General features: G+C 47.8%; 1 protein-coding gene and 1 long non-coding RNA gene across 7 annotated transcripts; one reads left to right on the top strand and one right to left on the bottom strand.

The window, feature by feature from the left end:
• Positions 1 to 25,426: 25,426 nt before the first annotated feature.
• EVA1C (eva-1 homolog C) lies at positions 25,427 to 94,992 on the bottom strand. Of its 5 annotated transcripts, none has more exons than XM_046002275.1 (8): positions 94,511 to 94,986; positions 61,940 to 62,136; positions 59,069 to 59,192; positions 51,260 to 51,412; positions 39,908 to 40,051; positions 32,093 to 32,164; positions 30,620 to 30,709; positions 25,427 to 25,995 (listed from the first exon to the last, which is right to left on the bottom strand). In XM_046002275.1, exons 1-8 carry the CDS (start codon positions 94,668 to 94,670, stop codon positions 25,622 to 25,624), a joined length of 1,314 nt encoding a protein of 437 aa, XP_045858231.1. In that variant the 5' UTR covers positions 94,671 to 94,986; the 3' UTR covers positions 25,427 to 25,621. The 5 variants fall into 5 exon arrangements, with proteins under 5 accessions (XP_045858231.1, XP_045858230.1, XP_045858233.1 ...); XM_046002274.1 differs by having other exon boundaries at positions 32,084 to 32,164; positions 94,511 to 94,984; XM_046002277.1 differs by lacking the exon at positions 39,908 to 40,051 and having other exon boundaries at positions 94,511 to 94,992.
• Positions 94,993 to 96,019: 1,027 nt separating this feature from the next.
• LOC123940020 lies at positions 96,020 to 112,871 on the top strand. 2 transcript variants are annotated; one of them, XR_006818022.1, is made up of 3 exons: positions 96,020 to 96,158; positions 111,084 to 111,164; positions 112,573 to 112,871. It is a non-coding gene; the product is annotated as an uncharacterized LOC123940020 (long non-coding RNA). The 2 variants fall into 2 exon arrangements; XR_006818021.1 differs by having other exon boundaries at positions 111,084 to 112,252.
• Positions 112,872 to 113,959: the final 1,088 nt, after the last annotated feature.

Genomic DNA, 113,959 nt, shown 5'->3' with positions numbered 1-113,959 from the left:
CCTCCAAATAGTGATTCTTTCCTTTCCCTGAGTGAAAGAGCACTAATTACGTTGAAACGCTGAACACAAGGCTACTAACTAAAACACCACATTCCTAGCATTTATTGCAGCTAGAGGGAGCCACAGGATCAAACCCTAGACAAGGACGTTAAAGTGAAAGGAGGAGAGTAACACCGGGACATCTCTGTTATCTGTCTGTCTGTCTGTCTATCTATCTATCCATTGGGGGTGAGGGAGTGGAGGAGCAGAGCCCAGCGAGGAGCTTGACACAGGGCTCAATCTTACAACCCTGAGATTATGACCTGTGCTGAAATCAAGAGTCAGACGCTTAACTAACGGCATCACCCAGGCGCCCCTGGGACATCTCTTTTAAAGTGACTTCTTCCTCTTCTCTTTTCTCCTTTTTGACACCTGGAAGGCATACGTAATGGCTGGACTCCAGCAGTCATGTTGGACTATGAGATGACCTTGTAAAGGAAAGCTACATGTGGCAGAGCAACAAGATAGAAGGAGCCTGGGTCAGGGCACCCGGATGGTGCAGTCAGTTAAGCATCCGACTCTTGGTTTTGGTTCAGGTCATGATCTCAGGGTCGTGAGATTGGAGCCCTGCCGTGGGCTTCATGCTCAATGCAGAGTCTGCTTGAGACTCTTTCTCCCTCTACCTCTGCCTCTCCCTGCTAAAATAAATAAATAAATCTAAAAAAAAAAAAAAGAAAAGAAAAGAAAAAGAAGGAGTCTGGGTTTGTGAGATCATGGGTCCCCATACAACTCAGGACTGCCTGTGTATGTTATTCTACTGGTTAAGACACTATTTCAGGCCTGGGTTACTTAGAGATGAACCCAGTGTAATTGGTGTGGTGATATTCACGTTCTCTCCTGGCAATTACACCCCATTTCTGCAATGCCTAACAGCGTAAAGAAGAAAAAGCAAAATCAGAGTTGATAAAGTTGCCTCGGGCTGTGGACAATCCGGAGTGACTGAGCCCATGCCTTGAGCTGGGATGTCAACAGCCTGAAGAGCCCCCACCTGCCAGAGAAAAACCAGAGAACACTTCCGAGCGCCTTCCTGAGTTCCACTCTTTAAAGGAGAAATGAGCCAGAGGCTGTGGTACCAGACTGTCAGATTGACAAATGTGGGAATCACTTATTGTTCCCGAATCAACATTCTCATCTGGCAACCTCCTCTTTTTCCTCTACTGAGTATTTTCTGCTGGCGGTCTCGAAATGACCCCTTGTCACTGCGAGCATCTGCCAACCCTTTAGCTCCGAGAGAGGAGCAAACAATGAGGGGCTGATGGCTGAACGCTTACTCTGTGGGGAGGCTAGGAAGGAATTCCTGAATCAAAGAAAAAGTCTTTTAAGCTCTGGAGTTGGGGCCTTGAACAGCACCCCTTATGCACCAAACCTGAGTCAGTTTAGGCATTTTTGGTGCTTTGGGTGAAGACTATGGACTATAGACTCGTGTTCAAATCCTGATGCAACCACCTGACAGCTGTGAGATCTGAGCCAGTGAATTTAACTTTGTCGGCCTGAGTTTCCTCATCTGTAAAATGGGAATGATGATAGTACTTACCTTCATGAGGTTGTTATGTAGACGAAACGAAATACTCCTTATAAAAGCATTTAGTAGGGGACGCCTGGGTGGCTCAGTGGGTTAAAGCCTCTGCCTTTGGCTCTGGTCATGATCTCAGGGTCCTGGGATCGAACCCCATATTGGGTTCTCTGCTCAGCCTCCCCCTCTGCCTGCCTCTCTGCCTACTTGTGATCTCTGTCTGTCAAATAAATAAATAAATAAATAAACTTAAAAAAACACTTAGCGCGGCGCAGAGAAAGCATTCCAAACATCCCTGTTACTATTCACAGCTTACGGAGACCTCATTTGAAGGTAGTCAAACCCTTCAGAAGCCAAGTGACAGCTGAGTTTTCCTGAACGTGGGGAAATGACGGACTAGGCATATCATGGCCTCGATCTTGAAACCTGGGTCTGGCTGGGGTCTCAGCATTCCTGCCACAGGTTAAATTTCAGTAGAAAGTTGTCGAATGAGGAACTTCACAAGAAGTGAAGTTTTTTGCAGTCCCCCTTATCTGCATCCCACCTTATTGACCTCAGAGTGCCTCTAAACAACCCACGGGCCCAGTCAGCTCCCACACTGCACTGTCCCCCTCTGGCAGATATGTTTGGTGAAACCCCAACCATCGTTAGAACAACATTCCAGCTTAGCATGGTGGACAGAAGCCCATAATCAAGGTCATGGAGAGAGGGCCAGACACCCTTGGTCCTGGAGATTTTCTCTTCAACACCAGCATCAAGCCAACTGTCACCAGATCTCCAGTCCTCCCCCCATGCTCCCCTTCTTCCTGACTCACCGAGCAAACAGGAGACCAGCCAGTCTCAGAGACGCTGCACGTGGTCCCCCCACCACTGGGCATCTGTCCCCTATTTCAAGGACAAGCCGCCCAGGCTCCAGCGAAGGCCACCTCGGGCCTTGTTCACGTAGTTCTGTCCCCTGCAAGGACACACTGCTTCCAGCTTCCTCTCCCACAGCATCGTCCCATTTATAAATAAACATGGGGTAATCGTCCTCCTCTTCAAACAAATCCTCTTGCTTCACGTAACAAAATTGACTATCAGAAGGTTTCTTCTATTTTTTTTGCTCCCTCAACTGAAATTTAAAATTTACAAATTATGTTTAAAGAATTCGCCAATCTATTGTTTTGTTCTGATGATTCTCTTGCATTCAGCAGCCTGTAAAAACCACCATATCCATGGTATTTCCGTGGCCATATCCATGGCTTTTAGGAACGTGTGGCTATTTCAACCTTAGGAAATAGTAATGGGATATAGTGTCTGAATAGGTCAAAGGGGAAAAAGCTTATTAATTCCACAAATACTACAAGGGAATTTGATAAATCGATACCCATTCTTGATAAAAGAAACAAAAACAGCTCTTGGTAACCCATGAAATGAAGGATACTTTCTCAGCATGATAAGGAATAAAGAGCAGCTAATACCGTACTCAAGTCTGAGGTCTGTGAGCAACACTTGCCAAGTGTGTCCTCAGGAAAAACAGATCTGGTGTTCTATGTAAAAAATGGTATCGTGGTGTATGAGTTAGGGTAATGTAACAAACACCAACATTTCAGAGGTTTATTACAGTAGGAAGATATTTCTGCCTTGTGTAACAGTCCTGTATGAATGTTTCTGGTTGGTGGACAGTATTGCTCTCTTTGGTGATTCAGGGGCTCAGCTTCCTTCCCTCCTGTGGGCTCTGGAGTTCCCTGGGACCTTGGAACTGGCTTCCAGCTGGCAAAAAAAAAGGGGGGGTACACACCCTTTACTTAATTATTCTGAATGTGACACACCTCACTTCTGTTCACATTCTGTAGGCCTGAGCTAGACTTAGGACTTCACTTGTCTGCAGGATGCATGTGAGCCCAGGAGGGGAACAGGCAGCATCCTCACAGAGGAGGAAACAGGGGTTGGCAATGTTGTTTGTAGCAGCGGGACCGAGAAGTAGGACAACGGGATCGAGGACATCCTACTAACAATCTATCCCATTTAACAAGATTGCGTGCCCTTTGACCTCATAACCTCACTTCTAGCAATTTTTACTGTGGTTATATTCACAAATATATGTAGATTTACATTTTGAGGACTTATCTCATGTATTAACTTCCCCTGGTTGTGGATTCAAATGACCACAAACCTGTTGACTTAGACAACAGAAATTTATTCTCTCAGTTCTGGAGGCCAGAAGTCCAAAATTAGCATCGGTGGGCCTGCTGCAAGGGGTCGGCAGGGCCACGTGAAGGCTCTGGAGGGAATCTTTCTGTGCTTCTTGTAGCCTCTGGGGGCTGCTGGCATTCCGGCCCTTGCCTCCATCTCCATATCCCCTTCTCCACATGTGTGCTTTCTCTTCTGTATGTGTCCTTCCAAGTACATTTGTGATCACACCCAGAGAAACCAGCACCCTCTCCCAGTCTCAAGAAGCCTAATCTAATCACACCCACAAGAACTTTTCCCCGTATCAAGTAACATTCTCGGGTTCCAGGAAGCAGGATCTCTTTGACGTCTGGGTGGCCACCACTCAGTCTGCCATGCCAGGCAACTCTATGATGATAAGACTCTGGTGACATCTTGAATGTCCATCAAAAAAGACTGGGTAAATAAACTACTGTCCATCCATACAGTGGGATTCCCTGCAACCGTTAAGAAGAGAAAAGCCATAATCTAGGTAACGACTCAGAGAAAAACTCAGGTATAAAACAGTGTGTCTGTACTCTTCTGCTTATTTCAAAAGAAAGAAATACACATATGCTTATATACTAAAAGAGCGTTTGTGGAAAGTTCGCTAGACACTGCTAAGAGTGGCACAGGTCAAACTATCACTTTTTGCAGATGATATGATACTATATGTGGAAAACCCAAAAGGCTCCCCTCCAAAACTACTAGAACGTGTACAGGAATTTAGTGAAGTGTCAGGATATAAAATCAATGCACAGAAATCAGTTGCATTTTTCTACACCAACAACAAGACAGAAGAAAGAGAAATTAAGGAGTCAATCCTATTTACAACTGTACCCAAAACCATAAGATACCTAGGAATAAACCTAACCAAAGAGGCAAAGAATCTATACTCAGAAAACTATAAAGTACTCATGAAAGAAATTGAGGAAGACACAAGGAAATGGAAAAATGTTCCATGCTCCTGGATTGGAAGAATAAATATTGTGAAAATGTCTATGCTACCTAAAGCAATATACACGTTTAATGCAATCCCTATCAAAATCCCATCCTTTTTTTTCTCAAAGAAATGGAACAAATAATCCTAAAATTTATATGGAACCAGAAAAGACCTCGAATAGCCAAAGGAATATTGAAAAAGAAAGCCAAAGTTGGTAGCTTTACAATTCCAGACTTCAAGCTCTATTACAAATCTGTCATCATCAAGACAGTATGGTACTGGCATAAAAACAGACACATAGATCAATGGAACAGAATAGAGAACCCAGAAATAGAACCTCAACTCTATGGTCAACTAATCTTCGACAAAGCAGGAAAGAATGTCCAGTGGAAAAAAGACAGTCTGTTCAACAAATGGTGCTGGGAAAATTGGACAGCCACATGCAGAAAAATGAAATTGGACCACTTCCTTACACCACACACGAAAAAAGACTCAAAATGAATGAAGGACCTCAATGTGAAAAAGGAATCCATCAAAATCCTTGAGGGGAACACAGGCAGCAACCTCTTTGACCTCAGCCGCAGCAACTTCTTCCTGGGAACATTGCCAAAGGCAAGGGAAGCAAGAGCAAAAATGAACTATTGGGATTTCATTGAAATCAAACACTTTTGCACAGCAAAGGAAAGAGTTAATGAAACCAAAAGACAACTGACAGAATGGGAGAAGATATTTGTAAACGACATATCAGATAAAGGGCTAGTATCCAAAATCTATAAAGAGCTTAGCAAACTCAACACCCAAAGAACAAATAATCCAATCAAGAAATGGGCAGAGGACATGAACAGACATTTCTGCAAAGAAGACATCCGGATAGCCAACAGACACATGAAAAAGTACTCCACATCACTTGGAATCAGAGAAATACAAATCAAAACCACAATGAGATACCACCTCACACCAGTCAGAATGGCTAAAATTAACAAGTCAGGAAATGACAGATGCTGGCGAGGATGCGGAGAAAGGGGAACTCTCCTACACTGTTGGTGGGAATGCAAGCTGGTACAACCACTCTGGAAAACAGCATGGAGGTTCCTCAAAAAGTTGAGAATAGAACTACCCTGCGACCCAGCAATTGCACTACTGGGTATTTATCCTTAAGATACAAACGTAGTGATCTGAAGGGGCACGTGCACCTGAATGTTTATAGCAGCAATGTCCACAATAGCCAAACTATGGCAAGAACCTAGATGTCCATCAACAGATGAATGTATAAAGAAGATGTGGTTTATATACACAATGGAATACTATGCAGCCATCAAAAGAAATGGAATCTTGCCATTTGTGATGATGTGGATGGAACTAGAGGGTATTAAGCTTAGCGAAATAAGTCAATCGAAGAAAGACAACTATCGTATGATCTCACTGATATGAGGAAGTGGAGATGCAACATGGGGGGTTGGGGGGTAGGAAAAGAATAAATGAAACAAGATGGGATCGGGAGGGAGACAAACCATAAGTGACTCTTAATCTCACAAAACAAACAGGGTTGCTGGCGGGAGGGGGTTTGGGAGAGGGGGGTTGGGTTATGGACATTGGGGAGCGTATGTGCTATGGTGAGTGCTGTGAAGTGTGTAAACCTGGCGATTCACAGACCTGTACCCCTGGGGCTAAAAATACATTATATGTTTATAAAAAAAAATAAAAAATTTAATAAAAAAATAAAGTGGCCACAGGTGGTTCAAACTAGAGGGAGGCAGGGATGGGATGGAGTCCTGCTTTCCCTGCAGGCTCTCTTGTACCTTTTGAAGTCCCCTCTTCCTATAAATACAGAACCAGCTGATACACAGTGATACACATACACCCATGATTCATAATGTAGCCAAAAGGTGGCAAGCAACAGAAATGCCCTCTGACAGATGACTGGGTAAACAAAATGTGGTCTACGCAGACAATGGAATGTTGCTCAGCCTTGGAAGGGGGGAAACTTGGACACTTGGTACTTACAGAGATGGACCCTAACCACATCATGCTCAGTGAAATAAGCCCACAGAAGGACAAACATTGTACAATTCCACTCATATGAGGTATTTATAGTAGTTGAAATCAGAGACAGAAAGCAGGATGGTCGTTGTCAGGGACTGAGGAAGGGAGACTATTTAATGTGGACGGAGTTTCAGTTTTGCAAGATGAAAAGAGTCCTGGAGATGGATGGTGGTGATGTCTGCACAACAATGGGAATATACTTTATGCCACCGAACTGTACACTGGAAATGGTTAAAATGGCCAATTTCCTGTCATGTGTGTTTTACCATGATAAAAGAAGGAAAAAAGTTTAAAACTCAGTTGTAGTAGTATGGTGAATAACATGGGAAGACAGTTGCAGCATTTGGTTGCCCAAAAAAGTAGCTTGCCAAAATTATGTAAATATGACCTCATTTACATTATAAATAAATGTCACATTACGAAATCCTTTCTTGACTTGCCATCCTTCTCTAACTATTGCCTCCCTTCTGTGCCATCCTTTACAGCAAAACCTCCTGAAAGAGTTGTCCACATCTGCCGTCCTTCCCGTTTTCGTTTGAACCTGCTCTGGGGAGGCTCTTGTCCACGGTGTAGGAGGGGAGCCTGATGTTGGGGTCAGTCACCTGCACAAGCTCTCCTGCCTTGCTGGGCTTGGCCATTCCACCTGGAAATGTCGGGAAGCTCAGGGCTGGTTCCCCAGCTCTCCTATTCCCCTCTCTCACTCCCTAGCACGGTTTCTGCAGCTCTGGGCAGGATAATGTCTCTGGGAGGGAGGACATGGTGCTCTGGTTTAGCACTGACAGGGCTGGAATTTGAAGGTGTTGATAGACCCTCCCTATCTCCACCCCCACCCCATGGAAGCATCTTGTGAGGTCCACCTGTTAGGATCAGGGCAGGCTCAAAGGGTAACCTTGCCTGAGCAGGAGAGTTTCAGCAGACCCCCATGAGCGGGAAAAGCCCCATGGAATAATATGGGAACCTCACCAGGGTGAGGCCAATGGACTGAACCCTCTTGGAACCCCCGTTTGGCTGACCAGACTCCGAGGAGCCTGATGGCTCTATAACCACCATGCTCCCCCATCCCCCAGAGTCACATTCCTGGGAGCACTGAATATGTCAACCTGACATTTGGCAGTTCAGCCATCCAAGAGCAGAAAAGGCCATTATTTGAGACTCAAAAGGTGTATTTTATATTCACACACTTGACTTTCAAGACTCTGAATGAATTTTGCTGAAATAACTATTCACCTTTGGGTTTCATCCAAGTATGTGAAGTTTTAGTCCCCTAAAGACTTTTCTCTTTCTTTTCTTTTCTTTCTTTTTTTTAAAGAGAATATTAAAAGTGACTGAAAAGAGGGATTTGGAAATGAATGGCTATTTTTCAACATCTCTTATAAAATGCTATAATATTTCTCGGGGACACGGATTTAGGGAAAGCGAGATTTAGAACCTAGTGGCTGTTTATTGTGATCTGAGATTTCTATCCTTTCTGGCCTCAGGACTCAACCCCACACGGTCAGAAGGGGGGCAAATGCAGGTGACCACTCATCCCAGTTGCCAGCCTGCACCCTGATTTTAGCACTGAGAGTCCTGTATTGCAGAAAACCCCTCCGTTCCCAGCAAGGAATGGGGGTGGTTGGTCCCCCGAGTTGAGATTACTACGAACAAGGGAAGTGCTCATTCAGCCCCACTCAACCCAGCCCAGATGACCCAGTGTCCCTGTCAATTCAATGTCATCGGGCCCCTGTATCAAGAGACAACACTGACATCAAGAACTGTATGCAATGCCAAGTGCAGGGATTTTAGAAGCCTCAACAGATAAGGCCTTATGTCCCAGCCCGGTTCTAGTTAACTGAGAATCACCTACTGCCTTCAGGACAGATAGAGCAGTGAGTGGGGACCAGGGCAGATCTATGTGACAGCAAAGGCTTCAGTGAGTCCCAGAATGAGACAGAGGACGCAGGCCTCGTGCTAGACAAGGATAGGCAGCTGGACGGCAGGGACTCTGCCTTCATCATGTTAATATTCCTAGTGATGACCTCCTTCCTGACCCAATGACCCAAGGAATCAGTGGCTCTTGCAGTGGACAGAGCTGTCATGGCAAGGGCATGAAGAGGCGCATGTGTGTGCCCGCGTGGGGGAGAATGAGAGAGAGATGTCAGGAGGCAAGGCTGGGGCCCAGAGTAACCAGCCTGCACAGTCCCCCCAATCTTCCCCAGTGCTAAGCTTGGGGCAGGTAAATGCTGACTGCCTAGAGTGTGTCCTCATTCCCCTCCCCACCCCCTGTCCTTTACCCATGTGGAAGTCCTGGTTGGTGTCTCCTGGACGATTGTTTTGGAGACTGTCCTACCCTCACCTTCTCCTGCCACCTGTGCCAGTCCCCGGCACCTGAGGATCGGCAGGCATCCCGAGAGATCCCAGACACAAGCTGGTGTGGCTGGGCGTCACTGACATACCGTCCTTCACTGACCCTGCTGCCCTGGTCTAGTTCGGAACTGAATCCCAAGAGTGCTCTGTGATCTCTCTTCCTTCAGGCCACTCTGCGGCCACCAGAGCTGGAGATGTTCCAAGAGGATCTTCCCGAGTCCAGTGGGGTCAGATTGCCTCATAGCAAGCCTCACGATGGGGTGGTTATGTTCACTGAGTGTCTCTCCCACAGCTGGACTCCCTCCAGCCAGCTGCGTGCAGACACCTGCTTGTGAGAGCTAACCGTTCAACATTTCAGCAATGTCACAAACTGGTTGTTAAACACAGCCACTATGAAAGATTAAATCACGTCAGCTAACTGTTAAATAGATTAGGTTAGATGCAAAGGTGGTAACTTCTCAAAACGTATCACTTCCTAAGCATTTCACCTTACTTTATAATTATCCACACTTTTGACATTATTTACCCCCGCCATGTCTGGGAGGGGAAAGTAGGATGGTGGGATGCTGTGGGGCCTCTCTTCCCCACTCTGCCAGCGATCCCACGCTGGCAGCTTGCGTTGGCCATAGAGGGAGTATTTATACCATGGAAATCTACAAACGCTATAAATCAGGACTTTTTCTACCTAATTACTGGTTGTGCACCCCAGCCCAGCATGGGGCCTGGCACAGAACAGGGCTCAGCTGCTCACCCTTTGCAAGTAAACTTCCTGGAGTTATTCCAGCTTGAGTGTCCCATCTGCTTCCTGCCAGTGACTAGTCATGCTTGGTCTACGTTAGTTCCCCTTGAGCTCCTGTGGAATCAATCCGTATTAGCCTCCAGCGGCCACTGTAACAAATTAACACAAACTGGAAGGCTTAAAACAACAAATCCATTCTCTCACTGTTCTAGGAGCCAGAAGTCTTCAATTGAGGTGCTGGCAGGCCAAATCCCTCCAAAGGTTGACGGGGAGAACCCTTCCTTGCTTCTTGGCTCCTGACAATCCTTGGCATTTCTTGGTTTATAAGTACAGCACTCCAGTGCCTGTCTCTGATTCACATGGCCTTCCTCCCCCTGCGTACTTCTCTACATCTTCTTCTCTTCTCAGAAAGACCCCAGTCACTGGTGTCCCAACCCTAGAACCCACCCTAATCCAGTATGACCTCATCTTAACTAATTGTATCCACAAAGACCCTGTTTCCAAATAAGGTCACCTTCTGAGGTTCCGGGTGGTCAGGAGTGGAAGAAAGGGACACTGTTTATTTTTATTTTTCAAAGACTTTATTTTTATTTATTTGACAGAGACAGAGCGAGCAAGAGAGCACAAGGAGGAAGGGGAATGGTAGAAGAAGATGGAGAGGGAGAAGCAGGCTGCCTGCCTAGCAGGGACCCTGACATGGGGCTCAATCCCAGGACCCTGGGATGATGACCTGAGCCAAAAGCAGACGCTTAACTGACTGAGCCACCCAGGCACCCTGAAGGGACAGTTTAACTCACCACCAAATCCCTACAGCAGGAACCACAGGCAATGCTGTCCCTCTCATGTGGAGAAGAAAAGTCTCAAAGACACCATGACGCCAATCATGACCAATGAACAAAAAGACCCCTCACTGCAAATGTTTCTATTTTGTTTTTATGGTTACTTTCTGGATAAGAGCAAATACTGTCTTGTATTCACATCATCAACCTTGGGGGTCTCTCCTTTTTTTCCCCCGGCTGCTCCCATATACACTCTCTCTTCCAGAAACTACACCATTCTCTAACCAGACTCACGCCTCTAAGGATGGCCTGTTCCCTGTGACCTCCCAGAAGCTAGAGTCCCCCCTTATTCTAACGACTACAGCCTGGCTCAGTGCCCACACACGTGCCTGACCCACCTCGTGGCCCACCCCAAGAAGAGTTTCCCAAACACTGTTCACACAGAGAGACACACTGTAACTTCTCCCAGCCTGCTGGGATGATGGTATCTCGTCTTTGTGGAGCACTTAGCCGGCGGCACGGCCATTGTCAACGGTCAAAGATGCCATTTCTATGATCTCCTTTGATGCCTATTTCAGTCCTGGAGAAAGCCAGAAAGAGACACACTCTCATATCCACAAACCTTTGTTCGGACTTTCAGGGGGTGTGTGGACCTCTGGAAGAGCATCATGATTTTCCTAAGAGTTCACAAGCCCCAGGATAAGAAGTCCAGGAAAAGAGCTCATTTCATTAGGCTGACTACATCATTCTCTAACCAGGTACTGGGATAGTGGGGCCCCGACAGGAAGCAGAAGGCACATTCAGAAAAACCCTTCAGGAGGGCTTCTTTACAGAGGAGTGAGCAGGAGGGAGGGGACCCCAGGGAACAGGGCGTTGCTTGGGCTTTACCAATGAGAGTGGGTACCAGGCCTGACAGATGAACATGACTGATGGGCCCAGAAGGACGTGAGGCTTGGAGGCAGGCTGCCTTGAGAGGGGCAGGGACTTGTGGTTGAGGGCCAGGGCCAGTCAAGGTGAACTGGTGGGGAAGATGTGGGGAGAATTAGCACCTGGCCCCTCTCCTTTCTCTTCCCCGTGTCCTGTGATCCCAAAGGGAAGTCTAAGGGCAGGAAAGGTGACTGATGATGACCTGGGCATACGGCAAGGTGGAGAAGCCTGAAGGAGAACAGCGAGCAGGGGGTTGGGGCAAAGGGAAGGAATTCTGTACAGGGCAAACACAAACCAGATGCAGGAGTTGGGTTCTGAGAGATGAGCACCTGAATGAAGGGGCCCCAGAAGCCCATGTCCTCAGCCACCTACCCATGGGAACCCCCAGGGGAGATTATGTTAAGAATGCAGATTCCTGGTCCCTGGGCTCCGATTTGGGCTCAATGCCTCTTGGATGGGTGTTGGAATCTATGCTTCTAGACCTCTTGAACCCATTTTGTGAAGTCTTGGGCAAGGGCTGCAGATGGCCTCAGCCAAGGGCAGGCCAGGTGCCTCGGGGCTAGGGGTCCTTGACCTGGGAAAGGCAGGGGGGCTGGAAGCCAAGCAGATAAAGAGGACTCAGTCTCACATGCCCAGAAACCCCAGACCCTCTCACAAGCCTGTCCTAAAGTTCCTACTCTGTCTCCTTTCCATTCCTCTTTGTCACCCTCTTGGGGTGGTGTGTGTGAGTTATCCCAGAGAGGGTGCACTTAGGGCCGGTGCACAGGACTGGTGAGAGGCTGGGGTGAGCTATGGATGGGGAGGACCAAAACAAGGAGTCACTTCAAAGCAGCTGGGAACAGGAGTGTTTGGGGGCCATGAGGACCCTGCCTGTCTCTGCCCCCAGGCCGGCCTCTGCCCCGCTGCCCACTGCTGACCAGCCTGGCCCACAACAGCCTTCCACAACCCAGTCCCCTGGTTCTGCTGTGGCCTTCCCAGCCTGTGAGGTACCAGAGGCCACTCCCTTGCTTCTGAATGTGTCTCTGCAGGGCAGCTCCCTGGACCCTGGGCCAGCTCTCCTCTGGAAGGAGGGCACGGGTTTGAGTTCTCCATCATTCCTGGCTCGAACCTGCACTAGAGTCCAACTCAGGGCTGGACACCAAGGTGCCAGGCTGCCCTTGAGCTCTCGGGAGCTGAGCATGCCCCAGGAGCAGAAGACAGACTCCCAACTCTTCCTAAGTCAACCTGATGTGAAAGAGAAGAGCCACGTCTGCAGGCTAGGGAAACAACTCTGGTCCCTCCCCCCCGCCCCCACTCCCACGACGACGTCCTGAGGCCCCAGATTGAAAGGAGCCCAGGCTGAGTAGACCAGGTCTAAACCTCACTCCCCAGGCCACCTTCCCTGGTTGCAGGTGAAGCTCCAGCCCCGATGCCACTACGGGCCCCCTCCCCAGCCTGCGCGTGTGTGGTCTCCCCGTGAGGATCTGGAGCGATTCATCGGTTAATCGGTGCTGTCGTGCTGGGCTGGTAGATCGCTGGGCATCCCCAGGGGCGTCTGAGGTGGGGCTGTAGCCTCTGCAACTCTTCAGGAGGAATCCGCTTCCAAGACCAGGACTCCAGGATCAGACGCTGACCTCCACCTGAGCTGTGCCTTCCCTCCTATGGGAGAGCTGAGGTTCAGAGCGGAAGATGACTTTGCTCCCTGAGCTGGTGGTGGGCCAGGCTCCCTTCACCGAGGCATGTGGATGGGCAGGGGTTGGAATTGAGCCCGGTTCAAATGCTCTATCTTCAGGATGCTTTCCCCAGGGGGAGCCATCTCCCTACTACCCTCTCCTAGTGTGTGTCTTCTCTTCACAGTTGGGAGTTGTATTTTTTTATGGCATCTGTTTGTGTAATGTCTGTCTCCCTGACCAGAACGTAGACTCCCTGAAGGCAGGCACCACACTTTGTTCACCACTTTGTTTCCAGGGCTTTCCACGGCGCCCTGCACAAAATACAGGACATTTGTAGAATGAATGAACCATGATGGAACTGACAGAAGGAAGGGTGGACACAGCCTCAGGCAAAGGAAGAAGGAATGAGAAAGAGGCCACCCTGTCCTGGGTCTGGGAGTGCAGGGGGCCTGTACATTTTGCAGAGCTGGGAGGCTTTCATACAATCTGGGAATGGCAGGTGCTTCCTGATCCAAAATTGGTCATGACAAAATCTTTTGTCAGTTTAAATTGACATGGAGGTAAGCTTTGATCCCAGAGCCTAGAGGTGAAAGGTAGTCATGGAGGGATAGAGAAGTGGGGTGCAGGGGTAGGATTCACCCAACCAGTCAGGGCTGCCCAACTGCTTCATCACCAAGACCCTTCTTATTAATTTCCCCTCTTGTCCCCCACTTTGAAAGTGTTAGTTCGGCAAACAATGTTAGGAGTAATCTACCTATTTGCATATTTTTTATTAACTAAAGCCATCTGTAACTCTTTGATGCCTTTCTTATCAGTATGAGATCATTAGGTTGAGATAATTCTAGCCCGAAGCAAAGTAATTTGATATTTTCATCAACCATTATAGCCAGATGATGGGTCCCTGTATGATTTCCATTTAACTGTCTGGAAATAACTCCAGGTCATTCATGGACAACAACTCTCTTACAATAAAGCAGCAACATTCTTTTATTTTTTTATTTTTTATTTTTTTAAAGGTTTTGTTTATTTATTTGACAGACAGAGATCACAAGTAGGCAGAGAGGCAGGCAGAGAGAGAGGAAGGGAAGCAGGCTCCCTGCCAAGCAGAGAGCCCGATGTGGGGCTCAATCCCAGGACTCTGGGATCATGACCTGAGCCGCAGGCAGAGGCTTTAACCCATTGAGCCATCCAGATGCCCCAAGCAGCAACATTCTTTTCGGTCTCTCTCCTTGCTAGGCTCCTCAGGACTCACGGTGTTAGAAACATAGAATGTAAATACAGACACATGTTTCTGGAATTAAGTGCTACGGGGTGAGCAGGGAGGAGAGAGAGCGAAGAGGAAGTTCATACTTATAAATGTTGCATATGATGGGCTGAAAAATATTCAGTGGGCTGGTGATTTCTAAATCTCTTTGCAAGAGAGTAGAGACATTTCATTTTCTTTCCTCTTTCCCTCTAGTGCCAACCGTTAAGCTGACTGGACATGGTGAGTCGCTGAGTTCCTCTTGAGTCTTGACTTTGACCGGTAGAAATCTGGGGGAGAGCTACTAAGTCTTTGAGCTCATCATGGTGGGGTTAGGGCCCTTCAAGTTTTCAGCCCCTTGATGGCCAAATGTTGGGCAAAGAAGTAAATAGAAACATAAAAGAGGGAGGTGGGAGTGAAGCTATATTTGGAATGAGGAAGCAACATCAGATTGTAACTTGAATCTACAGGAAGAAATAAAGACAATTAAAAATGGTAATTAAGAAGGTCAACACTTAAGAAAACTTGGTGAATGCATTTGTATTCTTTATTCCGTTAGTCTTTTTTTTTTTAAGATTTCATTTATTTATTTGACAGAGAGATCACAAGTAGGCAGAGAGGCAGGCGAGAGAGAGAGAGAGAGAGAAAGAGAGAGAGAGAGAGAAGGAAGCAGGTTCCCTGCTGAGCAGAGAGCCCGATGCAGGACTCGACCCCAGGACCCTGAGATCACAACCCGAGCCGAAGGCAGAAGCCCAACCCACTGAGCCACCCAGGCGCCCCTATTCTGTTAGTCTTTTAAAAGACTTAATAGTATATGAAGCAATGACCATAATACTGTATAGTTGGGTTTATAACATTACACTTAACAATATATAGTTGGGTGTAAATAGACATGATATGGTAACAATGATAGCACAGAAAGAGAGTAGGGGATGGAATTTATTTTCTGTAACTTTGTGGAATGAAGTCAGTGTAAATATGAGGTGGATTGTGGTAAGTTAAGATGTGTGTTGTGAGAGCTAGGGAAAGCACGGGGCAGCTGGATGGCTCAGTCAGTTAATCCTCTGACACTTGATCTCAGCTCAAGTCTTGATCTCAGGTCATGAGTTCAAGGCCCACGTTGGGCTCCATCCTGGGCATGGAATGGACTTTGAAAACAAAAAAGTTAAATTCATTAAGGAAATGAAAGTTGTACTGTAGAAAATATCTACTTAAGACAAGAGGTATGAAGGAGGAATAGAGTGATAAAGTAGTTAAAAGCTACAGAGAAAATGTAAAGGAAAGCAGAATGGCAGACATCCAACCATATTAATAACATTAAACGGGAACAGATTAAACAATTTAACCAAAAGGCAGAGATTGACAGACTGGAAAAAAAAATCTATGATCTAGGGGCGCCTGGGTGGCTCAGTGGGTTAAAGCCTCTGCCTTCGGCTCAGGTCATGATCCCAGGGTCCTGGGATTGAGCCCTGCATCGGGCTCTCTGCTTGGCAGGGAGCCTGCTTCCTCCATTCTCTCTCTCTCTCTGCCTGCCTCTCTCCCCACTTGTGATCTCTATCTGTCAAATAAATAAAAATTTAAAAAAAAATCTATGATCTAATTATATACCATCTCCAGGAGGCACTTTTTATTCAATGATACAAAGATTAAAAGTAAGAGATGAAAAAAGATACACCATGCAAACCAAAACTGTAACAAATTAGGTAACTTAGGTGAAATGAACAGACACAAACTACTATAACTGACTCAAAAAGAAATAGAAAATCTGAATAGATTTTGGGTAAAGACATTGAGTTAGTAATTTAAGAATTCCACAAAAAGCCCAGGCCCAGATGGGTTCAATGGTGAACAATACTGTATAATGCTGAGCTCAGTGCCTGGTGCAGAGTAAGTACCCAAGAAAGGTCATCCTATATCGTTATTATTTTTCCACCACATGTTTTTCAAATGTTATGTTGCACTTGCCTACCATCTCTTGCTGGATTGTGAGCTTCCCAAGGGAAGGAATCTGTCTTATTCTTTATATTCCAAGTGCCCGGCTTGGTGCCTGGCTAACGCTCCAAGAGAGGTAGAGAGAAAATAATGTTTATTTGAAAGAAAGAGAGAGAGACTATGAGCAGGGCAGAAGGGCAGAGGGAGAGGGAGAAGCAGACTCCCTGCCAAGCAGGGAGCCTGACACAGGGCTTGATCCCAGGACCCCAAGATCACGACCTGAGCTGATGGCAGATGCTTAACTGACTAAGCCACCTCGGCATCCCAACAATTTAAGAATATTAAAAATTGCATTTTTAAAAAAAGATTTTATTTTTTTATTTGTCAGAGAGAGGGAGAGAGCACAGGCAAGGAAGCAGCAGGCAGAGGGAGAAGCAGACTCCACACTGAGCAAGGAGCCTGATGTGGGACGCGATCCGAGGACCCTGGGATCATGACCTGAACCAAAGGCAGATGCTTTTACTGAGCCACCCAGGTGCTCCAACAATTTAAGATGATTAAAAATTGCTTTGATGCTGTACAGGAAAGGCAATTATCCACCTGTCCAAGATAAAACATTGCTTCCAGGGCCCACAAAGCTATCTCTCAGAGTCTGTCCTTGATGCTGGTGTGCATGTCACTGGTCCCATGCCATGTTAAGGGGTGGTGGCTATTTGGGGGGATGGGTGGATGCACATGTAAGTGTGTGAGGCCCTTCACAGAGAGGAACGGGGGTGGGGTGTGAAGAGAAAGCTGGGCCAGGAGCCAAAAAGCTTTAACCCCCCCCCACCCGATGCTGTGTGGCCCACCTGTCTACACCAAACATTGAAAAGTTTGAGTACTTTAAGTTTGAATCTGGTCTTCAAGGTTCTTATAAAGGTATATTTGTCAAAGTAGAAAAAGTTGCATGTTTTTTTAAAAGATTTTATTTATTTATTTGACAGAGAGAGATCACAAGTAGGCAGAGAGGCAGGCAGAGAGAGAGAGAGAGAGGAAGCAGGCTCCCTGCCGAGCAGAGAGCCTGATGTGGGGCTCGATCCCAGGACCCTGAGATCATGACCTGAGCTGAAGACAGAGGCTTAACCCACTGAGCCACCCAGGCGCCCCAAGAAGTTACATATTTTATGTAACTTTTCTTCTTTGTCTTGATTTTAATATTTGGCTTTATGGTATGTGATTTCTTCTCTCAGACCCTGAAATGTTAGGGACAGACCTACTGATTTCTACACATACAGAGAAAAACCCAGTCTTATTTTGAGTCTTTTATGTAAATGGAATCATGATGTATGGTTTGTTTGTTTTTTTTTGCTTACAATTTGCCCTTTTCACTTAATAATATGACTTCAAGTACTTTTTGTGTCACTACATAGAGATCTATCCACTTCGTTTGAACACACAATACAATGTGTCTTTATTATTTTTTTCCTCAGAACAGCTGGAATTCTTCCCAAGACATCTTCAATAAGAAAAGAAGCTTTGCTCATGTGAGCTGAGTGATGTAGGCAAGCCGGATGTAACAGGAACCTCCGCGGAGACAAGCCTGGCTTGTTCCCGTGACTCTCCCTCCGCTGACCGGCACACACCTCACTCTCCCAGGGTCCGGAGGGTTTCCAGTCAGAGGTCAAGTTCTAAGGAAGGAAGTTTGGGAGCTCAGACCTGGGAGGCAACTCATTGGGTCTGCACATTCCTCATAGATTAGTAACACATTCTCTTGCTAGTTCATTGTGAGCCAGTCGGGAGCGCTTTCCTTTTTCTCTTTTAGTGAAGTAACGTCACAATTTTACACATGCCTCTGATTGCAGCTCCCTCCCTTCCTCAGAAACTAATCGAGCATTTTCCAGGTCAGATTGGTGTTTAGTCATCTGGACATGAGTCCCCCTTCCTCTTGCCTTAATCTTTCCCAGGCTGGATTCTGTCTTTGAAACAATAGGAAATGACAAGGTCTATTTTTCTTTTCTTGAAAGGACTCGATCCGTGGAGTCATGAGTTGGAACAGAGAAAGTACGGGGAATGAATATGTACCCCCAATAGGAAGTGACCAGCTTTCCTCTCTTTGTTCTGTCGAGTCCTGTAGGCTGAGCTCACGATATCCCAGAGAGTTTGCTTAAAGGCAGGAAGGCGGCCTGTTCACCTCAAGATAAATTCCCAGTTGATTTTCTGTTGGACCACGCTGAAATGCAATTAGGCTCTGAGCAGGCTTCAAGCAAGGATTGGGAACCTTTCGAAAAGGGGTTCCTCTAGAATAATTTGTCAGGCCCTTGATACTAATTACATCTTAAAGCACCCACGTGAGTCAGTCACTAGCCTGGCTTTCTAAGTGTGTTGATTTTCATTTCTCCAAGAGAATTAAGCTGCCGTTTGGTATTTTCCAAGATATTACAAGTAACTGAATAGCGATCAGTAAAATCAGGAGCAATTACACTTCCAAGGCTCAGAAGGCCAAGGCTTGAGGCCAGGCCCTGCTGGCTGAGGGTGGGCTGAAGAGACAAGTCCCTTCTCTGCACTGGGAGGTGAAAGGGTGTTGCCCAAAGACGGTGATGCCATCCTTACTGCCAGGTGTCAAACAAGTCCCATGGTCTGGAGCACAGACCCAGCCCCTGGTGTCCTGCACCTTTTGCCTGTTTTCCCACGGCACCTCCCTGCTCTGGCTATTGTCCATGTCCAAACATGCCCTTCTGGCTCCCACCTCCTGGCCCAGTCACTGCTGCTCATCTCTGCATCCCCCCACCTTGACTCACCTTTCAAAATTCTGCTCTTTCCTCAAGGACCAGGCTGAGCACCTCGGCCATCCTCTCTTTGCTCCCACACCTCATGTTTGATCACTTACTGTCATTCTTCCTCTCTGTCTTCAGAAGCCAGGACGTCCAAAGGATAAAGGAAAGAGCCGGTTCTGTTCCTGGGTTCAGTGGAGGTGTGAGATACTGAAGCAAGAGGAAGAGGAGGGAAGGAAGGTGGCACAGTCATGGTGACCCAGCAGGGATGTCTGGGGAGTGGGGACAGGGTTCAAAAGGCCTGGCCTGACATTTCTCTGGACTGTTCCTAGGCGGTGCTGATAGGTTGCTGGATGGGGGGGTGGTGGCCACTCTGCTAAGTAAGCCCCATTCTTTCCAAGGGACAAAGGAAGGGGAATTAGTAGCAGCCATGGTCCCCAAAGGAAGTGCTGGTGGCGGCAGCCGTCACAGAATAAGTGGCCAGGGCAGGGGAGGTGGCCAGGGTGCGGGAGGCTCTGACTCTGCAGTAGTGGGAGCTCACAAAGGTTGGGCTGAAGCTCCAGCTGTGGGCTTGTGCATCAAGGCACACCAGGGCAACAGAGGCTTCAGGCCTGGAGACCAGGGACGTGTAGGGTCATCTCCAGAAGGTGAGCGGGGGTGGGGTAGGTGGTCCCCAGACCCCTACATGTCTGTGCTTGGGATTTTGATCTGATGACACCCGTGATCACTGAGGCTCAGGGAAACACATGTTCCATTCATTGCAGCGAGTTGGGCTCGTGTCTGTGTCTGAATGACCTACTAGTTCAGCATCGCCCGACAGAACTGTCCACACTGTCCAAGACAGTAGTCACGGGCCACGTGGCTCCTGAGCACTTGACAATGTGACTGGTGTAACTGAAAAGCTGACTTTTATACTTCATCAACTGGTTCAAATTCTTATGTGACCACGTGTGGCCAGTGGCTCCATACTGGCCAGCATGGCCTTGGATGGTCCATACCTGCCATGCGATGCGATTCGACACCAGCTCGTTCACTCCCCAGGGAGCAAGCACACGTCCCCCAGCCTCCCCGGGAGGTGCCTGCTGATTTGAAATTCCTAAAAAGGATGTGGTGACCTTGGGTTATTAGCGGGCTTCCTGAATTCTCCCTTGTGTGGTTGATGTTATCATGGCTCTTTCTTGCCTTATTTCCAACTATAGACCAGTATGGCTTCCAGGCGGCAAGGCATTTAGTTGGAATATTTATTTAGGATTTTATCTCCTGGGCTACCGTCCAGTCTTGGGATGGAGTTTGGCCAACTCTGCACTGGTGGTCAGGCTTACAATGGGCTTCTTAAAACTCAATGACCATAGTTCCGGGTTCATAACCACCCTGCCAGAACCAGGCATGGCCTTTTAAGTCCATGCGTGGGAGCCTTCACCATGGGCTTGGGAAAAGAACCCAAGGAAGGTCTGGCCTAGACACTTTCCTCCGAGTCCTGCAGAAAGTTGTTCCTCCTCTAGAAAGTCTTCTCGGTAGCAGGGTTGAAGGGGGCTGCCTGGTCCTCTCCCTCAGCAGCTTGGTCTTACTTTGCCCTTGAATTCTCTCAGATCCCCTAAGTGCTAAGTGACACGGCCTTGGCTGGACTGGATGCTGCCACTCAGGAGGAAGAGTAATTGATGATTAAAAACTTACCTTCACTGGTCTTCTTACTGTATGTGAAGCACGATCGCCCTCAACACCACTAGGAAGGAGGTGTTGTTATTGTGGCCATTTTATGGATGAAGAAACTGAGGCACCCCGAGATCAAACTAGGACCAAATCAAAGTAGAAGCTGGGAGGCAAGAAGGCAGGAGGGGACCCCTGAATCTGGGACAGAGTCATGCGCACTATGGTTGGCCTCTGTGTTTCGGTGTCCAGGTGAGGGCAGGGAGTAGGGTGAAAGCTTCAGGGCAGCTGAGCTTTCCAGAAGGTCCCCACTGGGCAAGAGCACTCACTCCACTCCCCTGCCCGCCAGGGAGGACTCAGCCTCAGGCCTTGGTTCCCTAGGTAACCTGGAGCCAAAGCTGGTCTCTGGGGCCCACAGAGAAGGCCGGGGCAGAGTGGGAAGGAGCTCCCATGGGCATCCCCTTCCAAGACTTACCAGACATGATGCTGGCTCTTTTCCTGACACCACCTGATTGTGGGAAGGTTTCCTGATGGTCCTTTGGGCCAGGGTCCCGCTAACCCTGCAGGTGTCGCTGTGCCCGTGGTGTGGGCCGACAGGAGCCCCACGTACCCCACACACCCCTGGGCGGTGGGGTCAGTTTCCCGAGATGGAGATTCTTGCATGAGTGATTTGTTAAAGGCGTGCCCTTGGGAGAAATTCCGTCCAGAATGAAAGTGTCTCCCCCCACAACCACGATTCATATGCAGAAATCCTAACCCCCGGTTATGGTGGAATTAGGAGGGGAGGCCTTTGGGTGGTGATTAGGACATGAGGATAGAGCTCTCGAAAATGGGATTTGTGCCCTTATGAAAGGGGCTCCAGAGAGTTCCCCTGGACCTTCCCCTGTGTGAGAAGGTGCTGGCCCTGAGCCAGGAAGGGGGCCCCACCCTACCATGCTGGCTCCCAGAGCCTGGAGCTCCAGCCTCCAGCACTGTGAGAAAGAAATTTCTGTTGTTTCTATGCTGCCCACCTCTGGCATTCTGTTATAGCAGCCTGAGTGGACTAAGACAAAAATGATGAGGGCCAGTTCTCTGCAGAAAAGGGCGACTGTGGGCTGCCTGGTGCAGGGATCTGGGCAGGCACAGCGTTGTGCCCTGCACATTTGTGGGCTCAGCGGTGGGACAGATTTCTGGGCTTCCCTGTGCGTGCTTGGGGCCAGGGTGTGTGCTGCTTCTCCCTGAATTGGCCCCGAATGATTGGCACCTACAAAGTACCAGCGGTCCTGCTAACAAGTTCCCTGAACCCAGAAGGACTGAATTTTCCAGCAGGCAGCTCACGTCTGGAGAGTCGGTGTTTGCAGCAAGTAGCCGAGGTAGTGACATGGCAAACCTCCCACAGAGGGCTGGCTTCTTGTCATGGGACTTCCGGGGCCCCACAGCTTGGAAACAGAGGGATGTCTGTTGCCCAGAGATGCACAAAGCCAAGGAGGGGCAGCCGTGTGCGCCTCACACTCCATGGGTGGACTTCCAATCTGGAGCTTTCTCCAGCCACCACGCTCCATCAGCAATCCTTCATCCAAATCTGGTCTGGTCCTCTTCCTCCTGGGCTCGGTGCCCATCCAAACACTTTCTCAGCAGGATCCTTCAGGCCCTGTCCACGAGAAGAACATGGCATTCTTCTGTGAGGCTCCGAAAATTCAAATAAATAGCTCACCACATTTGCACAGGCCAAAGATTGGCCCTCGCCTTTGTGGGCCTGCCCTCCAGTACCTCCTCAGGGGTCCTGGGAGGAGTGTGCACACGTGTGGGGGCTGGGAGTTGGGGAAGACTCAGATAATGGAAAACCCATTGTGACATTCAACACAAGCTTTACGACTGAGGTCCGTGTGGGCAAAACTCTTTCGCCAACTGCAAAGTGAAAACCATCAGTGGTCATCTCTCCACAGTCCCAAGAAGACTGTCATCAGAGGGACAGTATTTACGTTCAGGGAGCCAGAGAAGATGTGCTGCTAGAAAGCTGGATACAGAGACAATGGGGACAGGCTGCTCCAAGAGCTGGGACAACACCAAAGTGCTCCTTGCTGGGCTCAGCGAAATGAAAGGACAAGGGTTCTCTCTGATCAGAACAAAATCCTCGTGAAAAAGGTAGACAATGAGGCCGTTGTTCATTTTATTCTCCACCATGACCTAGAAGAGATTTCTCTCTAATGACAGATTTAAGACATGTCATTCCCAGCCCCGTCAACCTCTCCTAGGACCCTACATTACAGAGGACTCAGTTACCTGGAAATCCTGAGGATTTTTAGCCTCTGCCCAAACCATCCCAGCCTGTGCGTAGGATACCGCTCTTGACCAAAATCCCTACTCTCCCACCTTCTTGGGAGTCAGTGTAAGGGAGGTTCTTTTTTGTTTTTGTTTTTAAGATTTTATTTATTTATTTGACAGAGATCACAAGTCGGCAGAGAGGCAGGCAGAGAGAGTGGAGAAAGCAGGCTCCCTGCTGAGCAGAGAGCCCCATAGGCCACTCCATCCCAGGACCCTGAGATCATGACCTGAGCCAAAGGCAGAAGCTTTAACCCACTGAGCCACCCAGGTGCCCCAGGGAGGTTCGTTTTGAAATTAGCAGAAGTAGAGGGTAAGAGAGGGGATGTCACTCTGACCCACCTCCCCCTCCCTTCCCTCTGTTGGGTGGAAACTATGGGATTTCTTGACAAGTCTGCGGTGCTCAATTTGTGACTCACTGCTGTTAAAATAGGGCACACGGGGGCGCCTGGGTGGCTCAGCGGGTTAAGCCTCTGCCTTCGGCTCAGGTCAGGATCCCAGGGTCCTGGGATGGAGCCCCGCATCGGGCTCTCGGCTCAGCGGTGAGCCTGCTTCCCTTCTCTCTCTGCCTGCCTCTCTGCCTACTTGTGATCTCTGTCTGTCAAATAAACAAATAAAATCTTTAAATACAATAAAATACGGTGCACGGATGTTTATAGCCGCATAGCCACAGCAGCCAAGAGTGGACACAACCCGGATGCATGAATGAGCAGAACGTGGTCTCTTCATACAATGGAGTATTACTCCGCGGTGAGAAGGCATGGAGTCCTGATACACGCTACAACATGCACAAATCTTGAAGACATGATGCTGAGTGAAAGAAACCAGCCACAAAAGGCTACATAGTATGTGATTCCATTTATATGAACTTTCCAGAATAGGTAAATCCAGACAAAAGGCAGATTGGTATTTGCTGGGGGGCTGGAGGGAGGGAAGGATGAGGAGTGATACCTTAGGGTAGGGGCTTTTATTTTCAGGAGCTGAAACTGTTTTGGAACTAGAATTTGTGATTGCACAGCATGGTGACTATGCCGTATGTCATTGGATGGTACACTTTTTTTTTCCATTTTATTTATTTTTTCAGCGTAACAATATTCATTCTTTTTGCACAACACCCAGTGCTCCATGCAAAACGTGCCCTCCCCATTACCCACCACCTGTTCCCCCAACCTCCCACCCTTGACCCTTCAAAACCCTCAGGTTGCCCCAACCTCCCACCCCTGACCCTTCAAAACCCTCAGGTTGTTTTTCAGAGCCCATAGTCTCTTATGATTCGCCTGGATGGTACACTTTGAGATGGTTAGTTTTACTTTATGGGAATTTCGACTCTGCTGTATGCTTAAAGTTTGTATTCTCCCAATCCGGTATGTCAAACCCTAATGCCTAATGGGATGGTGTTTAGAGGTGGGGCCTTCGGAAGAAATAAGAGAAGGCAACGAGCTCGTTCACAGCGGACATATGAGATGGATATAACACCATCATTTTTATGCTCTGAGTCTGACTGGGACAAAAAAAGAAAAAAATCTTATTCCACTCCACAGCTATAAGCCTCCTGTCCACCAGGGGGAGCTGTCCAAAGGACCCGCCTCCCCAGTCTTCCCATTAGGACTGTTTCCCTACCTTTTTTTTTTTCCCCCTTCTCCCCTGCAGTGGTGTGAAAGGAAAGTAAAACTCCATTGGAACAAAGGATTGCTGGGTGATTTGGTTGATCACTTTTACCACTAGAAGCTCTGCAGCTTTAAATTCTAAATCAGGAGTTGGCAAACTTTTTCTCTAAAAGGCAAGAGAGTATTTTAGGTCTTGTGGACCATACATTATTTACAAAATCAGGCAAATGCCTGCTCCCCGTTTTTGTGAGCCAAAAAGGTTTTTATATTTGAAAGTGATGAATAAAAAACAAAGAATAATATGCAACACATGGAAATGAAATTCAAATTCAAAATTCCGGTGTCTATCAATAAAGTTTTATTGAAACACAGCTCCGTTCATTCGTGATGGATTAGCTATGGATGGCGGCCTGTGAGCTGCAGTGGCAGAGTCGAGCCATCACGGCATGAACCACAATGCCTAAAACATTATCTTGCCCCTAGAGAAAAACTTTGCTGACCCCTGTTCTAAACAAATAATGTGAGTGGTTAAAATCCAACACCAGACTCAGTCTTGCTGTCCTGTATGTCAGTACACTTTTTTATGGGTGTAGGGGACCTCCTGTTTACTCATCTGTAAAATGGGGATGACAGCGCTATCTCATGAAGCTGTTGTGGGGATTAAATGACTTGATACACGAAAAGCAGCTAGAGCAGCCTGTGGCATTTTAACCACTCAGTAGATGTGCACTGTATGTTAATGTATAAAGATGAATTTAAATAAATACAGAAAACAGAGACTTCCCTCCTATTTTATTTTGAAATGTGCTGTAAACTGTTTGAAATGTCCCTTTAATGGCTTCTGGCTTCACCAGTATTGGATGAATGACAAATACTCCTTCATAGAAGGTACAAGTGAAACAGAACTGGAGGGGCATTTTGGATCCTTCCTTCTTCAGAAGGTGTGGTCGCATGAAGACACGTCTCTTTCTCAGTAGAACTGGCCCATATTTCTTGGGAGTGAAGTGTCCAAACCACTGTTCATCCATATTTCCTGGATGATTTGCTCCCTGCGCTCAATCCTTTCTGCCAGCTCTGCAGCCTCTATGGAACTGTAGACAGGATATGAAGTCCTACAGAACCCAGACCGTTCTCCTGGAAAATCGGAGTCAGAGGAATCCTCCTCGTCCTCATCCTCGCTGTCTTCCTCAGCCTTGTCACTTTCTGGCACCAGATGCTCCCTCGCCAGCTGCAGCTCCCTGAAGTCCTTGGTGCAGGACACTTTGATGACCAAGGCGCACAACGTGAGTGCCAGACCGATGCAGATACTGGACACGAACAGCAGCGCGGCTCTCTCTGGGTGGGCTGTGGGGGAAAGGACAAGTCAGGACCCAGGAAGAGCTGTTAGTCTTCACCAATCCAAAGTCCCACAGAAGCAGATGTCTGCCCAAACTGGCAGCTAATGCAGAATGCCAGTCCCAGACGGGATCTTGGAGACCATCCTCGCCTAACTGATCCTGTGCTCTCCTTGGTTAAGGGAGGAAAAAAAAAAAAGATTTTGAGCATATATAGTCAATATAGGTATGCACATGACCTCACATAGCAGGGGGACTCAGAAGCTGGACCCCTGAGTGCAAACTCTGATCTGCTACTCATTAAATGTGTGATTTTTGGCAAGTTACATAACCCCTCTGTGCTCCAGTTTCCCCACCTGTAAAATGGCGCTGATATCACCTTCCTGCTATACAGTTAAGTCCAGTAACACTCTTAGAACTTTCGCTGACACATAGTAAATGCTCAATAAAGCTGTTTACTATTGGGAATAAATTGTGAAAAATTAAAATATTTTAATTAAATATTAAAATATATGTACACATATGAATGTAAGTACTAATAACAATAGATATTAACAAAACTTAATTTCTTTATATTAAAAACTAAATATGAATAAAAGTTCTGGTAGATTTTCCAACATCCAAATGATTGTAGGATAATCATAATATAAATACAAACGATGCTAATTTGTACTACATATTCTTGTCTAAATCTTTAATTGGTTTAATCCTTACATTAACCCTACATAGAAAGGACTATCACTCTCTCCATTTTTTAGTTATGTACCCTTGAGGGGTTAGCATTCCCTCTTTGGGAAATAATAATCCAGCAAACTCCCTCAAAATATAAAGCAGGAGCAGGCAGACTTTCTCTGGAAAGGGCCAGGTACAGAGTACCTTAGGCTCTGTGGGCCATACAGTGTGTGTGGCAACTATTCTACTCTTCCTTTTAGCACAAAAGCCCACAAGAGTCTCTCCGTGGTGGCCCAAGACCTTTAAGGCCCCCTGACCCTCAGATCTCTGGTCTAGAGCCAGCACAAGCTCCAGCTCCAGCTTACCGGGTCCAAATAAGAACTGAGAGGCCATAGCCAGGGTTCCACGACCTGGGGCCCTGCTGCTGTTGGGTGAAAGCACAAAGGAGATTGGGTCCTGGTCCAACAGCACTTACAGATGCAATAATAACTTTCTGTCACAGAACCAAGATTAGAGACCGTGGGAACACAGCAGAATCCACACCTATGTGACAAGGCGGTGCTGATTTCCAGTCGTGCTCCCTGACAGGGGATCGTGTAACTCTGACTTTGGAATGTGTTAGTATCCTTCTATTTCCATGTGGGTTCATCTGGTCGCCCAGGATTCCTTTTGTAGAGAACAATGATGCCTCCGCATCTCAGGAGAAGCTCTGTTTCCTGGCGCATGACCCCAGCTACTCCAGTTACCCCAGATACCCTGTGCCCCAGACAGACCAGAGCAAGCTCTGCCAGAGGGCAGAAGGCAGAAGTAGAGGCAAGCGATGTAAATATTAGGGCACCAAAGGCATGCCTGCCAGCCGATGCGGGGTTCCCACGAGCAGATGTCGGTGAAACACTAGTTAGGTGAAGTGAGAGTCAGCTTCTGAGCAAGGTTGTCTAGATGAGGCTCCTTGGGCACAGTCTGCTGGGGTCCAATGGCTAAGCCAGCTAATAAACTGCTTTCTTAAAACCTCCAACAGATACACACACACACACACAACTTCCTGTTTCTCTAATTTCAGACTTTATCTATGGGCGTCTTCAAACCCATGATCTAGATCCTAGAATGATCAAGGTCTACATGATTGGGATAAGAATAAAGTCCACACATGCCTAAAACGATGTCCCAACCTCACTGTTGGGGATGGGTTCATAGATCGGTTAAATGGCCAAAAAAGAAACCATTCATCAGGGACCCCTGGACATTCTCACGTCCATTCTGCCAATCCCTGTGTTCCAACATCCCAGGACAAGACCCTTGGTTTTGGTTTCCAGCTGACTTGTCCCCTGTGTGTATGGGAGTGTCAAGGTGTCAAAGCCACTTGCAGCTTGATCTCGGGGAATGTCCTTTTGGAGTCACCCAATCTACTGAGTATAGAGCAGAATTTTCTAGAAGCTGCCCACTCACTCTCAGCTCCAGCTGCTCCTGCTGCTGGCTGGCTTCTCCTTCAAACAGGCCTCCTCCCTGTGCCTTCTGGGGATGGATGTGCCTAAGCAACCCTCAATAAAACCAAATAAAGGCCACAACATCCTTACATTTCTTTAAAATTGGGGACCTAGAAATAGCAAATATGAGGTGGTAATAAGGAGCCGGACAGCTCATGACACCCCATGAAGATTCCTCATCTGCTCATTCGTCAATTACTAACTGAGCATGTGTCCTGCGCCAGCCTCTCCTGGGCCCTGGGGCATGACAAGAGAACAAACACCTGCTCCTATGATGCTTAAGGTCCAGCGGAGAGACGGGTGTTAGGGAATAAATCCCTCATATGATTTCCGGGAGTAATGAGTGTGCAAAATGGTAGACAAGGATGGAGGGGAGTAATTCAGGTAACATCCATCTTTCACCGTCCTGAAGGGCAATCCTCCTGCTCGGAGAAACCAGAGCAAAGGTCTCGTATCTGTTGAATTCAATCATGACGCAGCTGATATCCATGCTGTGGCCTCAGGCAAATAGCTCAGCTCCTCTGATCCTTCGCTTCCCTGTGTGCAGGATGGGGGATCAGAGTCCTCTCATTCAGGGTCTTTGCTATGGACTAAATTGTGTTCCCCCTCCCCCCCGCCAGACTCATGTGTTGGAGGCTTATCCCAAAATATTTGGTGATAGGACTTATAAGGAAGTAATTAAGGTTGAATGAGGTCATAAAGGGTGGGGACTTAATCCAACAGGATCCGTGTCTTTATAAGAAGGGATGCCAGAGAACATTCTCTTTTTCTCTCTCCCTCTTACTCTCCTTTCCTCCCTCCCCTCCTTCCTCCTTCTCTCTTCCTCTCTCTCTCCCTTCCTCCCTCAATCTCTCTCTCTCTCTCTCTTTCTCCCTCTCATTTGAGAAGGCAGCTGTCTCTAAGCCAAGAAGAGAACTCTCACCAGAAATGGACTCTGCTAGTACCTTGACCTTCACTACCAGCCTCCAGAACTGTGAGAAAATGAATTTCGGCTGTTGAAGCTACCAGATACCAGCCTACAGTGTCTTGTCATGACGGCCGGAGCTGACCAACCCAGCTGTCGAGAGGAAGTGATGAGGCCCATCATGGCCACGGACCAGCGAGCAAAGTCATCATTGCCTCCAGTTAATCGTTATTTCCCTGAAGGATTTTCATGATGCTTTTCCTCCAGGGAGCCCTCCAGGGACTTTGAAAATATGGGGATATTTTCGACAATAAAAATGCTTACATCTCTTAACTCTGACAACTGTGGCACCAAAGCTCTTGGGCCTCCATGGCTGGGGGACCAGGGTATTCATGGGGGTTGGGAGGAGCCCTGTTAGAAAGAGCAGTGGGATTGGGAGATGCAGAGTCTGGCAGAAAGAGAGCAGGTATGGGGGAACCAGAAGAACAGAACATTAACAATAGTTATGTTTAAGCTTTGAGACTAGGTGTGAGTCCTATTTTTTGGTTCTTTCCTGTGTTTTCCACTTCACGCACATTCTACTTTTATAGGTAAGGGAGGGAAAGACCTCATCCACGTTATTAGGAAAAGCAAGATGTGGAAGTGGGAAGGTGGTTTGGAGAGAGAAGATTCTAAGAGGAAACTAACAAGGACACAATGAACATTCGGGAGGACGATGGATGCAGGAAGACGATGGAACACGAGGGACCCATACAGAATCCCAAGACTGTCCTCTGTTTCTCCTGTGTTGGGTTGTTTCCTTCCGGCTTTATTTTTGTCTGAGGAAGGCTTACTTGAAAGAACCCCAGCCCCGGCAGGTCTTGAAGAGTAACGCCGTCATGCCGTATATTAATACGAATTTTACCAAAGGCCTCAGAGATCTGGGCCTTCCTGAACAGTCAGGGGGGCACTGCTGATACTTGCAGAGTCGATATTTCAAAATACGGTCTACATAAGGTGAGCAGACAGGGGTGATGAAAGACGACAGGCACCATCCCCTCCCTGATGAGAGTTTCGGCTCTGCCAGGTAGGGAGGGCTGAGTCTGACTGATCCTCGAGGGGAAGATTATCAGGGAGAACTTGGCAACTGTGAGAAGGAACAAGGGATGACTCAGGAAGGGACTCTGTCTTCACAGGGCTTGACCTGTTTTCTTTACTAGGTGATCCTTTAACTCCATTTTCTTCCAGCCAGGGGTGGGATTCACTAATCCTCTGCCCTTCCCATATTTTAGAGCTGGGGAATGCGTATTCCTCGGGTTCCTACTTTTCAAAACGGAAAATACTCATGGAGCCCAACTCCTGAACGGTGTGACTTTATCTGTTCACGTCCTCCCCACATGGTTCTCTTGTGGGTAGCCTGGATGGAGCTGCACCTGAAGCCAAGCCTCTGTGTGTCCAAATCATAGCAAGACAGGTGCTGAGCCAGACTTAAAGTCATTTTTCTTCAGCTGAGTGTTGTAATAAAACATCGCATCTGTTAGTTGGACTTCAGTAAAGCCGTTAGCATTCTAGGAAGCTTCGATTCATTGACCTACCTCTGATGTAAGCAAATGCTGCCAGAGAGTTGCTAACAATAATGCCGTCTTTCCTCAGAACGCTCGGTTTGCTTGGGTCAAAGTTTATACCTGTTTCATAAAAAATTCAAAACCGATTAATCATAGCTGTTCACAGTATGCCTTCTGCTCCCAACCCAGGACTGCCATAATAAATAAAAAGTCATAGAAATCAAATAAATGGGCCTCTGACTGAATTATAGAAGAGCAAGCCAGGAGGAGCATTTACCAACTAGTCTCTGAAAATATTAAGTGATAAGAGGGATTTAGAAATTCTAAAATGTGCTGGTTCCAACTTCAGGTGCCACTCATCCGCCCCCGTCCAGAAGGGGACAAATGGATTTTCCCATTCATCATGCCTCTGGGAGGCTTAATAATGGCTTATCTAATCACAGAGCTGCTGTCTGGGCTGTTGACCATAGATAAGAAGGGAGGGAGGTTATGGAGGGAGATTGTGTGGGGCTACTTTTTTGGAAATGATAGCAAAATGCAGGGCAGGTCTGGTTTCAGATGCCTGGTTACACTGTTGTGATAGAGCTTAGGGAGCTCGTGATGCATAGCCTCAGAGCCAGGACCCTACGGGATGTCAGACTGGTCGGAGGAAGGGTGGCACAGAGTTCTCAGGTCTCCACTGCGGGGGGACCAGGATACAATGGGGTCCAGGGGAGCCCTGTTAGAGCAGTAGGGTTGGGAGATGCAGAGCCTGGCAGAGAGAGAGCAGGTATGGGGAAACCAGAAGAGCAGAACATTAACAATTCTTATGTTTAAGTTTTGAGCCTACGGGCAAGTTCTTTTTCTTGCTACCTTCCTGTTTTCCACGTCAGGCATACTTGACTTTTATACTTAGGAGCGAAAGACCTCATAAATATAATAATAAAAGTAATGCAAAACAAACTCTTTTTGTTTGTTTTGTGTGATATAACACACAAAGTATAATATCTTAGATGTTCTACAGAAACTTTGCAGTTTCCATCAGAAGTCCCAAGAATCTGATTCCATTTTAGATTTGATAAGAAAATGAAAATGTTCATCCCCCTCCTACTCACAACAGCCCAGTGAGAACCCAAGGGAAGAGGGGGCATGTGTTGGAAACCCTCGGGTCCAGCTTGGTTCCTGGTTGGGGTCATCTTTCCAGCAAGCTCATCATAGGATCCAGGAACCCCAAATTTGTTTCTGAGCTGATCTCTTTTTTCAAGTGATATTTCACTTGAGAAATAAGAGGGGAATGGAAGGAAGATTTATTCCACTTATAATTTGTAAAACAAAACACGATGTTGGCCATCATTTGCAATCCACTGCGACAACGTTGCCATTGTCAGAGCTGGTACCTCCAGCTCGCCTCCTGACATACCCTTTCATTCCAACCAGTGTGCAACCGACTATGGTCACGTGGGGCTGTTTACCTTTACTTAAAGAGAAATGCTGGTAGTAAGCCATAAAAATTACCATATTCACCATCTTTCTGCTTCGAAGAAGGTTTTACGTTAGCGACGGCTGGATCAATCGCTGAGAGTATGTTCTTGGGAACTAAAAACCAGAAAAGAAATATTTTTAAAACTTTGTACATTTCCTATAATTTTTTAGCTGCCATGTGGATAATTTACCCAAAAAATCTATTTTCAAATCAGCACATAAATTACTCACTCTGCTTGTCAGAGACACTCACACACCTATACCAATGGTACCGATGTGACCATCAAATGTCCTATAAAGGTAACATGTTGGGGAACAAGTAAACAAACTATGGTATATCTACCCAACAGAATAATTAGTCATAACAAAAAACAAAGTCCTAAGACCTGCTACAACCTGGGTGGGCCTCAAAAACCTGATGACCAGCGAAAGGAGCCAGACACAAACGACGACACAGGGTATGATCCCGTTAATAGGAAATATCCAGAACAGGTGAATGCACAAAGACAGAAAGTAAGTTCTATTACCTTACCTTACCCAGGATTGGGGGGGAGATGGGGGCTGACTACATACGGGTGTCAGGGAACTTTGGGGATCATGGACGTGTTTTAAAATTGGAGCATGGTGATCGTCGTGTGGCTAGCTCTGTAAATTTTCTAGAACTCCTTGAACTGTTTTTGCTTAAGATGGGTGAATCTTAGAGCATGGAAATCACACCTCAATAACACTGCTAACTTTGGGGACACCCAGGTGGCACAGCTGATGGGGTGCCTGACTCTTGGTTTGGGCTCAGGTTATGATCTCAGGGTCATGAGATCGAGCCCCCATTGGGGTCGGAGCTTGGGATTCATTCCCCCTCTGGTCTTCCCACCTCACTCATGCTCTCTTTCTCTCTCTCTCTCTAAAAAAAAAAAAATTAAAAACAACAACACTGTAACTCTGAACATGAGCTTCCCTTTGATGTAGTGAAACAAAACGTCTGTAATTGACTCAGAATCCACCACAGAACTCCTCTCCCGGTTCCAACCCTGCTTTTCACCTACGGCTCTGAGTCCTTGCCTCCTTAATGAGCCTCAAGGGAATTCTAAGACTGCATGCAAGAACGAAAGAATCATGCTCTAAGTATTTTAAGGGCAACAGGAAAATGAGAGGAGAGCAGTGTAACAGATTGTGTTGGAAGATAGAGATTCTGCAGAACTGACCCTCAGAATAAACCATCCCATCTCAAGATGCCCCAGGGAAAGCGGACAGGATGGTAGCACGCAGAGGGCCAAGCAAGAATTCTGAAGGCCAAGAGCACCGCAGCCGGCCAGGAGAAGGGAGAGGAAACCAAATATTTTCGCTGCAGAATATTGCTTGTTTTTGTTTGTTCTTGGGCTCAGCTGGTATCTGGGAGAAGTGGCAACAGGAAGCAGAAGTGAGCCAACATAAACTGTGCAAGGCCAACTGCACTGATTTTTTTTTTTTTTTTAAGAGCTGGTAAGACATCTTCTGCAGCAAGAAAACCTCATTCTCTTTCTCAAAGTGTTTAACTAAATTCTTTTAGGGATGTCCCAGGACCGACAACCAGAGAGCATTCCTCAATTGTGCTTTTTCCGTGCGCAGGACACCCTGGCGCCTTCGTGCCCATTGGCAGTGAGAGTCACATCCAGGGCTGTAAGGTGACAATGACAGGAGGCAGCGGAAGCTGTCCAAGGACCCTGAGGAGGGCCCCTCGGCTGATGGCGGGCACACCGCTGATTCTGGGAGCAGAGGAGCGCCCCAGAGAGCTGAACCGTGTTGCGACAAAATGCTTTCTGATGAAACGGCCTCTTGGTCATGCTGCACCCTGAGAAGTTTGCCCCTGATTCCTTGGCAGGAGTAAGTCCTCCCTACCAGGAGTGGCATGTCTTGGACATCTGTGTCTTGGCTTGTTGTCAAGACACAGCCTGAGCCAGGGGGCTCACTGCAAATGCTAGAGGTTTTACGGTTTGGGAAGGAGGAAGAACTCAGACAGGAAGGGCAGTCTAGACAAGCTTTGCAGAATAACCAGGCTCTTATACGACATTAAACTGCCGTGTGTGACACAGGCTCACATCAGGAAACTTGCCCTTTTCCTACATGAAAATGGCCCTGCTAGTGGGAGACTCTTTAGCAGCTTGAAAATAACAGGTGTCAGTGCACCTGTCGGATTCTTGCATGTCCTTGTTTCAAGAATGAAGATGGCGCTAGGGTGTGACTTACATACGGCTGCCCTTTAGATGCATCTGTAAAAACACCAGCACACCATTCTTCACGGAGCTCTTAACACATCAGACCCTGGGCTCATGGTTAAACAGGGCGTCTTGTGCAGGGTCCCCGGTGCCCGGGAAGATGTGTATCATTCCCATTCCTGCAGATGGGACAGCTGAGGCTCCGAGATGACCGTCCCCTCGGAAGGGGCAGTGTCCCAATGCCTGGTCTTGTGCACAGGTGCCCTTGATCTTTCCCTGATGCTGCGCTGTCCAGGGGACCCTCAGCCTCTGGAAGCTGGATAAAGGATTATAAAGATGGCAAAGTGATTTCCGCTTGGACAATCCCTGTGAGTGTGTTTAGGGAAAACCACAAAACACAATTTGCTAATTTTGGGCAGGGCACCCACTTCTGACTTCTTTTTTTTTTTTTTTTCCTCCTGAATAAATCTTCTGGGTCAAGCTTGGGTCAGTGCAGACTTTAAGAAAGAAGTCTCCAGAAGTCGAACTTAGGGCTCAAAAAGATTCTGCGTGTCAGAGACAAACACGATATCGCTACTTAACTTGCCCTCCTTCTCAGTAGGAGCCCAGACTACACGAGCGCCTGTAAATCCAGGCACACCCCTATCTTGCTGTCCCCAAACCCTGCATCACCTACTCCTCCAGTCCCTAATTCTAGCATCTTCTGTCCCTCCTGTCCCCCAATCTTGGTACCTCCCTTTCCTCCTGCCCCCAATCCTAGTACCCCCCCCCTTCCCCACTGCCCCCAAATCCTGGCACTTACTCCCCTTGCCCCTAATCTTGGTGCCACCATCCCACCTGTCCCCAAATCCTGGCACCTGCCTGCCTGCCCCAGCTTCTGGGAGGAGCTGTGCGGGCCCTAGGCGGAGGTCCACACGTCTCTCTTGCGCCTCTCAGGCATTATCGGCGTGGGATTGCTGGCTGCGCCTCTGTCCCGGTGACCCTTGAGTGCTAGTGGCTCTGGACACGGAGTCCTCCCTGCACATGAGAGGGAGAGGGTGGGCTGAGTTTTCCAGGTCTGGCTTATCCTATGAGGAGGAAAATCTGAAATCCAGCATGATCAAGACGTGAGGCTAATGGTTAAACTTGGAAGGAACACAGAGGGGAGGACCTCATTTAGCAACGCACTAACGAATACTGGAGGAAGGCATCCCAGCCCCATCCAAGTGCTCTGTGCTGAGTGGTCGGACATTAGCCAGATGTGCTGAGAGCAGAAGGCTTGCAGCCTGAAACATACCCCAGGGCTCCACAGAGAGGTGAAATTCTTTGCCCAGCCTCAGCCCCGCAGGGAAAGAGAGCCCCGACTAAAGGAAGCTCTATAAAATAGGGAGGAGTGTTCTTTTTAAAATGCAAATTGATTATGTCCCCTGAGACAACTTGCCAGGGGCTCCCCGCCCTCGGTAAAAGCCTCGCCTAATCTCTTCATCCCCCAGGTCTCTCCAGTCCTTACTGCGGTGCTCACCTCCCCCCTTTGCCTGTGCTGTTCCTGCTGCCTGCCCTTCCCTCCTCCCACCTCCAGTTTGCTGCCTCCTACACAACTGGTCTCACTTGCCTCTCATGCCACCTCCCCCAGGAAGCCCTCCTGGTCCCTCAAGTCTCCAAGCAGAGATCATACTGCTCACTGTCGTTTCCCTACCCCCTGGCAAGGGGTGCAGTCAGGGTTCCTAAGGGTGAGGCATCTCTGGCCCACTGCCTGGGTCACGTTGGAGAGAAATGAGGGCCCAGGGCTAGATGTTCAGTACTTGTCCCTAATGCCCCTCTTCCCTCCCCTTCGTGGAGTGGGGTGTCCTGTCCCCTGCGTGGGCCCAGCAAGACCGCTGGGTAGAAGAGCAAATCTGGGTGAGACGCCGCAGTAGGAAGCAGGGCATTAGAACAGACGTCTCTGGGGTGATCTTTCCTGAGCCTCTTATGTAAGGGCATCTTGACTTGGGGGTTTGGCCGGCCCCCTCCCTAGGAAGCCATGTCTATAATCACATCACGTGGTCTCTGCCCAGGGCTGATCAAGGGAGGAGGGCTCCCTGACCCCAGCGGGGCCAATTAAATATCTTTTTGTTAGAAATTTGGAATTAAGATTTCAGGCTGCAGGTTTCCATAATCGTTGGAAACAGGACATAAAAATCTCTGAGGCTGTGGGGGTGGCCATGTGCCATCCAGCAGGCTCACAGGGAGGCTGGGTGCGGGAGGAGAGAGATCGAGAGTAAGAGAGAGAAGAAGGAAGCCGAAGTGCCAGGAGAAGCAGAGAAGATGGATGCCAGAGGTTTACCATGACCTTGGAGCTTCAGGCTGAAGCCTTGCTTCCATGCTCTGGCTCCCATGGCCCGACACCTACACTCCTGCACCTCCTTTTGGCTTAAACCAGCTCACCCTGGCTCCTCCACTCACATCCAGAGAGTGCTAAGACTGATTCGCTTAGAAATGAATTATTGACATCCTCGGACTTCGCATCAACTTCCACATCGGTTGGGAGACATTTTTTAAAAATGCAAAACCCTGCATTCCCATTTGGCGACCTATAAAATATTCAGACATTACAAATCATTTTTTAATGATTCAGGTTGCAGAGTAGAGAGCCATCTGGCGGGGGTGGAGGAGAGTATTTTTTTTTTTAAAGATTTTATTTATTTGACAGACAGAGATTATAAGTAGGCAAGAGAGGCAGGCAGAGAGAGAGAGAGGAGGAAGCAGGCTCCTTGCTGAGCAGAGAGCCCGATGCAGGGCTCAATCCCAGGACCCTGGGATCATGACCTGATCCGAAAGCAGAGGCTTTAACCCACTGAGCCACCCAGGCGCCCCTAAGGGGGAGAGTATATTTTTTAAATGCCAACCACTTAGAAGGTGATCAGAAAGCATCTACGGCCGGGGGGGGGGGGTGTGGATAGGCACAAACTTGCCTCACAGTCCCAGGCACCCCCTCCTTTGGAATAAGTCCTGGGGGCCACCCTGCTGGACAAAGGGGCATTGTCCTAGGGAGATGGGAGGACACTGTCAACGCCCCATTTCCTCCACAGCCCCACATCCAAAACTAAGTTGCAAGCCTTCTTCCTGACCTCAGCCTTCAGTCCTCTACTGACTCTTTCAAGTTCTTCCCTCTGCCATTCTCGACCTCACCCAGAAACCCTCCACTGACCCTCCCACTCTCCTAAAGCCCATCCTATCTGCAGCTCGGAGTCCTCTTTCCACCACTGTAATCACTCAGTTGGGAGCACCCCGACTCTCTCCCTTCTTTGTCATTGACCAGTGAGCCTAGAGGACCCCTCAAGCCACTGGCTGCACTGGAAAGAACCACAGCAGCAGGCAGACCCGTGTCCCCTAGAACTCTGGCAGTAGCCTCTGCCCCCCCCCCCACCCCCGCAGCCCTTCCTTTATACCTTCTCTTGTCTTCTCAAACCCCCTTCCCTTCCGGGTCCTCACGGCTGATGACCTCATCTCATGCCAGAGAAGACAGGCCCCGAGACTGAACAGCAAACCCCCCACCCACTCCCAGAGCCTCCCGTCACAAGGGAAACATCCCTCATCCCCGTCCCTCTGCCTCCTCTGGGCGCCCCCAGTCTTTCCCCCAGGCAGGTGTTCTCAGCGTCTCTTGCATTGTCCCGCCTTCTAAACCCTTCTCAAATGCATCTGGATTTTACTCGCTCTTGTTCCAGCTGGTGCCCACTCCCCAACCCACGCCCCACAGACTGGTCTCTTAAAAGTCCAGTCATCACGGCAGTCTGAGTCCCCCACTGCGAGCCCTCCATTCGGCACCTTCCCCCAGGACCCCACAGGACCGGGGTCCTGGCCGCCCTTGGGCGATTTCACGCCACCTTGACGTCACCAGCTCCGCCCCTCCCCCTACTCAGGACTTAGCACAGGCTGCCTGGATTCCCCTGGCGGATTTACCTGCTCGTTTGCTTAGTGGCCCTCTCTCGCCCTCAACGGATAATGCCAAGGACAAGAACCATGCCCCCCTCCCTTTTTTAAACTACCCCGTTCTTGGCACCGGGCACCACGGACTCAGCGTCCTCAGTGCGCTGAATGAATGGGCGGGGGAGAAGCAGCTTGAACCGGAGCAGGACCTCGAGGCCCCAAGAGCCCACCTTCTCTCCACTAAGAAGAGCCTCCACTCTGGGAGCTGTTTGCTCCTTCTTGAAGGCACAGCAGGAAATTCACTTCGTTTGCAGGCTATCCTCCTTCAACACTTCGCTGGAGAGGCAGGACGCTCCTAGAACTTCAGGGTGCTCTGTGAGGCTTCTTGGGGGAACCCCAGAGCTGCTCCGGCATGGGAGCAGAATAAAGGCTGAGAGGGGAAGTCACATCACGCTTCCTGCCGTGATCGTGTGGCTGCCGTTAGCTTGGAAATGCATTCATGCCGCCACCTTATTGTACCAGTTATGGCCTTGACACCACAGAGGACATGTTTAGCTCAGGGTATAAAAGATTGGGGAATGCACTGGAATATTATTAGATCACAAAAAGGATTATTAGATCACCAGCATGGATGAGCCTTGCAAACACGCTAGGTAAAGAGGCATCAATCACGAAAAACAAAACAAAACAATAAAGAAAACCCTTACATCCTGCACGATGCCATTTATATGAGAGGTACAAGAGGCAAATCCATCGAGACAGAAAGTAGATCGGTGGTGGCCTGGGGTGGGGCGGTGGGGGTGCGTTGGGGGGTGACAGTTAAGGGGGCAGAGTTTCTTGGGGGGATGATGAGAATGTTCATAAGTTAATTGTGGCGATAGTTGCATGATTCTGTGAACAAAATTAAATCCCGCAAATAAACTAAAATTCTAAAACCACTGATTTGTGTGCCTTAGGAGGTGAACCGGATGACCTGTGAGTTATATCTCATCCAAGCTGTTACACAAAGAACAAGGTGGGGATATCTGGAGGGAGAAGGGCTTTCCAGGAGCACACACATCGGGTGTTTCAGATACGGCTCTCTTTGCACTCCCTTGGCTCCCACGATCATTGCAAAACGAACGGTCCCCATGTCAGGATGACAAACCAGAAATCCACCATACCCTCCGAGAATCATTACTGCCCTTTCACTTTCAGGCAGCTCTGTAAAATTGGACTCTAACGGACCAGGCGCTGCATTTTCTCGTTTGAAGATGCTGGGAAAACCAAGGCTGCTGTCCTGTAACACTTTTAATTGTTTTCGGGCGAGCATTTGATCTGTTGACTCACCGCCGTGGGTATGCAGATGATATGGCTGTTGGCGGCATAGGGAGTTAGTCATTTAGAGCCTAAAACCAAGACTGCAAGGTTAAGCGGGAGCCAAACAATACTTCTGCGAGCTTGCGTCACAGACCCATAAATTTCAGAGCCTCCGAAGCGCCCAGATCAAAATCACTCTTCTCCCAGGGGCTTGTACTTTCCGTCCCCTTCCCATTTGTTGCCGATCTGACCGCTAAAAGTGCTTTCAGAACGAACTGTGACCAAAGAACTTGTACTGCTTATTTAATGTGAACATCCGAGACAGGAACAAAGGATGAAAAAAATCACTCTGGAATATCTGGGGTGACAACAGGAGTAACGTCGTTTGGTTTGTTGCACGAAAATGCCTTTTCCCACGATCACCACCTCCTGAAGAGGCGGGTCTTGGAGCGGGTTGTGGGGGAGGCGTGTATATTCTTACCACAGGCATAGCTGACAGTGAGGTATTTTTTCACTCCTGGTGGACACGGGCTCCCGAAATGGTGATCGTTGACCATGATTTTGCATCTCTGCTTCCCGTAGCACCTCCCGGATAATGCTTGCAAAGCCCAGTAAGACAGGCAGTCTGAAAGGCAGGGAACGCCAACGAGAATTTCAGGTCACATCCGTATCTGGCTAACTACGGGGCTTTTGCTCTTTTCTGTTAAGGAAATACACTGAGCTGGATTTCAAGTTCATGGAGATAGTTTCTCAGAAAATTTTCTGTCTCATTAATGTCCCCAGGAGGCTTTACCATATGAGTCATATGGGCTAAGTCCTATATAGGCAGAGCGGGCTTCTGGACACGTGCTAGCAGGGCCGTGAGCTTGCTGTGACGCTCTGGTCTTACCGTCTTGAAATTCTTACATATTTTTGAGCAAGGGGTCCCACATTTTCATTTTGCACCAATCCCGCAAATAATGTAACTGGCCTTGTACACGGAACATGCAAAATATGTAAAACGCTGAATGAAGACTATTTCTTGGGGCGCCTGGGTGGCTCAGTGGGTTAAGCCGCTGCCTTCGGCTCAGCTCACGATTTCAGGGTCCTGGGATAGGGTCCTGCATTGGGCTCTCTGCTCAGCGGGAAGCCTGCTTCCCTCCTCTCTCTCTGCCTGCCTCTCTGTCTACTTGTGATCTCTCTCTTTGTCAAATAAATAAATAAAATCTTAAAAAAAAAAGACTATTTCTTTTATGCCCCTTACCATGCCTTGAGATACTTCGTTTGCCTTTTTTTTTTTTTTTTTTTTGAGAGAGTGGGCAGGGAGGTGGTACAGAGGGAGAGGAAGAAAGAGAGTCTCTTTTTTTTAAAGATTTTTTTTTAAATTTATTAGAGACAAAGCATGTGCAAGGGGAGGAGCCAAGGGAGAGGGAGAAACAGGTTTCCCGCTGAGCCAAGAGCCTGATGCCTGGCTCGATCCCAGGGCCCGGGGATCATGACCTGAGTTCAGAAGCAGATGCTAAACTGACTGAGCCACCCAGGTGCCCTGAGGAAGAGAGAGAATCTTAAGCAGGATCCACACTCAGAGCGGAGCTGGATGTGGGGCTTGATTTCAAGACCCTGAGATCTAGACCTGAAATCAAGAGTCAGACCCTTAACCGACAGAGCCCCCCAGGTGCCCCTATTTCTCTACTTTGAGAATGCATCTCCCCTGGGTGAACACAAGCTCCTGGAGGGCAGTGACTCTTTCTGTCTTGTTTGTCATCAATGCCCATATCCTGGCCCAGTATAGAAACCCAGTAAATGACTAATGAATGGATGAATGAAATGGACTAAATAAACTTGTGGATAGGTTTTTCAGCACCTGGCACAACGCCAACACAATTAGTAAATATGAATTTCACACGTACAGAGGTGCGGTGCAGAGGCGCTAAGTGCTGTAAGGAAAAACAAGTCAGAGGAAGTCTACCTTGCTTTCACAGAGCGTGCTGGAGCTGGAGACAAAACCCACACGTACGACCTGATGTCCAGCCACATGAAACAGGGCGTGAGTCTCGGCAGTGCATGGCCAGGACGAGGGGTGCTAGGGTCAGAGTTGGGAGAGATGAGTGTGGACCTTCACGGTCAGGACGGGCTTGCTGGGGTTCGAGAGACTTGGAGAAGTTGCATAATTGGGTAGAAGCGAGCAAGACAGAAAGGCATAAACACCCAAGTAGCGTCACTTAAGGGGAGTCCAGGGGGCTGACCGTGAGCTGGAATAGTGGGGTGTGGACCGGGAAGCCACAGAGAACGAGCAGGGAAAAGGAACCTGGAGAGAGACTGAGTTTGCCTGTGAATGCTTAGCCAAAGACAGACTTTATTCTGCTAGCAACGTGCAGCCTAGAGAAATGGCCTCATGCTATTGTCCTTTAGGGACAGTGTACGGGAGGCCCTGGGAGAGAAAGGGAACCAAACTCAGCTTGGAAGCAATTCCAATAATACATACAGGGTGGGGTGCCCGGGCGCTCAGTTGGTTGAGTATCGGACTCTTGGTTTTTGGCTCTGGTCGTGATCTCTGAGTCATAAGATTGAGCCCCGGTGTGGGGCTCCTTGCTCAGCGGGGAGTCTGCCGGAGAGTCTCTCTGTCCTTCTCCCTCTGCCCCTACCCCACCAAGTAAATAAATAGATAAATAAAATCTTTAAAAAATAATACACACTGAGAGGAATTAAGAACTTGGAGAGCAGAGAACAGAAGAGAGAATTTTAGAGACCTTACAAAGTTCGGTTCACTTACAACAACAGCTAACAAGAAAGGCTGTTCTCAACACTTGTCTGTCAACTGATGGGGTGTCCCCAACGCTTTGCTGGGATACAGGTTGTTCATCATATATGTAATATGTTACAATAAGTTATATATAATAGTTTGCTTATATAATATATAAATCAGGGAAATACAGATTAATACCATGATGAAAATAATATTTTGCACTTTCTAGATCAGCAAAACTTAAGACTGACTATCCCAAGTGCTGAAGAAACTACAGATCAATGGAACTCTTGAGCACAGCTGGGAGAGAGTAAACTGAGGAGCAGACACCGGCATCTTTTAAGTTGACACATTTCACATCCTTGGACTCAGCACTTTCATTTCCAAAAGTCTATAGGCTCACCTAGCCTTTCCCTAAACCCTTCAGAATGCACGGTCAAGAGATCTGAGAATGGGATGTACAATTTCTGCATTGGGAAGAGGTAATCGTCTGAATTATGAAATTTTTCTTAGAAGTCTGATGTAACTATTACTTAATCTGTTACAAAGGAAATATGTGTTTGTAGATGAAAACTCAAAAAGCACAGATAAGCCAAAACTAGAAAAATAAAAATGCCTAGTAAATCCGGGAAAAACAAAACAAAACTATTAATCTTTAAGGAACCTCCTTCCACCACTTTTCTGTGTGGGAAGGTCCTTCCCCCTCAGTGGTTCATCTATTTATCACTCTGTAGTCTATTTTTTCCCATTTAATATATCTGCACAAATTTCAACGTGAACATAATTTTTAAAAATTGCAGTTTTTCATTGTATCAATGTGCCAGCTCTATTTAAAACACCCAATGCAATCATCGTTCAGATGATTTCCATTTTTTGAACATTAGAAGCAGTTCGATGTGGGGGCACCTGGGTGGCTCAGTCAGTTAGGCATCTGACTCTTGATTTGGGCTCATATCCTGATCTCAGGGTCCTGAAGTGGAGCTCACGCTCAGTGGGGAGTCCATTGGAGGGTCTCTATCCCCCTCCCTCTCCCTCTGCCTCTCCCCGACCCAAGCTCACTCTCTCTTTCTCTCAAATAAATAAATAGAAACAGTTCTTTGTGGAACATCCTTAGAGCTAAATATTTGCACATGAGCACGATAGTTTCCACAGGAATTCCTGGAAGTATTTTGCTTTGTCAAAGACTACTTAAAATATTAAGGCTTTTGATACACACCGCCCAAATGTTACCCAGAAAAGTTCTGATTCACACTGCTGGCAGAATTGTATGAGTGCCCTAGAAACCTTATATTTTCTTAGGATGTGTGCCTGGACCATATTCTTTCAGGCTAACAGAGGAAGGAAAAAGAAACCCTTTTCATTTATAAGACCACAACCCTCTTTGACCCAGGAGGTCTTGCGGCGAGCGTGATTTAGAGAGGCGTGCTTCTGCACTCTTAAAGTTCCCTGGGAGCAAAAGAGTTTATCTTGGTCAGAGTGAAACCCACAGTGTGATTTCAGGAAAAGGCCCAAGGTAATTCAGGTCTGACTCAGGTCTGACCATATCCTTGTTGACACTGAGCTCTGGGCTGCTTCCAGGACTTTTTTCTCAAGTGATTATCTCCCTCTCAGGCTGATTTTATTTGCACCCTCTCTTCCTGGCAAATCATCCTCTGCCCCCAACCCATCTGATAACATGATATTCAACCATTTAACTTTTATTTTTTTTTAGCTATTGTTCAACACTGAAACTGAAGTTAATTAATCTTCACGTCTGTTTATTTTGATAATTAGGCTGCTCTTGGCAGCAGGGGGCCCCTGGCACCTTAATCTTTGGCTGGGAAGTCGAGGTCCACCCACACTTGGCCTTGGGATGGCCTTCGCCCAGACCTTGAGGCCCACTGGGTGGTTTCTAAGGAAACAGCAGGATCCCTGGAACCCACCCAGAAAACGTAACTGCAGCAGGAAATGACACGTCACCATGGACGCCCAGCCAGGAGACCTTCCCGAAGTTCATGCCCAGGTCTGTGGGAAGGCTCCCCCCGTCCTGTGCTAAGATGCAGTTTCACTGGTGTTCATGTGGGGCCAACAGCGATCAGTCACTTCCACACTTTCTTTTCCCTTCCACTTGACAAGACATAGGTTCTGATGGCACCAACCTGCTGGAAGCTCTTTTAGGCATGTCTTTCAAGGGTCAGCACCCTTAAGACAAGACAGCAGATATAGCTTTGTTTGAACTCATGTGGCCAAAAGATACCACTTTTTGAAGATGGCCTCACAGCTAGCGTAGTCATTGGTCTTGCATGTCTTCCCCTTTATTTCATAGTTCAGGGTTATTGCAAAGTATGTTTGCTACAGCTGCTGTAACAAGTACTACCCCTTGGGAGTTTAAACAGCAGAAGTGTATTTCCACTCTGTCCCAGAAGCTAGAAGCCTGAGATGACAGTAGGGTTGTACCTTCTGAGGCCTCTCTCCTTGGCTTGCAGATGGCAAGACCATGTGTCCTCACATGGTCTTCCTCTGTGTATGTCTGTGTCCTAACCTCCTCTTCTTATAAGGACACAAGTTATACTGTATTAGCACCCATAGGGCCTTAATCTAACTTAAAAACCTCTTTAAAGACCCTCTCTTCAAATACAGTTGCATTTTGGGGTGCTGGGGTTTAGGACTTTAGCCTATAAAATTTAGGGACACAGAACTCAGCCCCTAAGAGCCTTCAAGATGATCCCTAGTCATCCTCAGCTTCTCGAACTCATACCCCTTGTATACCCTCCTCCCACAGTGAATCAGAGCCAGTCCGCGTGACCCCTATCTCCGCCAACAATACAGACTCAACCTGCCATACAAGAGACCCACCTTGGAAGCTCAGCCATCAGGTGACTGTTGCCCCTGACAGTGTCCCATCTGAGACCTCACCAGAACACGTGTGACCCTGAGCCATAAACACCAGCCAAACTACCCTAGAATTCCTGTATCACAGAAACTGCGAGGGAATAAATATTTGTTTATGTTTTAAGCTATTAAATTTCGGGGTATGTTGCCACAGCAACAGAAAACAAGTGCATATTTTCACACTTAAAAGTGGGTTTCTGGGATACAAAGAGTTCCTCAAAATGTGGGTGGGCTTCGAGCATCAGGAAGGTGTTAGTGAGAGTCTAAGACCTTGAGGAGAAGCCTAGCATCGGTTAGCTTTGCACCTGGAGGCCAAGTGCATCTCAGAGTAGAACTTCCCAACTTCAAAAGTGAATGAGCGCAGGGGCGCCTGGGTGGCTCAGTGGGTTAAAGCCTCTGCCTTCAGCTCAGGTCATGATCCCAGGGTCCTGGGATCAAGCCCCACATCGGGCTCTCTGCTCAGCAGGGAGTCTGCTTCCTCCTCTCTCTCCCTGCCTGCCTCTCTGACTAGTTGTGATCTCTGTCTATCAAATAAATAAATAAAATCTTAAAAAAAAAAGTGCATGGGCGCAAGTATGCTGGATATTTCCCTCAGGCCCCCCAATGCCCCTCAGCTATTGGTTTTGGAGCTGGGCAGTGCCGCCCTTCACCCCACTGTGCCTTGCAAGTAGAATTTTCTGGAGGAAAAGGCTGGGAAGCACAGTCCAAGGTCATCGTGTAGCATGTAGCCAATGCTTCACCATGGCCTTGCCTGCCTGGTGCATTCCAGATGGGACCAGCTTAGGGCACTGCACACACAGACTGGAGGCTCTGCTCGCCCTCCTTTAGGTGGGGTCTCAGAGCCTTTGCTGCAGATAGGAATGAGCACCCTTATGTCTTTTGGGATGTCTGGCATGAGCTCGGGTCTCACTAGGGTAGGTACTGTCAGTCAGGCCATGGGCAGTCCTGAAGATGCTCATGGGATCGTGATGACGTCACACATGACAGTCGGGTATGAGGTTACATGCAGATGCCCTGACCTCCACCAGGGATGTCCTCCTCCCCACCGCCATGAAGCTCCTTCCTCTTGATCCCATCCAACGTACAAAGTACACAGAATCAAAAAAGCAACAAGCCAGCCTATAACAAACCCAAACTATAAGTCCATAAAAAAATATACTGTGGGGTGGGAGACTGGCAGCAGGAAAAAGCATGTCAAGGATTGACATCTTTCCTCTGTCATGTTAAAATTTATGAAAAAAAAAAATAATAAGGGTCCCACCAGGAGGAAAAAAAAAAAGGACAAAGGCTAGAGAGATAGTGGGAGCGAGTGTAAATACAAGAGCCACAAAAACATGGGACATGTTCAAAGCCATTAATATTCAAAGAAAGGCAAATAAGAAGACTGTTTTACATCTATTAAATTGGAACCACAAAGAAAAATGATACATGCCTCTACCAGAGTGGCAAGGAAACCCAGGAGCGTACGTCGCTGTTTACACACATAAATTGGAACAAGAAGTTTTTGGAAAGAAGTCTGGGGATACATTTAAAGAATTGTAAACATGCCCACACCCTCTTTCAGTATAAAACTTCTGGGAATTTATCCCAAAGAAACAACCCGGAGGAAAGAAAATGCTACAAGCACAAGTTCATCATACATCACTTAGAATATATGAAGATCAGAAGCAGTAAAATACGCCAGCCGCTGGGGCATGGTTAATTACGTGATATGCTACATCCCTTCAACAAGATATGAACAAATGACTAGCATAGTTGGCATTTGGTTGGACACGTGGGAGAACACCCAGGGTATAAAGTTGCATTTCAAATGTATGAATCAAATGTATGAATCAAATGTATCAAGTGAATCAAATGTATCTGTTTTAGAATTGCCACTATGTAAAAACGGTCCTACGCTCAGACATCAGGACTTGGAAGAGACCCTAAGAAGGAAAAAGCTTCTCATTTGATGGGTAACTTTTATGGCTGCACTGTTTCCTTCTTCCCTTAAATGTCCTTAGGGCTCTGGTGCAGGACACTAACAGGGATCCCACTAGTCACCTTTAGGAAAGAACTGGAAATGCCCTCTCCGTATTTGGGAACAAAAGCCCCGCTCAGCAGTGCTTCCTGACCTCGCTGCGGCCCAGCCGGCTTTCACCATGCGTGTTCCCCTGGAGGCACGGAGGCTGGAGAATTCTCAGTTCCACCAGACGGCAGCTTATCCCCGAGAGGAAAGGTACACCCATCACCGTCCAGAGGCCGCGGTGAGGCCTGACCACCCGGCCCTAGACAGTCATCCCACCAAGCTCATGTCGGGTCCCAGAGTTGAGAATAAATAGTCTTTTTCTCTTCTTCAAAGAGAATGTGGCCGAGCCATAGTGACTTAGAGCAGAGATCGCACTGGCAGCCCGAGGACCGGATGTGGCCCGGAGGCATGTTTTGTTTGGCTCACACACTGTTTTAAAAGTTGGAACATTTCACATTAAAAAAAAAGAGAGAAAGAAAAAAGAGTCCGGATTTCCAGCATCTCATGAAGGGTTGGACGCCGTGACGACACCAGACCCGCACCTGTGGGAGCCCTGTGTGGACACCTCCCTTGGGGGGGCTCTGATTCATGCACACACGTCAGGATTCACGTGGACACCCACTCTGAGCCAGGCACCGCTCAGGATGCTGGGAATTCTGCGGGGAGGAGACAGACACCGTCTCTACTGAGCGCTTACCCTCCCCTGGGGAAGGAGACCCAAGGCAGGTAAGTGATGGTTTCTGTGATATGAAGATACTCCAATACGGGTGCCGCTTGGCACTGCAGAGACAAGGTCCCACACTGGCAGGGAGCCCCAGGAACCCTGTCTGAGAAGGACACCTGACTTGATTCCTGGATGGTGGGGTGAGAACATTCCAGGCCAAGGGAAGAGCTTGTGCAAAGACCCCAGGCTATGAGCGAATATGCAGTGCCCCATGGTTTATAAGGGAAGGGAGGACACACCCACAGGTGGGAGAACGGATGGATTCTAATTACGGTGGGCAGGTATTGTGATCTGATTTATTCCAATAATCTCTCTCCGACTGCTAAGTGAGGAAGGGACTGAGGGAGGGAATCGGGGAGAAGGGAGGCTGAGAGGCCAGTCTGGAGTTGGTCTGGGTGGTCCAGGTTAGAGATGCCCAGAAGCGGGGAGCAGAGCTGCCGGTGAGAGGTACTCAGTGCGGGCGAGTCAGCAGGAGGCAGGTGGGCAAAAGGTGGGCAATGGTAAAGTGTGTTTACGTTTACACAAGAGGGATGGAAGGACGGCTCGGTGGGAAGAACATGCTCAGCACAGTTTAAAACCTTACATATAGTCTCCCTGGGGCCAAGGAGGGAATGAGTTTTCAGCACTCAGCGAGATGGGAAGATACGTCAGCATGGGCAGCCAATGGTCTGTACGCACACGCGCAAGGGTCTGGCCTTGATGCTGACCTGGAAGGCGGGCACAGTCCAGGCCTCCGCGTGAGGCTGGGGGTGAACTGAGGATGAGGAACCCCCCCCCCCCAAAGGGTCTCTCCTTGTCCCTGCAAGCCTTTCCCCTGCAGAGCACAGGGAGAGGACGCTCTCCGGCATTTGGCAGCGGTTCCTGAATGCAGAGAACAGCCTACCCCTCAGCCTCACGTGTAGTCCACGGGCGAGGGAGGGGAGCCCTTGACCGTGAGGGATGCGAGGGAATGGGGGCGGGATGAGCAGGTTGTTTCTGCCTGGAGGCTTTGCCGGGGCTCAGACTTTTCAAACTGAACCCCTGAGCAAGGGGCATGGTCTTCCATTCAGAGACCTTTCCCGCGTCCACAAGGGTTATTCGTGGCATGAGCACAGCTGGCTGACCCAAGGATTCCTCGAAGTCTCTATGGAAACCTGTCCTTTAGCCATGATGTCTGCTAACATTTTCTTTGGCTGGTTACGTTTCCCTTTCAGTCCCACTCCCAGCTTCCCAGGAACCTAAGGCAGCGCGATCCACAGTACATAAATCAGCCTGCGTACCTGTCCGTCTGCTTGGAGGACCGACTTCTGCTCAAAACAATGGCTGAAACAGATGGGGCTCAGTGCCGCCTCCCCAAACACAGGTGGCTCCATTAGATTTCACAAGCCTGAGAAATAGGGTGCTCCACCCCAGTATCAAGAAGGAGAGTCCTTTTTTTGCAGAAATAGGTCAGATCATCAAGGGCCCCTTACCCAGCCGAGGAGACCAGATCATAAGAAGTGTCCTTGCAAGAGGTTTGGAAGAACAGGGATCACACTGGCCTTTTAGAAGGATGCCTCTGGCCACTCCGGGGGTAGGGGGGAAGGCCAGCTGGGGAACAGGGACTGCAATGACCAGGCGGTGGTCCCTGAGCTGATGCAGTAGTGGGACCAAGGCAGGTGTGGGTGAAGATGTTCCGAAAACACGCAAGGGTTACATGCGAGGGAGACTGGAGTGTCAGGAACTCCCAGGTCACTCACCAGGGTGTGGGGCATGGGATGGTGCCAGGACATACAATGGGAAGCCACGCCCACAAGGACCTCACTGCACCATTTGGCAGCCAAGCCAGTTAAACAGGAGTCCTCTGCCCAGAGCTAATCAAGTGCAGCTAGATGCCCACTTCAGCCTGTCTTTGCCCTTGGAGGACGCTCTGTCATCAGCCACCGAGGGGCCTTTCTTCCAGAACACTGGGCTGGGGGCCTTGGCGGGGGGGCACATGTTCCCCTTGAACTGGTTTTTGTTCTCTCTCTAGTCTCGCCTGAGAGTTTGCCTGGACAGTCAGTCACTTTATGTTCTTCTCTTTCTCCTTCTCCTTCTCCTTCTCCTTCTCCTTCTCCTTCTTCTTCTTCTTCTTCTTTTTTTTTTTCCAGATCTGAGATATTGGTTTTATACGAATTTCTTTTTAAAATTAATGTTTAATTTCAGTGAGGGAGTGTAGCAGTTTAATACATTTTGGAGCTCATTTTAATTTTGTATTATTATTGTTTTTTTAATTTAAATTCAATTGGCCAACGTATAGAACATCATTAGTTTTGGGGGTAGTGTTTAATGATTTATTAGTTGCATTTAACACCCAGTGCTCATCATGTCATGTGCCCTCCTTGGAACTCATTTTAGATTTTGATGACTCAAGTGCAGCTCTTTGTGCTATGTCCCCTTGGGGCCTGTTCTCTTGGGTAATATGGAGGGTAGACAACTGGCTGCTTCTCCACTGGAGACTGGGGTATATGATGGTTAATTTTATGCCTCAACTCAGTGAAGCTGTGATGCCCCATTATTTGGTCAAACACCAGTCTAGATGTGGTTGTGAAGATATTTTAAAGATAGGCTAACATTTCACATGCAAAGTAGACGCTGAGTAAAGCAGATTACTCTTCCTGATGGGGGTGGGCCTCAACCAATCAGTTGAAGGTCTGAAGGGCAAAGACAGGTTTTCTGAAAATGGATTTTCCACCAAGCTGCAGCACAGAAAATCTGCCTGCTTCCAGCCTGCCATCCCGCAGAATTCAGACTCAAGACTGAACACTAAGTCTTACCTGGGTTCCCAGACTGCCAGCCCACTGTACAGGTTTCGGATCTGCCAGGCACCACCATGTAAGCCAACTCCTTAGCATCAATCTCTCCAAATATATGTATGTCCATCCTGTTGGTTCTGTTTCTCTGGGAAGCCCTGACTAATCATAACATCAGGTGACTTCGATGGGGGCAGCTTCCAGCCCCACATCCTGGCCATCACCTCTCGGCTCTAGACTGCACACCCCTAGGAAGAATGACTCCTTGAGCTTGCCTCAACCCTACATGACCAGTTACAGTCCAGGCTCTTCTCTCTACCCAAACGCCTTTAAGTCTCTGCTCAGCATGCCAGTGACCCTGCAATGCGGGCCTCTCTGAAGCACACCCCAGCCTCCCCTATTCCCCTTCCACAGTGTGCTTTACCCCTTAGCACTTGTGTGCACCTGAAATACGATGAGTGAACTCCTTTCATTTGTTCGTTCTCTCGCGACCACTTTGTGCACAGCTGGAAATTCCATGACGTTCCATGAAGACCCTGTGTTGGTCACTGACAACTCCTCCACCCATAGAACAGCATCCTGCATACAGTCGGTGCTCAATAACTACTTGATGTGAAACGACTAAACAATGGACAGAAGGAGGTGGCACCCTGGGGGTGGTTCCTCCCTACCCTTGACTTTCCTTCTAATCCAGGTACTGGCCAGAGTCCCAATCCCCTTGGCACCGAATGAGATAGCCCCGTGAAGCCACGTACCAAAGGGGGGGAGCCGCTCTGCTTCTGAGGAGCAGGTGTCCCTCTCCTGGGTCCTCCTGCCGTAGCTCGCCGAGTAGATGTTGAGAAACTTGGAAGGGTGACAGTGCAGTTTCAGCTCTTGGTCTTCACATACGGTTTTGTTTTTTAATTCATCTGAAGCAGAAACAAAAATCAGCGGCACCGTCAGCTTCCCTCAGGAGGAATCGGGGAGCTCTGCCCAAGCCCTGGCCGCTCATCCACCCCCTGGAGCAGCTCCCGGGGAAGGACAGTGGGAACAGCCCCACTCCTGGTGGGGTCTGACCCTGGAATAAGAGCCCTCTGCAGGAAGAGGTGGGAATGACAGGAAGAGGCAGGCAGAGGAGACAGGGGCCAAGTATAGGGGAAGACTGGCCTCTTTGGGCTCGGTTTGGGGATGGGCCTGATCATAAAGGATGTCTCTCTCTCTCTCTCCGCTTGAGGTCACACATTCCTTAATTGAAGGGAGCCTTTCCTCAAATGTTGACTTGGACCCACATGGGTAAAGATCAGGAATTACCTGATTGCAGATTACACTTCTGGAGAGAGCCCAATTAAACCTCACCACCAGATTTCCTAACATCCTGGCACCCCCCATTTCCATATATAAAAAGAGAGAGGATGTAAAAGCAAATGATTTCCTTGGTTAGGAAAGGGAAAGAACAGGGCATGTGTCTTGTGAAGTGTCCCTCTTTCCTGCCCCCAGTCTTGTGTTCAGGAGCAAACGACGCTCGGTTGCTGTGGTCTGTGCTACCTTATAACAACCCACACCAGGTTTGTTCCCAAAGAATTTAGGGAAATGTCTGTGTGTCTGTGTGATTCACCGACCACAGTAACATTTCCCTTTGCAATGTCACACAGCATTCACATCGTACATGCACTGCTGATGAAAATACAGTTGGTTTTTTTTTTTTAAAGAACATATTGGCAAAGCATTCCATTGATAACCTTGTTTCATAATGATTTGATTCTTGAAAGCAATCATCATTAACACTCCAGACACAAAGGATCAAGTATTGTATGATTCTATTTTGTTGAGATCTCCAGGAAAGGCAAACCCATAGAGACAGAATGTAGGTGAGCGGTTCTATTGGGGCTGAGGTTTGGGATCAAAGGGAAAGGACGACAATGAACACAGGACATTTTTGAGATGGTGGAAATGTTCTATAGCTGGACAGTGGTGATGGTGGCACGACTCAGCCCATTTGCTGAAAATCACTGAATGGCATACTTACAATCGGTGAAATTTATGCTATGTAAATCGTACTTCAATAAAGATATTTCAAAAATTACCAAAGCTACTATTTACTGAGCACATCCTCCGGATTAAGTCCTGTTCTAAGAGCTTTAAATGTATCGATTTAAATGAATCTAATCTTCAGAACAACTCTCATGGGAACCCCCTCTTCATATCCTTGGTGTGTTGTGTTTTGGATTTTTAGACACTGTAGCAGTAATTCATATGTTCTGGATGCGAACTTTCCTCTGTTAGGTGTTACAAGTATCTTTTCCTAGTCTGCCACTTACCTTAAACTTTGCAAAACCAAAACAAAGCAAAACACAAAGGAGACTATGGTCATTTGTTTGCATGTGTGGTTCTCCTCTCCCCACCTCCCCAACATTTTGCAAGGAAAAAAAAAAAATCACTGTATTACTCCTAGATTTTTCTACTTTGAAATGGCAACTGCAGAGCAAATGAGAACATTTTTCAGCCAAACAAGCCAACAGGAGCTAAATTGTAGGAGCTACTCGGGCTACCGTGGACTGTCTGGGATTGGGAGGAAGAAAGTGTCAAGGAGAAAGAAAAATAGCACCCCTCATATCTACTCTCCCACGACTATTCCTCCCATTACTACCCCTCCTATGGCCATCCCCCATGACCATCTCCAAGACCATACCCCATGACCACACCCATGACCACGACCACTGTGACCACCCCCCAAAGACCATACCCCATGACCACCCCAATGATCTTCCTCCATGACCACACCCATGACCATTCCCCATGACCATGACCACCATGGCCACCCCCAAAGACTATCCCACATGACCACCCCCCAAGACAACTCCCCAACCCCCACTTTCACTTCTCTGATTCACTCATGTTTTTGGAGGAAGGTGCAGGCCATTCCCACCCAGATCCCTCATATACCTCAAGCAAAAGTTTTTCAAACTGTGATTTAAGGCCTATTCTATTCTATTCTACTCAGGAAATCAGTTTAGTCATTTGTAACCTGCAATTAAAAAAAAAACAAAAGAGAATTTAGAAAGCATCAAAGTACATCACGCAAACAAGGAATAACATTATTTTATAATTAAAAAAAATCTTTTGAGTTGTGTGTGTGTTGTGCTGGGCCAAATGTAAAATTTTTCCTTACTATGCCGTGTAATCAAACCAATTTGAAAGCAACCCTCCCCCCCCAGAAGCCTTCCAGGAAGTCAAGAAGGGTAAACACTAGGGTCACGGTGGCCTGGCCATGGGACTTCCATATCCTGGCATCGCTGATGCTCAAGCCCCAAACTTAAAACACCAAAGAAAATAGTCCCAAAATATAAAGTCTATCTTTTTCTGTAACATGTGAATTCCCGTGCCTTCCTACACCAAGAGGAGAAGAACAGTGAGGAAATCTCATTTCAGATTGAGATTGGAAATTCAGGATCTCAGTATACCGTCAGCTGATAAATTTTGGCACTGTCCTTTAATTTGTGATGATGGAACACTCAAGATTAATGAAAGGCGTGAAACACAAACCGGGTTGCAGATGCTCCCGGAGTCCCCATCCCGCCTGGTGGTTGAACACACGAGGAACTAACAGAGGAGGGGAAATCTAAGTGGTAACAAAGCAATGTCTAGAATGCCCTTCACCCAGTCGCTGGAATCTTCACACAACCGCTTAAACCTAAAGCCAAGAAAAGCTTTGTTTTCTTTTGCTAAACAGAAAGGACACTGAGTCTGACCCTGACATCAGGGGGTTTGATTCTGGTGAGTCACATCCGCACTGGGGTGAAGTTTTCAGTGTTTTTTGTGAGTAAATGCTAAATCCCACCACACCAAAATACTGCCTTACTTCAAAGGCCCAGAATGAACAACGACCTTTGATGCAGAACAGAGGGCACGGGTGACACACCAAGAGAGCCCAAGCCCCCACCGGACTGGGAGAATACTGAAGAATGTTAAGAAAGCCTTCCAGTGGCAGAGCTCACCAAAAAGGACGAAAACCAAGCCGAACCTAGCAAATTGGAAACTTTCCTTTTCAACAGGATTGTCTTTTTTCCTTTTCCTTTTCTTTTCTTTTCCTTTCCCCCTCCTTTCCTTCCCCTCCTTCCCTCCCTCCCTTCCTTCCTTCCTTTCTCAGAATTTTTAAAAATTAGAAGAGACTTTTCAAGGCTTGTCATGATGTGTACTTCTCAGTCACCACCTCTCGGAGGTATTAAGGCCCCTTCATTAAAGGAGGTCTCTGTGCGGGCCAAACTCACCCAGAGTAACACAACACCCGTACTCTAAGGCCTCCGGTGATGCTGTCCCCAGATTACGGGCCAATCGCCTCCTGGAATGGAGGGGCCTGTGAGTGTCACATTACATGCTTGGGGTTAGCCTGTGTGATGTTGAGTCACTTGGTTCCTCGGGAATGTGCTGATTCACTGTCACCTAAGAGTGACACGTCTGGGTCCTAAAAACAATGGGACCGCTACAAATTGCTACTTCGGGTAGAGAAAGAGAATTTGTTTGAGAGCTGGGTGAGAGTGCTCGATGGCCTCAAATTAGACAAGGTGGGGCAGGGCAGGGGTGGGGGAGTGGGGAGCCTTCCAGAAGCTTCCTCATGGGTATGGATGGGGAGAGTGATAGGAGCCGGGGCAGAAGGACCGCCAGGACTCTTCCTCAAGGACAACAGTAACAAGACCCCCGCCCCCCCCCAATTCTGCCAAGCAGGGGCTAGGCGGGTCCTCCTTAATAACACAGATATGCACCTGCATATCCACGGGGCCCTTCAAAGCGGGGTGGGCAGCGTCACCTGCCGCGATGAGAACGTGCGATCACTGATGTTCCTTAGGACGGTCACGCGTGGTGATGTTCTCAACATGCAGAGATTTAGTCACTTTTAATGTGTGTGTGTGTGTGTGTGTGTGTGTGTGTGTGTTTAATTCTTTACAGGCAGCATGTCCTGCTCTTGCCTGCACTCGGGGCAGACCCCAGCCGAGCCCCCCAACACCTGGTGTCTCACTGCCTTCCACTCACTCCCATCCTCAGCAAGGATGACTTTAATCTGCCCCCTGGAATGACGGCCGCTGGTCCCTGAGAGCACCCGCATGACAAGCCCGGGCTAAGCCTCTTACGAACAGCACTGTAGTTTTCGTCTACACAGCACTGTACTCACACGCTCCTCACCCCCGTGCGGGAAGTGCATGATCCTCACTTGACATTTGATTCACGGAGCCAGCGTCCCTGTAAGACAGCTCCCAGACCAGCCAACGGGCCAGCCCTGGTAGGCGGTGTTGGCCCAGCTCCCCGGGGTAAAGGCTCCCACGGTGGCAGGTTTCACTGCCCACAGACAGATGCACACAGTTGGCACTTGGGATGGGGGTGTGTTCCCCGCAGTCCCGGGTGCAGCCGGGTACCCCTTCGAACAATCAGTGTCACGCTCGGGCTGGCACCAGAAACAAAGGGCGTCCGGGCTAGGAGGGGGGCAGAAAAAGAGTCTGGAGCTGTGGGAGCCCCTCCCTTCCTCCTTCCCGACCTCACAGCAGCAGCAGGGGCATCTCCTAACCTGCAGGGCTGCGGGTCACCAACGTCTCCGTTACCCAAAGTCCTCTGGTCCGAACAGCCGCGTCCCCTTTCAACTCCAGTTGAAATCCTAATGCCCAACCTGATGGTATTAGGGGGTGGGACCTTTAGGAGGGGCTTAGGTCACGAGGGGATTAGTGCCCTCCATGAGAGAGACCCCAGAGAGATTTCTCATCCCTTCTGCCAAGGTAGTTAGAGCAAAAAGACAGCCATTGGTGGAGGAAAGGGGCCCTTGGCAGATACCAAATCAGCCAGCACCTTGATCTTGGTCTCCACAGCCTCCAGAACAATAAGAAATGAACTTCTGTTGATTATAAGCCTCCCAGTTCGCAGCATTTTGTTACACTAGCTCGAACAGACTAAGACCCAAGGGCTCTGCCCCTAATCTATTACCACACAGGGCAGTCAGAGGGCATTTCAAAACCCCAGCCACACACCTTCCCTGTTTAAAGAAACAATCCACCTCCTTCCTTGGCCATCAGGGCCCCAGGGATCCTTCAATGGCCCCCTGGCCGTGCTCCTGCTTGCTCCCCAAAGCCCCCGGCTCCTTCTGGTCACAGGCTTCCGCATGGAGCGCTCCTTCTACGCTCACACCTCAACCTGCAGTCCTCGGCCCCACCATCACCTGCCAGGAATGCCTTCTCTGCACCCCTGCTGGGGTCAACTCCCCCGGATGGACCTGCCCAGTACCCAGACAGCAGGGCTCCTGCTGAGATGTTTTTTGGACAGGTCTGGTCTTTCCTGAGAAAGGTGACGCTTGCTAGAATCTAAAGGACAACAAGGAAGCAGCTGGGTGGAGATGTAGTAAATGATGCTACATGAAGGAAGGTTGGGAGCTGTCCCACACGGAACCACCATCCAAGAAACTTCTGCAAAACCCGAGAGCGGTCTTCACGCCCAGCTGCTGGCCTGACACCTGTGCACGGCAGAGGCTCCGTAAGTGTTTTACTGAAACGAAATCAGCCATCAGACCTACTTGCTCGGTGCGGGAATAAGGCTGTGGTCCGGCACTGACGCAGGGTCAAAGTTCTGCCAATCTCACAAGGGCCTTTTTACTTCTTTTAGAGGCTGGTCCTCTAAAAGGACGTTTTGATTACGAAAAACTTCCAACGTATAGAAAATGTGAGAGAATATCATAACAGACGGGCATATTCCCACCACCCGGATTCTCCAATCCTTGACATTTAGAACAAGGGCCACTTCATTTTTTTTTATTTTTTTAATTTTTTTAAAGGTTTTATTTATTTATTTGACAGAGAGAGATCACAAGTAGACAGAGAGGCAGACAGAGAGAGAGAGAGGAGGAAGCAGGCTCCCCGCCGAGCAGAGAGCCCGATGCGGGACTCGATCCCAGGACCCTGAGATCATGACCTGAGCTGAAGGCAGCAGCTTAAACCACTGAGCCACCCAGGTGCCCCTATTTATTTTTTTTAAAGATTCTGTTTATTTATTTGACACAGAGAGAGAGAGAGATCACAAGTAGGCAGAGAGGCAGGGGGAAGCAGGCTCCCTGCTGAGCAGAGAATCTGATGCGGGGCTCGATCCCAGGAATCTGAGATCATGACCTGAGCCAAAGGCAGAGGCTTTAACTCCCTGAGCCACCCAGGCGCCCCAACAAGGGCCACTTTAAAAGAGGGTTGTCTTCCCCACCACAGAAGGTGGACGAGGACGGCTGCCTTGGAGACTCAGCCATGGGAAGGTCATGACTGAGAACACAGAGATCTAGAAGGGATGTGTCCGAGTGAGGCAGGAGTCGCCATGACTTCCTGACTTCCTGGGGAGACCCCGGTCGGGGTGCAAAGTTGGGGTCTGCTTTGGGTGTTCGTGATCACGAGTCCGTGTGCGACAGTGTCTATGCATGTAGCAGCACACACCGGCGTGCTATTGTGTATGTACGAGTGACCGTGCGTACCTCGTAATGGTGTGGTGGTGTGTACGTGCGTGTGAGCGTGAACGTGCGTTTGAACACCCAGTCCCAGGGGAAGAGCCAGAGGGGCCGTTCAGGGGTATCCAGGCCCCAGCAAGGAAAGGGTTAAAGTCGCAAAGCTGGATATTTGCTGAGAGGATCTCGTGCTTTCTCTGCAGGTGCGCGCTGGAGACCACACGCGACACGCGTGTGACCCGAAGCCTCACCCACCCCCGGCACCCCGGCTGCCAGAGTCTTGGGAGGATGCTGGGCTCCAGAGGCAGAAACCCACAGAGAACAAAATGCAAAAAAAAACACCAAAAACGATGTGTTGGGATGGCCATGCATGCAATTCTTCGGTTACATGCTGTTGCTATAACACTGCTTTCTTTTCAACCAGTTTTTTCAAGGATTCCTAGGAGCCTCTAATGTTGCCGTTGTCTGTGGCCTCTCTTGGGCTGACCCACCACGCCCCTAAGTGTGACCTGCTCCCCAGAAAGCAGCTCCTTTTGGCTGGCAATGGGTGGATCACAAAACTAATGTGCGTTACAGGTGATACAAGTCAACGGAGAGAGAAAGGCGAGAATCAGAGTGGGAGAGGCTGCTCCAGCCGGAGACCTTTCCACTTTCTTTCTCCTCGAGGAAGAGACACTGGGTAGGGAGCCCATGCTTTAGTGGAAGCAAAGTTGCAAGTTCATAGAGACCTGGAACCAGGGGCTCTGGGGGCCCTGTGCCCTCTCATGAGAGCAAGGAGCCCCACAGCTGCCGGTGGGCTTCCTCTGAAAAGGAGAAGTGGCTCTTTTTTGGGGGGAAAGCAATTACAGCCTCTTGCCACCCCTGATAGCTTTAGCATGGGTTTACATCCAGGAAGGATTTTTTAAACTCAGGGGTTTGTAAGAACGCACGTGGATATATGGGTGTACACACACACACACACACACAGAGAGAGAGAGAGAGAGAAACTATTACAAAAACAGGTAGGACATCTCTATTAACAAGTTTCTAAGCGGGACTAACACCCCCTGGCAGAGATCCCCCGTGAGGGCTATGAATGAAACAGGGAAGCCACACCCGAAACACACTGTGCCCCTCCAACGTTACTTACTAGGTTGGCATTTAAAGGAGACCAGGAGGTATTTACTGCTTCCTGGACAAAGGTCGGGTCCGAAAACACGGCTATTGACCAGGAGGTGGCAGGCCCGCCGGTTCTGGCATTCGTCCAGCACCTTCTAAAATGAGGAGGTAGAAAAGGGATAGGCTTGAAAACCACACGCAGTGTCTGGGAGATCCCACACCGGGGCGGCTCTGGGCTCCGTCTGTCTGGCCAGGGTGTCCACCCAAAGAACCTTCGAGCTGCGCTGAGCTGGGTCTAAGCCGAGAGCTCGTGTACGGGCATGATCAGGTCTGCTCCCTGTCTCCCCGTCTTTCCCAGAACAAGACACCTGACCCACCCGGGGCAGACCCCATCGGAAGACCAGCCCCCCCATCTGTCTCAGCTGGAAATGCTGTGCACGGTTTCGGCAAAAGTTCCGCATCACGGAGACCCCAGGAAACGGGGGCAGGATCTGGGAAGCTCAGAGGGCGGGTGAGATGGGTCTCGGAGGTCCCTCCTGGGAGGGCTGTGAGAGCGCTTTGGGGGATCAGGAATCACAGCCAGAGCTCTCCAGCCGCAGAAAATGGCCGAGTACAGACCACAGAGAACTACTCAGTGTTTGGGGGACGCCTTGGAGACCCAACCCAAACACGGGCCAACTGATAAAAACTGAAAAGCTGATTGCCACCCTTGCCCACCTCAAGGGCACCGGACCCATGTTTTCCCTTAGGAGCGATTTTCTCTGTGAAATGCTCAGGCTTTGCTGGTGAGCATTGGGCTTAGACGTTTTCCCTCAAAGGTCTCCTGCTCTCAATTTTTTTCCGGGCAGCTCACTCCTTTGTGAATGAACCTGGTCCAAAGAAGCCCTCGGAGCACCCCACATGGGGTCCCAGAGGAGCCTAGCGCCTTGCTGCCCCTCTTCCATTTCCCAAATGGAGCCCATGACAGTCACAGAAGCCTTACACTCGGGGTCTGTTAAAAGGACTCCAAGCCCAGTGAACATTTCCCAAGAATTTACTTATTCCCGTTGGACCGAATTCGGCGCAGTCACGAGTCACCGTGCTCTCCTAGTAGCTCATGGTGCAGCTCCGTGGGGAAGGCTGACCCTACCAGGTAGCTCCTCAAGGGACCCAGCGGACGTGTATGAAATCAGGAAACACGTCCAGGGGAAACCCTGGGAACCCTCAGACGACGGGACATGTTCTCGTGGCCGAGGGTCATCATGAAATGACTTAGCCCTTGGAGGGCTCCAATGTACGTGTCACAACCGCAGTGTGGGACTCAAGGCAGGGCTGATCCCGAACTGTGTCACAGCTGAAAATCGCATAGGGGGACCTTCCTGGTGACCCTCAGCCATGGGCCAGATCTGCCGAGGGTCTCCTGGGTGACTTTGACACCTGTTATCTCCCACATCGGGCACCTTCCCTCCAAGGGAGCGGAAGCCCCTTGCCACAGCTCCCAGGCTCCAGTCAAAAGACATGACACAGAGGCTCTCTTGATCTCTGATGAAAGAGCAGCGCACAGGGACGCCTCTGGCAAGCAAACCTGCACGACATCAGAGCCGGGTTCACAAATGCTAACTTGTCTGCTTGGCTATGGAAACATCCTCTTCCCTTGGGCCTGCCTGGCAGAGCCAGGCACCCAGGCTGGGCAGGGAGGGTGGTGCCTGTCCGTGGGAGCTCAGGGTGCCAGGAGGTCGCTCCATCACAGAACAGGCACTCCCGTCCTATCGGCACCGGCCAGTGCTCGTCTTATGCACCCGGGAGAGCAGCAGATGGCCTGGGCGCCAGGGCGGGGTGGGCAGAGAAGTTGGGGTAAGGACTGGGCGCAGGCCACTAGGGTTACAGAATGGGGTGGGGGATACAAGGAAACTTCATCTCCGGAAACAACATGTGGCCTCTGGGAAGTCACTCAGACCCAGTCTTTTGGTGGGTACCTTTACCAACCACATGACTCCCCAGATACTAAGACGCTTGGAATGGAAGCAACAAGTGGTGGGAGAAATCGAAAAATCCTTACGTTACCATACTGTTTGGGCTTCTCCTCTTTGGGCCTTAGGGAGAGCTACACAGTCTTATGCTAATTGTATTATGCCTTAGTCTTCTTCAACAATTAATCTTCACCCACGTCTCCTGTGGCTGGAAAAAAAGAGCCAGGAGGAGTCTAAAATCCCCATTGAAATATTGGCTCTGCTCTCCTCCTATACCGGATCTTTCCCTTAATGCCAACAAGAAAGAAAGAAAGAAAGAAATAGATAGATAGATTAGGTGCTCTCTGCAATTCCTGGTATTCTCCAACAGAAGAACAAATCAGCAGAGGCTGCCTAAAGTAGCTTAAAACCAGAATAACGTTCTCATCTACAACTGGAGAAGACCATTTTGTGAAGAACGACCGCGACTGAGGTTTCCCTTCCTCCAATGCTTCTCTGAGAAGTTGATCATGACCTTGGCCGTCGGCCTCACGGGACCTGTGGTTCCCACTAAAGCATCCCCGCCCTTCCCTCTCTGCTGGGGGATCGATGGGAGGGGTGATCCCAGAGGTCAAAGCCCAACTCGACTGTACTTGGCTTTACCACAGTGGGGACTGCACCTCTGGATAAATTCATACTGTACATGTGTTAAGGGAGCTCTCCGGGAAGGAGGAATTCCATTTAGACTTGTTTGGTGACGAATTCTTTGGAGAAGCAAATAGCTCACCCGTGACATTGGTGATTCGTATGAACTGAGGTTTTCGTGGATCAGGTTTGCTGGGAGTGAACTAGGTAATCACAAGCGTATATACAGAGAGAGAGAGAGAGATGGGGAGAGGGAGGGAGGGAGGGAGGGAGAGAGGGAGGGAGAGAGAACTGTTTCATCATCTTAAAGCATCTACAAAGGGCAGTACCTGCAATGTGGTGGGAGCCACACAGGCCGCGTGGTCTTCCCTCTGGGAGCCAGGCTGCTGGGCACTACACATTTGATAATCTTGCCCATAAAATGCCGATTGGACACTTATCGTAGAATGCCGAGGGCACTGTAGATTCAAATGGTCCCCATCACAGGCATAGGCGGTGTGGTTTTGCAGGAGTTTGGTTAGATAACCTGGAAAATATTCAGCTGGGTTACTAGAGGCCCAGAACTCACCCCTTCTTCCCAGCTTTCTGAAAAGGAGGACCTCAGCTCCCCCCAGTGAAGGCCTTGGTCAGTCAGGAAGATGGGGGACGGAGCTTCCTTAGCACCTCCCATGGAGAAGACCCCAAAACGGGCTTGAGGTGAAGCTAAAGGAGAAGGTGCCAATGTTCCCATCTGGGTTGTAAACCTTGGGTCTAGAATGGCCCATTGGAAGGCTCAGAAGTCTTGTTCCCTTTGGAATTGGCCAGGAGCCAAGAAATCCTGAGCCATTTCTATGCAGCTGGAAAAAATCCCAAGTGGGTATCCCTCGGACATGGAGATGCCTGTCCCTGAAGAGATTTGGGTTCTCTGATCCCCCTCTAGCTTGGCTGTGCCTTCCTGGAAGGACAGGATGCCATTTTATTTTGGGGTGACCACTCCTAGGCCCTGGAGAGAAAAGCAAGGCAGGGCACCCTGCACAGGCTAAGGGTCTACTCTGAAGGGAGGGAAAGGGGTGCATGGTGGGGCTCTGTCACCGGTTGAACGATGTCCCACCACAAGTTCATGTCCGCTGGGAACCCCAGATGCCCCTTATTTGGAAATAGTGTCCTTGCAGTTGTGAATAGTTAAGATGAGGTCATAACAGAGTAGGCTGGTCCTTGACAGGTGTGACGATGTCCTTATAAGAAGAGAAGAGACAGAGGGAAGACAGCCGTGTAAAGACTGGAGTGATCTAAAAGCCAAGGAACCCCAGGATTGCTATCAGCCACCATGAGCTGGAAAAGGCAAGGAAATGTTCTGCAGAACCTTCCAGAGGCAGCCTGGCCCTGGCTCATCTTGATCTCAGGCTCCTGGCCTCCAGAGCCCTCAGGGAGCAAATTTCTGCTGTTCTCAGCCCATCCCAGCCTGCAGTCCTTTGTTACAGCAGCCCTGAAAAAACTAACACAAGCTCCTCATCCCAGGGTCCCGGGTTACTTCTCATGCAGGCTGGACAAGCCACAGAGCCTTGGGCTCTGAGAAGCTGTGTGCATGGCCTGGCAGGTGTGGGCGGCCTGGACCCCTTCTCAGAAAGGAGGAAGGAAGGTACATCTGAAATGTAGATTCCTTTCCTCCTTCTCACACCTCATGAGGTCAGTTGCAAGGCAGCTGGGAAGGGAGCCAGGGACTTTCTGGTGAGGTGTGTGGGAGCTGGGTTTGGCAGCCCGTGGCCTCTGAGTGGGTGGAGGGGTTGCAGAGGAAGGCAGTTTCAGAACTCCCCCTATTCCCACACAGACGGCCTGGGCTGGAGTCCTCCCTGATGATCTTTCAAAATCCTCTCTGACCATGGTTTTCTGCAAAGGGCACCCAAGCAGCTCCCTGGCCTTCCCCAGAAGTCACAGTGAAAGGGACTGTGACATCTGCCATAGGATGGTCACACTTGCCAACCTGAAGACGAAGGGTGGGAGTGCCCGTGGGAGTGCCCACTTTACATGTAACCCAGACCCGAGGTCTCTCGCCGCAACTCCCTTATCCCTTCCCACCCTTGAAAGAAGACGGCCAAGAAGTCAGCTACCCTGAGTTGGTTTCCCTTGGAAAAGCGGACCCTAGCTCAAGCAGCAAAACTGACATCAGGCCCTGGCGCTGTAAGTCAGGCTCCTGCTTGTTGGAACGATGTCCTCACTCCCACCATGCTCCCCGCCAGCCACTGAGAGAGGCTGGACAGAGACCCCTCGGTGTTCCCATGGCGGGTCAGCAACTCCCTGCAGGGCTCATGGACGGACCTTGATAAAGCCATGAGTTGTGAAAGTTCCAGCCTCCTTTATGAGCCACACCAGGAACTCAGAGTCGCCCTGATGCTGCCCCAGGCCAGCACCCACCCCAAAACTCCCCAGGCTGGTACCCCCACCCCTGGACCTCTTCAAACTCATCAAAAAAACTTTCTCGTCCATCCATCACCACATCTTTCACCAGGACCACGCTGGATGATCTGCCGACGAAGATGTTAAATTAATCCTGGGAGCCCGACTTCGGCTTCATGGCTTGTCCAACAGACCAGGGGCTACTCTAACTAGATGAAGGAAATGAGACGGCTGTGGGGGTGTCAGAGGCATAAGACCGAAGGGGCCTGGGTCCCAGATTCAGGGACAAGATTCTCTGAGCCTTCTCCACAATCTGTTACGTGGGTGGAAAAGAAACCTGCATTGTTCGTGCCATTGTTTTTCTTCTATTCGTCATGTAGTCCGTCCCCTGTGAACAGAACTTGATCTCTCCGGGGTCATTTACATCAAAACATGACTGAGTGCATTGCAGTGACCTGAGCCCCACTGCGTGCCATACTGGTATTCTGAGAGCAATGTTCTGGAAGCAGAAGCTCACTGCAGAGGATGGCCTCTGGAGGCCTTCCGGGCCCTTTTGCCAGTGTGTCAGTTCTAACACCAAGAGGTACAAAGAAGATACCCTGCTGGTAAAATCTGCTCTAGAGTCAGTCCAGTTCCTATGTGTTTGTCCAGACAATGGAATATTATTCAGCACTGAAACGAAAGTAGCTATGAAGCTGTAAAAAGACACAGAGGAAATGTCCATGCATATTATTAAGCGAAAGAAGCCAATCTGAAAAGGCCAAAGACTGTACGAGTCCAACGACATGACATCGCGGAAAAGGCAAAACTATGACGATGGTGAAAAAAAGGACAGGGGTTGTCAGGGGATTGGGGGAAGGGAGGGATGAGCAGGGGGAGCATGGAGGATTTCAAGGCAAGGGAACTACTCTGCACAATACTCTGGGGATGGACACAAGTCATGACGCATTGTCAAAACCTACAGAACACACAACACCAAGAGGGAACCCACGGTAAACTACGGACTTCGGTCCATGTTATGATGTGTCAATGCAGGTTCATCAATTGTAGTACATCTACCACTCTGATGGGGAATGTTGATAGCAGGGGTGGGGCAGGGGGGCAGGGGGGCAGGGGGGAGGCTGTGCCTGCATAGGGACTACGGATATTTGGGAATTCTCTGTATCTTCCATTCAATTTTGTCATGCACCTAAAACTATTCAACAAATGAAAGTCTATCTAAAAGAAAAAAATTAAAACCACCAGGCTTTCCCAGAAGAGTGTTACCTTTGGGAGGACAGGGGTTCGTGACAGGGAGGGGGACAGGAGGATGAGCTGGCAAACCTTTTTTTTCGATCTGAAGGGTGGATACATGTTTTACTTTGTGAAAGTTCGTCTAGCTACACGTTTGTGAGAGGTGCACTTTTTGGTGGGTAAATAAAACTGTTTAGAAAAAAACCCTTTACCTACAGTTATCTGACCAAAGCTTTTTAACCAGTGAAGAAAGTCTAGACACTGTGCAGCCTATGGAGGACTGATAGGTCAAGGGCAGTGGCGGGAGCATGTTCTACAGCTGATCACATCCACGCCAGATGTACTCTAGAGTGACGGCAGAAGATGCCTCATGAAGACGGGCCACGTGCCCTCACACCTCAGGGTGCTTCCCACACCTCATTCTGATTGGCCCACAATGTCAGAAGCTGCTAAGAGGTCAGGAAGAAGGACAAATTAGAACTAGCCCTGGTTTTCAGCAACACAGAGGACATCAAGGACCTTTTGAGAGACATTGGGGATGGGGAGTAGGGACACTAGCCAGGTTGGAAAAGGTTGAAAAGGAAGTGGAAATTGAGGAAATTCCAGATGGCTCTTGGGGTAGACAGAATAGTGCCCTCCCCCTGATGTCCCCAGATCCCCAGATGTCCCCAGAGCCTAGAAACAGGTTTCTTTTCATTGTAAAAGGGACTCTGAGGTTGTGATGAAGTTAGAAATCTGGAAATGGGAAGGGGATTCTGGAGGATCTGAACGGCTCCATAGAATCACCACGGTCTTCCTAAAAAGGTCAAAGTTGATAAAAAGATGTGGTAGTGGAAACAGAGGTGGGAGTGACGCAGCCACGAGCCCAAGAATGTAGGTGGTTTCCAGAAAATGAAAAAGGCAAGGGAACCTTGATGTTAGACCTCTGATTTCCAGAGCTGTAAGAAAATAAATCTCTGCTGTTCTAAGCCACCAAGTGTGTGGTGATCTGTTACAGCAGCCCTAGGAAACAGCACAGTTTACCCAGACGACTCTTGCGACATCTTGGTGAAGATGAGGAGAGACACAGGGCTAAAGTTATAAGAACTGATGGGTCAGATTTTTCAGTAACTATGATCGAGGTAAAGCTAGGAGAGACCTAGGTATGCATCTGAGTGTGTAAATACATATGTAGATGAGCCCTATGTTGTATGTAAATTCTATTTTTTACTGTAGGCTGATGTTGAACACATTCAAAAGTGCTCTTAGCAAGAGGGTGTTTGCAATATTGGAGAGTGGGCTGCAAGCTAGGAAATGAGCACTGGGGAGGCCCAAGGGAATAGAGGTGTGCTGAGACCCAACAAGGTGAGATTGGGTGCAACCACCCCAGCAGGCTGGAGAGGTAAGATCTTGTGCCCCAAGTGATTTCAAGGTGGAGCAGTTGCAGATAATGGAAATGTCCAAGAGACGGCCACGGAAGAGAGTGTGAGAAGTGGGAGGAAGGGAAGGTTGCTGGAAATGAGGGCGACTTCTGGAACAGACATTTCCCTGGATAAAGGCAGGAGCTGGGATGGAGCAGGAGCCTGCTGCCAAGGTTGACCTCTAACAAGAGGCATATGATAGATGACCCTCTCCCAATCTTTCCAGTGTGCTGTCCCAGTGAGCACACACTCTTTCCATTGCATCGGGCAGAGTCAATACATTACTTAGTGCTTTAGTCCATTCAAGCTGCTGTAACAAACCACCACAGATCAGGTGGCTTATAAACAATGGAGATTCATTTCTCATAGTTTTAGAAGCAGAAAGCCCAAGATCAAGGTACCAGCATGATTGCATTTTAGTTAGGCCCCTCTTCTTGGTTCAAAGCTAGGGCCATCTTGCCATGTCCTCACATGGTACAGGGGCTAGGGAACTCTGTGCCATGTCTTTTATAAGACATTAATGGGATTAGGGAATCTCATTCATAAAGACTCCCCAATGACCTAATCACCTAATAGAGTCATCTTTGGGGGTTAGGATTTCAACCTATGAATTTTGGAGGGACTCCAAAATTCAGACTAACATTCAGACTCCAGCGCTTAGCACACCTTGGTTTCTTGGCTGGTTCAAATGAGATCCCTTTTAAAGAATGACTACTAGTGTAGCTTCCTGTTCATGGTTCTATCTTAATCAAATGCTGCATCATGCTGGATCAGTCAAAAATGCTTTATTTCTTAACAGGCTCAGCCAGAGCTCTGGGTCAAGTTTTATGTGTGTGGGCCAGTATTTACTGCCCTGAAGGAAAGCAGAAGAGCAAACTGTTAAGAAATCAGTTCTTAAAGCCTGGCTTGGTCTGGAAATGCTCTGTGGATCCCTTTAAAAAATATATTTCCTTCCTTCCTTCCTTCCTTCCTTCCTCCCTTCCTTCCTTCCTTCTGTGGATCCTTGTTAGCTTCACATGGTTGAGGGGCCAAGGTGAAACTTATGTTTAATTCCAAGATCCTCTTCTGATGAATCCCCACTCTGTGTACCAGCAGAGGTTCCCACAGCAATGGCCATGGCTAGAACTTTCCTCAAAGATCATCTTGAAAGGCCTGGTTGGATTGGGCAGATCTTAGAATAGTTTAGATAAAGGCTTTTATGTTTTCCTTTTTTAAAATGTAGATGGATATTTCATGTGGAAGGAGTCCCTAAGAGTGAAAGGAGCTCTCCTCTGTCTTCAGAAAGACGACGGGAAGTCGCTCTTAAGATTCTCATCCCCATCACCTTTACAAGGAAAACCCATTTACCCAGAAATATTCTAGTGGCTTGAGAATGACCAGAATGTAAATGACTGATTTTCAAGGAATCATGGATGTGTCCAAAGTGTTCTATGAGAGGAAGAAACATTATGCAGGGGAGAAAGGAGGTGTTATAGCAAAATGAGCTTGGGGTGTATGGGTTAAAACAAGGCAAATGCAGTTCTTTCCCTGTAGGACTTCAGATACACCAATGCGTACAGCAGCTGTCTAACATCAAAAACGGGAGGTAGATTCCCTCACTCATAATTGACCAGCCCTCCCTTCTTATTCTTTTGCATGAATCATCTGAGTGTTATTGTTAAACACATCATTCTTTCTTTAAGATTTATTTATTTGAAAGAGAGCACAGTGGGAGGGGAAGAGGGAGAGGGAGGGAGAGAATCCCAAGCAGACTCCACACTGAGCATGGATCCTGATGTGGAGCTCTATCTTATGACCCTGAGTTCATGACCCTGAGATCACAACCTGAGCCAAAAACCACCTGTGAGGTGCTTAACGGACTGCACCACCGAGGCGTCCCCAAGCACATCACTCTTAAGGAAACAGAGTTTCATATTACCACAGTCAGTGCTGACAGCTGCGTTTAAGTTGCATGATTTCAGACGGCACTTCAGAATCCCATATAGTTTCAGAATCATCCTGCAGTGTTGGGGGACAGGGAGAAGGAGCAGGGAGCAGAGGATGAGATGCCCAAGCACAGGGCTCATAGTGGGATTAAGGTGTGTGACTGTGCCATCCCCTCTCAGCATCGGTGTCTGTGTTTTATGGTGAGGATCAGATGATATAACGGCCCAGCATTTTCATCAGCCATAACCCACAGCACCAGCTGAGATTATTGTACTATCAACCCTGAAGAACACAAATTTACACAGAACTCTTTGGTGGCTTGCAAATCACACTGCATTCCCCACCAGCCTTGTCTGCTCTGAACAGTGATGGAAAGACGATCAATTCAGAGACAAGTACATAGCCCAGTAGCTACCCTCATGGTCCAGAAATGTCACTGCTCTGCTTGAGGGGAAAGGAAAAATTTCCTTATTTCCTTCCTTCCTTCCTTCCTTCCTTCCTTCCTCCTTTCCTCCTTTTCTCCCTCCCTTCTTCCTTCCCTTCCTTCTTCCCTCCTTCCCTTCCTTTCTTCCTCTTCCTCTCTTCTTCTTCTTCTCTCTCTCTCATTTTTCAAAATAATTAAGGTTTATGGGACACCTGGCTGGCTCGGTCAGTGGAACATGAGATTCTTGATCTCAGGGCTCAAAGCCCAAGCCCCACATTAGGTGTAAAGATTACTTAAAAACAAAACCTTTAAAAAATAATTAAGGTTTACAATATTACTAAGATTTAGAACAGGCCAAAGAAGCTGCAAATTCTTCCTCCTTTCCTTTCTGAAGTCAGAGCCCCTCCTCAAGAGTCCAGGTTTCCCAGGGGCTGATGTTGAGTCACTCTAAGCACAGGATACAAGAACATCAGTTGCTAAAGTCCCCTAATCACAAAAGGCCAATTTCCCCATCTTCCTTCTGGGAAGAGGGTAGAATTCAATTCTGCTGGCCCTGCTACCCTCCTCCACTTACTTAATAGAGCAGAACCCTCCAATCCATTAAGGCTTTAGATAAGAGACTACACCCTTTTATTCACAAGTATTCAAAGGTGTTTCTACATGTTTGAAGTTCTTTTCCGGAAAAGTTTTTTTTTTCTTTTGTGTTTGTGAGTGTGTTTAGAGAATTGGCAAAAGCAGGAGCAAGGGGGCAGTCCACAAGGCTCTAGGGCAATGAGTCAGTCTCTAAGAGTGCAGGAAAGGCCCCACAATGGATGAAGGGCTCATGACTGGGCACCACACACCCAAGAGCGTTAAGATCAAAAAGGGAAGTCACTTTAAGTCACTTCTCCAGGCCCAAGTTTAGCACAGGAAAGTTGAACCTGGAGGTTAATTATGAAGACAACAAGAGCCATCAGCGTGTGTCTTAGGTATTTGAGGGGGAATCACAAATGCTAGGGACCTCCAAAGGTAGCTCTCTGAACTTAAGTGATGAGCTTAGATCCTGGTCCCAAAACAGAAAAGAGGAGGACAGAAGGTGAACTGAGGGTCTAGATGGGGTAGGGACCAGATACTTTCCCCTGAGCACGGGGGAGGGGCATATTTCCCACTCCCGCTTACCATCGTGTGGGCCAGTGGAAAGTTCTGGCCAATGGAAAGGCGGCGGAAGTGATGTGTGTCACTTTCAGATCTGGCCCTTGAGATCGTGTGACCTCTACTCCCTCTCTCCCCATCTGCTGTCACATATGGAAGAGAGAAGGGACAAGGACAGCCCTGAGAACCCAGAAAAGATGGGGGAGGCACAAGATGGAAGGCATCGGGCCCCTGAATGACTGCATGGAGCATAGCCTTCCCCTTTGTCCAATTACACTGGATCACAGCATGAGTAAGAACTAATCCTTATTTTGTTAGTCCCCTAAGATTTGGGAGTTGTTTATTTCAGCAGCTAGTCTACCTGGTCTAATACTCCAGCATTTTCCCAATCAGTATTGCGTTAAGTAGAAAGCTGGCAGGACTTTGAGAAGTACCAAAAACTTTCACCAAACACACCTCATTGGCTTGTGATGTGTATTGTTGACACCCTTCCACGTGGCCTCCAGTTCTCTTCCGGGAAGTCATCTGAGTTAAGACCTTGCTACAATTAAAGTGAGTTAAATTACTAACAAGTTAAAAGGGACTAGAGGTCTCATTAATTAGTCATCACGTTCCACAATGCCACTGACTTTTAAAAACTGCATTAGCAAAAGTGGAAAGAAGAGACTAGTGGGCTTGGATGGAATGCTCCCAGACAGGCAATATACCTGTTTCTATATATTGATGGGTGTGGGAAAGGCTGTGGGACCGTGCACACACGGGGTGGTGTGTGTTCTCCACTCCAGAGAGTGCTGGACCTGGATCAGAAGCTCCAAAGCACAGAGGTGGTGGCCACAGGCTACGACAAGGGAAATTCAGGCTCTGAACCTGCTCACATCAGATGCTTCCTTGAGGATGTTGAGTCGAACCTCTTTAGACCTCAGCTCTAAAACCAGAGACTTATGCATACTTTAGAGGGTTGATGCCCAAGTGATGAGAGACAGCATAAGTCGGGCACTTTATATGGTGGTCAACATGTCATTTCTCTTCCCAGAGGAGAGTGTGCGTGTACCAGAAGAAAAAGAGACAGACAGTCCAGTCTCTGGAAGAGAGAGCCCCAAAGAAGCCAAGGACAGGGAGTACTCCAAATCCACCTTTGTTTGGTCTTGGTTTGGTCTTGGGACAAAGACATCTGGTAAAAGAGTAGAAAGTGTTTGCTTTCATATTCTATAAAATTGCCCCCAAGGAGGAACTCAACTCCGTGATGGGGGGGTGCTCATGCCATCAATTACTGGTCCTCAGGTTTCAGGGTGCTGTGGAAGCATTTTTGGCAGAAATGAGTGCAACGATCCCTGAAAAGGACCAGCTAAGTGCCAATTTGGGTAAATTTGCTGGCTTCTGATAAGCCATTTCTCAGCCTACAAATTCTTGAAATCCAGTCTCTGACCATTTTTTTCTCAACAAAGTGAGTGATTCTCTTTGAGAACAAAACTGCTCGGTTTTCTTAAAGCCAACAAAAGTACTATTTTCAAAAACATCGAACCTACAAACTTCCCATGTTTGCTATTGTTCCAAGAGCATTTAGAGGAATCTCAAATTGTATTGATTAAAATGTTCTCAAATTTCTAATCAGATATGGGAAAAAATTAAACCTGGAAGCTGACTGCACACTTTTGTTGAGGAAATTGACAATGTTCCCTGTCTCTCATCCTGTGTCTTACAGGAGAGCCACATGGCACCAGGTCACCAGCTTCCACGTACACGGAGACTTTCCCATTGCCCTGGGACTTGGAGTTCTTGTTTCCAATGCTAGTTTCTAGGAGTCACTTACCCAAGTATCTTCCATCTTGTTATTTTCTCTCCTAATACCTCCTTGTTTTCTCTTTCTACATATATACACATATTTTTAAGTGGATTTTTCTGTGTTGATGCTCATGTATAAATTCATGTGTATGGATTTCAGATCCCTGTTACTGGGTGGTTTAGCATCTGTCTACACATGTCCATTCACTGTATGACTTTCCAACTCACTCAAACAAAAACTTCAAGTCCTTTTATGATTTGGGTCCCTTCTCCCTACACGACCTCATCTCCTACCATTCTCCCCTTGGCTATGGCCGCTGTGGTCCCCTTGTTTCTGAACGATGCCACCCACACTCCCACCTCAGGATTTTGTTTTGGCTGCTCTATTCGCCTGAAACCATCTTCTTCCAAATATCTGCTTTTGCCCTCCCTCCTTACATCCTGTCCTTTGTTCAAATGTAACCTTATGAGACAGGCCTTCCCCAGCTGCTCTGAAAGACAGCCCACCTTCTCCCCCATCACCCCAGCTTCTGCTGTATTTCACCACATAGAGACCTGTTGTCGGCTCCCCCCGCCAACTTTTTGAATGTAAGAGGGATTTTGTTTTATTTATTCTCTGTGCCTAGCACCTGGAAAGAATCGGACACAGAGTAGGAGGGCAGGGAATAGCTGTTTTCAATGTGGGAGAGAGTGAGGAAGACCAGCAGAGCAAGAGAAGGACACAGAAGGGAATGAGTGAGTAGCAGGTTCTGACGAATGCTGACAGCAACCGGCTTCACCCGGTACTTACACATCTTAAGGTTTCTATTTTCCTGATGCCTCAACATCCCACAAACAGACCATGAGCAGTGATCAGGGACATAAGGCTGGCCCCTATTACTAGTTCCACTTCTTGGGCTCTCCGACCATGACCTAGTCACATTCAAACACACCAATAAAAGCCTCATGGCTTTGCTTGTGTACTCCAACTCACTCCCAATAAAGGCACTTGCCTACACGTCCTCTCTCTCTCGGCTCCCCACCTGCTTGGTTGAGCTGCTCCCTGGGCACTGCTCCCATATGGCTCCCTGTGGGGCCGCCATGCCCCTCTCCTGGAAGACCCGTGAGTATAATAAACCCTTTAATTTCATATGCCTTCCCAAATGTAATTTCCATGGCCATGATGGAGTGATCCCTGGAGAACTTACTCTTGAGTTTACAACACAGTAATATATTATATTATATATACATGTATGCACACATATCACATATATAGACAATAATACACATACATATTTATATACATATATACAGTGAAGGGTATGAATCAACTGATTAAAAATGACTCCAAGCATGCTGTGTGGGACTTGAATTACAATCTTATGATTACATTCACTATTTTATTTTGAACAGGTCTGGTAGGAGCTCCTTCCTGCTCTTCACTAAAGGTTTCACATCCCACAAAAAGGAACACCTTGTTTAGTAACCAGGAACAAAACCCAGAGAGTTATCCAGTGAGCGACCATCTGGATTAGATTAGTGTGAAGGTAACGGGATCAACCCCCATTGGCCTCAAGCACCTAACCGGAATAGTTTTCCTTTTCTTTGGGGTGCAGAGGAACCCCCAAACGACAGAGCCCCTTGCTGATTAAGGCTGGGGACCGCAGTGCATTTGATAACTTAATGCAACTCTTTAACCAGCACTTGAAACTCAGATAAGAAATCTACACTTGATCTTTCCTGCTCTGAATTGGCCAAATTAGAGGCTCTATCCCCAGGGGCAACAAAAGGCTCTCAGAAATACTCAGGGAAGCTGACCAACCAGAACGCCCCGCACAACCCAGCCCATGGCCGCCGTGGGGGCGGACAGGTGCTGCCTCCCTGCCGCCGGGGTAAAGAGCCTTTCAACTTCAGATTGTCTACCCCCGTCCACCCACTGCCGAAATGTGTAGGATGATCAAGGGATATGGGATCCGTTCAAGGGCGAAAAGAAGACTCGAGGGCATGCATTTTGGGCTTCATTCAGTTAATTGGAAAATTATAGAGTGATTTCACTGCTCGTAATCATGAAACTTTTTCCCCCCTTACACCTTAGAAGTGATGGTGTTTGGTGAGTAGCACGTCAACCTCAGAAAGCTATTTGGAAGGTTGTAACGATTAGATGTAGGGGCAAAACAGGTTTGCTGTACTTGTGGCGGAATGCGTTTGGTTCCCTGGAACAAAACCAGAGCAGGCAAGTTTCTAAAAGTTGAAACAAACGTAAACAGCATATCTCAGACGCTGCGTTTGGGAACAGGCTGGGTGACCCCTCTGTCCCTTACAGCCTCCTGGATGGACCAGTGGAGGATCTCAGATGGGTCGTTTGGCTTCCCCCTCCTTTCACCTTAGAATTAGGGGAGGTAACAATATTTCTCCCTTTGTGTTTCACAGACGCAGGGGAGGCTGGACAACTGTAAACAAATACAGGCGCCCACACAGTAATTGGGCTCGCCTGGCCTTACTCTTGGTATTTATCCTTAATTGAGTCCCTGGCACGCTCCCCCTCCCACGCCCCCGCCCCAGGGCGGGTTTAAAACTTCCCCAGCAGGCTCAGGCGTCACCACACGCTTCCTTAATTCTGCCAGGAGCTGTTTATTCACTCTCTGTCTCCCTCCTTTGCATACATTTTTTTTTTCTGACTGTCCTCTTCTTGGTATGCTCTTCTCAATCTGTTACCTAATTTTGTATACAATCATTTAGGCACCTGCTGAATGATGACGCCTCTCACTTTTGAGCCCCTTTTTTCTCTACCCACCCCCAGAGTCCTTCCCTAGTTGTTGGCTCCTAGCCCACTTCTGGATGGTTAGGTTGAAGAGAAATCTGACTCTGGTCTGTGGTATAGGCAGCCGATCCTCATTATTCACAGATTCCATATTTGCAAATTCTCCTGCACACTAACATTTACTTGTAACTCCCAGAATAACAGTTGCAGGGCTTCCCCAGCTTAAAATATTTTTGTCAGCAACAGGCACCATCCCAGCTGAGGAGGCACGAGTGACACTTTGCCTTCTGGGTTTCGTTCTCTTATCAAACACAAGTGTCCTGGGGCGCCTGGGTGGCTCAGTGGGTTAGAGCCTCTGCCTTTGGCTCAGGTCATGCTCTTAGGGTCCTGGGATCAAGCCCCGCATCGGGCTCTCTGTTCAGCAGGGAGCCTGATTCCTCCTCTCTCTCTCTGCCTGCCTCTCTGCCTGCTTGTGATCTCTGTCTGTCAAATAACTGAACAAAATCTTTTAAAAAACACACACACACACAAGTGTCCTGGGGCACCTGGGTGGCTCAGTCCATTAAACATCTGCCTTCAGCTCAGGTCATGATCCCAGGGTCCTGGGATCGAGTCCCGCTTCGGGTTCCTTGTTCAGTGGGGAGTCTCCTTCTCCCTCTTCCTGCCCCTCCTCCTGCTTTTGCACGCTCTCTCTCTCTCTCACACACACAAATAAATGAATCAATCTTATACACGAGACAGAGTAGAATTTGTCTATCCATGTGATTGCTAGCCTCCCCAGTGGTTACTGTTCATGTATAATTCAAACTTGCAGAATCACTCTCTGGGATTGCCTTCAGAGTATATCTCAATGTGGCAGGACTTTGTCTTTGATTGCTAAAAGAATATAATTATATTCATTCCTGCTGTTTTTATAAAAACCTTTAATAAAAAAATCCTTGTCATCTCCTGGCTCTTAGGACCCCGATACCGACTCTCAGAGATGCCGGGGAAGTGTTTCTCTTCTGGCTGGGCAAAGAGGTGGCACAGCCAGCTGGTGATGGGGCCAGAACAAGGCTCCACTCCAACTCCTGGTCCGGAATCTCTGCTCCGGGTTCAAGGGACTCCCCACTAACCCTGAATCCGGGACTCTGAAGGGAGGAAGAACCGCGCACCTCTTCTCCCTCTACGCTTTGTTGTAATATTATGCTTAATGCTGGGGTAGAGGAAGCACGGGGAGTGTTTTAACACCGGGGGCAGAAAGGGGGGCAATGAAACCAGCAGGTGACCGAAGGCTTCCAAGTGGGAGGCGACACATACGGAGAGAGCAGGAACCAACCACGTGAACATAAGCCTCGCGCACCAGGGGCAGATGTGCGAAGGCTCAGAGGGCTTGTGGAGACGCTCTGCACAGCCGACCAGCGTGCAGGGTATGAGGTCAAGGGCAAAGGCTGGAGAAGGAAGCGGTGCCTTGCTAATGAGTCTGAACTTCCACCTAAAGGCAGACGGGAGCTACTGCGGACTCGGATGCAGAGGAGTGGTGCTGGTCAGATCCACAGTTCAGAGAAATCCTTCTCCAAGTCTGAGCTAGAAGGACTGGAGAGACCCATGATGAAATGAGGGTGGTCGCAATCCTGCCGGGGAGCATTAATGCAAGTCTTGGGGATGGGGTGAGAACAGCTGAGACCAGAGTCAACATCACGGCTGCACGACCCGAGCCTTGCATACAGCCCCACGCTCAGAAGGGCCCCGCACTTGGTTTAACACTCCACTATCATCAGCTTGAAATTCTTCATAATTTAACCTTGGACTTGTGTTTTGTAAGTGAAGCATCGTAGGGCAATGGGGCACGTGTGTGGGCAGAGGAGGCACCCACACTATGAGCTGCCACCGTGCCTTTGTGCCTCGTTCTCGTGGTGACTGAAATAAATGCCCTGAGCATAGAATTCTGGTGGACCCACAATGGCGATGCACCCAGGAAGACCCAAGGGGAGCATCAGAAAGGCATGCTCCACCTAGGACGGTAAACAGAGATACGGACGGCAAGCAGGGAGCCACCACAGCATCGGCGAGAATCAGAATTGGCTTTGAACCATGAACGAGGCAACAGCGCTGGGAGAATGAGGAAGGGCCAGGGAGCTCCTTCACATCCGTCCTTCCTTGTGTTACTCCCTGTGTGAGCCCACCGCCTGTGCTGGAAACGAGGACAGGGAAGGGACGGGAAAGCGGGGGGATCTTTCAGTCCTTCCTCCTGCATCCATAAGACAAAGGTAGAGGGTGGTCACGAGTGTACAGTGCATGAGCAGGGTAGGAGTTGGGTCATTTCTGTAATCCCATAGACACGCTCAATGCTCCTATATTTGCAATTAAAACTGGCATCACCTGGGGCACCTGGGGGGCTCAGATGGTTGAGTGTCTGACTCTTGATTTCAGCTCAGATCTTGATCTCAGGGTTGTAAGATCGAGCCCCATATCGGGCTGCACGCTCAGTGCAGAGTCGGCTGGAGATGACCTCTCTCCCTCTACCCCTCTCTACCCAGCTGTCTCTCTAAAAAGAAACAAATAAACCTTTTAAAAAAATTGGCATCACCCCACATGAAGACAAACAGTGAAATCCACGCTAATAACTTCAAATGCTCATTTTCTCTACTCAGGACGGCATGGAGAGCAAATACAAACACCATGACAAGTTAGGAGAGAGACGGCAGAAGGAAGGAGAAGACTTCCTGTCTCAGTGCCTGTAACACATTCCCCCTGATTTCTGAGCAAGAGGCCCCCACGATCATTTCGCACCAGGCCCTGCCAATTATGCAGCTTATCCAGACTGAAATGACAGTGATTTTGGTCTTAGATTGAGTGGGGGCAGGTGACAAGGGGCGCAGAGCCCGGCGGAGGGGGAGGGCAGATGTGGCATGAGGGACAGGGAAGACGCGGCGATGACTCCAGGTTTGGAACTGGTGGTACGTCCATCAGGGAAATTCAGCTCTGGAACGCAGGCTCTGCGGGTCTCTTCCGCAGCACCTGTGGGCATCCGGCGGAGGGCTCCGGAGCAGACACTCCTGGAGGGTCCCTGGAGGTGGTGGCTGACGCCACGGGTAATGGCTGGTTGAAGAACCGTGGGCAGGGGCCGGTGGTGGAGGGGTGGGCGGGGGGCATGCAGACATTCAAGAATTCGAGAGGTGGGGCAACAAAGAAGGCTCCAGAAAGGAGTCTGACAGAAAGGGCCACAGAAGGAAGGGAAAGGCGCAAGGGGGCTGTGGGGAAGGGGCAGATATTAGAGAGTTGACCCAAGTGGGGTTCTGTTAGCTCGAGTGGCCGTGAGCAAAGTGCCCAGTCTCTCCTGGCATCAGGAGGGCACGTATACAACAAGGAGGGTCATGAGCAGTGACCCCAGAAGTGATCGCTTATGAGACGTGCTCAGGAGGTGCTCCCAGCTTCCGGTCCTTCCTCCACCGGTGGGGGCATCACTGTAACCTTCACATGGGATTCCCCTTACCCGTGTCTCTGCCTCCGGATTTCCTCTTTCCAAGGACACCGATCATATTAGTTTGCTGCCCCCCCCCACCCCAATAACCTTGTCTTAACTCCATTACTTCCACAAAGACTCTCTACCAGGGAGGTCCCGTTCTGAGGTAGCAGGGTTAGGACTTGGACACATCTTCCCAGTGGCAGGGGCGAGAGGGCATGATTCAACCCCTAAGTGCTCTCCCCAGAGTCAACTCTACACAAACATTCTCCTTTACTATAATTACTTCCATTCATTCTTGTTCCGTTCAAAGTTACAAGGAGGAAACCAATGAAGGACAGCTTGAGTTTGGGGAACCCACACGTGTTGTGGCCACGATCTCCATGACAACATGACGTCTCTCGAGCAGCACCCAGCTGCCCAGGGGAAGGTAAATATGTGAAGCAAGGAGGGGGAACAAAGAAAAAGGAACGACACATTCTGGTAATGAGCCAAAGACAACCCTGGGCAGAAACGCTCACAACAAAGCAGAGAGGGAAGGTCATTCACTGTCCTGGCTCTCCCAGAGCTGCCCAGGAGCCCACAGGAGGACAGGGACATAGGTGGACAGAAATAAACACCAGCCCCTCTTGACTTCAGGCGATACACTGTTCCCTACACGTGCATAGAAGGAAAACCAGATTTTGATAATTTATTTAAATAAGTAATAGGTGTAATCTGGGTGGTAAAAAGGTCTTGTGAGCCAGCAGCCAAATGAAGCATGTCTACTAACGGACTCAAGCAGCAGCGCTGATGTTCTTTGAAGCGGTGAGAGTCCTTGCATCTGATCTCGAGATAAGCCACAGGTAGTAAACAGAGTGAGTCATTGGAAGTGTCAAGCTGGGTTTCACCTTCCCAGAAGGTATTTCTGGGGTGAATCTCGAAGTCATCAACCCCAAAGGATGGAGCCGGGAGGTGAGTCAAAGCTTAGAAAGCGAGTGAGCGGGGGAAGGGAATCGTGGAAGTCATCGGTGGGGCAGCAGGGCGGCTCTCGGCAAAGCCAGGGGCAAGCAGTCTCTCCTCTGTGCCTCCCTCCCTAATCCAACCCCCCCAACCCCATGCTGTCCTGTCTCCTCATCCCAAGGCCAGGAGTCACACCGCCTTCTCTAGAGCCCTTCCCCTTGGCAAAGCTCCAGGTTCCAAAACCTTTCCATCTTCCCCTTCTCCTGCTCTAAGACCTGCTTATCCTGCATTGAAGACCCCCACAGCTTTGCTAGACACACTGCCCACGAAAAGGATCCAGGAACCCGAGTGCGTATGGCTGACACCGGCATGTGTAATCTACAAGAGGGCCACGCCCGCCTCCACCGGACATCAAAGCTCACTCCAGAGTCATGAGTGACGGGACACCACATTCCTCCCTGTGTGATGCCCTGAGAGCACAAGGTCACAGCAGTGATGGTCCTGCACAAATGCGTGAGAATAAAACCAAGAAGAAACATCAGACGGATCCAAACTCAGGACATCCTATAACGGAACTGTCTTGGAATCTTCACAAATGTTAGCATCAGGATAGATTAAGACTGAAGGACTGTTCCCAGGTCACAAGGACACTAAAGAGATGTAACAGCTGAAAAGAGCAGTGAGCTGGGATTTTCTTTTGCTCTAAAGTACATTAATGGGGACAGCCAGTGAAACCCGAATGAGTCTGTAGATTAGAAAACAGTATTTCGTTGGGTTAATCTCCTGATTTTGATCTCTGTTCTCGGTTAGGTAAGTCCCTGCTCCTGTGGGACACACAGAAGGGTTTAGGAGTAAAGGACATCTTGCTTGTGACATAGAAAGGAAAAAAGCAACTGTGATGAAATGGCAACATCTGGGGGATCTGAGTGAAGAGTGTAAAGGAAGGCTCTGTCCCATTCTTGCAAATGTTCTGTGTCTGGAAAAATAATAATAAGGAATTGACATTTAATAAACACACGGATTAAAAAGTGTGCAGTGCTTCCCCACTGGTCTCAGCCTTGGCTATACATCAGAGACATCTCAGGAGATTTAAAAATATTGATGAAAAATATAAAAAATATTGATTCCAGCCCAGAGATGCGCATTCGCTCAACCTGGGGCAAAGCTCCAGACATCAGTACACCCGAAAAGCTCCCCCAAGGTGACACTAGCAGCCCAGAGGAATGACAAAGAGCCTGCGGTATTGTCAAAGGGTGTGTGTGTGCTCTGAGCTGGGGTTCTTCTGAACCCCCTCAGCTCTGCGTGCCGTGAGAGCTGATCCTGGGAGCAACACGGTGACTCAAAATCAGAGCAGGGTGGTCCTGGGTCCAGTCTTGGTCCTGCCCCTAATAAGCTGGGAAGCATCCTGGCCAGTCCCTTACTGGTGCCCGACCTGCGTTCTCTCTCTTCTGGATGAGACCGACCAACCGCTGCCTCGAGGCAAAATGATTCAAGGACACTCGCCTCCCTGGGCCCCAGTGCCCTGAGGTGGGTTTACCCAGGTTGACAGGCCCAAATCCTTGTGACATCCAGGTGGCAGAAAAAGAAATGGGTAAGGAGGGTTGACCGACTTCTGGTATTGCTGGCAGGTTCGATCACAGTTTTTGTGACTCCCTGCCAGCTCCCCACCCCCTTCACGAGGACTGGAGTCTGAGAGGTTCTCAGGAAAGGTGCTGGAGGAGACAAGAGGACATTAGTCCTCCACTAAGTGACAGGGAGCAAGCGGGAGAGGCCGGGCTCCCAAAGGGCAACTGGCACCTGACACCGGCCCTTTCATGAGGCAGGCCTGACTGAGGCTCTGTGGGAAGAAGGTGCTAAGAAAGGCCTGAGGTTCTGTCCTGGTCCCAGATCTCAACCTCTGCCCTGCTCTCCACCCATTCCCTTCTGATACTGCAATGCTCAGGATGGCACCCCCCGCCACACACGGCTCCCGAGCACTTGAGACATCGTGGGTCAGAACTGAGATGTACTATGTCATAGGCACACTAGATTTCCAAGTGGTTGGGAGCCAAAAAGAACTGTGAACGTCTCATTAATAATTTTGAACGTATTGGGGCGCCTGGGTGGCTCCGTCGGTTAAGCATCTGCCTTCAGCTCAGGCCATGATCTCAGGGTCCTGGGACAGAGCCTCAAGGTCAGCGGCTAGGTCGGTTCAGCAGGGAGTCTGCTTCTCCCTCTCTCTCTGCCCCTCCCCCTGCTTGGGCCCGCTCTTGCGTGCTCTCACTCTCTCTCTCAAATAAATACATGAAAATCTGTAGGAAAAAAATTTTTTAACACATTTACTAATGTTGAATGATGATGCTATGGATACTTTGGGTTAAAAATAATTTACTATGGAAATTCATTTCACCTCTTTCTCTCACTATTTCCAATGCAGCTACTAGAATATTTAGTATTACACGTGGGTATCGCACCATACTTGTCTTGTACAGCTCTGTTCTGACGTCTCTGTGTTGTCCTTTGCAATGGGTCGCCCTGGTAGAATTATACGATGGTCTAACGGAGGAAGGGTTTGGTACGTGATAGCGTCAGCCCTGGACCCCAAAAGCCGTGTGAGAACTGCTAAAATTTTCCCTGTGGTTCTCAGGCTTCAGTGATTGCAGCCGATTTGCCCCACAGCCCACCGAAGTGCAGATATTGTCAGGTAATGCCCATTCCTTGCAGAGGTTTGAGCAACACATTGATAATTATATCAATTTACGTCCTAACACTCAACACTGTGATTTTAACCCAATCTATGAGACTGAACCACAAACATCTGGCATTCTTTTTTTAATTTGACATCCTTAAAGTAAAGCTTTCTATTAATATATTGGATCTTGTGTTTGCCCGCTCATGCTTCAGCTTCCTACAGAAAGAGAAGATGTAGGTGCTAAAGATAAATAGTACAGAGAAGACTCAAGTCTGCATTCCAGAAGGTTCCACAAGATTCCAGGGAACCCTTCCATTTGGGTTTGGTTTGCATGTCACTGACTGAATGCCTTCTAAGGATAAGAGTCCCTTCGCTTCTGTGTGCGTGTGTTTTAGCTACATGGACAGCAGTAATTAATTAAGACATTCCCTCTGCTCAAGACTTCGTCACACTAACAGGCCTGGGGCCATGGAGTGCTGAGGGGGTGCATCTGTCCTCTGTTTCTAGAGATGGATCTTCTTCTCCATGGTCGGATTTGATCCTGGACTCAGTCTGGTACAAGCCATGTTGTGTATAAAGTCTCCATGTTTAAAAATGAAAACAAACAAACAAGAAAAACCCCTAAATTTAGTGATTCTTTGGGTCCCTAAGTCCCTAAGGGACTTTTCTGGAAACCAGCAAGAAAAAAAACAGAGACTTTTTGCTGAGGTCTGGCGGTTGTGGGTATAGGACCCAAGTGACTGATATGGACATAAAGTCATTCCCATAACATGGATGGGAACGCTTGACAACATTGGGGAAAACTTTTCCAGCTCAGAAAATGACAACCTATTCATTGTTCAGGTGCATCTAGAGACCGAATACGATGCTTTGGTTCTGTCTTTTCTTTCTTTCTTTTTTTTTTTTTTTTACGTATAGTATATGATCCCTATGGCCAAGAGAAGGCAGAGACAGAGAGAATGAAACATGTACTCTATATTAAAATACATGTGTATTTTTTATAAAAATCACTGTTCATTGTTTAGTGTCCTGGGAAGGAAACAACTAGGAAAGAGCTTTTTCCTAATAACGTCTTCCTGCTTATTTTTGTAACATCAATACCCAGAAGTAAATATCAAATGCATGAGGCACTTGGGAAAATCAATAATGACTCTAGACCTACATTTCAAAAATTATATTGAAAAAAAGAAAAGTAAGATCCTGTAAGAGGATACTCTGAAAAAAATATACATATACCCATAAAGAGTTAGGTGGATAGTCAAAATCCGTCACATATATAAGCATGTACAGGTGTGTCTATGTATATATAAACACAAACATGCTTTTACTTTCATTGCAAGAAGCCATATTCATTTAAAAAAACATACCAGTCTTTGCTTCAGAACATGATGCCTTTTATAAAAAGGGTGTCGAGGGGAGGTGCTTTGATTTTCGTAGGTGAGCTGATTCTCAAAAACGCTAGTTCTATCACAGCACACGGGCAAGAAGGGGGCAATGAGCAAAGCCGTCCCGTTGGACGGCATTCTTACATCACCCACTTTAAAATTAAATCCGAAACAGAGTTCTGACAGGCCTGCTATTTTCTTCAGTGCCAACAGCTACACAATAGACCTTTTTTTTTTTTTTTTTTTTTTTTTTTTGGACAAAACTCTTCAAATGCCTGGAGATTCAGAGGTACTGAGTCACCAAACTGTACAAATACAGCACACCCCTTCCTCCTGGTGTCCCGTTCACCCCTTCGGAAACTCTACCACGTCTTCCTTGTTTGGCAGAAGGAAAGAATTTTCATTAGAGTTCCAACCTGTCTGAAAGAGGAGTGACTGGGAGGGTCAGGTCTGAAAGTGGGTGACCTTTGATCTGGTGGCCTCTGAGCTGCAGTGACAGTTGTCATTTCAGAGGGATCTGCTGGTTTTCCTCCTACCCGCCGTGGGCGCTACCGTGGCGCTCAGCCCCATGTCCACATGGCTTCACGTGCTCCCCGGTAAGGGTATGACATTCAGCACTGCACTGAGCAGTGTTGTTCTGGAATAACACTGCTCACCCAATTAGAGCTCTTAGAAACATCTTGGAACGCCGTAACACATTGCAACAGGCAGCACAGAGACGTGGACACAATGTTTCACAGACACATCCTTTGGGTATGACTGTGCCAGGAGCCTTCTGAACCCGGTGGGCAGTGGAGGGTGGGATGAGGGTAGCGCTGGTGGAGAGAGGGTGCAGCAGGGAGGAGGAGGAAAGGACGATGAGGCAGTGGGAGGTGACAAGGAAAAGCAGTTTTCACGACTTTCACTCTCTCTTTTAAAAATTCAAATCAGACTGTGCCCCCCGCCCCCCATGATTGCTTCACTGAGTTGTGAAATAATTGAGAGGCGTTGCAAATGCATCCTCGTGCTGCTAGTGAGCAACCGACTTCAAGTCTGAACACCTCCCCCGAGTGATATTTAATTTGACAGTAACGATAGCCAATGTGTGAGCTGGAAATCAGGAGGGCAGAAGGGCCAGGGGCACAGGCAAGTTCCCTAGAGGAAAGCGGTAGGGTGGGGAGCCACGGGCCTCGGGAAGGACCCCCACAGCGGCTGGATGTCCATTTCTTTGGCTTTCAAGAACTGGACACTTCTTGGTGGCTACAGGAGGCAAGCTGGCCTTGAAAAAGAGTGCCAAGAAGCCGTCTCTAGGATTTCCAGACTCATCTTCAGTGACTACGAATTTTCCCCACATTTATCAGATTCTGAACATGTAGAAAATAAAACGGGGACATGCCAGCTGGTGTAGCCCCGTGTTCCTCAAGTCCCGCGTGAGGACGGGATCATTCCTCATAGTGGAAGCTGTCTGAGCATCCTAGGAAGTTAAGTCATATCCCTGGCTCCCGTCACTAGACACAGGTAGCACCACACTAGTTGTGCGAATAAAATTTCCTCCAGACTTTGCCAAGTATCCCTGGGAGGGAGGGGATGAAATCTCCCTGGACTGAGAGCTGCTGGTTTAGACGAAACATTAGGGCAAGCTGAGTTTTCACCAGGTAAAAACAGTCAACTACTAGAAGGACCAGATGGCATTGGGGGTCAAGGTTGACAACCCCAAATAACATGCTTGGCTTGGACCAACCAGAGACAAACACAGAAGTCTGAGACCGGCAGGCTTATCACCTCAAAGCACCGACTTATGGCTATAGGCTAAATATGACTATTTAAAAAGAATTCTGGAGAGGGGGCACCTGGGGTGGCTCAGTCTGCTAAGCATCTGACTTGATTTCGGCTGAGGTCATGATCCCAGGGTCCTGAGATTGAGTCCAGCACTTAAGATTCTCTTTCTCCCTCTTAAGATTCTTAAGATTCTCTTTCTTCCTCTCCCTCCATCCCCTTCCCCCTCCACCACCACCACTTTCTAGATAGATAGACAGATAGATGCATAGATGGATAGATAGACAGACAGACAAATAGACAGACAGAATTATGGAGAAATAAAATCCTGGGCATCTAGCTTTAAAAAAAAAAAAAAAAGTAAATCAGAGAGAGGCATCCGCACTTGAACTTCAGGAGTTAAAGATGCCGAACAATCACTCAAGACCTGCCCAGTGGAATTCTCCACAGCGTGCCATGACCAGTTCCACACAGTGGGTCCTATAGCTCTGGGCCATCGAGACCACTTTTCATCCTGAGGCTGCAGACGGGGCGGTCTTTGCATTCTGTCTCACCTGTCCAAAAAGCATTTGGCGTTGCTACCTGTGGAAGGTGTGTTGTGTGGTTCAGGCCTTGGAGAATGGAGGAAGGAGTTTTTAAAAACACATACCCCTTAATGTCACTATCAAATTGGCAAAAAGAAGTGTGTAAGTCAGATCTGGGGTTGAGGTACATTTTTTTTTTCCCAGTAGAAAAGGGGCTATAAAATGGTATGTATTCCCTAAAGCGTTTCTCTCAAAAGCTGTACAAGCTGGTCTTCTCGATGAGATGGTGTCTTCTCATTTTCACCTGCTTCCCAACAAACAGACAGAGGGGACAGGGCTGGGGACCCAGATCTCTCCTGTCCCAGAGGACACTATGATGACTTATGATTTCTATACCTGAGAACTTCAGATGCTGGTGCACATAAAAAGAGAGAAAAATCTTCTGAGTCCAAAGAAGGAAAGGAAGAACTTGGTGGCACAGCGCTCTTCCCAGACTCTGAAACGCTGCTCTGTAGGCTGTCACGAGTATGCATCACACTGGCTCTGGCAGACAAAAAGGGTTATTTTATCCAGATTATTCCCCCACGTTGCAGGGGAAAAGGGACTCATTTGTAATCATCAAAGGAATGCTGACAGACTTGAAACGGGATTACATTCTATTATACTCATCCGAATTAAAGATTTGTTTTGGAGATCATTCTTAGGTTTCCTTCTCCCTGCTCCTCCGACCCCAAATGAGGCGATTTGTATTCATGAGACATCTGAGGCAGACATGAAATCAGACAGTTTGCAAACATACATTTCAGATTCAGTGGCCTGAGTTTTGAATTTAAATGTTGCCTGGTTCTCTGTGTGTGGAAAACTTGGCCCTCAGGTCAAAACTAGCCCCAAACATCACTTCATTCCCTAGCTTATAAATCCAGGAGAAATTCAGTTGGGGGGGGGAGCCTGAGTGAGCAAGTGGTATAGGTATCCAGAAATACAGGTATGGAAATGAAAAATTTATGCCCAGGCAGAATTGTCTGGTAGGTTCGAGAGCACACTGCTAAATCCTCAGCTCCATGTTCTGTGGTGTGGGTACCATTTGGAGAATGCCACCTGCCGAATCTACCATTCACCCTTCAAGCTATTTGTTCCTCTCTGTGCATGAACCCATTGACAAGGAAGCTTCCCCAGGACGGGGCTGACTCTTTAGGGTAGCTCTGTGTCAGTACTTCTGGTACTGGAAAGACTTGCACATTTCCTGTTCTTTGAAAACTCCTGTTGTATAGTCACTGTGGAACTGATGGCCACCTGGGGACCAAGCTTGGGTACCTCAGTCTGGAAGTCCTAAGACAGTGGGAGACCTCAATTGAGTAAAAAATCTGTCCCTTGGCTTTAGCTGCCAAAGGACAAGATATCTTTGAGAAATCTCTCTCCAGGCAAAGAAGATGGCACTCTCCAAGAAGGAAGACAGAGCAAGGAATATAGGTAAAGTGCCAACCTTTGTACCATTTCTTTTATTTATAACTCAGTCCTTCTTTCTAGACTCAGTGTCCTTCTCCACAAAGTACATCCCCTGGGAGTTCTTTCAGTAAGTGTTTATCAGTGGTAAACACAGCTTGATTTCATGCTCTTTTTTTTTAATATATGTTTTATAATCTCTACACTCTGTCTTGATAGTTTAGCTGGGTATATAGTTCTGCTCTGACAAGTTGTTCTGTTCTGTTTTGTTTTTCCAGAACCTGGAAATATATTTCACTGGCTTCTGGATTTCACTATTGTTGTTGCAAAGACTTTATAGATGACTTTCTCTCTCTCTCTCTCTCTCTGATTTTTTCCAAGACTGTCACTTTTGTATTAGTATTTTATAGTTTAAATATGCTAGGTATAAATTTATTTTTATTTATCTTGCTTGGGATGCTTCAATCTGAATCTTTCATTAATTCTTAAAGACAGATTCCAAGATATTATCACTTTGAGTATTGCCACTCTCTCAGGAATACTGATCCACTGTATGTTGAACCTTCATTCTATCCTCCACGTCTTGCAAACTTGTTTCCACGTTTTCTATGTCTTCACCTTTTTTTGCTGCATTCTAGATAATTTCCCCAGCTTTATGTTCCAGTTCATTGTTTCTCTATTCAGAGAAATTCAGAGAAATATCAGCAATATATGATCTATCCATTAAGCTTTAATGTCAATGAATACATTTTCATTAGTATAGTAGTATTAGTAGAGTTAACAGATATATTTTCTTGTGTTTCAAATATTTATAGCCTTTCATTCCTAAGTCATGTTTTAGACTTGCTCTTTTATTTGTTCTTCTGTTTTAGTTTTCCTCTGTTATTTATTAAGAACTCTGTTCTTTTTACTGCTGACTGTTGCTCAGAGAATGTAATTTCAGATTGTGTGTTCATAATCAGCAATATTTCATCAGTAGGAATCTTCTGGAGCTTGTGATGATGTCTTTATGTAGGGAGGATGTGCGTGCATGTGTGTGTGTGTGTGTGTGTGTGTGTTTTGCCAAGTATCCAGAAGCACAACAAATCTTGGACAATTTTGTTAGATTCTCAAATGAGGTTTCTTGGTAAAGATAATGTGAGCTTAAAACCCAGACTCTTGAAAAGGCAGGCTTGTGATTACATATTCTTGAGGGAGATTAATTTTCTCTCCAAACCTTAGCCCAGGCTGAGACAAGTTTTCTTGCCATTTTTCTTTGCAAGAAAATTGATTTGTTTCTCATCCACTTTTTAAATGAATGTTTAACCCTTCCAGGTCCCAGCTTTATAGGAAGATCTTTATTCCAGTTTCTCACTTTACATTGGTCTAATGCCACATCTCTTGCCTTTATGCACCTGTTAAATCCTGGTTGTAAAGATGATCAGAAGGTCCCAGTGTAACCACAGGGGCAGTTCCAGCTAACTTCTCCAGTTCTCTGATCCCTCTTCATGTTTGTTCCCTGTATATCCCCTATATATAGTCACTCAAGCATTTAAAGTGTGTCTGTTATATTTCACTCAGCAGCTCTAGATGTTTTGTTGGAGAAATAATTTAAATTACCAGTTCTATCATATTTCCAGAAATGGATTACAGATCTTATTCTGTATTCAGTTCCTTGGGACTATATAGTAAAACCTTTAGACAGGGTGTGGTGTGGACAATACCTTTATAGGTATTTTCCACATATTCTGGGAAAAACTTGGGTCTGGTGGATTAGGAAAAATATTACAGAAATGGCATGGCTTTAAACCACTGTATTTGTTTTTGTATTAGAGGAGCTGCCTGGGTTCAAGTCTCCCTAAATTATTTCACTTCCCTTTGCATCACTTCCCTTTCTTCAATATATTATCATAGCATCCATTTCACGGGTGGTAAGGATTAAATGAGATAATAAACATAAAGTTCTCAGAACAGTGCCTGGCACATGGTGCTGTAATGTGCTTGATACACTAATAGAATTTTCAACTCACCAACTTCTCTCACTTGTGCTAAGGCAAGCCACACCCAGCTGGACCAGAGTCTCAAATGAGATGGTGCACACATCGGGGTCAGCTAATGGGTTGCAGAATTAGGGGACCCCAGAGAGGAGGAGAGACTCAGAGAACAGACTAGAGTCACTTGGTCAGCCACTCTTCCCTTCTGAGATAGTCCTTCTAAGTCCTGGTGACCAAATACTAAAATCTTGGTGATTGCAGGATTTGTATTACTAAGAAAAGCTGTTTCCTTCCAGAATGATAAAAACACACCAGCTCATTAGAATAATGACTTGTATAATAAAACTTCAGAGATCCCTCACCTCTAGCTTCTAGGTCCATTACTTAGCTCAAATGACAAGCGTATGGATTTTGGAAACCAGTTAGTTGGTTCAAATCCTGCCTCTCAATTTTACTAGCAGGTGTGGAGCTGGGATAGACAGCAAGATAGGGAGCTGGGATAGGTAACAGGAGAGCACATTACTCCCAAAGTGGTGCCTTTTCAAGAATTTTAAAGATGTCAACAGGGTGCCTAAGACCAGTGACCTCCAAATTCTTAATATCATGAACCCCATTAGCAGAAACATTTTGGGAATACATCTCCAATATATGTACAAACCGTGTACTGTTCAGCTGTGGATTTTTATGTTAATTTTAAGCCAAATGTAACTCTTTTTTTTTTTTTTAAGATTGAAAAGGAACCAGTATGAATGAACAGAAGTTCTAACATTTTCCTCCTACATCTGCTGGATGGCCTCCTGTGTGCAGCCACTTTGGATGGACAGGGTGGAAAAGGTCCTGACGGGCAGAATGGGGCAAGGTCAGTCTACTCAGTGGGCAACTGATGCAGCTGTCATCACTCCACGAACCATCTAGAAAGTTTAGGCAGATTGTGACACCTTCCCCCCTCCCCGGCTTGCTCCCCACCCGCAGAGACCAAGCCGCCCCCCCCCCCAGGCTCATGTCAGAGTCTGCCCCTGCTCTGCATCCCAGCTGGGTGGTCTTGGGCAGGTCAGCTAACCCCTCTGGGGCTCGGTCCTCATCTGGAAATGAGGCTAATGCTGACTTCGTGGGGTGGCTATGAGTTGGAAATCAGATAACACCGTGTTCAATTAACTTTTACTCCCTGCCTTTCTGTCCCTTCCCCGAAACTGCTGCTAGGCTGCCCTTTCCAATAAAGTGCCTGGGAGAGCAGAGCCATCAATAACGGAGTCACTCGCAAGCCCAGACTCCTCTTCCCTGCTACGGAAAGAGCCAACAGAACACTTTCCAAATGCAGTTACTTCCCATGGAAACGGACTAGCAGTTTCAGACGCCTGTCTTCATCTCTCTTCTCCTGTGACAGCTGGGCGACCCCTTCAGACATTGGGCTTGTTTTTCTTTGGTTATGAGCTGGCTTTTCATCCCATAAAATCTGTGACGAGTAAAGACAGTCCCTGAATAAAAGGGCGATGTGACTAAGGCACGAGCAAATGCTGAACTCTGTATGTGCGTGCTGGGGTGCAGAGACAAATGGGTGGCTGGGAAAATACAGTCCCAGTCTCCCTGGTGGGGAGACTTGTGGGAGGGGTGGAGGGACACCCAATCACACCTGCGCACCCCTGAATGAACCCACGCACGTGGGAGGTAGTCCTGCCCTCTGAACGCAAGAGCAGTGCTTCTCAACTCTGGCTGTTCTGAGTTGCCTGGGAGCTTTCAAAATGATGCCAGTGCCTGGCTCCCCCAGCCGCAGACTGGTTATGCGAGAAGCCCTGGGGTGCTGCTTGAGCCTCCCCACATTGTTCAGACTGAAGCCATGCTCCTGTGCTGCCAGGGCGGAGAGCCACTGCTTATCTGAGCAGAACGGGAAGGTTCGTTCTCTCCTAAGTGAACAACTGTGTGCCTTCCATCAGGACCTGGTTCCCACCCCTGAGGCTTCAAGAGCAATTGACTTACCATTTTTCTACATTCCAAAATTCTTGGCCAGTGAAATAAGGAGCTAGGATTGGGTTTATGTGCTGGGCTGCAAATGATCTGGTAACATGGGCTACTGGTTTGCTTGGGGAGGGAGCAGGTGATCGGCCCAGACAACCCTTCCATCTTCAAGGTCTGGGGACGGTTTGGTACAAGGAAGACCTTAAAGGCTGCCCCGCTCGCCTTGTGTCTCATCTCCCTTCCCTTCTGCTTCCCACATTCACCATTATGTGCTCCAGGGTGAAACCAAATGTGTGGCTCAAGCCTACTCTGTCAAAAGTGTAGAGTTTTCCAGGACTCCGAGTGGGAACTAGAACAATTTTCCAGCCCTTCCCTCCCTCCATCCCTCTCCATCCTTCTCAACAAGCCCATCAATCTCTCTGAACTTCTTTGAGAAGAAAGAAAAGAAAGAAAGAGGGTACACAAGGAGACCAGAGATGCTGCTGCTGGCCTTCAGCAGAGAGACACGGGGAGAAAAATCACCAAGAAAAAACAAAAATGAACAAGACCCGAGAAACCGAACTCAGCCAAATAAGTTTGAGAGACACACTGGAACATCGCTCTTCAAAGCAGGACAAAATGTGGAAGATCCTTTGCTTTCTATGGCCGGAAACCAAGATGGCATCGCTCCCTCCTCTCAGCCCTCATCCCTGCCTTGTTCTTTGAACAATGATGACACTGACATTACACTTCTGTTTGGGAAAAAAAAAAAAATCAATGATCAATGCGGACCTCTCTGGCCAAATCCCCGATTTGGGAATGAAGTAAAACAAACAAACAAACAAACAAAAAAACAAAACAACAACAACAACAACAAAACAGAACTCCATCCCAAGGAGGAAAACGTTTGAAAGCCAAATGTATTTGAGTATGGGATTAAGGATCATAGGCACTGGTTTTGGATGAACTGTTCTTGTCTTCCTGGGATATGTTTTTAATGCAGTGATGATAGCCTTCCAGTGGCTGCTGGCAGCATCTCAGTATCTCCAGGGATGAGAGGGAAGGGGTGTTTGGGAAGCCTTTTTCCCAGCAGGCTTGGAGGTGATTAGCACAAGTCACGAGCATGAAGGGGGAGGAGGAGGCCACGATGCAGCCCCTGGCTTATTAAGAGTGAGATCTGATGCTGGAATCCTCAAAGAAAAAAAAAAAAATCAATGACCCAGGAAAACTACACCAGCTGACAGCCCCAGGAAAAGGCTCAAGGAAGAGTTGCAAAGAAGAGAAAGGCTTAAGTAACTTTCCAAAACTCTGCTCTGTTAATGTGGGAGGCCCTATACTGTACACACAATGGCTGGGACCCCTGACATTCTGGTACTTTTTTTTCATGTGGAAACACCATCCTTCCTCCATCCCCTTCTTCCCAGGGCAAAGGGCTCCCAAGTCCCCCTCACCCACCCACCCCCCAGCTTCAGTTTTTGATGTTTCCCTTGTTTAGAGAAAAAAGTACTATCTGCATTGTCGAAGGCTGCTCCCCAGCGCTGGGCAATTCTTGTAAGGCTCTGTGGGGAAACGGGGGGCACTATCTCCTTACAGACCTCTGGTTTCTAATGACTCCCAGTTTATAAAAAAGAGCAGGATCACCTGTCCCCGGGAAGGTGGGCATCAGGGTTTGAGGCCCCCAGGGTGGGGGAGGGGATTTTGGAATTACATGATGGGATCCACGCTTTGACTAAAGCAGTCGAATGAACCCTCAGATGGTCACCTCTGGAGCTTGGGAATTTTTCTCAATGCTGTATATTACAGAGTTAGGGGGTCCTTAAAGGTTTCGAGTCCAACCAATCAACTTTGAAAGACTCTCTCTTTCTCTCTGACCCTTCTCTCATGTTTCCCCTATGCCGCACAATATAGCATCCAGATTTAAACTTGAATGTGTCTGTGCTTTGGGAGGATGTAATTTTTTTTCCTTTCTTCTCCCAAAAAGGCTCCCTGACACTCTCTCCCTAGCCCTCAGATCCCTGAGGAGCAAGGCTGATCAGAGTTAAAATGGAGGCTGCTTGTGGACCACTTGGCCAAATCACCACTTCCCAGCGGCGCAGGGAGTTTTAAACCCTGGAATTCAGGTTCACACCGAAAGCAGAAGGAAATACCTCTTTTTATCGTTTACTGTCATTTAGAAGAACATGAATCAAAATATCCATTTCCCTTAGGACGTGGCATCCCTGTTGGATAGCTTCAACACGCCTTCTAGAACGGTCGCTACATACAGACAATTCCAAACGTGGGTGGTAACCTACAGACGGCAGCAAACACTGCAACTGTTTCACTAAAGAAACAAACTCCAAGTGTCTATAATCTGTGAAAACAATCTAATGGTTACACCGCAATTTACCTAAAGCAATATTTGTTCAGTTGCAGTGATGTCACGAAAAAAAAAAAAAAGGTTTGTCAGGTTTCAATGCTTTCTCCACAATATTCAGAGGTAGAGGGTGGCAGATTCAGAACTGCTTTCCATAGCTTAAATCAGCAAATACGGAACTTTTCTAACAGCCAAGAAAGTTCTGTTACGAAAAAAAAAAAGTCAATAGCACTTGAAAAGCATTTCCCTAGGACATTTACTGCAGCATTCTGACCCCACAGTGCTCAATTTTAAGGATCGCAGTTTGCCTGCCAAATAGGCATATCTTGGCTCCCTTTGCTAGGTAGAAACACTGCCTTGATATTAAATATTCAAAGCAAAGAACCTCTGACCTAAGGGCTCTCAGCTAACAATGACATTCTCTGTAAGTAAACTAGAAACCCAGCTCAGCCCCTGGTTTGCCAGTGTTCGCTGCCACGTACCAGTCTACTGCAGAGCAGGGGGAGAAGTGACTCCATTTACCATGATTCCATTGCAAAGGACCCTGCCTGCAAAAGCTCAGACTTGGCAGAAGATCCCTGGAGAAGGGGGAGAGTGGGGTTCAGAGCTGCCCCCTGGGCTGGACAGGGGCTGGGAAAGGGTGAAGGCCTCCAACTTGACCAGAGGGAGACCCAGGTCTGTTAAGCAAGTGCAGCCGTAAAACAAGAATGTGGCCCCACCAGCCTCCATCAACCCAGAAACTTCTCTCACTTCGTGGAGCCACACCTACTACCCCAAAACTGAGATCAACTGCGGGAGCTTTGGTGTGAGTCTCCCTCCGCAAAGAAAAGTCTCACCGTCTACTGGGAGGAGGGAGTCATTATTTTATGTAAAGGAGACTGGGACTGGAGGGGGAAGGGGGGCGCTGGTACCTTTTGGCGGTAAAGTCAAGACCCTCCCCCACGCCCCAGTCTCTGTTCTGCGAACTTCTGCTCATCTGGCACACGGACCTGCCGGCCGGCTTCCCTCCCTGCCTGCCCGCGCAGACTTCAGGTCAGACGTCCCTCGGGCTAGTCTCCATACATGGGCACCCGCGAGGCTGGCTGGGGCGCACCCGGACCAGGCGCGTGGCAAACGAAGCGCAGCTCCGCGGACCAGCACGTGTAATGTACAGCGCTGGGCGCGGCTCAGGGCTTAGGAGCCTCCAGAGGACACTTATCCGTCAGAGTCGGGTCCCTGATGCCAGGAGCCGATGATGGGAAATTGACGAGGTAAACAGCAGGGCGAGAAACTCCCAAGAGGTTACCCACCCTTTCTTGGTCACCTCTATGTCAAAGGCTCACACCAGGCAAGAAAGCTGGCTATAAGCGTGCCTCAACGTCAATCCAACCCGGCTGTGCCCCCTCGGGCGGCTGCCCCCAGCCGAGGGCTCACCTGGGCGCACTGTGGCGCGGGGGTGCGCAGGGCGAGGGAGGTTGCTTCTTACCAGAGAAGTCCGTGAGCGCTGCGATCTCTTTGGAACAGACCAGGACAGTGCAGTAGAAGAGGCGGAGGAGCTGCCCGGGAGGTTCTACCTGCCTGCGGGGTCCAGGATGCTGCGCGGGCTGCGGCGCGGGCGGCGGGCGCGCGTGTCCAGGCAGAAGCATGGTGCCCCGCGCGACCTAGCGGGGGCGCGGGCCCGGGGCGCGATGGGGGTCCCTAGGCAGAGGGCAGCGTCACATGGCGGGGCGAGTCGTTGGCCTGCGGCTCCGCGGCCCCCCGCCACCTCCCGGCTCAGGCTGCCAGAGCCTGTTCCCAGCGCAGGCCAGCCCGGGCTCCCCAGCAAAGGGGAGGGGGCGGAGAAGTGGGGCGGGGCGAGGAGCCCCGGGAAGGATCCGCGTAGTTTCCCCGAGAGGAAATCTCCGCTGCCTCCCCGCGGGAGGAAACGAGGGGGGCCGAAGGGAAAGTGCAGCCTTCGCGCGCCCGGCGGCTGCGGGGGCTGGTCCCTGGCGAGCTGCCCGCCGCGGAGGGCGCCCCCAACAGCGCACGAAGGACCGCGCAACTTGAGCGCCTTTCACGCCTGGGTCCCCGCCCCGGAGACGGCCCGGCACCCCTGGCCCGGCCCGCGCTGGCCCGGCGCCAGCCTCGCCCTGGCTGCGGGAGGAGAGCGGCCGGTGCCCGTGACGCACTTTGGAGCCAGCGCCGCGCATTGAGCCCAAGAGCCTCCGGGACCGGGCGGAGGCAAGGGACGTGGGAAGGTGGAGTCCTGGAGGTGTAGGACCCCAGCACTGACGTCCCCGCGACCTGCGTCGCTTCTCGTGTGGAATCACCAAGCACGCAGTTATCCCCATTTCACGGAGGAAGAGACTGAGGCCCCGCGCTTTGCCCAAGCTAACGCAGCCAGGAAGGAAAGGAGAAGGGTTCGGGGAGGGGGATTTCAAAACAGGTCAGATGGCTCCAGGGCCGGTTTCTTTCTTCGTGCTCCGACTACGTTTCCTTTGGGTACTGGTTGTCCGTAGCGCTCGGAGGATTTGACACTGGCCCGGCATAAATAGCATCGAGCGCTAATAATTGGGCTTTGTTTTAAAATGGGCCACCGCATCTTTCCAAACCTCTCGATTACGACCTAGGCCCAGCCCGTCGGCGAGGAGCGGACTACGGGCCGGGGCTCGGGGATACAGAGGACAAATGCGTGGGAGCGCGTGGGAGCTTGTGGCTGAGCTCGGGGTGCGGGCACCTGGGGGCCTCAGCGACCCAAACCCCGCGGACTGCGAGAGCGTCCCGGCCGGGCGGCGCCGGCGGCAGGGAGGAGGGCTGGGCCGGCGGGCGCTCGGCACAAAGTGTTCCCGAACACCGCGGGGAGGCCCTGCCAAGTTCTCGGCGGGCCTGACGCGGAAACGTAGATAATGAGGCCCAAGGGCGGGACCAGGCGCTCTGCCCCAGCCGGCTCCCAACCGCACTGCCAGCGCCGCACAGTGCGGCGGCCGGGAGGCTTGGGGACAGGAAAACCCGGACGCGCCGATCTACCTGTGGGAACCTCGAGGAGGTGCGCCGCAAGGATCCAGGAGGGATGGATCACTTGGAACCCCACGGTGCTCCAGCGGGAGCTCCGTCGGAGGAACTGGTATTTCTGGCCCCTTCCTCCGAATCTGCAGGTGGAGTGGCAAGGGCTAAACCTCAGCCTTTGTTCAGTGGGACCCATTCTACCGGGCGCAGTGATTTAGAATCTGTGTTAAAATACTCCAACTTTGGGGCCCCTGAGTGGCTCAGTGGGTTAAGCCTCTGCCTTCAGCTCAGGTCATGATCTCAGAGTCCTGGGATCTGCTCAGCAGGGAGCCTGCTTCCCCCTCTCTCTGCCTGCTTCTCTGCCTACTTGTGATCTCTCTCTGTCAAATAAATAAATAAAATCTTTTTAAAAAAAATACTCAACCTTCTCTGGGCATCTGGCCCGTTCAGTCGGTAGAACATGCAACTTTTGATCTCCAGGTTGTGAGTTCCGGCCCCGTGTTGGGTGTGAGAACGTTATTATTTTTTTTTTAATCTTAAAAAAAAAAAAAAGCCCTCAAACTTCTCAATAACTTTTGGACATAAGTATTAGTATGCACTTTCTGGGTTGGGGAAACTGAGGCTGGGAAGGTAGGTAAGGATGCCTAGCACTAGGAGCCACTGAGTCAGTACGTCATGCTTGCTCAAAACTCGGGTCACTGGTGTAGCTGGAGTCCCAGCCATTCACTTGTCTGGTTTTGGTATGAATTGGTGAGAGCTAGGGGATGTGGGGGCTAGCGCAGTCAGGGAACCTGGCTCCCACAGGGCTGGGGGGTGGGGGGGTCTCCTGCTACAGTTGTGTAGGCATAAACTTGTTTCCACCACCAGTGTGGGCTCTATTGCTGACCATGCACACCCATGGTTTCCTATTCTGTAAAGTCTCAGGCTTGTGACCCAATGGGTAAGACAGGATCTGAAGCTGGTAACTGCTTGGTCAATATTAGTCATTATTGGGTATCTGGGTGGCTCAGTTGTTAAGCGTCTGCCTTCTGCTTAGGTCATGATCCCAGGGTCCTGGGATTGTGCCCCGCATTGGGCTCCCTGCTTGGTGGGAAGCCTGCTTCTCTCTCTCTCTCCCCCCTCCCCCCGCTTGTGTTCTCTCTCTTGCTGTGTCTCTGTCTGTCAAGTAAAATCTTTAAAAAAAATATTAGTCATTAATACAGACAGGAAGACAGACAGTGACTGGAGAATCGTAAACTAAAAGGGGACACAGCAGAAGAGAGGGAAAGCTGAGTGATAGTAAAAATTGTTTTATTGGCACATAGCTGACATACTGTGTTTTGTTAGTTTCAGGTGCACAACATAGCAATGGGACAGTTCTCTGTATCACAAAATGCTTGTCACAATAAGTATAATCCCATCTGTCACCATATGTTGTCACAGTATTATTGACTATATTCCCCATACTGTCCTTTTCATCTCTAGGACTGGTTTGTTTTATAATTGGAAGTCTGTCCCTCTTATTTATTTTTTAAAAGATTTTATTTAGGGGCACCTGGGTAGCTCAGTGGGTAAGCCTCTGCCTTCAGCTCAGGTCATGATCTCAGGGTCCTGGGGTTGAGCCCTGCATTGGGCTCTCTGCTCATCAGGGAGCCTGCCTCCCCCTACTCCTTTGCCTGCCCCTGCCTACTTGTTATTTCTATCTGACAAATAAATAAATAAATAAGTAAAATCTTTAAAGAAAAGATTTTATTTATTTGTCAGAGAGAGAGAGAGTGTGTGCACAAACAGGGGGAACACAAGCAGGCAGAGGGAGAAGCAGGCTCCCCGCTGAGCAAGGAGCCCGATGTGGGACTCCATCCCAGGTTCCGGGGATCATGACCTGAGCTGAAGGCAGACACCCTGCTGACTGAGCCACCCAGTCACCCCAAGTTTGTACCTTTTAGTCCCCTTCACCTACTTCCCTCATCCTCTCAGCCCCCTCCCTTCTGGCCACCACGAATTTGTTCTCCGTATTTATGAGTCTGTTTCTGGTTTTTAATTTGTTCATTTGTTATTTTGTTTTGTTTTTAAGGCAAGATGGATAGCAAAAATGGGAACATTTTGCCAAGAAAAAACCAGCCAAACCTAGGTGTTTGGGAGGGTGAACATTGTAGAGAAAGGGGCCTGTGGGGCACCTGGGTGGCTCAGTCCATTAAGCATCTGACTCTTGATCTCAGCTCAGGTCTCCATCTCAGGGTCTTGAGTTCAAGCCCTGCTTTGAACCTACTTAAAATAAAAAAGGGAGGGAGGGAGGGAGGAGGGAAGACCAGCTGTGTTAAATACAAAAGGAGCATAGTTCCATGGAAGAATGGAGAGAAGTCTAGAACAGACAGGGCAGAAATCAAAGGACGGGGCATGGTGATGTGGAGAGGTTGGCAGCCAGAGCTCAGGGATCCAGAGACTTTGGTGAGCACTTGCATCCTTACCCTAAGTCCTTGGGAGCGTTCCTATCTTTATCCTAAGCCACCAAAATGTTGTTAGCAGATGAGCGAGGCAATCAGGTATGTGTTGGTGATAGACTGGCCTGGCCGCTGATTGTCACTGGACTGGAGGGGTCAAATGAGGGTCCAGGATTTTATACCCAAAAGAAGTGAAAGCAGGGACTCAAACAGATACTTGTCAGACAATATTTTCTGCAGCATTATTCACAATAGCCCAAAGGTAGAAGCAACCCCAGTACCCATTGTCAGAGGAGTAGATGAACAAAATGTGGACTAGTATTCAGCCATGAAAAAGAATGATTTCTGATTCCTGCAAACATTGTACAAGGTGAAACAAGCCAGAACACAAGATGATAAACACGTATGATTCCACTTACATGAACTATCTAGAAAAGGCAAATTCATGGAGACAGAAAGTGAACTGGAGGTTACTAAAAGAAGGGAGAATGGAGAATTAGTGCCTAATGGGTCCATAGCTGCCGTTTGGGGGTAATGGCAAAGTTCTGGAAATAGATAGTGGAGATGGTTGCCCAACATGGTGAATGTAATTAACACCACTGAATTGTACCCTTAAAATGGCAAATTCTATAGGTTTTTACAACTTCAGAAAATTTATAATGTAGTATTCCAAAAAACATCAAACGGTATGCTTTAAATGGGTGGGTTGCACAGTATGTGAATTATATCTTCATAAAACTGTTTTTTTTTTTTAAATCAAACAGTAAGAACATCAGAGTGGCTCCAAGGGGATGGCTGGGGGAAGTGCAGCCAGGAGGCTATCTTTGGGGCTGGGGCTTTGTAGGCCCACAGAGAAAGGGCAAGTAGCCAAATTGGAAAGGTCTTGGGAGGGAGTTGACCCTCCAGGGAGTTGGGGAGGCACCTGGGTGACCAGGCTGTCGTGGGACACAGGAGAGAGGAACCTGGAAGACGATTCCTGACTGCCCTCCACTTTCCCCCTCAGCTGCTTGTTGTACAGCCAGATTTTAATCCTAATCTGATCTCTTTAAGAATTTTGGAATCTTGAGAGAAAATTAAAGAATTCTATTTATCTTCCTCGCTGGATCCCACACTTCCAAGTCCCTTTGGGTCCCCACCAAATGGAAACCACTTACTGCCTATGCCCTCATTTCCCCCCCCCTCTAAATATTATAGTCAAACACCTCAACTCTGGGGCACCACAAAAACTCTATGGACAGGAAAATGGGGGGAAAACACACACTTCAAAGAGAGGGAAGCTCTTGTAAAATCAATGTGGGGTGTGAAGAAAAACGACCTTTCTCACCAAGCCCCGCAAGAGGGCTTCTGAACCGTCACTTCTCACTGTGTCCCTTTGAGACAGGTACTACCCAGGATCCAGCTACATCATTCTCTCTGGCCCTAGCGCAACATGAAAACTTGGGGTTTCTTGTCCAAAAATTATGAAGAATTTCAAGATAGCAACAGCAGAGCTTGTGAGCCAAGTGTGGGCTCTTCGAGCATGTGGTCTGGAGCAATGGCAAAAGTCACGTCCCCGTGAAGCTGGCCGTGATGCGACGATTGTCTCTAGATCTCAGACATGGAAACTGACCACATGAACTCCCACACATCATATGGGGCAGAATCTGAAGCTTTCTTAACCAGCGAAGACACAGAAATCTGGGATGGATGCTGGTATGGAGTAAAAGCATTCCTTTCAATGGGATGGACCATTGTGTGGTCTTTTTTTTTTTTTTTTAATTTTACTTATTTACTTGACAGCGAGAGAGAGAGAGAGATCACAAGTAGGCAGAGAGGCAGGCAGAGAGAGAGAGAGAGGGAAGCAGGCTCCCTGCCAAGCAGAGAGCCCAATGCGGGACTCGATCCCAGGACCCTGAGATCATGACCTGAGCCGAAGGCAGCGGCTTAACCCACTGAGCCACCCAGGTGCCCCACCATTGTGTGGTCTTGCTGGTCCTTGCACACAGGTGTGAGAAGTGTCTCTGTCCTGGCCACCTCCATTCTGTGTAAGAGACATCCTTTGCGGGACATGGTTAATCCCATGCTTTCCCCCCTCCCCTGTCCAATTTTGAAGAAATCCCGTCCATTCTTTCCAGCTCTAAGGGACATGCCTCTTTTCTTCCTTTTTTGAGACCCTGGCTCCTTCCCTTCCTGCAGAGCCAAGCCTGTATTGGAGGCTGTGTTTTGTGCTGCGTGCTCGGACTCCAGCCCTGCACCTGACCTCTGTCTCCCACACCATCAAGGTAAAGTTCTGGCCTTTCAGCAAAGACAGGCAGCAGCCATTCTCAGAAGACACAAGCCACTGTTTGTCGGCCTCAAAGAAACCAACCTTTCAGCCCATGAGAGTGAAGCCGAATGTTGTCCAGAGCTAAAAAGGCTTATTTTTAGAAAGCAACAAACGGTGGTTTGTTTATAGAGCTGGCACCAAGGAGCGACATCAAAAGCAGAGCCTGCTCACTGAGGACTGAAGGCTGGGGAGGCACTAGGAAGGCTGTGTGGGGGATGTTGGCCCTGAAGCCTATGGAAGGAGGAGTTTAAGAATGTGCCAACTGGTGTCTGTACGGCAGCCCGTCCAAGGTCAAAGGCATCAATGGCAATAGTGTCCACTCTGCCACACAAGAAGCATTTGACCTCCCTGCCCTCATGTTCCCCACATGCAAAATGAAAAGCTTGGGCTGTGAAGTATGTTTTGGGCTCCAAAAGCCCATAACTTATTTAAATTAGATGTAGGATTCCAGGAAATTGGGCTAAATCTATCTGAGTCCTTGACCTTCTTCGATGTTTTCTCAAATGCATTGTTTCATTCATTTCTGTATAGACTACCAGTTTGTTTCGATACCAGTCATATTTTTCTCTTTCTAAAAGAAGAATGCAATGCATGCAAACTTCTGGGGGTTCTTAGAGCACTGGAAATGAGTGAATTCTGAGCCACAGGAGATTCCAGGGTGAAAATTCCCAGAGCTCTATTTCTGAAAGAGAGCACATGCTTCTGTCTCAAGACTAGAAGGTTCTGGGTCCTCAGAGAAGCTCTAAGGTTGCTCCCTGATGCCTTCAGCAGACACTGCAGGAAGCTGGGTCTGCCTGAGAGAGACCCCAGTTTGCACCTGGGACCCCTACCCTCCTCTCCATCCTCTTGTCCTTTTGTCCCTTCCCTGCTGGGGCCTAGGCGCCCTTCCTACCCAGCTGTCTGCCATCAGAAAGGAAAGCGTGCTGATGGAAGGAAGCTCCATAGTATGTTGGAAAGAAGCATGAGTAGCCCTAAAAACCAAGCTTGCCCTGCAGGCTGGCGGAGTGTAGGGCAATGGCTAGTTGTATGGGTCCTGTGGTCCGACCTCAGGCACAACTGTTCGAATCCCAGCTCTTATGTGTGGATAATGGTGCTGTTTAGAGTTAATATAGCCAAAAGACTAGTCAGAGTAGAAGCCTCATCGATGGTAGCCAAGAAAATAAATATAGCCATTTCGTGGGAGAGTTAGCGTATTATTTTTATTAAGCCTCAGACAGTGTTTGGTTTCCATTTGAACCACTGGAACTGTCCCTGTGACCGAATACACTTTCCTTTCTTAGATAAGGATGAAAGTAGTTTCCAACGTATCCATCTCAATGACAGTGGCCCTGGTCCCCTCGTGGGACACCGAAATGGGTTTTAATAACATATTTTTGTTTTCCTTTTCCTGTGAACTGGCTAGGACATCGTCCCTGATCCTGGTTTTTGAATATTCTCCTTTTCTCTCCACCTCTGGTCCACTTTGTCAGTCTCCTCAGAACTGGCTCACCTCCTCCCCCTCTTCCTCTGCCCAGAATCATCCCTGTCCCCCAACCCACGATGACACACCTGAGTTCTTGACACCTGGCTTTCCTCTGAAATGACAGCCAAACCCGACGCCTCCTCCAGAACTTTTTCTTCTTGCAAAACTGAAACTCTGTCACCATTAAACACGAGCTGTCCAGTCACCTCTCCTTCCAGAACCTCACAAACACTATTCTACTTTCTGTCTTTATGAGCTTGACTACCTTAGGTGCCCATATAGGTGGAATCATACAGTAGATGTCCTTTTGTGGCTGGCTTGTTTTACGTAGCATAACGTCCTCAAGACTCATCCGTGTTGTAGCACGTGTCCGAGTCTCCTTCTTTTTCAAGGCCGAGTAACATTCCGCCCGTTGTATGTATGCATTACCTTACCCCCTCCAGGGACTTCGCTCTCCCCTAAAGAAGAAAAGGGAGTGGTCACACACATGCCCAGTTGGTTTCCCTTTGGTCAGCAGCGGTAAAAACCCTTCAGCAAAAACCTCAGGAAGGTGAGCGCTGGGGAGCCCAGGACTGTTGCAGAGGCTCTGGGGAGGGGAGACACCTCAGCTTCCCAAGGTCCAGCTCCTGCACACCAGGCAAGGAAATGCCACAAGGATCTGTCCAATGGCGCCCTCTGTAGGTGAAAAGCTCAATTTATATCAGTAATGGTGACAGGAGCCCATGAATTTCAAAAATCATTATTTATTGTGGTCAAATATGCATAAGGTAAAATTTACCATTCTAGCCATTTTTAAGTACAGAGTTGAGTGGTCTTCAGTACATCTGTATGGTTATGCAACCATCCCGTCCATCCACCTCCAGATCTTTGTCATCCTCAAAAACACGTTAAGCACCAAGCCCCATGTCCCCTTCCTTCCGTCCCCAGCAACCACCATTCTACTTTCCGTGTCTATGACTTTGTCGACGCTCAGTACCAACCAGTATTTGTCCTTTTGTAACTGGCTTATTTCACTTAGGATAGTGTCCTCAACATTAGCTATGCCGTAGCAGGTGTCAGAATGTCCCTCCTTTCTGATGTTGAACAATATTCCATCCTATGGATATATCACATTTTGTTTATACCGTCATCTATCCACGGACACTTGGGTACCTTTCATCTCTTGGGTATAGCGAGTAATGCCGCTATGAATACAGGTGTACGCAAAAAAAAAAAAAATTTTTTTTAATTTAAATGGTCATTCCCAAGAGAGAGTGTACCAAAAGGAAAAAAAAATTCAAAGTCCATTGTTAGGAATGCAGAATCAACAAAAGTGAGTTCCAATTAAGGACACAGAGCAGAGGTTGCAGAACTTAGTTCATGGTGCCCTTAATGCCTCATTGGTTTTTCACAGAACCTCTATGTCAAAACAAAAACAAGAACAAAAACCTGAACTGCTCTGTTGATTAAATAGCTAGAGCCAAACTTAATAAAAAGTATTTATGCTCCAACAATTTATTGTTTGGGAGACGATACGTATTTATTGAAAGGAAGTATTTTTAATGTATTCTTACATAACTGGTATAGGAAAGATGTTAGGGTTTGAAGCCGACAGCCGGAAAGAATTCTTGAGACATTTTTGGTGCAAAAAGATGGTTTTATTAAAGCACGGGGACAGGATCTGTGGGCAGAAGGAGCTGCACTGGGGTCATGAGGAGTGGCCAGTGATATACTTGCAAGTTGGGAGGGGTTTCGGGAGAGCCTAAGTCTCTGAGGAATTTTGGAATCAAGCAACACAGCCTAATGTTGAAACCATGAGCTACCTTGTGTTAGTAGTTTGCAACAAATGTCAGGAATTGCTGTATTTCCTTTAACTTATAAAAATATTCCAACTCGAGAGTCTCCTGTAGCGTTCTCAGTCCTTTGGAACCCCAGTTTGGGAACCGCAAACCCAGATGATTCAAATACAGTGAAGACCTCACCTTGCTAGTTCAAGGGCTCCGTGAGTGGTTCCCACCTGACTCTCCAGCTGACCTTGATTACATGCACACCAGCCTCCGTGCTGTTTCTGGATCTCTCTGATCTTCCACCTCAGGGCCTTTGCATTTTCTGTAGCTCCTACCTAGAATGTTCTTTCTTCATGGGTTGCCATGGTTTTTCTCCCTAATCTTTCAGCGTCTGCCCTTCTCTGTCCACGCCAATCACCATGACCCACCATAGGTATCTTCAGAGCATTCATGGCGACCTGCCCGCCATTCTATCCGTCTTCCTGCACTCTGGGTGATTTGCCCAAAACAAGCCCCTCTGAAAATACAATTAGGTCGGAAATTAGTGATCCAGGAATGGGGATGCCATTACATCCCCAAATGGCAATGGGGATGTAATTCAATGTTAACAAATGCAAAAAGAGGTAAACTGAAACATAAAGACCAATGACAGTAAAGGGAATAACGCAAATGGGCAGCATTGTCACAATTTAAACCAGCAAGCCAGGGACACTCTGAGAGGGGATGTGAGCGGAGGAGAAGACAGTGTTGCGGCACTGAGCTGCTCCGAGACCTCAAAATCCAGAAGGCTGCTGGGCATGTGAGGGAATACTTCCACCTCCTGAGGGAGAAAGCACAAAGTCACATTACTAAGGGCATACACACCAGGGCCGGGAGGGATTTGTGGCCATATTCTGCTATCTACCGCACCATCTTTTTCCTTTGGGTTTTTGGTGCCCCTTATTCTGTGACAGATTTTTGACCCAGTTGTTTCCATTAAAGAGTACTGATTCTAGGGGTGCGTGGGTGACTCAGTGGGTTAAGTGTCTGCCTTTGGCTCAAGTCATGATCCTAGCATCAGGCTCCCTGCCCAGCGGGGAGCCTGCCTCTCCCTCTCCCTCTGCCTGCCACTCCGCCTATGTGTGCTCTCTTTCTCTCTCGCTGTCAAGCAAATAGATGAAATCTTAAAAAAAAAAAAAAAAGGAGTGATTGTAAAAACTACTTAAAACTCCCTCTCCTTCTCCTGTTCTCTCTCTCTCTCTCATACACACACACACACACACACTCTCTCTCTCTCTCTCTCTCTCTCTCTCACACACACACACACACACACACACGCACACACGGTCCACAAAACATTCTCCCTTCCTTCTGGAGGTTTTATGGTACATGATTATCACTGAGCAGTTTTTTACAATTAAATTTAAATGGCTAATTGAGACCATTCTTCCGCCACTGATTAGGACAGGGGTGGGGCAGCACTGTGTAAGTATTCGGGATAATATTTATTCAGCCTCCCGAGTGTTCTGGGCAGACTTGGTGACCTTAACCAGTTCCTTTAGCCTCCTTGGCCACTGCTCCTACGACACCCACAACAACTCTCTGTCTCGTGTCAGGAACAGCAAAATAACACAGAGGAGGCTAGTCAGAGAAATGCTCAACACACGTGGGGTTGTCAGCAACTATATCGACAATGGCTGCATCACCAGATTTCGAGAAAGTGGGGCCATCTTCCAGCTTCCCGCCCTGCCTGCCGCCAACCCACTCCAACAGCAATCCATCTCTTTCAGCCCAGCACGCTTGCAAGCAGTGTGAGCTGTGAGAGAATCCAGAACAGGCGCATAGCCAGCACCGATTTGGTCTGGATGGTTCGGGATAATCGCCCGAACCGCGCAACCAGCTGCTTGCCTTGGTGGGTCATTTTTGCTCTCACCAGACAGGTTGTCACGAGGAACATTTTTGACAGGGGCATTCTTGGCATTGAAGCCCACGTTGTCCCCAGGAAAAGCTGGAGAGTCAAGACTTCATGGTGCATTTCACACACTTGACTTCAGTTATAATGTTGACTGGAGCAAAGGTGACCATCACGCCAGGTCTGAGAACACCAGACTCCACCTGGCCCACAGGGACAGCACCAATACCTCTAATTTTGTGGATGTCCTAGAGGGCCAGACCAAAGGGCTTGCCGGTTGGATGAGTTGTGGCAGAATGTCATGCGGATTTTCACGTAGCTAGGTCCCACTGGCATTTCCATCTTTATGGGTGACTTTCCATCCCTCGAACCAAGGCGTGTTAGCACTTGGCTCCAGCATGTTGTCACCGTTCCAACCAGAAATTGGCACAAAATGCTACTGTGTCGGGGTTGTAGCCAACTTTTTAAAATGTAGGTGCTGACTTCCTTAACGATTTCCACATACCTCTTCTGGCTGAAGAAATTCCTCTTGTTAATGTCAGTAATTAGTTGTTTCATGCCCAGTGTGTAAGCCAGAGGGCATTCTCATGGGTCTGCCCATTCTCGGAGATACCTGCTTCAAAGTCACCGACACCAGCAGCAACAATTAGGACAGTACAGTCAGCTTGAGAGGTGCTGTGATCACGTTTTTGATAAAGTCTCCATGTCCTGGGGCATCAATGCTGGTCACGTAATACTTGCTGGTCTCCAATTTCCACGGAGAGATATCAATGGTGATACCAGTTTATTGTTCAGCTTTCAGCATACCCAAGCCCCAAGCATCCTTGAAGGGCCCCTTTCCCATCTCAGAAGCCTCTCTTTAATTCTTTAATGCTTCTCTTGTCGATCCTACCTCACGTGTCGATCAGATGACCAGTAGGGAAGACTTGCCTGATCTACGTGTCCAGTGATGATGGTGTTGATAGGAACCTTTCCTTTCCCATCCGGCTTAGCTTCAGCAATGGTTTTCACAATACCCGCGTTCTGATGGCAAATCCGTCGCAAAATCGTGGTGCCATGTTTCTTGTGCGTCAAGTCGCTATATAGGCAGAGGTCTTCGTTTCAAATAAACTTTTTGGGATGGAATATTCCAGACTTACAGAAAAGTCAAAAAGAGAGGGATTCTGTACATCATCACCCAGTTTCCTGTAATATCTGTACTTTGCATGCTTATATGGTACATTTGTTAAAACTAAGAAACCTCATTGGTACACTGTTACTAAGTAAAGCCCAGACTGGATTTACAGTTCACCAGCTTTTCCCTTGAGGTTCTTTTTCTGTTCCAGGATCCAGTCCAGGGTATCGAAGTGCATTGTGCTGTTCTGTCTCCCTGGTCTTAACTGATCTGTGACAAGTCTTTCCTTGTTTGTCGTGACCTTGACAGTTTTAAGGTACAGGTGATGTATTTTTTTAGGCTGTCCTTCAATTTGGATCTGTCTGACATCTTTCGTGTGATTGGGCTGGGGTTAAGGGTCTGGGAAGGGATATGACAAAGGTGACGTCCTTCTCATTTGTCACGTCAAGGGTACGTGATAGCAATGGAACTTATCGCTGCGGATGTTAACCTTGACCACGCAGTTAAGGTAGTGCTGGCCATGTTTCTCCACGATGACTCACCAATTTCCCTCTGTCCTAATCTAATCTTTGGAAGTTACTCACGAAGTCTCCAGTGGTGGGGGTGTGTGTTTGAATTAAGCTCCATTTCTTGGAGCAGGGAATATCTACATATATTATCTGGATTATTTTTGTAAGAAGGATTTGTAAGGAAACATACTTTGTAAGGAAGATTTTCTCCCCCATTTATTTATTCGATCATTTTTTATATCAGTACAGACTTAGGTATATTTGTTTTATACTGTAGAGGATAATCTCATGCTATGTTCATTATTTTGTCACTTAGATTCTTTCACTGGGAATTATTTCAGGTTGGTTTCTGTGTCCCTTTGACTTATTCCTCCTCCCCTCTGCCCACCCCCATTTTTTCCTCCCATGTTTGTACTTTATGATGCTATGAGATGCTCCAGGCTCATTTCATGCGCTCTCTCTCCCAGCCATAGAATCAGCCACTTCTCCAGGGAGTTCTGGTTCCTTTTATTTGCTAATGATATTAAAAACCAAGATCAGGGGCCCCTGGGTGGCTCAGTCAGTTAAGCATCTGCCTTTGGCTCAGGTCATGATCCTGGGGTCCTGGAATCCAGTCCCATGTCAGGCTCCCTGCTCCAGGCTGGGGTAGGGGGTGAGAGGCGTCTGCTTCTCCCTCTGCCCCTCCCCCTCATGCGCGTACATGTGCACACGTGCTCTCTCTCTCTCCCCCTCTCTCGCACAAAAATAAATAAAATCTTTAAAACAAAAACAAACACAAAAACCAAGATCTGAGCACCAGATGTGGTAATTACTACTGGAGTGCCTCTACTTCTAGGTCCCATCAGTGAACAGAGCTAAGAAATATATGCAAGCAGAATACATGTGTTCACGTACTTCTGTATCTATCCATCTCTGTTCATACTCAGCTAAACATGAGATCATACTGATGTCTCTAATTCTGATCCAGTCCCACAGGGTTCTTTCTACCCCAGCCTTCCTGGTTGTATGTAACTTTCCTCTCCGACGGTGGGAAGCCTGGCCCGCATTATCCCCCGTCCTTTTACTTATTTGTTCAACCCCAGAAAACACACACAGCAGTTTGGGAGCTGTTAACCCATACTGCCATAACATGGCTCTGTTTTTGAGTCTGTGTTCTGTTCCCCTGGGCTATTTGTCAGGTCTCTTACCATTACCAGTGTAATTTGATTATTAAAACCTTGAATATGTCTTCGTGCACGATAAGGAAGACCCCATTATTCTTTTCGACTTAATCATTCACAGACTTTTATTTTTCCATACAAAGTTATCAGGATTTTTTGAGTTTCTTAATTTTGACTGAAATGGCAGCTTGATTTAGGAAGAGTTAACAGATTTACAAAGTGAAGACATTCTTCTATAAACATAATACGGCTCTTCATTCGGTTAGACAGTCTTTCACAATGTTCTCCTTAACCATGCTGTGCAGTATTTTTTAGTTTAATTCTGAGATAATTCCGTGGTTTTTGCCCTCTTTGTGAATGGTGTCTTATTTTCTACTAGTTTTTTTTATAAGAAAGCATTTTTATTTATTTTTCTTTATTTGTCATTTAAATTCAATTAATTCACATGTAGTGTCTTATTAGTTTCAGAGGTAGAGTTTAGTGATTCATCTACTATATTTTTGAACTAGCTATTGCTAAAATAGAGGTGATGATGTTGAGGTGGTAATTTGATCTCACTTCTGACAACCTTGTGCAACTCCAGTTAGTGTTTCTGTTGAATTTTCTAAGTAGATGACAGTTTTATCTCTGTTAATTCTTTCATATTTTTGTTTTTGTTGTTGTCGTTCTTACCTCATCTCATTACCCAAGACCTTTAGTAACAGAGAGCAGCACAGAAAATGGGCATCCCTGTCTTTTCTATTATTCTCAGTCACAGTTCAAGGGCACCAACAGTTTTTCTATTACACATGATGGTTGCTGCAGGCTTATTGTACACACAGTCATTATCAAGTTAAGGAAGATTTTTCTATTCCTAGTTTTATGGGGATTTTAAAAATCATAGAGATTTTTTTCAAATGTATTTTTTTAAAGATTTTATTTAGTTATTTCAGAGAGAGAGAGAGAGAACACAAGTGGGAAGTGGGGGGTAGAGAAAGAGGGAGAGGGAGAAGCAGTCTCCTCGATGAGTGGGGAGCCCGACACAGGGCTCAATCTTAGGACCTCAGGATCATGACCTGAGCCAAGGCAGATGCCTAACCGACTGAGCCACCCAGGCACCCCTCGAATGTTTTTTCCATCTGTTGAGATAATTATTGGCTTTTCTGCTTTAATCCATTAATGTGGTAAATGACATAGACTTGATACTAAGCCATTCTTGTATTTCTTGTTTTTAAAGGACAGGGTTGGTTCAGGTTAGCTAATATTTTATTTACACACATTTATGTCCATAAGTGAAATAAGCCCACTATTTCCTTACTTTGTATTATCTTTAGCTAGTTTTGCATTTAAGTTCTATTAGCCTTATTAAGATGTTAGGATGCTTTCCTTCTCTATTATTTTATGGGCCAAACTGAGTAAAATAGAGATTATCTGTTTCCTAAAAGATTGCTACCATTTACCTGAAAAATCCTCTGTACCTTGAGAAAAATTAGATTATCATGTGATTTTATTCAATGTCATTTAATTTGATTCTTTTATTTATTTATTAATTTTATTTAATATCATTTTCCTTTATTTAATATCATTTAATTTAGTTTAATTAATTCTATTGAAACTTTCTGGTGCCTTATGTGCCAATTTTGGTATTTTTGTCCTTTTCTAGAAATATATCTGTTCCTTTTTGTTTTGAAAGTTTTTGAGAATAGTTGTTTGTAATTTTTTTTATTATTTAAAATCCTGCCATGGGTTTGTTTACTTAACCTAAAAAACAAGAACAGGGGTGCCTGGGTGGCTCAGTGGGTTAAAGCCTCTGCCTTCCACTCAGGTCGTGGTCCCACGGTCCTGGGATCGAGCCCCGAGTTGGGCTCTCTGCTCGGCGGGGAGGCTGCTCTCTCTCACTCTCTGCCTGCCTCTCTGCCTCCTTGTGATCTCTGTCTGTCAAATAAATAAATAAATAGATAGACAAAATCTTAAAACAAAACAAAACAAAACAAAAACGAACAGCTTTTGGAGTCTTGATATTCTTTAGTGTTGTTGTTACTGTTGTTTTTTTCTCTTTGCAACCAATTTCCCTCCTTCTTTTTGCTTCTTTTCCCTTCTTACTTCTTTGGCTTGTCTCTGTTCTACTTTTTCCAGTTCTTGATCTGAACATGCATTATTAATTATTAGCTCATTTGTTTTCAATTGTTCTTGATTTCTGACAAAAGTATTTTAAGCTATAAATTTTCCTTCTAGCACTATGCCCCACAGATTTGATGTATAAAGTGTTCATTTTGCTACATTCCAAATCTTTCGTAACTTCTCATATGCTTCCCAAAGATTACTTAGTAAAAGTTCCCCCCCATGCCCCCAGCATTATGGGGTTTTAAAAAACCTATCCTGTTATTATCAAGGTTAGATTTTACTGCTTGGTGTTTCGAGGATATGGTCTGTAAAGGTTGATTTTTTTTTTTTTTTTTTTTTTTTAGTTTATTGGGACCTCCTTTTTGGCCTAGAATGTGGTCCGTTTTTATGACTTTCATATTATTTCGAAAGAACACATATTCTCTGTAGGTATAAAGTCCATTACTATCTATCAATTTGAATGCATTGTTATTTAAATATTCTATATTTTCTCACATTTCTGTGTAATAATAAGATGGTAGGCTGGTCTCCATAATATCTTTAAAATTTATCATTTGATATTTTACTGTCTAAATTGGATATGAATTTTGCTACATTTTGTAGTTCAAACAATAGGGCTGTCAATTCAATAACCTAGTACTTTGAGTGGTCTGGTCTAAGACCCTTGTCACTAACATATTTATCGAGGACTAGACTCTTGTATGTATTGTCCTGGTAGAATCAGTGCATCCTTCCTAAATGGATTTGGAAGTCTATTTTTAAAAACTGAGTCATGTCCCCCAATTATAAAATGTAACATATGGGATAACGGCTGGAGTTCACACGCAGATTCACGCACCATGTTCAGAAGCTCCTCTCCTCCTGGCCCATGCCCTCTTCATTTCCCACCACCCCCGCTCCCATTCCCATTCAATGTCACAACTACTAGAAATTCATTTTGGGGGTTGTGATCTCCAGGTGTCCTCTTTTAAAGTATAAAAATATTTTCACAAGTTGGCTACAAATTGCTATTATTCTCCAACTTCTAATGGCAAATGTGTCAGATTTCTCTGTTTTCTGGTGGCTGGCTAGAGATACTTTTGGAAGGGAAGAGGTTATGGGGGAAGGACGGGGATGAAGGTGGACTAGCACAGGGAGGGAACTGCAGAAGGAATACTGCGGAGGGGTGTTTTCCAAGGAGATGACCTCTGGGAGAGCAGCTGGGGCTTTGGGGAGATGGAGGCAACAAAAAGGTGCTGGGCATGCAAGCATGGGGAAGCGGACAAGCAGAGACTGGACTTGGGAGATTCAAGAAGACAAACTTCACATATACCAGTTTTTTATCAAGACGAGCCTCGCACTTACAGCTCATTTATACCATATTGGACAAGAGGGCAACATCTACTTTTCTTCAATTTTGCTTTAGAGAAGAAAGCTCTTGAATAGATCACCTCGGGCTCATGGCGGAATTCTTCATTGCTATTGAACTTGCCAGATGTGTCATGTTCTCAGTGATACTTTAAGTCCTTTGGGGGTAGGTATACCGTGTTACACTTGTTTTTCAATCTACGGCTTTTATTTTATTTTATTATCATCTACAGCTTTTCTTTCTTTTATTTCGATCTACAGCTTGTTGTATCATGCAAAGCACACACATGCAAAGCACAGGTATACTGTGTTACACTTTTTTTCAACCTACAGCTTTTATTTCATTTTATTATTATCTACAGCTTTTATTTCTTTTATTTCAATCTACAGCTGGTGGTATCACGCAAAGCACAAAGCAAATATTGGTGGATATTGGTGTTTTGTTGACTTGAATTGAGAAACTGTAGGTTTACTTATCTTTTCTAGCTTATGGACACAATGTCCTTCACCTGAGACAAAGTGACTGTCTTTGAAAAAATACTTCATTTTGCTCACTGCTACGCATGCCGATGATGGAACTGTCTTGATCTCGATAAGGACTGCACCAAAACATTCATCACCAAAGAGAAAAAAACTTGCATCAGAATGAAGAAATTCCATATCTCTCCTCTCTATGTGAATGCATTAGCAACCTTTTATTCAGATGAAATAATACAGGGTAAGCCATCTTGATAACTTTTTCTTGTGTACAGCAATGTCTACCTCTCACCTTCTGAGTGTCTGCAATAAACATGCTTTAATATGAACTTGATAGGGGCTCTGATTCAGTTTCTCCTTTTACCCCTTTCCAGAATTTGAAATTAAACTTCTAAGATTGAAATAGAAGACACACACACACACACACACACACACACCCCAGTTGTGAGTAAGAAGTATTGACTAGAGATGAATTGGTTGGCTGTTAGAGGTTGGACGCTTCCCTTGGCTAATTCACTACAGTCCAGGGGCCAGTTCACAAGGTTGTAGACTCAAAATCCTGCATCCTGAGGCTTTTTGATCCAAGAGACAAACTTTTAGAATAGGCTGACATTAACCAAGACACTTACTTATTCAATAAATATTTATTGAACCTTGTGATATACCACATCTATTCTAGGTAGTGAGAGTAACACACAGAACTTTGTTTTGTGCCATTATAGAGTGTACATTTTAATAAAGGAGCTTGACAAACAAGTGAATATCTAAGACCACCGGTGGTATTAAAGGCAATAAAGGGAAATAGAAGAGGATAAGAAGGGGAGACATGGATAGGAAGAGCCCACATGAAATGAAAGTATGAGTCATGTGAGGTCCGGGCAGAGTTTCAGGGAGAACAGCAAGTGCAACGACTCCTGAGTGGATACCAGCCTAGAACATCATGAAAACAGTGGTGTTTATCATCAGTAGACTAGAATGTTCTTCGGGGCAAGTAATGCCCTTTCCCTCCATGCAGGCCTTTAATATAGAAAGCCAAGCCATGTCACTACCTGGAGGTTGTTCGGTAAGCCTGATATCTGAACGAGTGGGGTTAGCTAACTGGTAGCAATGATTCACAGCATCAGGCTGGTCTGAAGCATCTAGCCATGTTCCTGAGCCATGCCTCACCAGGTATATCTCTGGAGAAGGCTGGATTGGGCAGGGACAACTTTTTTTTTTTTTCTTTTGCTTTTAAACTAAGGACAGTAACTGGAGTTAGGATAAACTGGGTTAGTGTTTCCAACACTTATTAGCTGGATAATACTGGCACATTCCCTCACCCTCTCTAAGTCTTTGTAAAGAGAGACGATGATTTGCCCAAGGTCACACAGGCAGAAACTGAATATAGGGCTTCTGA

The sequence above is a fragment of the Meles meles genome, chromosome 4 (assembly GCF_922984935.1).
Source record: "Meles meles chromosome 4, mMelMel3.1 paternal haplotype, whole genome shotgun sequence".
Classification (NCBI taxonomy): Eukaryota; Metazoa; Chordata; class Mammalia; order Carnivora; family Mustelidae; genus Meles; species Meles meles.
The sequence above is the reverse complement of the archived record's forward strand: the minus strand, read 5'-3'. Positions and strand labels throughout refer to the sequence as shown.

Coding starts and splice junctions, on each gene's coding strand:
- EVA1C (XM_046002274.1), bottom strand. CDS start 94,670: ATGCTTCTGCCTGGACACGCGCGCCCGCCGCCCGCGCCGCAGCCCGCG. Junction 51,413..59,068: donor CTCCTTTAAATGCCAACCTA/GTAAGTAACGTT, acceptor TTTCTGCTTCAG/ATGAATTAAAAAACAAAACC. Junction 30,710..32,083: donor GCAGAAAGATGGTGAATATG/GTAATTTTTATG, acceptor TTTATGAAACAG/GTATAAACTTTGACCCAAGC.